This window comes from Channa argus, chromosome 11 (genome assembly GCF_033026475.1).
Source record: "Channa argus isolate prfri chromosome 11, Channa argus male v1.0, whole genome shotgun sequence".
Taxonomy (NCBI): domain Eukaryota; kingdom Metazoa; phylum Chordata; class Actinopteri; order Anabantiformes; family Channidae; genus Channa; species Channa argus.
In genome coordinates, this window is record NC_090207.1 from 606 (window position 1) to 143,249 (window position 142,644).

The 142,644-nt window shown below is 40.8% G+C and overlaps 8 protein-coding genes and 1 pseudogene across 31 annotated transcripts in view; 3 read left to right on the forward strand and 6 right to left on the reverse strand.

Annotated features, from left to right (window-relative positions):
- Window positions 1-8,104: 8,104 nt before the first annotated feature.
- LOC137135942 (noelin-like) lies at window positions 8,105-33,420 on the reverse strand. The gene is made up of 6 exons (XM_067520799.1): window positions 33,153-33,420; window positions 28,464-28,613; window positions 25,599-25,754; window positions 23,585-23,804; window positions 14,362-14,468; window positions 8,105-10,125 (listed from the first exon to the last, which is right to left on the reverse strand). The coding sequence occupies exons 1-6, from the start codon at window positions 33,219-33,221 to the stop codon at window positions 9,463-9,465; spliced, it is 1,365 nt and encodes a 454-aa protein (XP_067376900.1). The 5' UTR covers window positions 33,222-33,420; the 3' UTR covers window positions 8,105-9,462.
- Window positions 33,421-37,794: 4,374 nt separating this feature from the next.
- LOC137135941 (formin-binding protein 1-like) lies at window positions 37,795-58,614 on the reverse strand. 10 transcript variants are annotated; one of them, XM_067520793.1, is made up of 18 exons: window positions 56,883-57,133; window positions 55,734-55,849; window positions 55,426-55,476; window positions 54,764-54,911; window positions 53,911-53,973; window positions 53,667-53,759; window positions 53,454-53,468; window positions 51,250-51,378; window positions 50,993-51,139; window positions 50,234-50,428; window positions 49,970-50,161; window positions 49,854-49,868; window positions 49,652-49,761; window positions 49,386-49,518; window positions 46,532-46,674; window positions 46,266-46,402; window positions 41,255-41,413; window positions 37,795-39,311 (listed from the first exon to the last, which is right to left on the reverse strand). In XM_067520793.1, the coding sequence occupies exons 1-18, from the start codon at window positions 56,910-56,912 to the stop codon at window positions 39,283-39,285; spliced, it is 1,905 nt and encodes a 634-aa protein (XP_067376894.1). In that variant the 5' UTR covers window positions 56,913-57,133; the 3' UTR covers window positions 37,795-39,282. The 10 variants fall into 10 exon arrangements, with proteins under 10 accessions (XP_067376894.1, XP_067376895.1, XP_067376892.1 ...); XM_067520794.1 differs by having other exon boundaries at window positions 50,234-50,410; window positions 56,883-57,129; XM_067520791.1 differs by lacking the exon at window positions 56,883-57,133 and adding an exon at window positions 56,708-56,853 and having other exon boundaries at window positions 49,970-50,131.
- A 131-nt stretch (window positions 58,615-58,745) lies between these two features.
- Window positions 58,746-66,266, reverse strand: med27 (mediator complex subunit 27). Its single transcript, XM_067520800.1, has 8 exons — window positions 66,032-66,266; window positions 65,152-65,296; window positions 64,142-64,272; window positions 59,878-59,971; window positions 59,637-59,744; window positions 59,524-59,565; window positions 59,363-59,440; window positions 58,746-59,269 (listed from the first exon to the last, which is right to left on the reverse strand). The coding sequence occupies exons 1-8, from the start codon at window positions 66,232-66,234 to the stop codon at window positions 59,135-59,137; spliced, it is 936 nt and encodes a 311-aa protein (XP_067376901.1). The 5' UTR covers window positions 66,235-66,266; the 3' UTR covers window positions 58,746-59,134.
- A 2,445-nt stretch (window positions 66,267-68,711) lies between these two features.
- On the forward strand, window positions 68,712-92,534 carry ntng2a (netrin g2a). Its single transcript, XM_067519738.1, is given in 9 exon segments — window positions 68,712-69,045; window positions 73,924-74,182; window positions 80,412-80,557; window positions 80,715-80,953; window positions 81,516-81,688; window positions 86,074-86,100; window positions 90,858-91,025; window positions 91,102-91,245; window positions 91,325-92,534. Coding segments are annotated over 9 exon segments (1,512 nt in total). The 5' UTR covers window positions 68,712-68,811; the 3' UTR covers window positions 91,447-92,534.
- Window positions 92,535-100,638: 8,104 nt separating this feature from the next.
- On the forward strand, window positions 100,639-103,201 carry endog (endonuclease G). 2 transcript variants are annotated; one of them, XR_010915585.1, is made up of 7 exons: window positions 100,639-100,839; window positions 101,218-101,411; window positions 101,646-101,787; window positions 101,862-101,971; window positions 102,055-102,136; window positions 102,338-102,636; window positions 102,728-103,201. XR_010915585.1 is itself a non-coding variant. In XM_067521729.1 (6 exons), the coding sequence occupies exons 1-6, from the start codon at window positions 100,657-100,659 to the stop codon at window positions 102,533-102,535; spliced, it is 909 nt and encodes a 302-aa protein (XP_067377830.1). In that variant the 5' UTR covers window positions 100,639-100,656; the 3' UTR covers window positions 102,536-103,201. The 2 variants fall into 2 exon arrangements, 1 of the variants encoding a protein (XP_067377830.1); XM_067521729.1 differs by having other exon boundaries at window positions 102,338-103,201.
- Window positions 103,202-103,203: 2 nt separating this feature from the next.
- On the reverse strand, window positions 103,204-113,721 carry LOC137136403 (transcription termination factor 1-like). Of its 3 annotated transcripts, none has more exons than XM_067521726.1 (11): window positions 113,618-113,721; window positions 110,498-111,074; window positions 108,292-108,416; window positions 108,021-108,206; window positions 107,435-107,513; window positions 107,117-107,241; window positions 106,679-106,874; window positions 106,501-106,593; window positions 106,251-106,316; window positions 105,341-105,426; window positions 103,204-104,004 (listed from the first exon to the last, which is right to left on the reverse strand). In XM_067521726.1, exons 2-11 carry the CDS (start codon window positions 111,013-111,015, stop codon window positions 103,787-103,789), a joined length of 1,692 nt encoding a protein of 563 aa, XP_067377827.1. In that variant the 5' UTR covers window positions 111,016-111,074; window positions 113,618-113,721; the 3' UTR covers window positions 103,204-103,786. The 3 variants fall into 3 exon arrangements, with proteins under 3 accessions (XP_067377827.1, XP_067377828.1, XP_067377829.1); XM_067521727.1 differs by lacking the exon at window positions 113,618-113,721 and adding an exon at window positions 111,186-111,593; XM_067521728.1 differs by lacking the exon at window positions 105,341-105,426 and having other exon boundaries at window positions 103,788-104,004.
- Window positions 113,722-114,029: 308 nt separating this feature from the next.
- gpsm1a (G protein signaling modulator 1a) lies at window positions 114,030-120,955 on the reverse strand. 6 transcript variants are annotated; one of them, XM_067521230.1, is made up of 4 exons: window positions 120,858-120,955; window positions 117,338-117,721; window positions 116,999-117,196; window positions 114,030-115,458 (listed from the first exon to the last, which is right to left on the reverse strand). In XM_067521230.1, exons 2-4 carry the CDS (start codon window positions 117,701-117,703, stop codon window positions 115,369-115,371), a joined length of 654 nt encoding a protein of 217 aa, XP_067377331.1. In that variant the 5' UTR covers window positions 117,704-117,721; window positions 120,858-120,955; the 3' UTR covers window positions 114,030-115,368. The 6 variants fall into 6 exon arrangements, with proteins under 6 accessions (XP_067377331.1, XP_067377326.1, XP_067377332.1 ...); XM_067521225.1 differs by having other exon boundaries at window positions 114,030-115,462; XM_067521231.1 differs by having other exon boundaries at window positions 114,030-115,462; window positions 117,338-117,598; window positions 120,858-120,946.
- Window positions 120,956-122,487: 1,532 nt separating this feature from the next.
- On the forward strand, window positions 122,488-123,266 carry LOC137136132 (myosin light chain 1, cardiac muscle pseudogene; annotated as a pseudogene).
- Window positions 123,186-142,644, reverse strand: part of LOC137136130 (regulator of G-protein signaling 3-like) — a 22,411-nt gene continuing 2,952 nt past the window's right edge. For 3 of the 7 annotated variants that reach the window (XM_067521218.1, XM_067521223.1, XM_067521224.1), the window contains 25 exons: window positions 142,507-142,644; window positions 142,231-142,435; window positions 142,106-142,156; window positions 141,357-141,415; window positions 140,548-140,642; window positions 139,636-139,704; window positions 139,136-139,196; window positions 138,925-139,045; window positions 137,647-137,834; window positions 133,747-133,828; window positions 133,397-133,502; window positions 132,890-132,986; window positions 132,518-132,784; window positions 131,487-131,526; window positions 131,149-131,411; window positions 130,373-130,456; window positions 128,925-129,036; window positions 128,569-128,738; window positions 127,801-128,338; window positions 127,505-127,728; window positions 126,352-126,398; window positions 126,181-126,279; window positions 125,894-125,955; window positions 125,608-125,801; window positions 123,186-125,534 (listed from right to left, as the gene is read on the reverse strand). The exon at window positions 142,507-142,644 is cut by the window's right edge. In XM_067521218.1, coding sequence (XP_067377319.1) covers window positions 125,313-125,534; window positions 125,608-125,801; window positions 125,894-125,955; window positions 126,181-126,279; window positions 126,352-126,398; window positions 127,505-127,728; window positions 127,801-128,338; window positions 128,569-128,738; window positions 128,925-129,036; window positions 130,373-130,456; window positions 131,149-131,411; window positions 131,487-131,526; window positions 132,518-132,784; window positions 132,890-132,986; window positions 133,397-133,502; window positions 133,747-133,828; window positions 137,647-137,834; window positions 138,925-139,045; window positions 139,136-139,196; window positions 139,636-139,704; window positions 140,548-140,642; window positions 141,357-141,415; window positions 142,106-142,156; window positions 142,231-142,435; window positions 142,507-142,644 — 3,594 coding nt within the window. In that variant the 3' untranslated portion in view covers window positions 123,186-125,312. The remainder of the gene's footprint in view (window positions 125,535-125,607; window positions 125,802-125,893; window positions 125,956-126,180; window positions 126,280-126,351; window positions 126,399-127,504; window positions 127,729-127,800; window positions 128,339-128,568; window positions 128,739-128,924; window positions 129,037-130,372; window positions 130,457-131,148; window positions 131,412-131,486; window positions 131,527-132,517; window positions 132,785-132,889; window positions 132,987-133,396; window positions 133,503-133,746; window positions 133,829-137,646; window positions 137,835-138,924; window positions 139,046-139,135; window positions 139,197-139,635; window positions 139,705-140,547; window positions 140,643-141,356; window positions 141,416-142,105; window positions 142,157-142,230; window positions 142,436-142,506) is intronic. The other 4 variants (XM_067521220.1, XM_067521222.1, XM_067521219.1 and 1 more) reach the window with 4 other exon arrangements.

The window sequence follows — 142,644 nt, forward strand, 5'->3', positions numbered from 1 at the left end:
GCGCACACACAAAGAAAATCCACGACCACTTTGAAGACAGCGGAGACACCCGGCGCATGTGGCAGGGCATCCAGGCGATCACAAACTACAAGACAACTTCACCTGCTTGTGACCGCAACCCCTCCCTCCCAGATGCGCTGAACCACTTCTACGCCCGGTTTGAGGCACAGAACAACGTGAATGCGAGGAAGTCCACTCCTCCTCCCAGTGACCAGGTGCTCTGTCTAACCACAGCTGAAGTGAGGAAAACTCTATGCAGAGTTAACCCACGGAAGTCTGCTGGACCAGACAACATTCCTGGCAGAGTGCTCAGGGAGTGCGCAGAACAGCTAGCGGATGTCTTCACAGACATCTTCAACATCTCCCTGAGCAGCAACATTGTTCCTACGTGCCTCAAGGCAACGACCATTGTGCCTGTGCCTAAGAAGTCTACTGTCTCCTGCCTCAATGACTATCGTCCCGTCGCGCTCACACCCATTGTGATGAAGTGCTTAGAGAGGCTCGTCATGAGGCACATTAAGACCCAACTCCCCACGCAGTTTGCGTATCGTCCAAATTGTTCCACGGACGATGACATCTCCACGACCCTCCATCTGGCCCTCACCCACCTGGACAATCAGGACTCATACGTACGAATGCTGTTCATTGACTTCAGCTCAGCATTCAACACAATCATCCCTCAGCACCTGATCGAGACATTGAGCATACTGGGCCTAAAAACCTCCCTCTGCAACTGGATTCTGGACTTCCTGACTGAGAGACCCCAGTCAGTCCGGATCGGGAACAACATCTCCAGCACCACCACACTGAGCACTGGAGCCCATCAGGGCTGTGTGCTCAGCCCTCTGCTGTTCACTCTGCTGACGCACGACTGTGTAGCAATGCACAGCTCAAACCACATAGTCAAGTTTGCCAATGACACGACCGTGGTGGGTCTAAACAGCAAGAACGACGAGTCAGCCTACAGAGAGGAGGTGCAACGGTTAACAGCCTGGTGTGGAGCAAACAACGTGTCTCTGAACCTTGACAAAACTACAGAGATGGTTGTGGACTTCAGTAGAGCACAGAGCGACCATTGTCCATTGATCATCGATGGATCCTCAGTGGAGATGGTCAAGAGCACCAAATTCCTTGGTGTTCATCTGGCGGACAACCTCACCCGGTCAGTCAACACCAGCTCCATCACCAAGAAAGCCCAGCAGCGTCTCTACTTCCTGAGAAGTCTGAGGAAAGCCCATCTCCCTCCCCCCATCCTGACCATGTTCTAAAGAGGAGTCTCTCTGCCCTCTATTATGCACATTTACACAACACAATGCATCCGCAAAGCCAACAGCATTGTGGACGACCCCACACACACTCCTGCCATCAGGAAAGAGGTTCCGAAGCATTCGGGCCACCACAACCAGACTATGCAACAGTTTTTTCCCGCAAGCCATCAGGCTCCTCAACACACAGAACTGAAATGGAACTTAAATACACTACAAACCGAACTCAGCACATTCTCATCACTAACTACTCATCTCATTCCACCACCACTTATTTATTATTTATTTACTTTTATCATTCTAAATTTACTGCACTACACTGTTTACCTGCTGTTTTTTGCACATTCCAATGCAATTGCACTGTTTACATGCTGGACATTTAAATGCACTACACTGTTTACATGCTGCTCTTTTTTTACACCCTTAGCACACTTGACTGTACTGTACTGTAAAATAGTATACAGTAGGATTACTGGTCGGCACTGTCTTGGGTTTTGTGTCCTGTCCTGTGTTACTTGTGTTGTCTGTCTTCACTGTCTGTACTGTTTTTCGTCTGCACTGTTTGCACTCGATGCACTTTACTATAGCTTGTGTTGTTTGTAGTACCTTGGTTCTTGGAGGAACGTTATCTCGTTTCTACTGTGTACTGTGTACCACTGTGTATAGTAGAAATGACAATAAAAGCCACTTGACTTGACTTGAGAATAACAAAAATTATAATAACAAAAACAATAATAATAATAATAAAACAATCTGCCCACAAAAACACTGATGACTGCTCTCCAACCCATACCATATAACCACGGTGACAAATGACCCATAATCAGAAAAAACTAAACCCTAAACCATCTCCTGAAAATACAAAAACCTTAATTAAAACCCACCTAAAAACTAATATATAATATAAAGTCACAAATCAATGGTTTACATAAAGATCCAGGAGCAAACAGTATCAGGGAACCAGAGTGACAAGCGTCGGCCCGTGCCATGCCTTTGACTCTCTATTCCAAACTGCCCAGTCGACGGACGAAGCGGGGAGAGTCATCGAGATAAATTAATTTCACCTAACCCTAATGCCCTAACCCTAACCCTCGCAGTGACTCCAGGACTAACACCTCCAATAGTGGTTACTGTTTAAATACTGTTTTGATGATAACATGTCAGATGTGCGATTAAGCACCCCGGAAATTTTCCCGTCCACATCGATGTGATTTAAAGAATGAAGATTGGCCTCCTGCTCCTTCTGCTTCTCACCTGCTTGGTGTTGGCGCAGGAGGAGGCACTTGTAACTGGATCTTACAACTGGATCTCCTACCGCAGTGAAAAAGGCACAAAAGTAATGCTAGACTAACTCGTCACCCTCTCACCCAGAACTATAGAGGGCTGAGAGAGCATCTTGAAAAAAATGGCATCACAGTGTGGTTTGAAAATGTCACACAGACAGAAAGGTCTAACAGGTCAATTTCTTACCTGATAACTGCAGCATAGGAGGCTGCAGACAAGAGCAGCCAACTGAACGTGAACCAGGAGCTAAGGTAGAGTTGACAGGAGACTCCATGATATTTTTCTTCATCAAAACAAATGCAACATTACCAAAGCTGATACAGAGATCTACCAGGTTGTTCTAACCCCTAAAAGCATTGTGAAAGTGCAGGTATAAAAATAAGGCCAACAACACGAAGAAGATGAGAACAGATTCCATTAACATGAACCGTGACTGAACAATCAAAGGGTTTTCTGGAAAATAACAGCAGAACAAAAACACACAATCATCAGACTGCACTTGATTTAGTTGTCCTACACTCAGAGCACTCTCCTCAAATTCAGCATAAAAGGCACTGCTCCTTAATGCTCAATACTTCCCAGTCAGCAGCAGTGCAGCTCCCAGACCCGAAAGGTAAGAGAACTTCAGTTCCAGAGTCAACAGGTGAACCAGAGGAACACAGAGAGCTCCACAAAGGGCTGGTAGTGACCGCAGACTCCACACACTCACAGTGCTGGGATACTCTGTGCAATCATAGATCATGTCACATTTTGCCCATTGATTGTCTTCACCAATCTATTCTTTACTGTTTTTCAGTATGTTCTGCAAATTTGTTTCCCTCTGCATAATACAGATCAAATGAGACTAATTCAACTGGTGTGGAAATTTTTTGGGACAACTAGTTTAAATTGATTAAACCTGCCGAAGTGCTATCTAAGATTATGTGGAAAACGGGACTTACGACTTAGAAGCAGGTTACAGAAGCTGATGGAGCGGCAGAAAGACCTGTAGAAAGGCTGGGAGAATACTAATGTTGAACCAAATGACAAGTAACAAATAGACAGGCAGAATAAAAATTCAGGGAGAAGGGCTGGAAGGCTCAGAGTCTGAAATTCAGACCTCATTTGGTCCCAGCACCCCAGAGAAGACAACAAGCCAAACTCTTTAGCTCAGTGATCCCATGATGGTGGAACAAGCTACCAATCTCTGCACGCTCAGCAACCTCACTCCAATATTTAAAAAAAAAACAAAAAAAAAACAACACACTGCTCAAAACAGAACTCTATTGCACCTTCCTATGCATTTAATTTATTTATTTTTTTTAAACTTCCATTCTGCATTTTCATTTCATGAAACTTTAGACACTTTTCAGATAGGACATCCTTTAATATTTTCTCATTAACTTAGATTTGTGCTGCTTGTACTTCACTTGTAAATTGCTTTGGATAATAGCCAAATGTACCCTGGAGCAACACTTTAGTCACGCTGACAAAGTGACCATCTCCATCATAGTGGAGCTCATTTTGTCACTGTCAAAATGTGAAGGGGCCCACCATCAAAAAGCTGCAATCAGCCCTCAGGGCAGCTAAAAAACACGCTGAAATCTGCATTCCTGAAATAATTTATGACAGACTGCTTAAACTAAAATGCACACAATGTAAGACATAACTCATACCAGAGCGTCCTATGGACACATTCCAAACAGAACATGACAAAGTAAACTGGACCAGGGTAACGGCTGTGCTGGAACACAGTTGGTAAATTAAGCCTGTTCACAAAGGACAGGAGCAAAAATGTGATGTTTTGGTGAAAAATTTCAAACTTACTTTGTTCTACTTAAACAAGTGTCTCACATTTTCCCTCACCATCGGTATTAATAGAAACCAATTAGAATATCAAAGAAAGTGAAAATTGGATAAACGCTACAAAAACACCTGACTTTACTCCTACTAGTGACACACTACCCACTGAAATACTCTGACAGAACAGGATAAGAGCAGTTTTCTATCCATACCTTGGTTCATCCATGAGAGCTATCCCCTCATTACAGGAGGAGGCCGCAGCAATGACTTAAGAAAAAGGGGAGAAAATAGTTGAGTCATTGTATAAGAAAAAAAATTCACCAGAAAACAGACCCATTAGGTGAGTCATAGCGAAGGGCCTAAAATCCACAAAGACCCTGCTCAGTGGAGCAAACCATATGAGACTCCCCCTGGCAGCCCAGAAGTCTGACTGCAAAAATGAGACGTACTGTACAGCAGAGAACCTGGACGATATAATTAAACAACTCCAAATCCCTCAGGATGCCATTTTATTCACCATGGACATCAATAGTGTAAGGGACTGGTTTTAAGGTGGAACCCAATAAGGCACTTGACACAACAGCTCAGTTAAATAAAGTTTATTAAATTAATAAAGTTGGCAAAGCAGGATGGAGATGCAGGTCTTTCAACTCACTAGGTGGTGCTTAATTCCCGTCTACGAGAGGACACAGAAGAGTAACTTAGTAATGACTTGTGGGATATGGAGTCTAAACATTAAACAAGACTTACTGGAGTGAGTGGGGTGATGAGCGAAATCTGGAGGAGAGGCAGGAGTCTTATGGGGAAGAGTGGAGTATGGTCCAGACAGTGTAGATAGATCGTTAGCAACAGCGAGGAGGAGTACCTTGAAGAAAGGTAAGACGTAGTGGTCTGGATCCATAACACAGGTCATAATAGTGTGTGGAATGTAGCTGTGGTTAATCTCCCATCCCTGACGTGAAAAGAACTCCAAATTCCTTAGTGACACAATATCCAAAACACAAAGTGCTCTAGGCCAAGAATAGTCCCTTAGCTCTGGGCTCCATAGTTTCCTTTTATGACTTTAACTTGATTCATAACATTGACATACATGAGAATCCTTTAGTGATCATTTACTTGCCATTACTGGAGAAGTCCTTGATAAGAAAAAAAACCCTAAAAAGTAGGCAGATAAATCACATGGCTTGGTAAAAACATGTGCATGGCATGATAAAAGCATAGACATAGTGTGGTAAATCATTTCTTTATAATGATGGGGTTACAGCAGATCGTGATTATTTTGATTCTTTATGGGGGGGATGCCAGTACTCATAAACCTTAGTCATTCATATGGTTGGCAACAGCGAGTCAATAGGAAGCAGTTACTCACAAAACCAGAGTGGAAGGCAGAGTTCAATAAACGTAGCGAGGTCCGAACCATAGATGGAAATGATGAACTCAACGAAGGCTGGAAAGACATAGTGAAAATGCAGACAATCTGGCAGCTTGGTAAAGGAACTGATGAGGTATATGAGCCGAGTAGGGAGAGCAGGTGAAACTGATTACCGGTAATTGTGAAGAGACCAGGAATAGGAAGTGACTGCAAAGTAAAAGTCTGACGGAGGAAGTAAAGTCAGCAATCCTGACAGAAATCCAGACTGACATCCAAGGAGGCATACAGGCCGTGAAAATTGTATTCCATGCATATCCTGATAAAAGAAGCCCAGATAAAGAATGGCCTCAACTCTTTTGAATTTGTTAGAGAATACTTCCTACAAACAAAGGCCATGGGAAAAAAATGTGCCCCGGCCTATGCAAACATATTCATGGCACAGTGGGAAATGCCAGATGTGGACTCCTGCCCTAACAAACCTTTACCTAGATGACTCTGAGTCAGACTTTGAGTTGTTTTTGATTGTTCTGAACAACCACAATCCTTCCATATGTTTATCCACTACCAGCCACAGATCAGTTGACTTCCTGGATACAACCACATTCAAGGGACAAAATTTCACGGACACTCTGACACAAATTAGCCAGCTTTTTGCAGCCTTCTGTAAAAACAACAGCCCACAAGACTGTTTGGTCAAGGCTGAACTAATACAACTACAAACCCTAAAGGACACTGAATTTTTCAGCATCAAACCTAAATAAATCAGAATGTTTTCTGGACTTACCAGAGAGGAGGTCCACTCACTAAAATTTGTGTTTCTAATCACATGCAAAGAATGCAGCCTACAATATGTACATGCAACAGGAAACACTGTGCTGCTACAGTTCACACAACATAGACATGATGTTCTTAAATACAAAGAGAGTCTCATTCATGACTGGCATCAGTTCAAGCCACAGTTTTGTAATGTGACTCAATGTGGACACTGTCACAGCGACAGAACAAAAACATATGGATTCAGAACCTGAGCATTTTACAACCTACAAGACTTATTTAGAGATGGTGTTGAGCTGGCTGCACATGATGGTGGTCAGTGCATTACATTTTCAAATAAAGACAGTTTGTTTTACCATGAATCTGTGGAGGTCAAGCTCTCACTGATGGCACATCACAATTTTCCAGGTGATTTCCAGGCAATCCAGCGTGTGTTTATCCATATACCTTCACCACAGGAGATCATCCTCTGTACATATAGAATATATTACAGTAGAAATATAGTCTCAAGCAACGGGGTCAAGTTTAATTAATTTCATTTTTCATGTAAACTGTGGGTTTCACACACACCAGCTTTTAAGGCTACAGGTTACAAAAATGATTAATGCTTTAACATCTTACATGCAGAATAAATATTAAAACGTTTGTTTATTTCTGTGAATTTTGCAACACAGCACTTTTTGACCTCACCTACAGTCCAAATTATAAATGTCTATGTACTACAAAGACCACACACAATACAAATCTGTTAACATAAATAATATGAAAGTGACTTTACACTATGGTGAAGTGTTTTAATGCACCATCTTGTGAGGGTCCCATACATTTCTGCTGGTGAGTTGGAGTCTGTGTTTGTTTTCTGTGATTACTCTGAAAAATAGTGTCACTGCAGGTGAGTAAAGGAGTGTTCATCATGTCTGAACAACTTAGATAAATGATGGCCAAACACATCAAACATTTTGCTGATAACACCATACCGTCTGTCTCCGAACAGTTAACACAGGATAACTTATTTTAACATTTTCTTTACAAAAGTAACAAGAAAGAAAGAAGTATTCATTGTTTAAATTAATTTCAGTGTTCATAAATTAATCTAATATTTATTAATTTCTCAATTTTAACTGACTCCCACAGTCATACAATTTTATGTAAATTAAGAAATATTATCATTAGAAAGATTGTCAAAAATATGTGTATAACAGGACTCTTGATGCAACTCATTGCCACTGTCCAATACTGACCGTGTTATATATTTACATCCTTTCATTTATGTATCCTGCCTGGCAGATCTGATGTGCCTCTTGAAGGGTCAACACCAACTCTGACTCACCTGTACACACTGGTGTTCATGAAGGATCCTGAGCAGAGCTGACAGGTCGCTCAGATAAATAATGTCTGGGTAATCATTTGAACATTATAAAGAGTAACGTAATGCAGTAGCCCTCCTCAATCTAAAAAAAAAACAAACATTTTTTTAAAATGAAGAAATTCTTGAAATAGTTTAACGAAGTCCCTGTATTGCTTTAAATACACAACAATAAAAAAAGACATTAAATAATACTACAGCAATTTCGATTTCATTGCAAATTACCACCATAGCAAAAAAGACTAACCCTACAAAAAAGCACATGTTTAGTTATTTGATTGCATATGGGTTGTTTTGTTTTTGTTTTTTTTACATATCTAGTCCGTTTGTGTCAAAAAAGCCCCCACTGTCCTAATGAACGTCATATTATATTCTCAAAAGAGCAAGTTTAAAGGTCTGATACTTTGGGACATTGCTGAGCTTAGCACTAGAACTCCAAACAGTCAAACTCCAAATCCACTTTTCAACTATAAAAAGGTAAATGTAAGGGGCCTCCTTGGTTTTGTTTACAGATAATTGAGGACACTGACTAAATCTTATGTTTGTGAAGTAAATTAAGTTTTTCCTGGCGTTCAATAAACCTGTGTTATGCCTGTCAGTCACTATTAGTATTATTATTAGTGCTATTGTTAGTGCTATTGTGTTTTTTCTCTCCTCCTCCTCTCTGAGTGCTTTGTGCATGTGGGTGTGTCTAAGGGATGGGCCACAGGTGATGTGCATGGATTGGCCGGTTTTAATTAATTGCTGCCGCCTGATTTGACAAGCTGGTACTACAAACTTCATACACTGATCAGGCATAACATTATGACCACCTGTACAATCTAACAGTGTCCAATACAGCAATTAATTCTTTATTTACAATGCTATATTTACTTTGTTTTATAATAAGAGAACCACCTTTTCTTATAATGCACTCCAGTATGATTGCACCACCCACTGTGTGACCTCAATTATAAACAAGTAAAATTATCAGCTTTTGGACAGTGTCAACTTAGAAACTGAGATATTATAACATTGTAAAATTAGAATTCATGGCAAAGCTGCTGTACTGGATTGTTTTAGATTGCACACGGGGACATAATGTTATGCCTGATGCTTGATTTAAACACTTGGTCTTGCTGCTTTTGCTTTGGAATGGGAAGCATTGGAGAGCACCTCATGTTATGTCTAGGCTCCCCTAGAACAGGGGCATAACACCTGGTGTTACCCTAGTTGTGATTTGTCACTTAGTAACATCCATCACAAACTGCAATTTCTTATGGTTGAGAAAGATAGCTTTTTCTACCTAGTTCCAGTTTTGATGCTAAGCTAGAGAAGTTATTTAAATAAAGCTTGTCTTTTTGGCCTAATAAAATGTTTACACCTCAAACAACTTCAGCATTTTCTAATGCACTCCACTTTCTACATATTGATTATAAAGTTACTGTATTGATTCTTGAATTTTACTGCATCTATTCTTTCAATTCATTGTGTATTATAATGTTACTAAGGACTTAGTGGCCATTCCTCTCTCAGGCTTTTAATCACTTACTGGATCAAGTTTTAAACACTAATGTTGTGGAAAGTTATGTCATTTGTCATATCCCTGTATTTTTTTAAGAAATGTCACATTGTTTTTTTTACTGTATAATGTGATAGAGTGTTACATTATAAAGGACTTGGTGGCCATTGTTCCAGGCATACAGTGCTCTGTCTCGAGGGTTGTAGTCAAGCATGGACAGGTGACTGTATTTATTAGTCAAAGGAATGTCTATGTACTCATAGGTGGAGGAGTTAGTGGAGTAAGCATAGTAAACTTTGGTTCCACCAGAGTACCCATTAGTGACATACAGGGTTCCACAGATCATAAACGCCTCACCAGCACTGCGTTTCGGGTGGTTTGTGGTCCAACTACGGATGATCTGCAGCGTGTTTGGATTTAACTGACTGAGTACAATGTTTCCAGCATTTTGATTTGTGGCGTAGACAGCCCAGAGTCCCCCTTCATCTACCATAATATCAATGTCTGAGTGTCCACCCCAGGAGTAATGGTACATATTGTTGTAGCCAGCAAAGTCAAGCTGTCGGGAGCGACTTATGAGCGACGTGCTGAAGTCAAACTTTATGATGATGTGACTCTGAAACTTGTTGAAATACAGGGATCCATTATAAACAACCTGACCGGTTCCAGACCAGGGGTGAGGCAGGCGGTGGGAGGTGAAGTTATCTGTCATCATGAAGTCGTACATGGACTGATACTCCCTAACAAAGCGGTTGTTATGGTAACCATCCATGTACCAAACCTAAAGGGGAAGAAACAAATGCATATTTTTAGAACTTATTGTAAAATAAACACTAATCTACTTCACTGACATGCAGTTAATGTGTCTCAGCATGCATAGCAAAAATGCAGTTGTCTATGTTACAGTAACAGAACAACTCCATCTACAGCTAAGTGATTTATATGCCAGGATTAGGGACCGAGACAGGTGATCTGAACACCCCATATGTGACAGAGAGCTGATTTAATAGCCATGTAAAATGTTGCAATAAAATTTACAATTACAATTATTTAACAAACACTTTCTTTTAAATTTAAAATTTTGTCATTTGTCAGATGCTTTCATCCAAAGCAAGTGAGGTACAAGACAGAAAAAAATCTAAGTCAAGGAGAAAACATGAAAGCAAAGTCCTATCAGAAGAAGTAGTTTCATTTAATGAGATGCAAGTGCAAGAAAAAGCAAAAAACGAATTTATTTATTTATTTATTAAATAGATTTTAGGGCATAGCAAGGTTCAGAAGAATTCTATTTTCAGCAGTTTTTGAACATTGGCGTTGAGGTGGCCAAGTGTGCAAAATTTGGAAGCTCATTTCACCATCATGGGATCACTGAGCTGAATTGTTTTTCTTGGTGTCTTTTGTGCAGTGCTGGGACCACCAGACGTTGTTCGTTGGCAGAGTGCAGTGGATGGAAGTGTCACGTTCTGTATAAACACGGACCCAAGTGAAGAGATGGTAAGAGGGGGTAAACTAATAAACAGGTTTATTAATTGAAAAAAAATCAGACTAACATAAACTCTCTCCTGAGAGTAGAACACGAAAAAGCACGGCAGGTTACAAAAACATTGAAAAGAATATGAATCACAAACTACTGAACAAAAATGAACTCTAGGATATTAGACTAGGTTAACTAAACAGAATCAAAAACAAAAGAAACCTCATATCAGGTACAGAGAACAGAGTTCGAAAAGCAAGTATCAGGAATCCAAAAACACATGTCAGGTCAAACAAGGAGCAAGGTGCACTGTCTGGGAGTAAGACAGAGGATCTGGCAGGGGACTATGGTGAGAGCTGGGTATAAATGAACCAGTGAACTTGTGAAAAAAATCAAAATGATGACTGGTGGAATTAAACATGAGGCATGAAGCAGGGAAAAGGGGCTACAAAATAAAAGTCCAGGGCAGGAAGTGGAACTGAGGCCTGGATCATGACAGTGAGGGATTGTAGACCTGAAGCAACTTCCAAGTAACACACCTAGGGGCTTAAGGTCTCTTCCCCAAACACTTTAATCTGTAGCCAGGAAGAACCTGGAGTCAAATCAGTGAACCTGTGCTTTGATGACTGCTCTACCAACTGAGCTATGGCTGCCTCTTGATCACTGTTAATCTAAAGTGTTCTCTCTTCAAGGACTTTAAATACTCATACAATTTGGGCAGATCCAATCAAAGTTGTGTGCTGATATGACAATGCTGACTGGTTGTGCTGACAGAAACTGGCTAATGGACTGGTGTAGCTTCTCCATGCCTACTCCAGTGATAACCTGCCGTGGTATATGGAAGACAGTTATAATGATCAATGTAAACTCTTTGGAGGAGTAGAAGGTTCTGCAGTAAAGCATCAGGTACTTAGTATCTGGAGGGCATATAGTGTCTTTGACCGTGACATTTGCACACCAGTTGTTATTTAAAAATAGAATGCAGTTGTAGCTTAGTTGGTAGAGCAGTCACTTACAAACCAAGCTGATTCCGGATCCTCCTGGCTAAAAGTTGAAGTGTCCCTGGGCAAGACACTGAACCCTAAAGTTGTCCCTAGTGTTTGCTGCTTAGTTGTAAGTTGCTTTGGGTAAAAGTGTTTGATAAATGACTAATTATAAAAGTTCAGCTCAGCAGTCTCAGTGATTATGATTGCACTGTGATTCATGATACTTTGGAGAGAAAAAAAGTCCATATTGCAGAGATAGATATTTGCAACCATTAGCAACTCAGTTTGAGGCTGCTAAGTGTGTGAGTGATTGTGCAGTCCAAAAAGTAATTTGGAGGAACCAAAGCAGACTCATCCCCTGCCCTAAATGGAGGATTGTGTGGACTGAGTTAATTACAGGAGGTTTGGGGCATATGGGAGTAGGAGCTGCAGTGACATACTTATGAAAGACGTGGGCCAAGGCCAGGTTCATACATGCAACAAAAAAATCCAAGCCATCTTCAATTAGCCTCAGTCTAAAGCATGACGTGAGTTTACATTTACATTTAGCAGACAATTTTATCCAAAGTGACTTACAAGTGAGGTACAAGACATCAAAAACCTAAGCCAAGAAGAAAACATCAAAGCAAAGTCCTATCAGAAGAAGTCTTCACATTTTAGGAAATGGAACTGCAAGAAAGAGGGGAAAGGGATTTTTTCTAAAATAGATTTAAGTGCATAGAAAGGTTCAGAAGAGTTCTGTTTCCAGCAGTTTTTGAATATTAGGGGTGAGTTTCCTGAGCGTGCAGGTTTTTCCAAACAAAGCTACCAAACTGCACGCTCAACAAACTCACTTCCAATATTCAAAAAAATCCTGAAAACAGAACTCTTCCACACCTTTCTATGCACTTAAATCTATAAAAAATACATAAATAAAAAAGAGTTCTAGCACTTGCATCTAATGAAATGTAAACACTTTTCTGTAAGGACTTTGCTTTTATGTTTTTTCTATGACTTAGATTTTTGCTGCCTTGTACCTCACTCTGGATAAAAGCCAGATGACTAAATGTAAACACTGCTGTCCTCAAGCTGCAGTCAAGGTAGTCATCTATATTAAAAAGGTATCACTGAGTGTCTTGCTCAACGATGCAACAAGTGCATGGGCTAGGATTTGATCCTGATGCTCTACCTATTGAACTACCAGACACGTGTTAAGAAGTTACAGTAACTAGCGACTGCACTCTGCTAAGATATCCCATTCAAAGGTTATGATAGCCTTTCACACAAAGGTAAACAGCTTTGTTATGAATTAAATGAAGTTTTGAAGTTTTATAAAGGTCAATGAATAGTATTGATTTTGAGGAAGTGAGGGACATTACCAATTGTTTTACATGGAATTTGTATACAGCTACGTAAAATACCTGTTCAATTTCTAAAAACAGATCTTTCAATTTTTCAATTCAATTTAATCCAAATGTATTTATATAGCGCCAATTTACACCAAAGTTATCTCAAGGCACTTTACATGATAAGGTCTATAAACATTTATAGACAAAACCCAGCAAATCTCCCTGAGCGATCCCTGACAACAATGGAAAAGAAAAACTCCCTTTAACGGAAGAAAGCTCCAGCAGAACCAGGCTCAGGGTGGGTGGCATCTACCTTGTCTTGTTGGGGTGAGTGGATAGTTTCCTTTAGTTACTGTGGAAATATTACCCAGACTTAATACACACACACACGATAAAATATGAACAGAGTTTACTTTGTTATGTTAAAATGAATAAGAAACAAAGCCATGTCCAAGATCTTCCCCTCTTTACCTTTCAGGGGTCACCAGGTCGAATCATGTGCCTCCATCTTACAAACGCCATAATCCACGGAGGTTCCTGTCTAACCTCATCTAGGCTATGAGAGGCATCGTGAAATGACCATATGCAGTAAGCGCTGCAGCACTTGTGGATGGTTTTAGTGCAATTACTGTAATGTTTGGAAACCTCACAAAGACTCGGCCAAGACCTCTTTGTATCTTCTTGTCCTCACTATCTTTGCTGATTCAGTCCATAACCAAAAAGGCTTAGATATCCTTTTCAAATCCTAAATTGCAGATCAATTGCCATTGCCACATTTGATTCACTGTCAGTTTGCTACAGAGAGATTTTTGGAGGGGTATGTGGTAGTCTGGCCCCATACACAAAATGTGTTATGTCCCATCCAGAGCCTTAGGCTGCGTCCAGTCAGTTCACTTCACCACAGGTGGACTTAGTTAAAGCAAACAGACTAAAGCTGACAACAATCTGGAGCCATTGAGCCATGGAGCCATGGATCCACTGTGCAACTTTTCTCAGTCACCTTGAGTGTATTAACTCACACTATGCATTTTAACTGATGTGAAACTTTTTAAAAACCTACTTTTCATGATTTTACAATTAAAGGAGAACAGTATAAGAATTAATAAATGGAACTGTAAACAGCAGAATTCAGAGTTTTTTCAAACTGCTTTCTGTAATTGTCATTATTATCATATTGTTTTCCCAAGTTGTTAATATGTTGTGTTACATGTTGTGTTGTTTAGACTCACTCTGTTGTCTCCGGCCGGAGCTAGTGGGTCAGTCATCCACGATCCAAACCTTGATCCAGATGTCTTGATGGTGACTGGTTCCGAGATTCCTGTCAGCTTCCCACAGGCTGAAGCATGGAGAACATTAAGATTTACAGGGTAAATACACCTCAGACTTATTTTGGAAGAATTCTTACACATTTTCCCTTAAGTGACAGAATACGCTACTGTAAAGTGAGTTAGGAAGGACAGAAAGGAGACACACAACTGAACATTGTGCTGGGAAAAGTGACTTATTTAGAAACAAGCCAGCATCATTCCATTAATCACCTCTCCTTTCATTCGGGTGCTTGTTCCCATCTCCAGCCTTTTTTGTTACTCACATTCTCTGTTGGAGAAAGATGATTAGGAGCCTGGTTGTAAGTATACATGGCAGCGAAATCTGAAATCAGGTAAACCTGGTCACCCTAATCCCCTAAATTCTAATCCTGATTTAAGAAATCAGCTTTCCTGAGAAACTTGAACGTAATCTTGTAAATTAAGCCACACTTAAATACATCAAATGTGTCAAATTGAGACCCATACTCATTGATGGACACTTACAATAAGTTGTTCTCTAGTTTGTGTTAAAGAGGAATTTCAGTTTGTCTAAGGCAAGGGTCTCAAACTCAAATTACCAAGGGCCACAAGGCAGAGTCTGGGTGTGGCTGGGCCACATCAGGTATTCCACAAAAAAAGCTTTGTTAAAAAAAATCTAATCTACTCAAACATCACTACTAACAGTTCTCTAACTATAATGGGTTCTTCTGAACATGAATGGTTCTTCTGAAAATAGCTTCTCTTGCCTACTTCTTGATGCCAGAGACCTGGCAGCGCTTCCTCTCACATAGCTGAGCCCCATTTGGCTCGAAGGAGGAAGCAATTGAGACCCTCAGTATGGTTTGAAGATGATCGGCAGCAAGTCTGGACCTGTACTTGGACTTATTGAAGTTATAAAAAAAACTTTTTGCACAAATATGTGCTCCGAAAAAGGCACAGGCTCAGGGGAACCGGGGCCTTGTCAATTTTCTCAAAAATTGCTCAAGCTTGTCTGCTTTTCCACTCACCTCCCTGAACTTGGCTTTGAGGTCAGAGTTGCACTGCAGGTCAATGAGCTCCATTTGAACCACAGTAGGGGCATCTTGATATTAAAGAAGAAGGGGTCATGTCTTTGATGATGACATGAAGATCATAACATTTGTGGAGGGTAGAAAGTACCAGGATAGCGAGCGCAAAAAAGGCGACTGCTACAGGGCTGTTCATTATCAGCTGGGACACCATTATTTATTTAATATATAAAACAATGGGATGCAGCCATGGAGGAGTTATTCACTGGCTTTTATTTTCTATTATAACCCCATGGATTCAGCTGTAAGTCCTACCGAACACCGATGTTCTGTTGACTATATAACTGAGGCTGGTAAGCCCCTGATGAGGCTTCAGCCTGACTGCAAAGCAGGACTGCGGGTGGGAGCTGGCTGAATGGCCCCATCGAAGGTCCACACCCCTTAGTAACATCGTCAACGAAACATAGTTGTTCGTCGTTAACGCCGGTAACATTGACTTTGTCCAGCTGGAAGTCAAACATGCTCATTTCAAACACAGTAACGAGTAGTAATTCTATGATGGCTATGTGATGATACATGGGCGCCTCCATAGTTGTGCAATAATTCTCTCTTCCATCAACCCCGGCTGATGGCCCGACCCCGGGAGCCATATAGCTCACTTTGATTGGTAGGTTGGTTTAGCTCCAGCTTGCACAAAAAAGGAACCTTCCGCACACAACGCGGTAAAGTGCCAGTCGTATAAAACTCGCGGGCCGCACTAACATTAAACTTTCATATAATCCTGAGGGCCACAAAGTATTGTCTTGCGGGCCGCAATTGGCCCCTGGGCCAAAAGTTTGAGACCCCTGGTCTAAGGGCTATGACACTAAGTGGGTGATCATCTTGTCATTGAGCAACAGACACAGTATTGTGACATGAAGACAATTTTTAAAGAAGCCAAAGTAAATGGCACATGATCTTTAACTTAAGGTATGTCCTTTCTTTTAAGGGGGAGGTTGTACATCTCTGACTAAGCTTTTTCATCTCTTTGTGTAACTTTACATGGCTAGGTGTTATCTAGACCTATTATCTAATGAACAAACACTAATAGATGACAATTTATTTGTAGGCCATATAAAAACCATGACTTACAAAACAAAGCTTTAATTCCATTGCAGTTTATTTAACTTAATTTTCTGTACATCCAAATCATCCATGACAGGTTGGCAAAGCGATTCATCCTTTAGTCCATCTGAGCAGAAGGACACAACCAGCAAAATAGTCTGTAGAGTGTGATGGCCTAAGCCAGATCTGGGTCCTGTCTTTCTCTATGTGTGTGTGGGTGGAGCTGAGATTTAGGCATACCGTACAGCCGTGTCAATTGGGTTGAGGTTCCTATAAATGAGGCCTTATAGATCAGCTCAGTCTCTTCCCCTGGGCCTGCTTGCTGATTTCTCTTTTGGTTTTGTCTATGTGTCTTTTACACTTTCCACCCAACATGGCAAACAACACTGATTTGCTAGCAAACTAATTTGAATCTTTATATACTCAATTAAAATATCTTGAGTTTATTGAGAACCTTGTGTGGCCTCCCTTCTTTGTCGCATACTGTTGAGCCAGGTTGTGACAAAATGGGGGCTCGTCCTTACTATACCGCAATTGTTTGCTGGTAAGTTTTTCAATAATTGATTTGAAATTACTTTTGGGAATTGTTTGTGTTACTACTCCATTTGTGTTTCTATTTCATAGTATATCTTTAGTGTTTTCTCCTTGAATATATATTTATATGAATATATATATATATATATATATATATATATATATGTTTGTTTGTTTGTTTGTGTTTTGAGGGGGTCGCTGTTTTTGCAGTTGCCTTTCTTACCATTGGTTATTAGTGCATAAGTACCCAGTGCAAGTAGCTGCATGAAAACTAGGGTGAGATTAATTAGTCGTATGGGTAGGTAGTTAGCGGGAAAGCTCTAATTTACATTTTTGGATCCACACTATCCTGTGATGGCAAATGTCCTAACTTTTTTGTTCAGTCTTCTTCTGAAGAACTGTTTAAATAGTTGTACAAAAGAGAACTCAGCAAGCAGACCCAGGGGAAGAGACTGAGCAGATCTTTAAGGCCTCATTTATAGGAACCTCAACCCAACTTTATCAAAAATAGGTTTCAAGTGATTTGCAAATCGTGCTGAACTGAGTTGCGCCATCCAGATTTGCGGTAAGCGTATTGCGTCACTTCCCGTTTCTGCACACTCTTGGGTTTCTACCGAAAGATTGTTTACTGATTAATTGTAGCTGTAATTTTACTTAAATAAGTGATTTCTTCACACAAGAATTAATACTTAGTCGTAACATACGCTTGTATTGCACAAGCACCTGCTTTTGCAAAACATAACCAGCTAAAGTTTACAAATTCCACATTTCACTTATATTAGCTTCGCTAGCTTAGCAGTTAAACATTAGCAATGGCTTCTCTGTCTCCCTCTGTTTCTCCTTCTCTCACTTGCTCGGTGTGTCTCATGTTCAGTTTTTCCTCTGCCTCCTTTAGTGATAATGGTATATGTAATAAGTGTAAGGTTTTTGCAGCTTTGGAGGCGAGGCTCACGGAATTGGAAGCACGGCTCCGCACCATGGAAAACAACTCCGCTAGTCAGGCCCCGGTAGCTGGTGCGGGCCGACCTAGCGTAGCCCCTGCTAGCTGTCCCCCGGCAGTTCCCGAGCAGCCGGGAAGCCAGTCCGGCTGGGTGACGGTTCGTAAGAGATCTAATGCTAAACAGACGCCCGAGGTTCACCACCAGTCGGTTCATGTTTCTAATCGATTTTCCCCACTCAGCGACACACCCGCTGAGAAACCAACTCTGGTAATTGGCAGCTCCATAGTCAGAAACGTGAAGTTAGAGACTCCAGCGGCCGTAGTCAAATGTCTTCCTGGGGCCAGAGCGGGCGACATTGAATCATATTTGAAACTCCTGGCTAAGGATAAACGTAAATACAGTAATATTATTATTCACGTGGGAGTTAATGACGCCCGATTACGCAAATCGGAGGTCACTAAAATGAATGTTGAATCGGTGTGTAACTTTGCAAAAACAATGTCGGACTCCGTAATTTTCTCTGGTCCCCTGCCAAATCTGACCAGTGACGACATGTACACCCGCATGTCGTCATTCAACCGCTGGCTGTCTAGGTGGTGTCCAGCAAACGATGTGGGCTACATAGACAATTGGAAACGTTTTTGGGGAAAACCTAGGCTGATTAGGAGAGATGGCATCCATCCTACTTTAGATGGTGCAGCTTTCTTATCCAGAAATATGGCTGGTTTTATTAGACAACCAAAAGTATGACAATCCAGAGTTGAGCCTAGGATGCAGAGATCCAGTCCTACACACCTCTCTGCAGTGTCCTTACAACCGTCACCCCCCCACAACTCCCACATACCTATAGAGACTGTGTCTGTTCCCCGACCTAAATTACATAAAGTAAATATGACAACAAGAGGAGTTAATCATAATAACCTAATAAAAGTTAAGACTACTCCTCTTACAGAACAAAACCCCAAAACTATTAAATGTGGATTATTAAATATCAGATCTCTCTCTTCTAAATCTCTGTTAGTAAATGACTAACCCCCCCAAGTCATATTAATTATCATGTTCCTAGAAGCACAGGCCGAGGTGGAGGAGTTGCAGCAATCTTCCATTGTAGCTTATCAATAAACCCTAGACCTAAACATAGTTATAACTCATTTGAGAGCCTTACTCTTAGCCTTTCACACCCAAACTGGAAAACTCAAAAACCACTATTATTTGTTATCATGTACCGTCCTCCAGTCCCTTATTCAGAGTTTTTGATTGAATTTTCTGATTTTCTAGCTGATTTAGTGCTTAGTACAGATAAAGTCATTATAGCGGGTGACTTTAACATTCATGTAGATGCTGACAGTAACTGCCTGAGCACTGCGTTTAATTCATTATTAGATTCAATTGGTTTTTCCCAAAATGTAAATAAACCCACTCACTGTTTTAGTCACACGTTAGACCTTGTCCTTACGTATGGAATTGAAACGGATAATGTAACAATATTTCCTCACAACTCTCATCTGTCTGACCATTTTTTAATAACATTTGAATTTACAATAACGGACTATATAGCAGTTGGGGAAAAATTCCACTATAGCAGATGCTTAAGTGAAAAAGCTGTTAACAAATTTAAAGAAATTATTTCTTCATCATTTGCTTCACCATATGTTAATACAATGGGAAGTAGTCTCCTTAATGTTACTCCTGCACAAGTAGATTATCTTGTTGACAATTCTGCAGCCTCACTACGTACAATACTCGATAGTGTTGCCCCTCTAAAAAAGAAGGCAGTAAATCAGCAGAGGCGATCTCCATGGTATAGTTCACAAACACGCAACTTAAAACAGGAAACACGAAAGTTAGAAAGGAAGTGGCGTTCCCGAAAGTTAGAAGAATCTCATTTAGCCTGGAAAAATAGTTTAAAAACGTACAAAAAAGCTCTCAGTGATGCCAGAACAGCATATTATTCATCATTAATAGAAGAAAACAAGAACAACCCCCGGTTTCTGTTCAGCACTGTAGCCAGGCTGACTAAGAGCCATAGTTCTGTTGAGCCTACTATTCCCTTAACTTTGATCAGCAATGACTTCATGACCTTCTTTATGAATAAAATTGTAGCTATTAGAGAAAGTATTCACCAGATCCTCCCCCCAAAAATTACAGATAGATCTTCATGTACAGCAGTGCTAGAATCATGGATAAGGCCCCAATCCCTGTTAGACTGCTTTTTACCCATAGATCTCTCTGAGCTAACTTCAATTATTACCTCATCTAAACCAACAACCTGTCTGCTTGACCCTATTCCAACTAAGCTGCTCAAGGAAGCTTTAGCCTTAATAGATACGTTCATATTAGATATCATCAATCTATCTTTAGAAACAGGCTATGTACCACAGGCCTATAAGGTAGCTGTAATTAAACCATTACTTAAAAAACCCTGTCTTGACCCAGGTGTTTTAGCCAATTACAGACCAATATCTAATCTCCCCTTTATTTCTAAAATAATTGAAAAAGTAGTCGCAAAACAATTATGTGATCACCTTCATAGGAATAATTTGTATGAAGAGTTTCAGTCAGGATTTAGAGTTCATCATAGTACAGAAACAGCACTGGTAAAAGTCACCAACGATCTTCTCATGGCCTCAGATAATGGACTCATCTCTATACTTGTTCTGTTAGATCTTAGTGCCGCATTTGATACCATTGATCATAACATTTTATTACAGAGACTGGAACATGAAATTGGAATTACAGGAACTGCACTAGGTTGGTTTAAATCCTATCTGTCTGATAGATTTCAATTTGTTCATGTTAATGATGAATCCTCCATGCACACAAAGGTTAGCTATGGAGTTCCACAAGGCTCTGTGTTAGGACCAATACTTTTTACTTTATATATGTCTCCTTTAGGCAACATTATTAGAAAACACTCCATAAATTTCCACTGTTATGCTGATGATACCCAGCTATATTTATCTATGGAACCAGATGAAAATAATCAGTTAATAAAGCTTCAAGCATGCCTACAAGACATAAAGGCCTGGATGTCCCACAATTTTTTACTTTTAAACTCAGACAAAACTGAAGTCATAGTATTTGGGCCCAAAAATATCAGAGATATGATGTCCAACCATATTGTTACCCTAGATGGCATAAGTCTGGCCTCCAGTACTACTGCAAGGAACCTTGGAGTTATTTTTGATCAGGATCTGTCCTTTAAGTCACATATAAAACAAATCTCTAGAACAGCCTTCTTCCACCTACGGAACATTGCCAAAATTAGGAGCATACTGTCTCAAAGTGATGCCGAAAAACTGGTCCATGCATTTGTTACTTCTAGGTTGGACTACTGTAATTCCCTACTTTCAGGATGCCCCAGTAACTCCCTAAAGAGCCTGCAATTAATCCAAAATGCTGCAGCAAGAGTGCTGACTGGAACTAGCAAGAGAGATCATATTTCACCTTCACTAGCTTCTCTCCATTGGCTTCCCATTAAATTTAGAATAGAATTTAAAACCCTGCTTCTTACATATAAAGCTCTGAATGGTCAGGCTCCATCATATATAGAAGACCTCATAGCACCATATCATCCCAGTAGACCACTTCGCTCTCAGAATGCAGGCCTACTTGTGGTTCCCAGAATTTCCAAAAGTAGAATGGGAGGTAGAGCCTTTAGCTATCAAGCTCCTCTCTTGTGGAACCAGCTCCCAGTTCAGATTCGGGAAGCAGACACCCTCTCTACTTTTAAGTCTAAGCTTAAAACCTTCCTCTTTAATAAAGCATATAGTTAGTTATAGTTATGCTGCCATAGGCTTAGACTGCTGGGGGACCCACCCCCCAATGCACTGAGCTCCTTTCCTCCTCTTGACCATCTCTCCTCTCCTCTCACCCCGCAATTCTCACCACTGTATGTCATTAACTCTGTGTGTTCTCTCCCGTAGTTGTCTTTGTCCTCCTCTGTCCCCCTCTCTCTGTCCCTTTCTGCAGGTGTCCCCCGGCTTTGAAGCTGTGTGTCTTCCAGCGTGCAGCTACTGGTCCTACCAATCTGCCCGATGTTTTGTTATTGCTTTTTGTTGCTCTGTTCTTTTCTCTCTCCCCTTTCCACTCACCCCAACCGGTCGAGGCAGATGGCCGTCCACCCTGAGCCTGGTTCTGCTGGAGGTTTCTTCCGTTAAAGGGAGTTTTTCCTCTCCACTGTTGCCTATGGCTTGCTCCAGGGGGAATTGTTGGGTTCTCTTTATATATCTTTATAATCTTGACTTTATTCTGTAAAGTGCCCTGAGATGACTTTGTTGTGAATTGGCGCTATATAAATAAAGTTGAATTGAATTGAATTGAATTGAATTGACACGGCTGTACGGCCTGCCTAAATCTCAGCTCCACCCACTGGCTTCCTAGAAAACAAGGAAAAACACAGCCACACACACATAGAGAAAGACAGGACCCAGATCTGGCTTAGGCCATCACAAGAGTTTAGCACTACTACTAAATACTCTACAGCATATTTTGTTTTTTGTTTGATTTTTATTTTGACACCAACTTTGGCCTGGCCTCATCAGTCTTCTCATAGACAATGTCTACAGTAGGAGTGTGACAAAGACTCACCACACAGGGGTGTTGTATTCACTTAGCAGCTGCTAACAGCACAGAAAAATTACTTAAGCTGCTACACTATGTGTTTTAATCAAATTTACTTCTACATTTGGAAAAAACAGGGGAACCAAGGTTTCACCTGGGAGAAATTTGTCTGTCTGTCTAGTCTCTGTGGTGTGTCCCACACTGTCAGCACAATGTGCCATTTCCATGTCTTATCTTCCTCATGCAAGAGCATGCATGCTGCATATTTGTCAGCATGTTTTCTGGTGAACACTGGTTATAAAAAAAATTCACTAGTTGGAAGAGTACCTTGGTACGGTGGACTTAAATGGTTCATCTCACTCAGGCCAGTGTAGTTGTACTTCATTTGGTCAGAAGAGAACAGAGCCAAACAAACTGAGACCCTTTGGAAGATGTGGTTATGGAATGGTCTCAAACTCTGAAATGGTGTATTTATGGTGGGAATGTGATATGACCTGTATTTGATCCAACTCAGCAGGTTTTAGCTAACAGGAAATTGGCAGCTTGTTTTTGTGTTTTCAATGACTTTCTTCAATGTATTCTGCTGCAGAGATTTGTTAAAATGTTCAGACAACCTCTTGCTACATGATGCAAAACAATGTCCCTCTTTCATGTCTTCCTCCTCGTTTTAAATTTCCTGTTTTTCGCCTCAGATCCAGACAGGAACATTCTGACATGACTTATGATGATTAATTTGTTTGCTTAAATGTTTCTTTTTTTAATCTGGACCAAAAACACAAGTGTACAACTGCTTCACTGATTCTGAAGTGGACTTTAACAGATCTTAGCCTTCATCAGAACTTTGGTAATGGAAAATAAATAAACCCTGAACTGGTAAATTCATGGTTCACAGCTCAGGTCTATTCTGTTGACAAGCACAACAAAAATATGACTGACTGAGACTCTGCCTGATTGTTCTTAAGTGATTTATTTATTTGTCTGTCTGTCTTTACATACCCAGTCTCTGCATGCAGGCCTTCAGACGGTCTTCCAGGCTTATTACTCTGCTGTGAAGCTCCTGGTAATCTAGTCCTCCCAGTTGTTCTTGCAGTGATCCCAGCACCTCTGTCACATTTGCTGCCTCCTCCTTGAACTGTCGGACCAGCAGAGCATCTGCCTTGTAGGCCTCTAGGACTGGGATCAGAGGACGCAGCTCCTCCATCTTTGCCTTGATGGACTGACACACAGATAGCAAAGAGAACTGAAGAAGAGAACTTAAGATCTGAGATAGATCATATGAAGGTGGTCTCATGTCCACAATTGAAATTTGCATAGTTAACTCTAAGGACACTGTTTAAATATGCTTAATACTTAAAAAAAAATTATTGCATGTTAGGGGCGACTGTGGCGCAATCTCACAGTTGGTTGGTTCAATCCCCGGGTCCTCCGGTCACATGTCGAAGTGTCCTTGAGCAAGACACTGAACCCCAACTTAGTTGCTCCTGGTGAGTGTTGGCCAGCTGCAGAGCAGCTCCCCCACCAGTGTATGAATGTGTGTGTGATTGTGAGTGTGAATGGGTGAATAAGAAGCAGTGTAAAGCGCTTTGAGTGCCAATAGGTAGAAAAGCGCTATATAAGTGCAGACCATTTACCATTTACCATTCCCCTGATCGCGGGAGAACATCGAGGACAAAAGTCCGTTTTAGTTTTATCATGGTATAAGGATGAAGGGATGTTGTTAAACCATATTGTATTACATTTTACCTGCCAATATCCACACAAACAAAGGTTTTAAGTTTTAAGCCTAGAATTAAAAGTAGAGAGGGTGTCTGTTTACCAAATCTGAACTGGGAGCTGGTTACACAGGAGAGGAGCTTGATGGCTAAAGGCTCTGCCTTCGATTCTACCTTTGGAAATTATGGAAACGACAAGTAGGCCTGTATTCTGAGATCGAAGTGGTTTATTTGGATGATATGGTACTATGAGGTCTTTTAGATATGGAACTTGACTGTTTAGACCTTTATATGTAAGTAGCAGGGTTTTAAATTCTATTCTAGATTTTAAGGGAAGGCAATTGAGAGAAGATAATGAAGGTGAAATTTGATCTCTCTTTCTAATTCCAGTCAGCACTTGCAATTGCAGGCTCTATAGGGAGTTATTTAGACACCCCAAATGTGGGGAATCACAGTACTCCAACCTAGATTTAATAAATGCATGGATTAGTTTTTCAGCATCGTTTTGAGACAAGATGCTCCTAATTTAAGCAATGTTCTGTAGGTGGAAGAAGGCTGTTCTAGAGATTTGTTTTATATGTGGGGCAAAGGACAAATCCGGGTCAAAAATAACTTCAAGGTTCCATGCAGTATTACTGGAGACGGGTACAGTAGAACTCCATCTACAGGAACAATAAGGTTGGACAGCATATTTCTGAGATTATTAGGCCCAAATACCATGACTTCAGTTTTGTCTGAGTTTAGATGTAAGAAATTGTGGGACATCCAGGCTTTTATGTCTTGTAGACACGCTTGAAGCCTGATTAGCTCATTTTTTTCATCTGATTCAAAAGATAGATGTAACTGGGTATCCTCAGCATAGCAATGGGAATTTATGAAATGTTTTCTATTAATGTTGCCTAAAGTAGACATATATAAAGTAAAAAGTAACACAGAGCCTTGTGGAACTCAACTGTTGTGTCCCTGGAGGATTCATCATTAACATGTACAAATTGAAATGTATCTGATAAATACTTTATTTACAGTTTATTTAATCACTATTTCATGTTGAAATAAAGAGATGAGTCCACTATCTGAAGCCAAGAGAAGGTCACTGGTGACTCTTACCAGTGCCATTTCTGAACTGTGATGAACATTAAATCCTAAATGAAACCCAGACAAATTATTCATATACAGGTGGTTGTATAATTGCTTTGCAACTACTTTTTCAAGGATATTAGAAATAAAGGGAGATTAGATATTGTTCTCTAATTGGCCAAAACACCTGGTCCAAGACAGGGTCATGATGTGGACGGTACCTTGTACTGCCTGGCAATGTTGATCTCATGTCCATCCTCCACCTGTTTAAATTTGGCTTCCAGACCTTTCAGCTGAACTTCCATTTTTTCCACAAACTGCAGATCTCTTTGAGTCCGCTGGTCCAAAACCTCAATAGACTGACTCATGTTCTGCACCTGGAAAACAAACAAATTACAGAACTACTACTACCACTACTATTCAATTTTTCAATTCAAATTTATTTATATAGCGCCAATTCACAAAAAAGACATCTCAAGACTATAAAGATGTATAGACAGAACCCAAAAATTCCCCCTTGAACAAGCCCTAGGCGACAGTGGAGAGGAAAAACTCCCTTTAACAGAAGAAACCTTCAGCAGAACCAGGCACAGGGTGGGCAACCATCTGCCTTGACCAGTTGGGGTGAGTGGAAAGTGAAGAGAGAAAGGAAAAGAGGGAGGAGGAGAGAGGGACAACATGAGGAAAGGAGTTACGTGCATTGGTGGGGTGGTCCTCCACAAGTAGGCATGCATTCTGAGATTGAAGTATTCTACTGCGATGATATGGTGCCTTGAGGTCTTCTATATATGATGGAGCCTGACCATTCAGAGCTTTACATTTAAGAAGCAGGGTTTTAAATTCTATTCTGAATTTAATGGAGAGAAGCTAGTGAAGGAGAAATATGATCTCTCTTGCTAATTCCAGTCAGCACTCTTGCTGCAGCATTTTGGATTAATTGCAGGCTCTTTAGGGAATTACTGGGGCATCCTAAAAGTAGGTAATTACAGTAGTCCAACCTAGAAGTAACAAATGCATGGACTAGTTTTTCGGCATCACTTTGAGACAGGATGCTCCTAATTTAAGCAGTGTTCCGTAGGTGGGAGAAGGCTGGGTATCATCAGCATAGCAATGGAAATTTATGGAGTGTTTTCTAATAATGTTGCCTAAAGAAGACATGTATAAAGTAAAGAGTATTGGTCCTAACACAGAGCCTTGTGGAACTCCATAGCTAACCTTTGTGTGCATGGACGAATTTATCATTAATACGAACAAATTGAAGTCTATCAGATATATAAGATTTAAACCAACCTAGTGCAGTTCCTTCATGTTCCAGTGTCTGTAATAAAACGTTGTGATCAGTGGTATCGAATGCAGCACTAAGATCTAACAGAAAAAGTATAGAGACTAGTCCATTATCTGATGACATGAAAAGATCGCTGGTGACTTTTACCAGTGCTGTTTCTATACTATAATGAACTCTAAATCCTGACTGAAAGTCTTCATACAAATTATTCCTGTAAAAGGCGGTCACAATTGTTGCAACAACTTCAAGATTTTAGAAATAAAGGGGAGAATAGATATTGGTCTGTAATTGGCTAAAACACCTGGGTCAAGTAGTGGTTTAATTACAGCTATCTTACAGGCCTGTGGTACATGGCCAATTTCTAAAGAAAGATTGATGATATCTAATACGAACATATCTATTAAGGGTAAAGCTTCCTTGAGCAGTCTAGCTGGAAAAGGTCTAGCAGACAGGTTGTTGGTTTAGAAGAGGTAATAATTGAAGTTAGCTTAGCAAGATCTATGGGTAAAAAACAGTCTAAGAGGGATTGGGGTCTTATTGATGATTGTAGCACTGTTGTACATGAAGATCTATCTGTAATATTTAGGGGGAGGATCTGGTGATTTTTTTATCTAATAGCTACAATTTTATTCATAAAGAAAGTAATGGTAAATGGTCTGCACTTATATAGAGTATACCATATACCATGTATACCACGGCCTCTTCTGGTTTACTGCCTTCTTTTTCAGAGGGACAACACTATCAAAAATTGTATGTAGTGAGGCTGCAGAATTCTTTACAAGATAATCAACTTGTGCAGGAGTAACATTAAGGTGACTACTTTCCATTTTATTGACATATTGTGAGGCGAGGTCTAAGGTCTGAGTAAAACAGTGAGTGAGTTTATTTACATTTTGGGAAAAACCAATTAAATCTAATAATGAATTAAACGCAGTGCTCAGGCATTTACTGTCAGCACCTAAATGAAAAGTTAAAGTCACCCACTATAATGACTATCTGTACTAAGCACTAAATCAAAAACTGGACTGGATGATGGTACACAATAACAAATAGTGGTTTTTGAGTTTTCCAGTTTGGGTGTGAAAGGCTGATTAAGGCTCTCAAATCAGTTATAACAATGTTTAGGTCTAAGGTTTATTTGGTAAGCTAAAGTGGAAGATTCCTGCTACTCCTCCACCTCAGCCTGTGCTTCTAGGAAAATGATAATTAATATGACTTGGGGGTGGGTTGACTCATTTAGACTAACATTCTTCCTGCTGCAACCAAGTTTCAGTGAGACACAATAAATCGAATTCATGATCACTTATTAAGTAATTTACTAACAGATTAAGAAAAGTGAGATCTGATATTTAATAATCGCCTTTTAATAGTTTTGGGGTTGTGTTCTGTAAGAGAAGTAGTCTTAACTTTTATTAGATTATTGTGATTAACTCCTTATGGTTATTTTTGGTTTATGTAATTTAGTTGGTGGGGGAACAGACAGTCTCTATAGGTATTTGGGAGTTTTTTTGGTGTTGGAAGGACACTGCAGAGAGGTGTGTAGGACTGGATCTCTGCAACCTAGGCTCAACTCTGGATTGTCATACTTTTGGTTGTCTAACTACTATCAATGTACTATGAATTTATCTATAAAATAATTCCCACAATCAATAATTGCAGTATAATTAACATAATTAGTAGGACTGTTTCTTCACTTTAATTACTAGTGTTTTTAGCAGTATCATTAGTACTACTTTGAGCATTAGTATCACTAGTAGGGCTTTGAACACTAGTATGTCAGTAGTACTTCTTGGAGCAGTACCTTGTCAAGTAGCTGTCGCAGCTGTTTGGTTCGGGCATCTCTGGAACAAACTGTCTGCTGAGGAGCAACCACCGTGCAAACACATCGGCCTTCAGTGTCCTGAGCAGAGCTGTACACCTGCCAACCCTCCTCAGGTGATGAAGGACCCACCTGTGAGGACAACAATGGACAGAACATAAGCAACTTTTATTTCAAAAAAGTTTATTTACAGTGTATTTTAACAATTCACAAGAATATTCTGAAGGCACTCGAGACTATACCGATTAATCGAGAAAACCCAAAAAAATTTCCCATGAGCAAATACAAAGGTGACACTGGAGTGGAAAAACTCTATTTAACAGAATACAACTCTTGTCAACTTTCTAGTGTATGTTAATTTGAGCAGGACCCGAAAGGATGACAAGGCAAGGGAAGGTGTTAAAGTAAATGAAGGCTTATTTAAATTAAAGGCAAACAGAAAACCAATCCATGAGGAGGGTGGGGAAAACACACTTAGTAATAAATAAGTAAAGTAAAACAGAACTTGAACTAAGACACTCTGGAGGGAAAAGAATCTAAGTAACTGTGTTGGGGAAGCACAGGAACTAACGCAGAGACTAAGGGAAGGCAGACACGAACAAACTGAACATAAAGCACAGGTAACAAAAGACAAAACCTAAACTCCAATAAACCAGAAAGCAAACCTCAGAACAAAACGTGAGAGAGTCCAAACATAAGGATCAGGTAGGGCATGGCAGGGGAATGTCCAAAAGTGTAGAGTCAGCACAGGTTCTCAGCGGAAGAAGGTGAGTCCAAAGAGCATAGAAAATCCACAGGTATGTTCACAGAGGAGTAAGAAGAGACAATCTGGCAGCAAACGGTGGGGAGAGCCGGGTATAAATATAAGGGGGCACAGGTAAAAGCAATCAGAGTTGATCAGAAACAAGGAACTAAATGGGAAGTGGTACTGAGGGTTAAAAAATAAAAGCCAGGAGCAGGAAGTAAAACTAAACAAAAGTAGAGTCCAAAAACGGGGACTGTAACAACTCTGACAGAACCAGGTTCAGGTTGGGCGGCCATCCTCCATGACCGTTTAAGGTGAGTGGAGAATAGAAAGAAAAGAAAAGAGCAACAAGAAGCAACAACAAAGCATTGGGCAGTTTAGTAGGACCAGTAGCTGCACACTGAAAACACACAAAGCTGGGGGCAGCTACAGAAAGAGACAGAGAAGGACAAGTATGGGAGAGAGAATCCACAAAGTGAGGAAGGTAGGAGCTTAATGCATCAGCGGGCAGTGCTGTTTATGTACTATGATGTCTTCTGAATGTTGACCAGAAATCCTGCACCAAGTTACTTCTGTTCAGGTGGTCGCATATTAGTGTGTAATTCCAGGGTTAACACTAGGTTTATTGAGCAGGGGTTTCCTTTTTTTCTTTTTAGCTACATTTGGATTTGTATAGAAAATCATGAAGTCATTGCAACAGTTAGTTAAGGGAAACTTAGAAACTTATAGTTGTTCATGTTTTCCTCAATTAATGACAAATAAAATGCAGTTCTCGCTTTTGCAAAAGACTTTTTTAATATACTATTACAATTTGTTTCCAGGCTAAGCAGCATTCTTTGAAATGAGTGGAATGCATCTTTGTTTCCATTCTTTGTAATTCCTGCATTAAGCTGAGGGTTTGTGAACTAGTCTGATGGAAACATCACTAATTATTCCTAATTATATTCTGTCTGTCAATAACTACCTGCCTTATTTCATATTAATATTAGCGCCAGTTACTCAGAAACATAAATTTTCATGTCATGGAAGGAAAAGAAACAAAATGTGCTAAAATGACCAAATGTGTAAAGATGTTAAAAATCAAAGAATGTGTTAAAGAAGTGTCAAACACACAGACTTTTAAAAATCTAATTACATGTTCTTTTCTATCAAATGTTTGCATGCTCAGTAGATTTTAGTGTTCTCACTGTCTGGACTTTTACACTTCTGCCCCATCACCACAGTCAGCTGACCCACCTGGTCCCACTGCTCACCAACAGCTCATCACATGATTAGTTTAGCAATCAGCCTGGATCTAGTTCCCCTCTGCCTTAATTTATTTGAGGCAACTTTCCAGCTTTATTGGATTGCGACCACTTTCCTTATTTTCAGGTGTTGTTTCTGTTGTGCTGTTATCCATCCATTATCTGTAAGTAGTTATCCTGTTCAGGGTTACAGTGGACTGGAGCCTATCCCACAGGTAAGAGGTGGAGTCCTCCCCGGAAATGTCTCCAGTCTGTCCAGTCTCAGGGCCAACACAGAGAAACATATACAGACAGACAAACATCCACACTCACATTAAAACCTACAGACTATATAGAGTAACCAATTAATCTAATGTCTTTGGACTGTGAGAGGAAACCGGAGGAAGTCCATACAAGCACAGAGAGAACGAGTAAACTCCACACAGAATTGGAGTTGGATTTTTGTAAATGGTACAATGACGCTGGACGCTGGCTGTCTAGATGGTGTCCAGCACGATATGGGCTACATAGACAATTGGAAATGAAAACCTAGGCTGATTAGAAGAGATGGCATCCATCCTACTTTAGACGATGCAGCTTTCTGATCCAGAAATATGGCTGGTTTTATTAGACAACCAAAAGTATGACAATCCAGAATTGAGCCTAGGATGTAGAGATCCAGTCCTACACACCTCTCTGTAGTGACCTTTCAACTGTCATCCCCCTACAACTCCCAAATACCTATAGAGACTGTGTCTGTTCCCCGACCAACTAAATTACATAAACCAAAAACAACCATAAGAGGAGTTAATCACAATAATCTAATAAAAGTTAAGACTACTCCTCTTACATAACAAAACCCCAAAACTATTAAAAGTGGATTATTAAATATCAGATCTCACTCTTCTTAATCTTTGTTAGTAAATGACTTCATAAGTGATCATCAATTCGATTTATTTTGTCTCACTGAAACTTGGTTGCAGCAGGAAGAATATGTCAGTCTAAATGAGTAACCCCCCCCAAGTCATATTAATTATCATGTTCCTAGAAGCACAGGCCAAGGTGGAGGAGTATCAGCAATCTTCCACTCTAGCTTACCAATAAACCTTAGACCTAAACATAGCTCTAACTCATTTGAGAGCCTTATACCCAAACTGGAAATCTAAAAAACCACTATTATTTGTTACCATGTGTTTTGATTGAATTTTCTGAATTTCTATCTGATTTAGTGCTTAGTACAGATAAATTCATAATAGTAGGTGACTTCCAGTGTGCAGCTACTGGTCTTACCAACCGGCCCGATGTTGTTGCTTTTGTTGGTCTTTTTCTTTTTCTCTCTTCACTTTCCACTGACCTCAAACGGTCAAGGCAGATGGCCGCCCACCCTGAGCCTGGTTCTGCTGGTTCTTCTGTTAAAGGGAGTTTTCCTCTCCCCTGTTGCCTAGGGCTTGCTTGAGGGGGAATCGTTTGGTTCTCTCTATACATCTTTATAGTTTTGACTTTATTCTGTAAAGTGCCTTGAGATTACTTTGTTTTGAATTGGTGCTATATTGCTAAATTATAAGTTGAATTGAATTGAATTAATGTTAATGGTCTGCCTTTACAGAGCACTTAATATACCTACAGCTACTCAAAGCATTTACCCATTCGCACTCACAATCACACACACACTCACACACAGATGGGGGAGCTGCTATGCAGCTGGCCAACACTCACCGGGAGCGACTAAGTTGGAGTTTAGTGTCTTGCTCAAGGACACTTCAACATGCGACTGGAGAAGCCGAGGATCAAACCAGCAACTGTCGGATTGATGGATGACCACTCTACCCACTGAGATACAGTCACCCCATTTGTGTGAACTAAAAAGTATGGGCCGCCATTGCTTCACAGACAATCTGAGGTTGAACGCCAAATATATTTTTTGAAAAGCTGAATGTTTGTTTTCGTGCAGAATTTGATGCATTGTTTTTTGTATAATCCTTGTTTTTTTTTTTGTGCGGGTTAACCTTTTCCAAATTGTCATGTCATTGTAACTTTTTGTCAGACATGATTCTTTCTGACTGCCCCCCCCTTTATTCTATGGTTAACCCCATTACAGTGTGAGGTAGCAGCACTAACCAATCTACCATCATACTAGCAGCACAAACCAATCTACCATCATAATGCCCTCTGGATGTCATGAAAACATTTAAGTTATCTAAAACCAAAACGCCAGAACAGGAGGGAAATCGTTGGTCTAGCTTAGCACAAAGTATGGAAGCAGAAATCACTGGGGAGGAAAAAGTCTTTAGAGGTAAAAACTGTGCAACACATTTTGTTTAAATACAATACTTAAGGTTTTTAAATATAAAAATCTAAACATTAATATCATATCATCTTTATCAAAATAATCATTTTGACTTTATTTTAATATGGGTCTTAATAGGAGTCTACTATTAAAACATGAAACAAATTGTATTTACAGAAGGCTCAGCGAAGGAAATTAATCTATGACTATAGGACCAGTAAGTGCCCACTGCACATTCTGACACAATAGAATATTATAGAAATATTAGTGTGAACCAGTGAACCTTAGTCTACCTTAGTCTGTGTATTTAGTAGAATGCATTAAAATATACATAGAAAGATTATGTATTTATGGGAGTTCTGTATAATTAATGAAAACTGGAACAGTAGAATTAAAAATAGAAACAGTAGTGTTACCAGGATGAACTGTGATCCGATGAGCAGCAGCTGCAGTAAAAAGCAGATCAGATTTTCTTCAGTCTCCATTTGTTTGTCCTCAAATATCCAGTGAAGTACTGTTAACCTGCTGCTTTAATTGGTTATTAAGCTGCTTGTTAACCTGGTTATTTTTTAAGATGCTGTCTTTCGCCTGCTCCCTCTTCTCCTTCTCTGATGCAACGCCAAAAATCAGCCGAGTAGAAACAAGATCCTCCAGCTCCCAGTGTGTGTGTGTGTGTGTGTGTGTGTGTGTGCGTGTGTGTGTGTGTGGGAGAGAGATGGAGAACAGATCTGAGCACCAGCAGGAGGAGGAGGAGCTGTCCATGCTGAGAGTGTGTGATAGTGTGTGTTTCACTTTGTGTATATGTGTATGTGGGTGTGTGCAGGAAGCCATTTGGCCTGCAGCAGGAAAATGTCGGCTCCTTATGAAATATTTCTATTTTCAGCTATTCTGTGCTGACTGAAAAAATTAAACATTTTATTCTGAATTTATACTTTATTATCATTGTACAAGGATACACAACGAAATTTAAATGCTTTCTTCAGGGTACTGAATAAACCATAATTCTAACTGCATTTCGTTGCTTTGTACTTGTACCTGTGTAATGACAATAAAGTTGAATCTAATCTAACCTAATCTAATAAAAGAAATAAAAATAAAAATGAAATACCTCACACATCAACATACCATCCATCTAAAATCCCATCTGTTTTTTCAGAAATGTTTACTTAGTTTTAAAAATAAATTTGACAGTAAATTCAGTACAGTAAATTTTTTTAATAACATTTAAAACGTGTTGTCCAAAGTATATTTTCACTGTGAACCTGGAAACTGTTTTACTTAATGTGTGTGATTTAAAAGTTGGTATTTGTGAATAATTCCAATAGTCTGATTCGAAAATTTTACCTTAAATAAATTATTTTAAAATGGGTAAAACTGGGTGTGATTACTTTGGTAAATGTCAGTTTAAGGTTTTAGTTAAACTTCTTAGTAACATTTTTAGGCATCCATGTGTGGGGACTGACAATGATGTGATAGGATGTTGTTTCCAGATGCTTCAGAAGATTTTAGAGATGTTTGTTATCTTAACACTTTTTGTACTCGAAAATATCCTTTAATGAAACATTCTTATTTTTCCTATCTAACCTTCTTCCCCCTTCAAGATTGGGATCAATAACCACCTCCCCCACTATGGTAAACACTAAGGTTCAATCCCACTTCATGAATTATACCCCTACCCATCATTTGTAAAATGTCTCTATATGAAATAGGACAACTTTTCAACCGAATGGGCTGTCTTCTTTTCTGAGGGGTCTCTGGTAAAACCATAGACTGTATATAAGGTACACTATATTTGTGTACTTCAAGAATACAAGATATTCAATTAAGTGCAGTAGAAACTGTTATTCTGACTTTCTGAGGATTTTATAAGTGTGTTTCTTTTAAATAAATTGTGGTACTACCCTAAGAGGAGCCATGATGTTCAACACACTGTCAAAAATTGCACTGCATCTTGAGGGGGCTCATTGCAGTGGAGGGGCTGCAGAGGAGAGACAGAATTACCATCATGAAGGAGACAATGTGGGAAGAAGCTGATCTAAAAAAAAAAAAAGTGTGAAATGAATGTTGCTGTTTCACAGAAAATTTTCACACATTATTTAAATATCAGATTCTGTTGCTTAAAATTATAAAATGTACAAATACACACAGTACTAATCTCATAGTGCTTTGTGTACGCAGTAACAATTAGGTGTTGATTTTGGTTCATTTAGAAGTTTGTTGACCATTATCAATATTATCAAAGGGTTGGACCCCTCAAAAATATATGTTACTCTAACCACTTCTTTTGATGAAATTTATTAATAACTAAAAAAAAAAGAGTGAATACTGAGAGAAAGTTAGAAGGGACCACAGTGTGAACAGAGAAGTATGAATTTTGATTGTTGTTGAGAGTTAACTCCTGATGGATATTCTTGATTTTACCAGAGATAGGATAGGAGTGTATTACAGAAATCATTTGCAGGAAGTGAATCAAGCAGTTGTGGGGTATTTCTGGGTTAGGGTTAGCCCTTTTGTCTGGTCTGGAAAAATTGAACCAGTGTCACAAAAAAATGGATCAATCAGCCAATAAAACATAACAAAACATGATTGACTGGTAGCCAAGAAGTAGAGAAGATATGAATCCCATATAAATATGAAAATTCTTATTTGGGATCATACCTCATCACTAATTAACTTACAATGAGTCAATTTAACAGCAACACCCTCTATAAGGAAACAGCCCCAAACAATTGCTTCCCAACATGAAAAACATGGGACAAGCCTCATAAAGAACAATCAGAAATTTTACTAACTGATCTGAATTTACACAGTGTGAAAGGCCATAGGTCAAAGAGGTGACAGCATTTGGATGAGTGTGATAGAGAAGAAGTTGATAGAACATATCATCCTCTTTAAATTATCACTATTTTCTTCAGTGGTCGTCATGGCAACAACATCTCCTTCTGCATCACCATTGTGTCAAATTATCTCTCTCACACACACAGTAGTGTGTTAAACAGGAATTAACAGATCAGTGAGAAAAATAATAAATGTGGCATTTAAATTAAAAACAAAGAAATTTACTGAAGGTTCACACTGGTTTAAATAAATATAAAACACTTTAGGTTTAGGTTTAAATTAAGATGAAACTGAAGCTAACCTGAAGTCGTTAGTATGACTTGTATGGACCGACATTGCACAGCTGGGGATGGGAATGGCCTGTTAGGGGTTCAGTTGCCCAGAGACACTTCGACATATAGCCGTTACTGGAGATTGAACTGCTGGCCCTGTGGCCCGTGGATGACTGCTTTTACCAACTGAGCTACAGCCACCCACTAGCAGGTTAAAAAGTTGAATGCCAGTTTTCTTTTCAGAAATGTGATGCAAAATACAAAGGGTGATTAATTCTGAAGGATCTGAAACTATTTTAGAAAAACAAATTAAAGATTTGCTTGCTAAATCATTAAAGTTTTCAACTGATTCTTTACTGCTTATTCCCACTCTGGGCCTGTGTTTGGTTTTTGTGCCAATGCAAATGATGGATGTTGGACCTCTTCTTCTGTGTTGCCGTAGAAACCATCACCTTGCTCCTCTCCACAGATGTGTTGAAGCCTTGATCTCGGTACATCCCGGTCTGCAGCATTGTTTTCGAAAACTGATGAGACGTCACGTTACACTGAATCTGAAACAAACAGCTTTCATCATCCACACACAATAAAAGTTTGTGACTGATTTACCTACAATCAAGTACAACAGTCTTACCTGTCTCTCATGAACTGTTGGTGTCTTGCTTCCGTATGTTTGGTTTGATGTTCGATACAGCGGGTGACTCATTTTCTGACTGAAAAAAATATTACAAGTAATAGAAGTAGTAGAAATAGTATTTGTGTTTGTTTCTGAAGTCAACAAACTGTTACTGCATCCGATCAATTAAATGTAGTATAAGTCCCAGTAAATCTATCACATTGTAGAGTTCTTATAAAATTGTAGAATATCTATCAAATTGCAGTATATTTAACAGATATCAGTATTACTATCAGACCGTAAAATTGCAGTATTACTATTAACCCCAAGTATTACTGTACCTGTTTGGATCTATTCTTTATATGTTGCACTCTCTGGTCCTCCATTACTGATCAAAACACAACAGTTACTATAGTTACTGACAACACAACAGTTACCTTAGAGATGGCATAACTGCACTCGGACTCCTCCTCTTCCATTCATACACCAGCTCCCAGTAAGGCTGGTAAATACCCTGTAAGACCAATTTAAACTCAAAGCTGATAGAAATCTATAGAAATCTACTTTTTTAGTTTTGAAAAGTTTTGAATGAGATTAAACTGGAGGAATGAGGCCACAGCTAATTATGTGGAGTTTTACTTTAATCTGGGTAAGAACTCGGGTAAAAACCCTTCAGCATATAGACCAAACTGCCAACACTGATATTGATCCACAACCTGTCTATTTAAACCTTTTCTCACAAATAAACGGAAGTACTTAGCAAACGATAACCCTATTTCAGCTGTACACTGTGCAACAGCAGTGACAAAGTAACAATGGATTGAGTAGTGTTTTTAATTTATAAATGAATGTTGAACACAATAAATACAATTACTGTATTCGTATAGTTACGAGTAACATTCATAAAGCAGGACATTTAACAAAGTTGCTGTATTTCAACTTTAGAATATTTTCATGTGACATGCCTCTAGAACTCATCATGCCCAATTTGATGACTCACTGTTAAGACTACCACCACTTTTATCACTTATATTTCTCCTGTACAGAGATTGCATCTCAGACAAACATTTTTAATATTATGTTATGGTAACTTACACACCTAAATTGAGTTACTGTTATGCGGAATAGCTCATGTAGAAGTATGTGACGCTTACTAGCTTTAACTTACAGGCTAAGTTGATTAGCTTATTAGAGCCAACAAAATAGACTGGAAATAAAAACGGATAAAAAATCCACCAATTCTAACTCACCCGCAGCAGCTGACAGGTAGGATGGCATAGGTTAGCTGTGCCTGTGCCTATGACAAGCCAGGTCTGAATGAACACAGTTGACTCATTGCTTTATTCAGAGTGAACTTTATTTTGAAACTTCAACACAGTAAGTTAAAAAGAGCATGATCAGCAGTAGAAAATAAATAAATAACTTATGAATATGTCACTAACATGTCACACAATCAATTGACCAATAACATTATTGATCAGTGGGCATGGGCAGGGCTAGAGGAGGGCGGAATTAATCTCAGCATGTGTGCAGGAAGCTTGGCTAAACTTTTGCAGTTATATATTTACACACAGTTAAACACAACTGTTGTCATGGTAACACTCCTGGCTCAGTGAGTGAAACGCCAATGCAGACACTTTGTAGTCACATGTTTCTACTACAACTTGTACCCCCGCACTTACTATATTAACCCCACAATTCCACTGGGACACATGTGCTGGAGCTGATGGCCCCCACTCCAGTCAATGCTTGTGATTCCACCAGGTGTGCAGCTCCATGTTTCATAACGGTCTTAGAAACTATGTGCTGGTCTGCTCCAATGACAGCAGCCTGGTTTACTTTTTTATGGAACCCAATACTAAATTCTCAATGCAATTCCATGTACAGGATGGACCAACAGACCATTGCAGATGCAATGCTAAAGATCTGCACCCAGTGGAATTGAGAGGTAGTAATGTCCTGATTCACAGTTCATTTGGTTTTTCCACCAGTAAATGTTTAGTGGTTTAAATGACTTATTTACACACATGGTCATTCAGAGGCTCATCATATTTTCTAGTTCTGACCACATCCACAGTGATAACAGTGACATCACTGCTATATGCTGAAATACAGCTATATAGTTTAATAGTGTTTTTCCAGTCATGAAAACTTTTCACATTTTCTTTACAAACCTAATTTTTATATAATTCATCAGATTTTCAGCAGCAGGTGGAGCTGATCTGAGGTCAGTACGTCAGTGAATCTGAAAAATTACAGAAACTTAGTTTTTACATCGAAATAACATTTAAATTTGTTTTTAAAAAATCTAGTTATTGCAGTTATTAAAAACTGTTGGACATCAGATGATGAGTTTATACAGTCAAACCAGGTCCCAGTCCAAATCAGACCATTATCTGAGGTTCAGATAAATACTTGTGATATTTCAGTCAGTTTACACAAGTAAGAAAAACACTTGACTGTTGCCAAGTGTTGATTGATCAGATAAGTTGCTGTTATCAAACTGAACTACATTTGTTTTCCTTTCTGAAAAGATTTAAAGTTTAAATTCTCTTTAAGTTTCGGAAACTATTTAAAAAGTATCATTCACCATTTTTAAATATGTTTAAATAGAAAGAATGATGTGATTCAATTCAATGAATTAACAAACATAAACCTGCTGATCAACATCTTTCATATCTGATCTGTGATTGGCTAGTCAGTCTTCACTCTGTCAACTGATTGACCAAGATAAACCGTCCAATGAGAAGCTGTTTCCAGCCATCATCTCAGCTTGTTACATCACTTCCTGTGGCAAGATGTCCTCATTGGTCGTTTACTGTGCTAGACTAGACGGCTACTCTGCACGAAGCCTATAGACAGACAGGTGGAAAGAGAGTGAGAGAGAAAAAGACAGACAGGTGTGTTAGAGCAGGTAGAGAAAAGCAGAGAGGGAGACAGGTGAGATATTCTGTGTTTAATTTGAGGAGCAACATGTTTCAGAAGTTTTAAAACCAATTGATCACCTTTTAAAAAAATCAGATTAATCTGTTTCCTGATGAACCGAAGTCTAACCTGATGTCTGCTTGTGGTGTGGGGGATCATATTTATGTGGATGGGGGAAGTGAGAGTTGATGCAAAAATAAAAACAAATCTGGGTCAACTGAAATGATAAATGTAAGAATAAATCAATCACTGATGTACTCAATACTTAGCTGGTCCAGGTAATTATAAAGACATACCGGTAAGTTATTGATCAGCTGCAAACATGTGAGACAACAAAACAATGACATTTTGTTCATGTAAACATATTAGTACCTGATTTTGTTTCTCTCTGACCCGTCTCCCTCTCTCACTAACAAATCTAAATGTAGATCAGTTTCCTGATGTTTGACAGATTCACTGACAGCTGGTCATGGATTTGTTTACATTCAATAATTGGGACGGACAGATATCAGTGTTGTAGAACTCTCAAACTGTACCAGTTTAGCCTCTACCTCCTCTACAGATAAAAAAAAAAGTCCTATTATGTCCTGTACACAGGTCACTGTTTTAAGATGCGCTGATGTGATGTCTAAACTGCTTAGTTGACTGATCAGCAACACCTGAATGCATCATGGAGAGGCTCCAATTTCAAGAGGCAGCACTTGAGACACACCTTTTCCACAGGTATCCAGCACACAGACAGGCAGAGCGCAAACACAAGCTAGCTGCTGTACCCATAGCAATTAAGTGGTTAACATTCATGGGTCAAAGGTTACACAGAGGTTAGCAGGTGGTGATGGGTCATGTGAGGTTTGTAAGTACGGTCAAAGAAACTATTTAAAAGAGGTCACTTAAGGTCATGCAATGGTCATTTGAAGGACAAATGCAGGTCATAAAAGCTTTGTCTGCATTCAGCACCACATCCTTGTACGGACATGGTCCAACATACCTAAGAAGGCCAAATCCAAAATGAGACAGTCTGACAGAGGACCAGTCTGACTGGAAATGGGAAATGGTAGTGGCTAACTAGCTAGCTAAAATGTCACAAAACACATTTTAGGAAACCTTGAAGGGGTACATCGTTAGCATAGTGAATTGCTAGCTAGCTAGTTAGCGACCAACTTCATAAAAAAAAAAAATCTTTAGGATTCAGGGCCCCCCTTTTCAACATTTGTATCTTCATTGTCTATTTTTTATTGCCATTATGCAAAAACATTCAGTATAGGTATGTCACCCCATTGGAGCCTTTGTTGCTAGATGATCGACAGGGTAAAGAAAGTGGCATTTCTCAGCTAGGTTTGAAGGAGTGAATAGGACATCTTTGTTGTGTTGTTATGATGTAATCCATCTTCAAGTGCAACCTTTAAAGGATGTGGCCCTTGATGAGACAGAGCTGGAAAGTCAAATTTGTTCCTGTCATAGGAATCAGCATTTAAGCATTTCCTGTCATCTGTGTCTATCTTTAATGGGTTTTTGGTTATATAGAGTTTATAGATAGGGTCATACAGAAGTTGTACTAGATCATATTAAGAAGAACTATTACTGTCATACAGTGGCTTTATTATTTATTATGTCATACAGGGGTCATATTAAAGAGGTCAGATATATCATATTAGGTCATATTAAGCTCATACAGTGTACTGAATTAAGTAATACAGAGGTTGTATTAGGTCATTAAGATTGTAAAAAGGTCATAGAGAAGTCGTATTAGTCAATACTAAGGTCATACAAGGATCACATTAGGTCATAATGAGATCATACAGAGGTCATATTAACATATCATGTAGATATTGTATTAGATCATACAGAAGTCATATGTAGGTCATGGCACCTTTGGCACTGCTGTCCAGGAAGACTTTGATATAGGATGTGGGAACATATCCCTCCTCCTCTAGATTTCGTCGAACTCTGGTCCAACCATCTCCTTTGTCTTCTTCCACCACAGAAAGTAGTTCTCCCTCCACCATTGACAGAGTTCCTTCATTCTGACCTGCAGAGAATCACAGGGAACCAGAACAGACCTAAATATGTAGTCTTGGGAAACTGCAAAAAGTCTAAAACCACACACTCAGGTCCTACTGAACTGAACCTAGCCTGAAACCAGGCTTTATCTTTAGCACAATTATCGACATGAACTTAAAGATAGGGCTTGACATTAGCACTGATCTCCAGAATAGATTGAATTTCAATTCACACAGTCCACGATCAGTAAATTTCGATTAATTTCAATTGGATTCAATTTATGATTTACTTACATCAGATAAATATAGCTTCGAATCTAGAATTATTTTTTAGCGTAAGCAACCATGTTGCTTTCTTCAATAAATTATTGTGTATAGTCCTCAGGTATGATGATTCCAAACCTATACGATCGTCTTGGTCCTCAGTCCCTCATTCCCCAAGTACACCGGATCAGACTGTTAACTGCAGTGTGCTAACCTGCTTAACGGTTCGGTCCCAACAATACTTGTAACTATTTGTTAAGCACTTTAAAACAACTAGGTTGACCAAAGTGCTGTACAGGTTAAAAACATGAAATAAGAAGTATACAATAGCATAAAACGTGTGCAATAAACAGATAATAAATAACAGACAGAATAAAATAACAGATAAAATAATGTCAGCTCACACTGTGTTTGCGGGCCAATGAAAACAAGTGGGTTTTAAGAAGGGATTTAAAAAAAAGGTAAGAATGAGGCCTATCTAATTTGCAAGGACAACTCGTTCCATAGTTTTGGAGCAACGCAGCCAGTGAAGTAAGGATAAAATGGGTGAAATGTGCTTATATTTTCCGAGTGCCGGTTAAAAGACGTGCTGCAGCATTTTGGACAAGCTGCGATCGAGAGACTGACGACTGACTTATGCCAAGATAAAACACATTGCAGCAATCCAGCCTGGTGGTAACAAAGTCATGCATTACTGTTTCAAAGTACTGCTCTGGAAGAATAGGCTTGACTCTGGCCAGCTGGAAAAAGAAACTAGACAACCACAGACCGGATCTGGCTTTCAAGCTTCAGGTCAGTATCCATTTTAAACCCAATGTTTATAATTTCAGATTTGGCGTATTCAGCCAAGGGTCCAAGTCTGCTGGGGTAGTCCCACTAGATGAGTTAATTCCTAGCACATTAACCTCAGTCTTTGAGTCGTTAAAATATAAAAGGTTAAGAGCCATCCAAGCCTTTCTAAACATTCCAGTAGTGAACTGACGGAGAAGCCATTTTTCTTATTGAGCAGAACAGATCTGACAGTCATCAGCATAGCAGTCAAACAAAATGCCATGTCTTTTAGGGATGGAGCCCAGGATCAGCAAATACAAAGTAAAGAGGATAGGGTCTAAAATTGAGCCTTGTGGAACCCCACAGGACAGAGGAGCAGAAGAGGACTTGAAGTCTCCTAATTGGACACAAAGAGTTCTTTTCTTTTAGGTAGGACCTGAACCAATTTAGAGCTAACCCCCTTTTCTAAGCGGTCCACTGTATCAAACGCAGCAGTTACATCAAGTAATTCAAGGACCACACAGTCACCACAATCAGAGGCTAGTCATTAAGCACACGGAAAAGAGTACTCAGTACTGTGTTTCATTCTAAAAACTGATTGGAAAGCCTCAAGTAGGTTGTGCTCATTTAAAAATCTGACTATAAACAATTTTCTTTAAAATCTTTGATAAGAAAGGCAATTTGAAGATAAGTCTAAAATTCGCAGGAACGTGTAAATAGTCAGAACAGATGGCCCTAAAGTATGAGTAACCTCTTTAAAAAGTCGGGATGGAAGAGTATCACAAAGTGAACCCGAGGCCTTCAAATGACCAACGAGCTCCTCTGTAAAATTGCCCATTGACTCATGGATGACATACTGTAGCTCTGACTGAAAACTGAGCGGCAGTGGAAGGGTTAATAACACGAGAGAACTAAGCAGGAGGGTGACTTTTAACCTTGTTACAAGGCAAGGAAATGTTAAACAACACAGGCATATGATCTGAGAATAGAGCGTCACAAAGCTCCAGATTAAAAACAGGCAAGCCCAATGATAAAACAAGATCAAGTGTGTGTCCAGGCTCTTGTGTGGGTCCAGACTGCACCAAATTAGAAGTCAATAAGATTTAAAGGCCATAAACCATATATTTGTCTCCGCAACACACGTGAATTTCCAAAAATAGAATGGGTGGCAGAGCCTTTAGCTTTCAAGTTCCACTCCTGGGGAATCAGCTCCCAGTTCAGATTCGGGAAGCAGACAACCTCTCTACTTTTAAGTCTAGGCTTAAAACCTTCCTTTTTGATAAAGCTTATAGTTTTAGTCATGCTGCTATAGGCTTAGACTGCTGGGGGACCCACCCCCAGCAATGCCTTTGTCATTTTTGTCTCCCTCTCTGTCCCTTTCTGAAGATGTCCCTGGCTTTGAAGCTGTGTTTTTTTCAGTGTGCAGCTACTGGTCCTACCAACCTGCTCAACCTGTTTTGTTGTTGCTTTTGTTGCTCTTTTCTTTTCTCGTTCCACTTTCCACTCACCCCAACCGGTCAAGGCAGATTAGTCTGCAGCAATATGTGGATTTCCCAACCCACTCAAAAGGTCCAATTTATCCTAAGTTGTTCAACAATGTCTTTTTGTAATATAAAAAATGTTAACCCCTCTAGTTTGACCACTGCTATCAATAACCTCCTCGGCAGTGATCACTTGATAACTACTCATGATCTGATTCTTCGCTACAAATTTGAACTACATAACCTTTTGGAGACTGTGGCACTTCTCAAAACCCAGACTGTTAACTTCACTCACTCTGCTCCCTGGGTAACTCCAGAACTACGCTAGCTCAAATCTCGAGGCTGTTGCCTGGAACATCCTTCACAGTACATAAGGAAATGTATCATAAACATATCCACAAATATAAAGGCATTCTCTCTGCAGCCAGATCGTTGTATTATAACAACTTAATTAAATCCTGTGAAGGTAAAGTTCTGTTCTCAACAGTCAAGACATTCAAAGTCAAATATTTTGAAATCTCCCGACTCACTTCCACCCCATCTGTATTGTACTGCTCAGCGTGAGGCATTTGAGATTTTTTAGTTATAAAATTGTCAAAATACAGTTAGCTTCAACCATGTCAAAATTTAGTTCTTCATGGAATTTCTTTACAAATTCCCCCTGCCCGCTACTACCATCAAGCTCCCTAGTGAATCAGAAATTTACAGTCTCATTTCAAAACCTAAGAGTTGAAAAATAACATGTTTGCCTGATCCTCTGCCAACTCACCTGGTTAAAGAATGTGCACCTCTACTTTTGCTGTATATTATTCAGATTATCCACCCTTCTTTGATTACTAGATTTATTCCATCATCCCTTAAACAGCTGTTATAATACTACTTCTAAAGAAACCTGCTGCTGTTCTCAACAACCCTTATAACTTTCGTCCAATTTCTCACTTTCCAATTATCTGAAACATTTGGGAAAATGTAGGCGCTGCACATATTCATGCTTATCTTAATGACAGTAATATGTTTGAATCGTTTCAGTCTCAGTTTCATAAAGCTATTGGCATTACTAGCATATTCTTCACGCATGTTTAATTCATACCTCTCTGACTGTACCCATTTTGTACAACTAAAAACATTTTATTCACAGTCCTATCCTGTCACTAGTAGTGTTCCACAAGGGTCTGTTCTCGGTCCTCGGTTTTTAAATTGATCTTTTCCCCCTTGGCCATATTTTCAGGGAGTTTGGTATTACTTTTCATTGCTATGCAGATGATACATAACTTATATATATATATACCAAGCCTGACTCTGCTGTCTGACCTACCTGTCTCACTAAGTTTTTTATATAAAATAAAGTTGTCGTTTACTTTAAACTTCCTTCAGCTTAATAGTAACAAGACTGAGGTTCTCCTGATAGGCACCAAATCCACCCTCTGTAAGTCTGAGATGTTCTCCCTTCCCATTGATGGGCACTCTGTTACTCCCCCAGATTAGGAACTTGGGTGTTCTCTTTCATAGCACCTTATCTTTTGTACCCCATGTCAATAGCACCACAACATGTTACTTCTATTTTCGTAATATTTCTCGCCTTCATCCTGTTCTTACCCTGCATAACACTTCTGTCCTTATCCACTCTCTGGTCACCGCCCATTTTGACTACTGTAATGCACTTTAATCTGGTATTCTACACAAGTTTCTCCATAAACTCCAAATGGTTCAGAACTCTTCTGCTTGTATTATAACCCACACTCCTGCCATACATCGTAATGGCTTTAAAATCCTCCTCCTTACTTTTAAAGCCCTTCATAACCTTACCTTTCAGAGCTCTTACAATCATATATCCCTTTTTGTACTGTTCGTTCTTCCACTATGGGTCTTCTTTCCAAACCCACGGCACGCTTAACTACCATGGGCTTCTAGGGCATATTGTCATACTGCCCTTCGTCTTTGGAACTCTCTCCCTGACAATATTTGCAACACTGATTCTTGATCCCTATTCAAATGATGACCTAAAATTCCTCTGTTTAAAACGGCTTATTCATTGTGATTTTTGATTTTCACCAAATTATCCTATTAGGCTATTTTATCCCTGGGTAGTTTGTTCTTGTGCTTTGTTTTTGTGCTCTGTTCATACTTTATTGTGTGTTATTGATTGTTGCTTCTTTGTACAGTGACCTTGACTGACCTGAAAGGTGCTTTTAAATAAAATGTATTATTATTATTATTATTATTATTATTATTATTAGTAGTAGTAGTAGTAGTAGTAGTAGTAGTAGTAGTATTATATGGTATTAATGAAGCTGTTCAATTTTGAGATAGTGCAATAAAGGAATACGTGCATACAGGACAGAATACAGTAAACAGAACAGCGTACCTTGGAAAGGGTAAAGGGACTTGCAGGTGCCAATACTTGGTAAAGGTTCTTCATCATCAAAGTCGTCATCAAACTCTGAACTTCGTGACTTAAAGTGAAGCTCAGCGCTGCTGTCCTCAGTATAACTACCATCAGGACTGAAAGACAAGTGGAACAGAAGGAGACAAATAAGTGGGCAAAAAGATAGACAGACAGTTAGTTGAATCTGAATATATCACAAGAATATATCAGAAGAATCAGTAATTGATAATCAGTAGTGTGCATACCTCTCTCTGCTGGCTGGGCTGCGGCTGTCAAGCTGTTTTAGGCAGCTGCTGCCTGGTGTTGTCCCTTGGGAATTTAACCCACAACCCCCGCTCTGTCTCCTGCTGTGATCAGACAGTCTGCTGTCGACCTCCAACAACCAGGCCTGCAGACACATGTAAGTCAATATACATGCATTAACATGCATTTCAGTGTATAAACATTGTTATTAAGATCTACACACTGGTTATGACACAGAACTGATATGAGCTCAATTAAAATGAGCTCAAATAATTTACTAAAGTACTATTTAATGTACTGTATATTCAAGCAGTATGTACATTAAGTAGACAAAATGTAGGGCTGTGTGTCAAACTTGATATTTTTATGGCACTGTCCAAATTGCTTAAATCCCATCGAGTATTGAAAATATCAGTGTCATTCGATACGAAAGTTAAATAATTAAGGAGACTCCAACAGTGGAAGTGTTTCACATACAGATGTAGCCATTGAAAGTGTATAGTTTTTTGTGCGGTAGGTCCACTGTATCCTAATGGAGGTTTTCCATCAGGAATGGGGTGTGTTTAATTGTGAAACACAATCATTGAATCCAACCTTCAGTTCATCTTTTTAGCCACCACGTGTCGCAAAGTGTTGTCCTCATCCCCAGTCCAGAGTACTGAATCCTACTGTCTATGGATGCATTAACAACTGCTTGGTGAAAACTAAATTTAAATGCGATCTATCACACAGCTGCTGTTATAACCCTGTGTTTATGTTGACTTTGTCAGATGATGTGATGGACATAAGATTTCCTATAGATTGTTTCTTGGTCTGTAATGTGTGTAGTGATGCATTGCATTACTTTTTTATGCATGCATATTTATTACATTAGTTCTCCTCTCTTCCTCTAGTTACCACAGGCCTACAGATCACCAGTGTTGGACAAACTAAATGCATGTGCCGCAAATTCTAAGCACTGTAACAGACTGTATATAAACATTGCTAAATATTATGTGAATTTCTCGAATTTGTTTTTATTCATCATGGACTGCAGTCATGTGTGTGGTTTTGGTGTCAGATCAGTTGGTGCAGCTCCTCTGCAGCCTCTCTCATCTCAACATCGACTGTAATGACTTTTCCAGGCAAAGACAAGTCATTTATAAAACAAATAGTCTAATATTAGAATCCATTTAAAAGAGTTTCTCTCGTCTCCTGATGTAATAACGGTTCACATGTTGCCTCTAAAACTGCAGGTTTGACCTGAACATCCACTCAGTTTGAGTTTATCGGTTTATCAAAACTCAGTCTATAAATTTGAGTCTAAAATTGAGTCAGTCTACAAATTATTTACTTTAAAAATCCTGTCAGGTCTCAGTGTTGGACATCTTTAATAATAATGGGCTCATTAATGAAGTTCCTACTGTTCTGTGTAGATCATGACATTCCCCTAAACAAACTTCTCTAAAAAAGGTGCTTGGTACCATGGAGATGGTCTCACACTTAAGAGGTGTAAATGATGACTTCATTTTAATATAAATGAAAAGCCCCAAACCTCTGCAGGCATTGGGCTGGTTTTACTTTTTCAGCACGATCGAATCCACTGTGCTGCTACAACTATCCAACAGAGAGAGTTACTAAAAGTGAAAGTCCATTAAAAATTTGGACAAGAAGCAGATTTACTGAGTTTCTGCCTACAAGAGACAATAAGCATGGTGTTAACTGGAATTAGCTGAGAGTAGAAACCTCCCCCACTTCACGTTTTTTACAGCAGCTCCTGTTTATGGCTGAGAAGACGATTAGGCTGTGCTCCTGTACATACATGGTGAAACCACCAGTGGTAAATTAGGAAAATATAAATGTAACACTCTAAGATTTAATGTTACACTGGTAATTTTGCTTTGTACCTGTGTATTTGGTTTGATTTGATAAGTCAAACACTGTAATTGCTTTTTTTCAGAGAAACAAATCACACGGCGAGCAGGTTTAATGTGCGCTCTCATCAAAATCTAAGACACAGGAAATTGTCAAAGTGTGTCTCTGAAAACAGGGAAACAGGCAGCATCTGTTAAACCTCCTCTGTTGTTTAAGGTGGGGGAAAAACACAAACACAAATACAGAAACTCCTGTAACTCTGATTCCACCCAGTCTCCTAAAATCTGTCTTCATGAACAAATAAAATTTATTCTCTCTCCCCATTTCTGTAACCACACAGTCATATTATTCATCTGTTGTTCCGCTGTAGCAATTTATTTGGTTATTACAACAATTTAAACTGAACAGTTGTTTGGAAAAAGTTTGCTGTTTTAATGCCTCTTGAATAATACTGTATATATCTCCTACCCGAGTACATTGATGGTGTACAAATACAATACTACTGGTACATGCAGCGGGTGCTGTATCTCTGAGTGTTAGCTGAGCACCTCCAACAGACCATATGCCTTCACACGTTATCGCATATCATCTCATGGGACGAGATGAGCGATTGCGTAAGGGTGATGAACTCAGTGACTGATTTCTTCATTCCTCATTCTTTTTAAACTTTTTCCAGTAATTAATGTTAGAACTAGTCAAGATAGTTTTGCTGTTGAAAAAAATAACTCAGTAGTTTACACTCTTGCCCTTTACGTTTAGTCTAACTAGGTCACACTAAACAGGCCAGTCCTGCATTAAATTCTCTTTCATAAAACTGTTTTCAGTAAAAAATGCCAAGAAACTAAAAAGATTGGTAGCTTAATGTAATTTCCTTATTATTAAAACAGATTTTATGAAACTACTCAAAAATAATAAATTCTTTAGGAACCGGATATTTTAGTACTGATAAAATTTTTACCAATACCCAGCCCTAACAGGAGGTGTACTCTGTGTAGTACAGACCTGGTTCCTTCTCAGCTCATCCTCCAGTTGCTGCAGACTCTGCTTCACCTCCTCTAGTCGAGGCTCCAAGCTGCTGGGGTCACCCATCTGGGGACTTCGCTCATAAACCTCCCTCATCTTCAGCAGAGCATCTCTGCAACAGACACAGCTTTAATACGCAATGTGGATACATAACACTATGATAAAAGAAAAACAGGTCACAGTTCAACCTTGATCATGTTTCATGTTATTAGCCCATTCAGTGTGTTTATATTAGAGTGTGTTACCGCTGTTCCCGCTCCCTCTGGATCTCCTCATTGATGTTGTTGATTCTGTTTTGAAGTTTTTTGCGTCTCTGTTCAGGAGAAAGGTGACTGCAGTCGGCTGGACCAGAGCCCTATAACAGTTTATTATTACTGATATTATTTATTTGTGGCTGACATTTATCAGCTGACATAATAAGGTTTCAGACACATGACAGATACTAACCAGTTTAAGTGACAGCTGTCCATTCAGAGACAAGCAGAAAGAAAATATTAACATTGCTTCAGGTTAAAATATGTTTACTCATCTCAGATAACACATGATCATAAACACATCTGTACCCCTCTCTTGAGGCTGCGCAGACACTGCTTCCTGGTTCTGGAGCCAGAGGTCATGAGGTCATTCAGTCGTTGTGTGATTGGCTCTTTTGAGGTAGGGGGCGGGGACTGTGGGCTGCTGGTTATCCCCCCACGAGAGGGTGAGGTTGGGGGTGGAGGAGGGGGCTGCCGGGGGGAGGAGAGGAGGGTCAACAGCTGAAAGAAGAGAAACAGGTGTGGTCAATACAGCCAGGGGACTCCTACAGGTTCACGAGTGTGTTTTTGTACCTTGTTTTTGCGAATGAAGGGCCACAGTTTTCTGCTGTGTCTCCGGCCCTCTGTCCGGTTGTCGAGGTAACTAGACTCAGAGATGCTTCGTTTCATGGTGGCACTGTAGTCTTCAAACTCTACATCACCTGGGGGATCGAAGCCGGATTTATACACCTCCACCACCTGACGGGTGTCCTGCACACACACATTTATCTTCAGAGTTTGGCAACAGAAACAAAGACATCACTGTAATTAATTTCCACTCATTTTAAAAAAACGATTCTGTATTAATGAAATGCAAATCTGATCAACTTGAGAATTTTTGTAACGCTACTGTTTCCACGTTCAGGAACAAAACTGAAATCTGACAGCACGCTTGGGGTTTTATTTTGACTAATAATTCATACCTGTACATCTCTAGGTTTGGGTTCAGGTTACAAGGCTGGTGTTACTGGTAAATGATAAATTTGTAAACATTGTATAGCGCTTTTATACAAAGCGCTTTACAATGTTGTTTCTCATCTACCCACTCAGACACCAAACACAGTGGCTGCCATGCAAGGTGCAACTTAGGGCTCACTGTCTTGCCCGAGGACACTTCAACATGTAGCCAGGAGGTACCGGGAATTGAACCACCACACCTGTGGCTATAGACGACTGCCTTGCCAAATGAGCTACAGCTGCGCTGTCTGATGTGAATTTTCAGAATGTCTAACGTCCAGACTCAAACTACTAAACCTTCCCACAAACAGAGATTTCAGTGCAGAGGAAGCTCACCATCCTGGGCTGAATGCTCTCAGCAGCATCCATCATGGCGTCCAGACACCGACTCACAACAGGAAGAACTTTTCTCTCAGCGTCCGTGGCTGAACGCATCGCTTCAGCAATTCTCTCGATCCGCCGCTCCTCCATGTCCTGAATTCGCTGCACAACCATATAGAACAAGCAGTGGTTAATCTGGCAAATAACTTGGAGCAGCGTGCAGTAATACTAGTTCAACTAATGATAGGGACCATTGTGTTGTGCTGGATTACCTGGTAAATAACTGGAACTAGTGTGCGGTAGTGCTGGTGCTGGTCCTGGTTAAACTGGTTCAGACTGGTCATGTAGTCTTTCCTGGACTCTTCAGCTGCTTGCTGTTTCTGCTGAGCCGTCTGACGAGCCTGATACGAGTACATACAGAATATACCAACTTTTTAACCACGTATGAGAAAACCCCTTTGGTCATGGGCCTCTGCAGGTTTATGTCACCCTCTACTGGTCACAGAGTGCAGAGTCAACAAAAACTTGCATGTGCTCCTTAGTGCAAAAGGGGCCCCTCATAGTGTGCTCTTCCTGATCTTAGTTGTGGTAATAGAAACTGTTCAGATAAGCTAAGGACCTTGGTCACATGCCAGAGGCCAGTTTATTTGCTACTAGTGTTGATTTCATTTTTGTTTCGGTATTGTTAGTTTTGCTTTTTTTTGCTTTCTCTCTTATTATTAGAAAATCCTGCATAAATTTCCATTGTTACGCAGATGACAAAATCAGAATATAATTTAAAACCCTACTCTTCACATACAAAGCTCTTAATGGTAAAGCGCCATCATATCAAAAAGACTTAATAGTATAGTATCTTCCCAACAGGCCACTTCAATCTTGGAATCCAGTAGTATAATGGAAGGCAGAACCCTTAGCTATCACACTTCTCTCATGTAGACTCCCAGTTCAGATTCAGGAGGCATTAACCCTCTCTGCTTTTAAGACCAGGCTTAAAACCTTGTTTTTCGATAAAGATTTTAGTTAGAGCTGCTCAGTGAAGGGGAGCCAATTCTTAGGGATGCTGATGTAGACTGCTGGGAGGACCCCTTGATGCACTGGGCTCCAGGTGTCCCTAGCTTTGGAGCTGCATGTTTTCAGTGTGCAGCTACTGGTCCTACCAACCTGCCCAATGTTTTATTGCTTCTTGTTGCTCTTTTGTTTTTTCTCTTCACTTTCTACTATCACCGACAGGCCAAGGCAGATGCCTGTCCACCCTGAGTCTGGTTGTTCTAAAGGTTTCTTCCATTAAATTGAGATTTTTACCTACACCATTGCCTAGTGCTGCTCAATTTGGCATCTCTTTATATGTATAGGTCTGACTTTATTATGCAAAGCGCCTTAAAATTGCTTGTTATGAATTGTTGCTATCTGAATAATTTTTAACGGAATTGAATTCTCTGTGACTTGAAACTCCACTTAGACAAACCTCATGATCCTAAAGCTGCCAACCATCTGGACCTCATTATGAGCTGAAACTGCATCATGTACAACGTCTCAGTCACTAGATCTTCCCATACTCCCACCCCACTTGGTATATTCTCAGGTCTCTCAATCTTGATATTCTTCCCTTGCTCTTCCCACAGCTCCTCTTCACCCGCAACACAGAAATAGCAACTGACAGCTTCTGCACCACACTCTTAACCTGTCTTGATAGTCTTTAGCCAGTCTTCCAGACCTGCCTATCCCTCACCTTCTAATCCCTGGCTCACTGACCTGATCCGTATATAACACACCGCACACAGATTTGCTGAGAAGAAGTGGCAGATGTCCAAGACCGCATATGCTCATTAGTGCCATGGAGGCGCTAGTTCTGGAGATGTGGTATTGCTGATGTAAAGTATGTTCTAACAGAATGTGACTAACAAGTATGAATTGTGCCGTATTTTATGATTAAAATTCTGTGTAGCTAGTATGGATCCTACTATTGCAATGCTGACGACACAAAGCTCTTGCAGTCCTTTCCACCAGATGACTCCACTGTCTCATCACACATTTCTACCTGTCCCTCTGAGATCTCTGCTTGGATGAGAGAACGAAAGCATCTTCAACTCAACCTCTCCAGAAAGAAGTTCCGTTCTTCCTAAATAGAGCTTCAATACAGCACAGCATCAACACCAACTTATACCAAGACCAGCTTCGGATCTTCAAAGATATTGATTGTTCCTAAAATTGTTACTAAAACTGATGACCGACTAAGCTTTACTGATCACTTCTCCTGAATCTCTCAGGCAGTGGACCTACAACTTGCAATGTTAGTTGCTCACCTGGCCAACCTACTCAAAGCAGCAAATACCCTGACAGAATTCCCCTTCTTCATGAAACCCAAAGATAAAACATCATAAATCCAGTTTTTGGTCAGTGCTAGATGAAGATCCCCGGAGATAATTTGTCCTTCTGGTCTTTATGTGGTTTACAGTAAATATGTGAAGGACCTTACCTTCAGCGAACAGCGCTGAGAGACAAAGAGACAAAGAGACACAGAGACAGGGTCAGATTAGTTGATGCTGGGTTAGAATTTGTTGCAATATCAAACACAAGGGTAACATTATAAGCTGGCAAGGTTTCTCACCTGCTTTTACTTACTGTTAAATCTAAGCAGAACCACAACACATACTGACCCTGCACCATAACCATTTTATAAAAATAAAACCTTTTCTCCGTCCGTCTTGTCGAGATCAATCCTGTCTGAAACATGTTGCGCTCGTTCAGCCTCCTTACAGTCACGCTCGAATCGACGTTTACTCTAAACAAAACAATCAACAAAAATGTAAGATTATGGTTTACTTGGACAATTTGTCACTAAAAGTCAAACTTTCTTGTATTTGTAAAGTTAGTTGTTTTAATGTCCATTTGTGGATAGAAGTGAGGGGTTGGAGGGGCTGGAGGTCACTCACAGATTCCAGCTGCTTCCAAGAGCTCTCAATGTGCTGTTGGGCTCGGCGGCCATCTTGAAAGTGCTGCAACAAAAACACAAACTGAACAAACTGGTCACTTAAGCAGCTCTAAGCAAGTATTTCTGATTCAGATTTCTGAATAATGTGACCTAATGATGTTTCCATACTTTTTTTAAATAAGGTGACTTTTATTCTTAAAGGCAGATTGATCTCCCTGCTGTGTTTCCTGGAGGATAATTTTTACTGCTTAGTTTACTTAATTTATTCTAGGTTCCCTTCAATTGGGTCTATTTCTTGTGCACAGTCAGTCCCACAGAAGACTAGAGGACAGAGGAAATAAGGAAAATAAAAAGTCCTTTCTTTTGAACCTTCATCTGTTTCTGATGTCAGCTCTGTTGGATCAGTTCTGATGTGACTGCTGTTTGTGTGGAGTTCATCCAAATTATAATAATTACTAAACATGGTTACCATAATTGTTCTGTTAAAAATAAACTTCTGTATTAATAATAAAATCCTACTTTTTTATTTTTACAGAATTCAAATTAGATAAATACTATGTATAAATGCTTTGGTTGCATCTGCATTTTATGGAAACAGAAGTTCTGATGTGAACTGAAATCATGACACACAATTAAATCTTTTAACCAAACACTAAATCAGAAAACAAGATAAAACTTGTGAGTCTGAATTTAGTTCTTTTATTAATCTATAGAGTCAAAACAAACTGCTGGTGTTGTGATGTAGTCTCAATCAGTCTAAAACCAGATTTCAAAACTGCAGGTTTCAAATTCAGGTCTTTGCCAGTGCCAGTAAAGAACAGAACAGGGAACTGGGTACTAGTTTCTTTACACACCGTTTTCCTTTCAGCCTTCAGCTCCTGGATGTATCGCATCAGCTCACAGATGATCTGTGTGTTCAGGCTTTCCGCCAGTTCTTCTCTGTGAATAGCCACATCATTGAGCTGCTGGAGAGTTGCCACAAATGCCAAACACCAGGTGTACCTGTGAGATCCAATCAGAAAGCAGATGAGTCTGAACCAACCAGACAACAGGTATGCCTAAAAAGCATGATGCAACCTGTTCATCTCGACAGAAATGTGTAGGTTCTGCTTTGGTAAAGGTTAGATACTGAGGCTCGGGAGAAGTCAAACAGACCAGGTAAAGGTTGGAGCAGATTAATGTTTTAACACCTTTATGCACCATAAACAGAAACTGAGTAAAAATGTTCTGTAATGGTTTTAAAAGTTCATATCAGATTAAATCTCTACACCTGAATGTGCAACAGGTGCATCGGAAAAACCCACAAAAGCATGAAAGACTCATGTACTGTGTTGTTTAGGCTGTAACATTTATGAATTTACATTTTTTTAAAGTTGAATAAAGCCATTTCCATAGTCAGAAAGTAATCAAGTCAAATAATCATGGTTCTAAGAAAGTCATTCTGTTTATGATTTTTGCTATAACTGAGCAGCTGTACAACCAATAGACACCAGGTGTACATTGTGGGGTGACTAACCTGCTCTCATCTTCCCTGCTTCTCTTTGGGTGGTATTTCTTAGACAGACTCCTGCAAAATGAACAGGTGGAGAGGGAGACAAACAGACAGTGACAGACAGTGACACACAGTGACACATAAATATCAAATCTTCTATGAACTGTAAACTTTCGTCAATTTCCAGCATCATTTCACCAGTAAAAGCTTATGTGCTTATTAGTGCACCTACTGCCCCTGTTGAGACCAAAGCGTATCAGTTTTATAAAGTTAATTTTCTTTTTAATTTATTATGGCAGAACATGTCTAAACTCTGAGTCATCTGATGTTACCTGATCTGTTTGGCGTAGCTCAGCTCGATGTCGGCTCTCTCCTTAATAAACTTGATGTATCTCTCCAAGAAGTCGATTCCCCAGCTTGTGTGTTTCTCCAGATTGTCGAACTGATCCTAAAACACAAACACAAGCCTCAGTCGTCAAAAGATCCAACGGCTTTTAAGCTTGTCCCTTCAGGGATCGCCACAGCAGAACGTGTTCTGCATGTTGATTTGGCATGAGTGTTTATGCTGGATGACCTTCTTGCCGCAACCCTCCCATTTCATCCGAGCTTGGGACCGACACCAAGGGGGCCCTTGCTGGCTGGGCAGGGCCCACACGTAGTGGGTGGGATTTGATCACACGGCTTTCTGTATCCCAACACAATGCTCTACCCATTGAGCAACCGGGCTCCCTAAACACAACCATCAGCCTGTATTGGATTTAATCAGTTTAATCGGTTTGTGTAGTTCGCTTGATTTGTTTCCATCAGCCTCTGGTGGACACAAATTTTCCTACCAGAGTGAGTAGTAACGGGGGCCTACCATCTGGTATCATGGTGCAGCATGAACAACCTCGAGCTTAACGCTGTCAAGACAATGGAGATGATAGTGAATTACGAGCGGGGCACCAACCTCTGACCCTATAGCCACTCTACCCCCAAAGGGCTCCCAACTGTATCTGGCAATAAACAGTTTCTGATTCTAAATTAATCCTTTAATCAGAGACAAATTCAGTATCCACAGAGCTTTGCAGGTGATTTACTGTTTTATTTTCCTGTTTAGATTTAATCTTAATTTACAAAACGTCTTTTATTTATTATTGCAATTTAACTTCCACCTGCACTATAATCACGTGACAAATACTAGTGACCTGGTAAATGGATCACATCTGTTCATAGTAAGTGGGAGGGGTGTTTGATTGCGGGGGTCTGTCGGGTCGCGCGCTGCAGCATCATGGAGGACAGAGCGCGAGCTGCTTTCGTCACTCACCGTGTTGCTATGGCAGAGCAGACAGGACCACGAGACCTTCCAGCCACCCACCCACCACCGTTGCCAGGTCTTTGCCGACAGATTCACGATCATCCCGGCTACATCCATCTGACTGTGGGGCCGTGTTAATCCCGATGATATTGCGCGTGCAGGAGGTGTGAACAGGTGTACCTACCCACAGCTCGGTGCCCCAGTTGCAGTTCATGTCTCCGGTCTGATCCTCGCACTGCTCCGCGTCTTGGTACCGACGATCACCGATTGCTGCTGCAGCTTCCAGCCCCGCGCATCCTCCCGACAGACCACGACAGACCGACCTTTTCTGTGTGCAGTAGCACGAGCGCAGAGGACTCGGTCACGCGCGGCGCGTCTCCCGGCGGACCCTTTGTCAGTACTGATGCTGAGATTGCTTGATTATTGCGCATGCTCATATTCAGTCCGCCCGACAGACCATAATAATCTGTAGAGGCTAATGACGTCAGCTACAAGGGGCGCTCTTTTTTCATAAATCATAGTTTATACGCCACTGTTTGCTCTGACGTCACAAAGCTAGTTTTTAAGTGACCTGCATCAAGGTTATGGGGGGGCAGTCATATATGGCCCTAGGCAAAATTCTTTGGATTGATTCATGCAAATCACTACGCTTAAGATATGGAGAATACAATAAATCCCACACCACACCAAACCACACATAGCACATTGATCAGCCACAACATTTACACTTGTAAAATCTAATGCAAATCCAATACAGCAGCTCTGCCATGAATTCTGCTTTTACAATGTTATTTCTCAGTTTTTAGGTTGAAACTTTCAGAAAGGTGATAATTCTACAATGGGCTTATTTTGGGGTTCAAAGTGGGTGGTGGAGTTCTATTGGAGTGCATTATGAAAAGAGGTGGTTTTAATGTTTCGCCCCCCTAAACAAAACCTTGTTTATGTAGACCTAATGGAAGATTTGCTGTATTGGTTGCATTAAATTGCACAGGTGTTCATAATTTTATGATTGATTAGTGTAACTTGGGAGTAATACTGTAGTGATTTGTAGTACACTTGTCTGAATTTATTTTCATCTAAATGTCATAATTTAGCATTCATAGCTTTACAGTTAGCTTAGTCGGACACAGCTTTCATCAGTTTACTACAAAAAAGTTAGTAAACTGATTATTAGCAGCCTGCTAGCTAAGCTAACAAGTTGACCTCTGGTGGACACATTAGGCTCCTCTGCTAACTTAGTTAGCCAAGTTATTTTATGTTAAATGTCAAATTAAACTAAAGAAACAATGTGATACCAGTGGAAGTTCTGTACAGTTCCACTACCAGCATTTTGTTAACACTATTTAGTATCATATTTAATCATTATTATCTGCTCAACTTACTAGGGGGCGGCAGTAGCTCAGTTGGTAAAAGGCAGTTGTCCACGGACCACAGGGTGAGTGGTTCGATCCCCGGCCCCGGCTATATGTTGAAGTGTCCCTGGGCAAGACACTGAACCCTTAACAGCCCATTCCCCTCCCAAGCTGTACAGTGCCGGTCCAAGCCTGGTAGAAATTGGGGAGGGTTGCGTCAGGAAGGGCATCCAGCGTAAAAACTGCCAAATCAACATGCGGACAATGATCCACTGTGGCGACCCTGAACTCACGGGATAAGCCGAAAGGACAAAAAAAAAAAAAAAACTGCTCAACTTACCACTATCTTGCTATTTTATCCTCTTCCTCTTTTTTCGCTCCCAGAATGATAACTCCTCTTAAGCTGGATTTCATTGTTTCATTACATCCAACAGTTCAAACAAGAAAACAACCACAGTGGGTATTTCATCACCTTATCACCCTTCCCCCTCATGGTAGAAACTGCAGCTCTCATGTTGAATAAAAGCCAGGTCGAGCTGACAGTCACCACAAAGCTCATCTGTGAAAGATACTTCAAACCAAAGGAGTCAACATGTCCAACTTGGCAAACTACCTCACAAACAGACATGTTTGTATATTAAAAAGCAACGGGCTAGCGAGTGTAATAGAGAAAGCAATTACACCATGCGCATGTCTACAAAGTCAAACCACTGGTTTATTTTGTTACAAGCAAATTTTTTTACACCATCAGAGTTTGGCGAGTTGATTAATTGCAAAGATAAGATCTCAGTTGGACTGATCTTTATTCCAAACTTACAGATGTGGCTAACATGTGCAAATGTCCAGACTGAGGTCCAGTGATGTTAAGTTTACCATAAAACACTGCTTAAAAAATAGGTGTTCTTAAATAAGTAGATGAGCAACTCAAAATTTAAATGATAAATTCCTACTCAATAAGTAGGTACTGGTAATAGAAATCATGGCACGTACTGTACATTTTTGTCAGAACTTTATTACAATTAGCAAAATTAAAAAAAAAAGATTCAAAAATTAAACTGACCACAACAGGGTTAACATGAGGTGTTTACATGCGACAGGTGTCGTGAAATGCCTCTAGGGTCCTGAAGTCTCTCCATGTTGGTGGAAGTCCATCCTGCAGATAATGACCACAGCGCTGACAGGGCGACTGGAAGAGTTTAATGTAGCTCCGCAACCACGTCTGTAAGGGAGAAAGATGTGGCAGGTAGACAGAGTGAGTGAGACAGGTAAGAAAAGTGGAGTGAACAGGTGGAAGTTATGGGTTGTGTCTCACCATGAAGGACCGGACAACAACATCGGGCATCTGTGGCAGCTGGTAGTGCAGCAGGGCAGTGGTGGCATGGTCAGTGACCTAGCAAATACACAACAAATCAGAGTGCTGCTAACTGAGCTTAGGTGAGTATATCAGGGGAAAACAGGCCAAGTCTGTCTTACCTTCTGGAACACCTGGTAATGAGACTTGGTCCAGATGTCCAGCTGAGGAAGACAGACAAGTTTACAGTAGAGAAAGGCATCAGGGTTACCTGTCAGATGGGTTTAAGTCTCACCTTTCCATCTTCATTGTAAAGGTTCTCACTGAATCCTCGAACAACAGTTCTGTCGATAAACAGCGAACGCATCACGACTATTGCCTTCAACACTTTCCCCAGGGTCACCTGAGACAGGTGAGACACACACGTTACACACCTGTGCAGCATGTGCAGCATAAAGTGTAGTACCAGATAAGCAGTTTGCGCACTAAAAAATTTACTACCAGTACTACAATGCTTGTGATATAAAGTGTAATACCAGTAGTACTGCAGATGTGCCATTAGGCCGGAATAATTCGATTGTCAAATCAGGAAACATCCTGCCGATTCGAGAGATGACATCATCCACATACCTGTACACAAGGGAACAGGAATTACAGGTAAGGCGTTTTTTCTCCTCAGAATACACGTGTATTATAGAAGCATACAATATATTTTGGCTACTCCATTTAATGAAGTGGCCAAAACATTAGAACCACCTTTTCTCATAATGCACACCAGTACGACTCCACCACCCACTATGGCCTCAATCACAAACAAAGTAGTTTTATCACCATTCTGACAGTTTCAACTTAAAAAACTGAGAAATTAATAAAGTGGCCAGGGAATATTCTATTTTTGTACTGCTGCTTTATTCATTCTTTTTTGTTTACCCTGTGTTTTGAGTTGTTATCCAAATGAAAGGTGCCTCCACTAAAAAGCTGTAGTTTTATTAGAATGCAACAGGGTCCCAGTGTTTTGAGACGTGAATTTCAACATATTACCTTTTTTGTTTCCAGTATGGAAATTAAAAAAACAAAAAAAAAAAAGAAAAGTCTGGGTTTGAAAACATACTATACTTCACATGGGACACAAACTACACTAACCACCCATATGAATTTTAGTGACATCCCATTCTTAATCCATTGGATTTAATATGACGTCACCCCACCCTTTGCAGCTATAACAGCTTCAACTCTCCTGGGAAGGCTTTCCACGAGGTTTAGGAGTGTGTTTATGAAATATATAATACACATAATAATTCATCCCAAAGTTGTTCTATCATTCCAATCAGGTTCTATCGGGTTGAGGTCAGGACTCTGTGCAGGCAAGTCAAGTTCTTCACACCAAACGCACTCATCCATGTCTTTATGGACCTTGCTTTGTCTCTCAGTGCAGCCCTCCAGGACACGGTTATGTGGGATCCCTACAACTGCTCGTGGCCTCCTTCCTGCTTGACGCCTAACCATCTGTCATCCTGGGCCTAAGTTGTCGTCCGTGGGCATAAGAGAGACTTAGATGTGGGCGCTTCACGCACCACCTCTCCAACCGCTATGCAGTCTTATCCAGCGATGTCTCAAGTCATCCAGCCAATACTCTTTTGGCTCCGCCAGATCTTGAACCCCCACCGTCTTTGGTGTCCGCCAACAGTGCAGCCTGCCCACCTGACGACACAGCTAGCATTCAGATCACCTAACTTCTCACCGTGAAGATAACTCAGTGGCCCTTGTCGCAGGCAATCGGCTTCGTAGGCAGTGCTTAGGCGTTTGGGAGGTGCCTCAAGCTCCGAGTCAGCTGGGATTCCCCCTCCTAGGCCTAGGGAAACTGCCCGATGCGGAACTCCCCATCTCCTGCGCCACCTGGGTGGGCTGCGACAATTCAGTAGGTAGGCAGGACCTCGGTGGCCACTCTCCTCAGCCTCTTCTCTCTCCAAACACAATAGTGGGTGACTCCATTGTCAGGAACATTAGATGTTTCAATGCAGCTACTTACTGTTTCCCAGGAGCCACAGTCCCGGTCATTCTTGATAATCTCCCTGAACTGTTACACTCCCATCCTCCATCATTTGATTGATTGTCCATGTGGGGTCATGTGACACTTCCCGTCAACAGTCTGAGCTGACAAAAAGGGATTTTAACTTTTTAAATTTTGACATGTTTACCTTTCTTAGTAGCTGTGGCAAGTCTGTCTTTATTTCGGGCCCTATTACCACTTAAATAGTGGAATAGGGCATTTCAGCACAATCCTCAGCCTCCAGTCTGCTTGCAGGTCCCAGGATTTTTTTTTCTTATATTGACAATTTTAATCACTTCTGGGGATGATCCTCCTTTCTCAGGAGTGATCCACCCTAACAGATTAGGCAGCCGAACACTTGCTGAAAATATTCAGCATGCTTTTTGGTCCGCCCCACATGATTGACTACCTCGCCACTTAAACTCCTCAGCTTCATGTCTATGTATGTAGAAGGACTGAGCATAAATGGAAGAAATCTATACATTTTATTATAATTAAAGAAAACTTTTCAATAGGATGGTGAAGGATGGCCTATTACTTCTCACAACTCATCCATGCCAATCGTCAAAATCCCTTTTATTTTATTCTATTCTATTCTATTACTTCTATTTCATACTGTTGATAGGCTGGTTAACCCTCTAACCCCTCATGCCTCTGCCAATTGTGTTGCTGATTGCAATACTTGCCATTATTCCAAAAAATTTTTTACTGGAAGTGTTAGACTGCATAGCACTATACTTGCTTATCATATTAAACAATTCACTGAGTACTGGTTGTGTTCCTGATTATTTCAAACTCGCCTGAATACAGCCCATTTTAAAGAAGCCTGGTCTTGATCCTTCTAACCTGGACACCTACTGTCCAATTTCCAAATTGCCATTCGTCTCTAAAATTCTAGAAAAACACACAGCAGTTGCTGACAGTTTTGGAAACAAATAACAGTTTCAAAAAGATCCAATCAGGTTTTCGCAAAAACCACAGCACGGACACAGCTCTTCTATGTGACACAAATGACCTTATAATTAATGCTGACTCTGGCTTGGGCTCTATCCTAATGCTGTTGGATTTAAGTGCTGCATTTGACACAGTAGATCATAATATTCTGTTGGATAGACTGAGGCACTGGGTGGGTATATCGGGCACAGTGTTAAACTGGTTTGCTTCATATTTGTCCAATAGGTAATGTTGTGTCTCCATTGACAATTATATGTCAACCCCTCCCCCTCTGAGTATGGCGTTCCCCAAGGTTTGATACTTGGCCCAATTCTTTTTCTCAATCTACATGCTTCCACTGGGTGATGTTACGCGCAGACATAATATTTAATTTGACTGTTATGCCGATGAAACTCAGCTGTATCTCCCTATTACCAATATGGACCATAGTAGGCAGAGTTCTCTACAAGATTGTATGTCCAATATTAGAAACTATTAACTAACTAATATTTCCAGTAATACACTACAATCCTTAGGGCCTTTATCAAAATTCCTTAAGCTAGTTGCCAGAAATCTTGGTGTTTTATTTGACTGCAACTAGAGTTCTGAATATCACGTCACTAAACTAGTTCAGTCCTGCTTTTATCATCTTAGGAACATTGCAAAAATCAGACCTATGTTATATATGAATGATGCTGAGACTATTATTCATGCTTTTATCTTCTCTCATTTAGATTATTGCAATAGCCTATTTTTCTCACTTCACCAAAAAGACGTGAAACGCCTACAAATTGCTCATGACTAGAACCAGGAAGTTCAGTCACATTACACCTTGTCTTGCATCTCTACTTTGGCTCCCTGTTCATCTTAGGATAAATTTTAAGCTTTTACTGATTACTTATAAATCACTGCATGGTTTGTCATCTTTTAAGTCTTGTCTGAAAACACATTTTTATAGAGTTGCCTAAGATGTGAGATTGTTGTTTTAGTATAAAAAGTATATTCTATCTATATAACTTGATTTATTTTACCTTGTGCTTTTCTTTGATTTTATATTTAACCTGATTTTATTTATTTAATTGTCTTTATTATCCTTTTTACATGTAGAGCACTTTGTACTTTGTGTGATAAGTGCTTTATAAATAAAGCTATTGTTATTATTATTATTATTATTATTATTATTATTATTATTATTATTCACAAAAACTGAAATGGTTTCATAATTGACCATTTGGTCTTTGAAATTACCACTCCTGTTATCTCTCAAAATATTGATTGGTATATTTAATAACAACAAAGGACAGGACATTGTAGTTTTCTATGTCTATCAAATACTTCACATCCTAATCTGAGCAATGACTGCAGAAAACAAGAACAAGGGAACTCCACAGACTGAGGAGATTTCTCTTTTCATTGTATTTCTGTGACATTCAGTCCAGTAGATCACACCTCAGCATTCTTCCAAAGAACCATTCCTGCAGGAAAAAGTTAATCAGGTCCATTTTATCATTGAAATCTATGTTTACCTTTAAAGGTGCTGAGTGTTGTGAATTGTTTACACAAAGAACATGCACATTCCATTGACATTTCCGGTTTGTTTCTTTGTTTTCAGGAAACTGAGGTTTGTTAAATAAATACTGCCCCCCTGTAAACACGTATGTCTATCTATAAATCTATCTATAAAAAGTTTCATGTTTGAAAGTAAATTAACATATTACTTTAGTTAATTGATAGTTGTGTAGTACTTTCTTTTTATTCACGTGGCTGAAAATCACATTACCCCTTCTTAGATAGATAAATAGATAGATAGTACTCACTGAGGAGGTAAAACCAGGGTACTGGGTTGGACCTTTGGGCGTCTTTTGGCTGAAGCTCCCATCTGATTGGCTGATCGTTTGAGTGACTGTTGGTTCAATAAACTGGAGGCGAGACCAGCATGATACTGCAACTACACGTTATACACAGTACAAACATCATCAGGTACTGGAACTACATGAAGTATGCACCAAATATGCACAGTGGTGCAGGTCAAAAGATTAAATCTCTTGTTCAAAAGCAAAAACACACAAGTAGCAGCTAACAAGGCTTCTTAAAGACAGTGTTAGGCACTAAGATATTACAGCTAAAGACAAATCAAGTTTAAAGCAAAACACATTATTGCCTATATGTGCAAAAAATATTATTATATTAATAATCTGTTATTGACTTGTTTGTATACCTGTGTTAAATTGAAACATCTGTAGGATGAGAGGACAGACTGGATCGATTGGTAGTTTAATGTTTATAACCTGCAGCTACAACCTAACAATAAGATTAGATTAATTTTATTTTATCCTGAAAGAAATATTTTATCCAAATGGTATTCAGCAGAAAAAAACTTGATTTACACATGAACATATAAACACATCTTTTATCAAATGGAGACATAGTTGATGTAGTGCATTCAAAAATACACAATGTGGTATCTGATGCATAGAAACTCTGTAGCAACATCTTAGCTGATGAAGTTGGACAGCACTATGTGTGTGACACAAATAAGACAGAAGTGCTAAAACAGTATAATAGTACAGCTCTCTTTCCGTTGATACAGGGTAGCAGCCATGTTTGATTCTGAGATCACATTCACTCGGGTTTCTTAGACATTTTAACTACAGGCAGTATTTCAGTGACAGTTTTGGACTAGGAACTCTGACTTTCTAGCTCAAATGGAATGCACCTATAGCCTGATAGACTAAAGACATTTAGTCTATTAGCATCAGTGTTATCCACACATACAGTACAATATTATATAGTTGACAAATTATGTGGGAAACACTGAGCCTGTTACCTTGTTTGACCACTTGTATGCCTGCAGCAGCTGTGAATATAAGGGAGTTTTATCCTGCACTGGATCCAGGCTCAACAAACCGCTGTTATGGAGGGGATGAGACTCTGAGGGACGTCCCACCAGAACACTGAGACGCTCTAACTCACTTAGAGGGAGACAGGTATAGGGAGACAGGGGCATGGAAAGAGAAAGGTTATTTATTAGCCTTTATTTAAATTTACTGCAGCAGAAAAATACTTTAGAAATTATAAAAAAAACAGTTAAAAACTGATGGTCAGGGAAGATTCTCAGTCATCCAGGTTGGAAACGGTTGTGTGGTTTCATCAATTTATATACCTGTGCATTACAAATATTATATTGCTCTGCTTGGGCAGCACAATGATGGAGTGGTAAGCCCTGCCTTGTCACAGTTTACATTTACATTTAGTCATTTAGCAGACGCTTCCAAAGCAACTTACAAGTGAGGTACAAGGCAAGCAAAAATCTATGTCAAAGAGAAAACATCAAAGCAAAGTTAGAAGGTGGTGTCAGTGGTGGTTGAAAATCCTTGAGTTTCTTAGATAATCCAGCAACTATTGTAAATCTGGAGATATATCTATAGATGGTTGTTGGATTACATTTGTTTTGTTTTGAATTAATTTATTTTTTATGGGTTATTGTGAGAATGTACTATGCTGAAGAGAATTGTATTTGTAATTTCAAGATAACCTCTTAATAAGTTCTGATATAAAGGCACATCCTACAACAAGGCAAAACCTCTGCAGCTTATTCCGTCCATTATAAATGCTGTTGTAATTGCTGGACTGTAGCAGAAACACAGCTGCTGCAGTTTTAAAAACGTCTGCTGAAATCTCAATGTAGTATAGTGCAGAGGACTGACTTTAGGTCTCTGTTGACTGCCTGTAGATTGTCCTGGAACTCGGCTATAAACTGCTTTTCCCGATGCTCCAGGGTCTCCCGGTTCTTCATACCATCCTTTAGGAACTCGAACACGCGGCTCACGCTGGATCGTAACGCCTGGATGCCGTTGATAGCATGAGAAAAAGCGTCAAGATTCACCCCGACGTTTACCACATCCGCCATCTTGTGTGCTTGTTGCTGTTATTGCTTGCACTGCTGGCGCTCGGTGATGACGACACAGGACAGGAACACGTGTGTGTGTTCGTAAGATGTGAGGAAACGATTAACAATTAATATTTATCCAAATAAAAATTCATTGTTTTCCAAGTAGTTCACCTCATGCAAGGCTTTATTGATACACAAGGCTCGAGTGTCTAGCTGCTTAACTATTGAGATTCTTAGTAACTGTACAAAACCTTGAACAATTAACTCTATAATATAAAATACAATTCATTGAAATAAGTTGACAAATGTAAACATTGCAGCGCATTTAACTGATAAAGGTTTGAGTGCAGTATACAGTGGATAGACTTAGACACTGAACATTCTAACTCTGTTTTGCTTCATATTACTATGACCACTTACATTTTTTTAAATTGATGCTTCGTCTGGAACTTTATGTACCCAAGTATTTACCAATTAAGTATAAGTATTAAATTGGAAATTGGAAATACTGAAACTAAAAAACATTCTGGAAATACTTAATACAAAGTTAAAAATTTTTAGCTAACCACCAGCATAAATGATGCTGCATATCACATTACAATTAACGGAAAATAATTGTCATTATATACACATTTATAAAATGAGCTTTGTATTTTTATTCATTCATTTTTTTAGGGATCAGTTAGTGACGTTTTTGACAATAATGGATACCAAAGTATTTTTTTTCTGTTTATCTAAAAGGTAATTTGAACACATCCAAAATTATATACTGTTTATATTTTCGCTTTTGTTAGGTTTTAGTTCAGTGGCCATTTTAATTGACTGTTGAAATGGCAACTGAATGTTATTATTAAAGTTTTAATGTTTTTAGATTTTACTTATAATTAAAAGTAGGAGGGTTAGAGTTCACATTATAGAGAGATAGACGGGGTAGAGTTAACCTTAGAGAGAGGGGGGGAGGAGGAGATTAGGGGGAACAGATTAAAGAGGAGTGGAAACAGACGGAGAAGACGACGACGCGTGAGAAGGAAAAAGAAATAAGAAGAGATCACACAAATTTTGTCATCTGTTAAATCAGGTCTGGAGACAGGTGCGTGAGGGGTGGAGGAATTAATGTGAAAAGCTGTAATTAGATCGTAGTTCAGTTTTGGGGGGTGAAGATGAAAAGGAAAAATCATGTGAAGCAGAGGACAGGCAACATTCGAATATAGTAAATGCTTTATATAGTAGGGCTTTTATCCAAATTGCTTTATATGTTCCGTTTACTGCTAATATAATTATAAAAAAATTATAATATAGTACCCTAGTATAGTTTAGTATAGTATGGTATAACATAACTTCCACTTTCTTTACATTTATTTTTGGGCAGAAACTTTTATTAAGATGTTTCAGTGTCATAAGAGGCAGCTTCAGGTATTTTGTTTTTAAGTGCAAATGAAGCTGTGCAAGAATTCAGGCTGCAAATTCTGTTCTTTTTTTTTTTTAACCCCGCCCCCCAAGATTGAGCTTTGTGTGTTTATGTAAATTTGAAGATGTGATGCAGAAATAGCAAAGATGTATCGCAATAAGCAATGATTAATTTACCCTGTATCACTAAAGTCTAGTTTCTGCACGTGTGTTTTGGTTTTGTGAAAACTTGTGCATTGTTTTATGATTTGGTTCGTGTGGGAACTGATGCTGGTTTCTATTAGTACATTGTTATTCATGGTGTTATTTTTCAATACTGACAAATTCCAACAGCTTGAGACCTGCCATAGGGTAGGGGTTAAAGAGGGGATGAAGCAACAAGATAAAGGACAAGTGTTTTGTCAAAGAAATGCAGACAGGTGAGTTACAAATAGAGACCGGTGTGGTTAAAGGGCCAATTCATATAAATATTGCATGGAACTTATGGACAGAAAAATCATTCACTGCTAAAATAAATGATGGTGTTCAACTGTATAGGTGTACCTAATAAAGTGTCTCTGGGTCTCAGACCTGGTTCTGTTTTTTTTTGGACTCAGACAAAAAACAACAGACACTTTAATAAAGAAGCAGCTCCATCCTCAGAGTCTCAGTTTAATCTCAGACACAAACAAACAGGAAGTTTAATTTTCACACCTGCTGTTATTTCTCCAGTGGCAGGATGTTTATTACAGCTCCACACACCTGATTAGACCCCAAAATATCCAACACAGGGTCCTCAAGACTGGAGGAAGGTCATTGATGTGACTAAAAGCTCCATAGCAGCCACTGAGGGACCAATAATATTCAACCCTGTTTGTTGAAGACAATAAGAACAAAATAGGTATGAATAAGCCAAATCAGCCTTCTTCTAATTAGATCTGGTCTACTTCCACATGTGGTCTTAGATTTGGTTCATACCCAGTTTTATTTCTGGTCTGGCCAGGTCTGTCACCTCTGACTGATCTCTGTCAGGTTTGTGTTTTTCTTCAGGTCCAGAACATGAGACTCACAAAGACTGAACTGGATTATGCTGTTCTTTGCAGGCTGCCTTCATGTGAAGCCCACCATCTCATGGATGGACAGTAACCACAATGCCCATGACTCTGACATGACAACTACCTGTCTGAAAAGGGTCAGAGAGATCTGCTGATGGAGTGTTGGTCCACCATGTCCCACTCTCTGCTCCCCCTTCTTATCTTCTTGCCGGCATTGGTCCAATCTCAGTTTAACATGTGCAGGTCTTTGCGCAGCTCAGAGGGGGGGCCAGGCTGGGAGTTCTATGCTTGTCAGCCCCCACCTTCCAACATGAAGGAGATGATGCAGATCAGAGTTGACCCTCCTGGGATCACCTGCGGAAACCCACCCGAGAGATTCTGCACACTGGTCAGTTACTCACAGATGTCTGAGTCACACATAAAGTGTGTTGAAAATTGAGAATGAAGATGCTGAGCAACAGTTTGGTAGTTTGTTTTACCATTGTGGAACCACTGAACTGAAGAGCTTTCCTTTAGATCCTTTGCTGTGTGGTGAAGGGATCAGCAGGAGTGCAGTGGGTGTGAGGGTTTGTAGTTCTGGATGTGGGAGTTCAGGTAGGAAGGTGCTGTTGAGTTGACCACCCTAAGCGAGAGTCAGAACTTTGAACCTGATGAAGTCATTGCAGAGATCTGAACTGTGTGGGGAAATGTGCCATTTGTGGCGGTTTAAAAATGAGACTTGATGTTGCATCTTGGATCATATGAAGGGTTCTATTGTGCTTGCTAGTAGCCCCATCAGCAGGACACTGCAGTAGTCAAGATAAGCGCCCTGGTCTTAAGGAGTCAAAAACAACAAGATTCAAAGTGTTCATTGTCATATGCACAGATACAACACATGTTTCCCTGTACAATGAAATTCTTACTTTGCCCTCCACTCTAAATGTCATACAGTAAGTAGAATGAGAATAGACAAAAAATAGAAATAAAATAAAATACAAATAAAATCAGAATAAGCGCAAACAAAATAAGAGCAATAAGGCAATAAAGGTGAGGTAGTGCAGTTCTTAAAAAGGCAATAAAGTGAGGCTGTGTTTTTTTTTATACTAATGCTATATGCCCTAATGACAATAAAATACACAATATCTCGAGCTGGAGTTGAACCCGCTCGAGACATTGTGTACTTTATTAATGACCATTCCACTATGTTGCATAGTAGGATGGATTTAACGTTTTCACTGTATGTAGGAGATACAACATTTGTGGTTCAATTCCTAGTTCCTCCTTACTCCACGTTGAGGTATGACTCTGAACCCCAAGTTTCTCCTAGTGGGTGGGGTGAGCACATTTCCTGGTAAGTTTCTGTCCGAGAGACAGAGGAGGACTGGTCAGTAAAGCTCAGTCGGTCATCAGCACTGATTTCTGGTGGAGTTTGTGGGGTAATCACTAAGTTGATACTGTGTTGGCTGAGAAAATTAAAACTTCTGTCTTTTACATGTGCAGGAACCTAAACATCCTGCAATAAATGTGTTGAGTCTCACACACATCGACATGCTGGTAATAGAATATTTAAATGAACCTGAGCTCTAACCCTGTCTCTAATTTAAATGTCACTGTTTCTTGAAACATAAATGCTGCTCACATCTAAAATTCTTTGTGTGTCACATTGTTTCTAACATTGTCTTATTTTTCAGGCCTGAAAACTGGTTCAAAACTGATTAGGTAACATTTAACAAAAACACAAATGCTGCTGTTTTATTTTATATGTTATGACTGAGAATCAGGATGCTCTTTGTTGGTTCACCCCCCATCAACACACACACACACACACACACACACACACAAACACACACACTAAACTGTCTCCTGCTGTTGGTCTAATTGATCCTCTGGGAAAATCAAGTCATGTCTGAATTATTGATAAATGTAAAAGTTGTAATGAAGACAAAATACATGTAAATTATTATCAATTATTGAATAATTATCCTGAGATAAGACCTTATAAGAAACAAACTGTGAGAAACAAAAAAAAAATGAGATAATGAGTTAATACGTTCAGTAAAAACATTTTAACAGACTCTAATGCAGTGGTTTATAAATGTTTCCATTCAAACCTGTAGAGAGCAGCTGCAATAAAATAAAATATATCTTTATACATTTAGTCCCTGGTGCTGCTGACCTTCCGGGTACCGGTGGAAATTGGACTACTGTTGGTCGAAGAAGGAGAGGAGGAAGGCGTGTTCATAGGCAGAGAGAGAAGAGGAAAGCTAAGAATGTAGGACTGACAGTAGGGACTTAGAATGTCAGGACTATGACAAGGAAGGTTAGAGAGTTGGTTGACATGATGCAGAGAAGGAAGGTGGATGGAGTAGGAGTTATCCTGAAAGAGGAAATTGTAAAGAATGTTCTAGAGGTGAAAAAGGGTATGAGATAAGTTGATAAGTCTGAAGCTGGAAATTGAAGGCATGATGTTTAATGTTGTTAATGGTTATGCCCCACAGGTAGGATGTGAGTTAGAAGAGAAGGAGAAATTCTGCAGCCAGACAAAACAGGATGGTGGTGTGTAAAATGACTCTGGTGAGGAAGAGGCCAAAGGCAGAGCAGAGGATGAAGTTGAAAAAGGAAGAATATTGTGTAGTTTTCAGGGAGGAACTGAGACAGACTCTGGGTGGTTTGGAGGTGCATCCAGATGACTGGACCACTACAGCTAATGTGATCAGGGTGACAGGTAGGAGGTACTTGGGGTGTAATTGTGAAAGAGGAAAGTGGACAAGGAGACTTGGTGGTGGAATGAAGAAGTTTAGGAGTCTATACAGAGAAAGAGATTAGCTAAGAAGAAGTGGGACACTGAGAGGACAGAAGAGAGTAGACAGGAGTACATGGAGATGCAGCATAAGGTAAAGGTAGAGGTGGCAAAGGCCAAACAAAGAGCATATGAGGACTTGCATGCTAGGTTGGACAATAAAGAGGGAGAGGTGGATTTGTACAGATTGGCGAGACAAAGAGATAGAGGTAGGAAGGATGTGCAGCAGGTTAGGGTGATTACAGTTAAGAATGGAAATGTATTGACAGGTGCCAGGAGTGTGATGGGAAGATGGAAGGAGTAGGAGGAGTTGAAGAAAAAGGAAAATGAAAGGGAATCAAGAGAAGAGGACTGCTGTGAAGCAGGAAGTAGCTGTGAAGGTATGGAAGTATCTAGGAAAGATAGCAGTAGAGTTTGTGACTAGTTTGTTTAACAAGATCTTGGAGAGTGAGAGGAAGCCCAAGCACTGGAGGAGAAGTGTACTGGTGCCCATTTTGAAGAATAAGGGAGATATGCAGAGGTGTGGCAACTACAGAGGAATAAAGCTGATGAGCCAAACAATGAAGGTGTGGGAAAGAGTAGTGGCAGCTAGGCTAAGGTCAGAGGTGAACATTTGTGGGCAGCAATATGGTTTAATGCCTAGAAAGAGTCCAACAGATTCAGTATTTGCTTTGAGGATGCTGATGGAGAAGTACAGAGAAGGTCATAGGAAGTTGCATTGTCTCTTCCTAGATTTAGAGAAAGTGTATGACAGGGTGCCGAGAGAGGAGCTATGGTATTGTATGAGGAAGTCTGGAGTGGCAGAGAAGTTTGTTAGAGTGGTGCAGGACATGTATGAGAGCTATAAGACCGTGGTGAGGTGTGCTGTAGGTGTGACAGAGTAGTTCAAGGTGCAGGTGGATCTGCATCAAGGATCGGCTCTGAGCCCCTTCTTGTTTGTTCTGGTGATGAACAGGCTGACGGACAAAGTTAGACAGGAATCTCCATGGAGTATGATGTTTGTAGAGGACATTGTAATTTGTAGTGAGAACAGGGAGCAGGTGGAGGAAAATCTAGAGAGGTGGAGGTCTGCACTGGAAAACAGACAGATACGACAGAAGAAGACAGAATACGTGTGTGAATGAGAGGGACCCAGGTGGAACAGTGAGGTTACAGGGAGCAGAGGTGAAGAAGGTGCAGGACTTTAAGTACTTAGGGTAAACGGTTCAGAGCAATGGAGAGTGTGGAAAAGAGGTGAAAGGGCGAGTGCAGGCAGGTTGGAATGAGTGGTGAAAAGTGTCAGGTGTGTTGTGTGTTAAGAGTTTTAGCGAGAATGAAAGGAAAGGTGTTCAAGACGGTGGTGAGACCAGAGATGTTGTTTCGCTTACAGACAGTGGCACTGAAGAAAAGACAGGAGTCAGAGCTGGAGGTAGCAAAGCTTAAGATGTTGAGGTTCTCTTTGAGAGTGACAAGGATGAACAGGATCAGGAATGAGGACATCAGAGGGACAGCTCACGTTAGATGTGTTGGAGATAATGTCAGAAAGGCCAGATTGAGGTGGTTTGGACATGTTCAGAGGAGAGACTGTGAATATATCTATATAGTAGAAGGATGCCAGGCAGGAGGTCTAGAGGAAGACCAAAGAGGAAATTTATGCATGTAGTGAGAAAGGACATGAAGTTAGTTGGTGTGAGAGAAGAGGGTGCAGAGGATAAGGTTTAGATGGAGGCACATGATTCACTGTGGTGACCCCTGAAAGGGAATAGCTGAAAGTAAAAGAAGGATCTTTTTACATTTAGTCAGATGAGTTTGTTTATTGATAAGATACATTCAGACACGTCAGTTTACTGGAAACACCCTGACACCATGAAATACGTGGGTGAAATTCACACTAAACGTGACTGAACATGAACAAATTAATGACTTAGTGCTCATTCACACTGTAACTACAACTCTTAGGTCTGTCAGAGACAAGACGATGTTGACACATATCTAATTCTGCAGATACAGGTGATGTTCTAATAGACAGGCAAATGTTTTTGAATTGTGTGGTGACAAGTAAGAAATCCCATTCTCTTTTGAAGACTTTTGAAGACAAGTCTTAAGTCTCTGTGTGTGCAGCTCTAACTCTAGCGTGAAGTCTAGCTCGTAAACTTTAGTTCCCATCTCTGGCATGTAGTTAGTGCTCAATCAGTCAGCTTTGGTTACTGATGGTACGTTAAAGCTCGGCCTGTGTTCGAGCTGCTCTGTGACAGTTGGCAGCAGCAACTAAAGTAAACAGATTAACTGATCAGATTAGGTTCAGCGTTAATCCATCACACACTGCACATGTTACTGAGACACACATATAATCTTACAACATCAGACTGAATCAGGATCAATGATACATATTAATCAGTTGCTCTAGAACATAAATAGCAAAAGCAGTGAAGGGCCCAGTAAATCATTGTTCTTGTGTTTCCTTATTCAGTATTCTAGTCTTGTATATATAAATTGTTTTTTTCTCAGGAGAACCCATACCTGTGCAGCGATGAGTGTGATGCCTCAAGCCCAGACCTGTCTCACCCTCCTCAGCTGATGGGAGACAGGGAGAGGGGAGGGCTTATCACCTACTGGCAAACGGTCACATGGTCCATGTTTCCTGAGCCCCTATTGGCTAACATCACTCTGTCCTGGAACAAGAGTCTGGAGGTGGTCGATGACATCATCATCACATTTGAGTATGGACGACCAACCAGCATGGTACTGGAAAAATCCATGGACAAAGGTGAAAATGTACTTTTACGTTGTCACTATTTGCACCACTGCATGGTGAAGGTGCTGCTGTCCTATATTGAATGTTTGTTAGAATAGCTTGGTGAGATGTAGCATCTGATTTTTGAGGGGGTCCTAAAACATTACAAACACAGATATCTCGCTCACTTACTCTCACAACAGAAAAACAAATAAATTTCAAATTATTAACAAAGACAAATTGTTTAAAAGTAGGCAAACAAATACAACCAGAAGCAGCAATAAGAGGTAGACATCGCAGAGATTTAAGGTTAGTTGCTGAGCTTGGTGTCTGTATGACTGAAGTTCAACATTTTTTAATGCTCTAGGCAGAGGTGGGTGACTCCAGCGCCGGCTCTTGGCATAGGCCATATAGGTGGTCGCACCACCTACTGGAGTGGGCGCTCCTGCAAAAAAAATTAAATGTAACAATTTGCAGCCCCACTGGCACCATTTCCACATGCTTTGTCTTGAAAATAAAAAATTAACACATGCAGAAAAACTAATCAAGAAGACCCCTCCTGTTGTTTCTCATTATTTGATTGACTTGGCCCTGAACCTGTCCTGCACCATGCACTGGGGAAGCGGGTCGTAGGACGAGTTATCAGCGCTCATCTCAGGTAGTGGTTCCTATGTCAACAAGTCATTTTGACATTGTCATCATGAAAAGGCAGTCCAAGCCCTCAGGTGCGGCTTTCAAAAAGTGGAGAAAAGAGGAGGAACACAGGTCCCAGTGAGGGTGGGGGATGGGGGCGCGCCAAACAATAATGTCACCTATGGCACCAAAATGGCTAAAGCTGGCTCTGGGTGACTCAAGTCACATGAGTCAGTCAGACATGGTTGCAGGACTTGCTTGACTTTTCTTGTTAAATGTATACTTTGGCCAGCCGACCTATTGGGTTATCTGTACTATGACTTTTTTTCTGACAACTTTTTACACTTATGCTTTAACAAATACATCTGTACTTTCCTTTCCTTAAAATTTCAAAACTTCTAACAGCTCCTGGACCTGACTTCTTTACACAGGAAGTCGCATTTGAAGAAAGTACTTTCTTCAAAGTTACATTTGAAGAAAGTACTTTCACAGGAAGTCGCATTTGAAGAAATTCGAATGCGACTTCCTGTGTAAAGAAGTCAGGTACTGCATCAATACTTTCTTCAACTGCGACTTCCTGTGTAAAGAAGTCACAGGAAGTCGCAAATGTGACTTCCTGTGTAAAGAAGTCAGGTCTGCTGACTGTTGAGGTCTGTTGACTGTTGAGGTCTGCTGAATCGCCGACACCCTATTAGCTACAAACGTGCGAATCCTTGATGTCTTGTTGCTGATGTATTTTAGCACCACTGTACTGTCAGTCCAATACACAGTCCTCCAGTGGTAGCTCCGACTCTTTCCCTAGCATTTTGTCCATAGGTAATGCTAAGCATGCTACAGTTAGCTCCAAACGAGGCCTAGTCATGGGCTTTAGGGGGGCAACTCTTGCCTTTCCCAACACAAAGGCACTGTGTGCTTGGTTACTGATATTTCACTAGACTAACTATGTTACTGTCCCATAGCCATCTTCGCTAGCATCTACAAAATGATGCTGTTGAGCAAACATGGTCTGACCAAAGCCTTTTGGTTTAAAATCCCAAAGTAATGTAGCTGCTCTAGACTTTGCACCCAGTAAGACCACATCTGGGCAAGATGTTCAAGCAGTCTCATCCCATCCCAATCTCACCCTACACAGCTCATGCATAATCTTCCTAGCACATAAATTCAAAGGTGCAATCATTCCCAATGGATCATAGACTGAGCTCAACATGGATAAAATTCTTTTTTCTGGTGGGGGGCTTACTTTAAATAACGACCCTGAACTTGAATTGATCTGACTGAATGCACCCTTGCTCGCCCAACACCCCTTCCATTGGAAGTGCATTTTGAACCAGATCAAGGTCGATTATTTCTATTGCCTTCTCCTCCTCTGGAATGGCTGCTAACACCATTTGATTGTTGCTGATCCACTTATTTAACCTGAAGCCACCCGTCTGACAGACAGTCTTCAAACTGTGGTAAAGAGACTCAGCATTTTTAGGCAGTCGCTTACATAAAAATTTTGCAACATCGTATTTACTGTGCAGGCATCAAACAGATGTGTGTTGTCTTCTACGCAACGCCTGGTGCTAAGCTAGCACAACCGGGCGATGAAGTGGCTCCAAACAGATGCACCTCCATCCTGGTTTGGTAACCTGCCCACTGGGTGAAAAAGCTGTAAACATTTAAAGAAACGATTCTTTCATCGTTTGCCTCACAATATTTCAATACAATGGTTAGTAGTCATCTTAATGTTACTCCTGCACAAGTTGATTATCTGACTCTTCTGCAGCTTCACTACGTACAATACTCGATAGTGTTGCCCTTCTGAAAAAGAAAGCAGTAAACCAGATGATTTAGCCTGGAAAGACAGTTTAAAAATGTACAAACCAGCTCTCTGTGATGCCAGAACAGCATATTATTCATCATTAATAGAAGAAAACAAGAACAACCCCTGGTTTCTGTTCAGCACAGTAGCCAGGCTGACTAAGAGCCATAGTTCTATTGAGCCTAGTATTCCCTTAACTCTGAGCAGCAATGACTTTATGTCTATCTTTATAAATAAAATTGTAGATATTAGAGAAGGATTCACCGGATCATCCACCCAAATATAACAGATAGTTCTTTACATACAACAGTGCTAAAATCATCAATAAAGCCCCAGTAACTCTTAAACTACTTTTTACCCATAGATCTCGCTGAGCCAGCTTCAATTATTACCTCATCTAAACCAATAACCTGTCTGCTTGACCGTATTCCAACTATACTGCTCAAGAAAGCTTTAACCTTAATAGATACCTTCGTATTAGATATCATCAATCTATCTTTAGAAACAGGCCATGTACCACAGGTCTATAAGGTAGCTGTAATTAAACCACTACTTAAAAAAACCCTGTGTTAACCCAGGTGTTTTAGCCAATTACAGACCAATATCCAATCTCCCCTTTATTTCTAAAATCCTTGAAAAAGTAGTTGCAAAACAATTATGTGACCCCCTTGACAGGAATTATTTGTATTAAGATTTTCAGTCAGGATTTTTAGTTAATGATAGAACAGAAACAGCACTGGTAAAAGTCACCAACCATCTTCTCTTGGCCTCAGATAATGGACTAGTCTCTATACTTGTTCTGTTGGATCTTAGTTCTACATTCGATACCATTGATCAGAACATTTTATTACAGAGACTGAAACATGAAATTGGGATTAAAGGAGCTGCACTAGGTTGGATTAAATCTTATCTATTCGATAGACTTCTATTTGTTCATGTTAATGATTAATCTTCCATGTACACGGAGGTTAGCTATGGAGTTCCACAAGTCTCTGTGTTAGGACCAATGCGTTTTTAATTTATGTCTCCATTAGGCAACCATATTAGAAAACACTAATTCCACTGCTATGCTGATGATACCCAGCTATATCTATCTTTCGAACTAGATGAAAAAAATTAGTTAATAAAGCTTCAAGCATGCCTACAGGACATAAAGGCCTGGATGTCCCACAATTTTTAACTCAGACAAAACTGAAGTCATAGTATTTGGGCCCAAAAATCTCAGAAATATGATGAACCATATTGTTACTCTAGGTGCCATAAGTCTGGCCTCCAGTACTACTGCAAGTAACCTTAGAGTTTTTTTTTACCAAGATTTGTCCTTTACTTCACATATAAAACAAATCTCTAGATAGCCTTCTTCCACCTACGGAACATTGCCAAAGTGATGCCAAAAAACTAGTCCATGGACTTGTTACTTCTAGGTTGGACTACAGTAAATCTCTACTTTCAGGATGCCCCAGTAACTAACTAAAGAGCTTGCAATTAATCCAGCAAGAGTGCTGACTGCAATTAGCAAGAGAGATCATATTTCACCTTCACTAGCTTCTCTCCATTGGCTTCCCATAAAATCTAGAATGGAATTTAAAACCCTGCTTCTTACATCTAAACCTCTGAATGGTCAAACTCCAGTGGTGATACATAGAAGACCTCATAGTACCATATCATGCAAGTAGACCACTTTGATCACATAATGCAGGCCTACTTGTGGTTCCCAGAATTTCCAAAGGTAGAATGGGAGGCAGAGCCTTTAGTTATCAAGGTCCTCTCCTGTGTAACCCAACCCTCTCTACTTTTAACTCTAGGCTTAAAACCTTCCTCTTTGATAAAGCTTATAGTTAGTTATAGTTAGGCTGCTATAGGCTTAGACTGCTGGGGGACCACCCCCCAATGCACTGAGCTCCTTTCCTCCTCTTGAACCTCTCTCCTCTTCTCTCACCCCACAATTGTCACCACTGCATGTCTGTATGTTTTCTCCCGTAGTTGTCTTTGCCCTTCTCTGTCTTCCTCTCCTTGTCCCTTTCTGCAGCCCCCAGCCCCCAGCCCCCAGGTTGAGCATAAAACCTGGGGGCTGGGGGCTTTATCCGGAATGTTTGTAAAATCGTTCTGACACTGAGTATCCCTAAACAAAGCACGTTTACCTTTTGATACTGGAAACTGATTAACAGCCCTTGCTTAGAAATCACAGTGGTGAGTCTCTGCCTTTACACTCCCACTGTAACCAGCACCGAAACATCCCGTAACAGGCTCATCTCTTGCTTCCTTACATTTTCAGTAGCATTGACAGGTATTTTTTCTTTGCATATGTTGTCTGTGCCTGACTAAGTTTGAAGTTTTCATTGCTGATGTTTGAGCCACATGACACCAAGGAGCCTCCATGTTTACTTAAGATCAGAATCGAGCATTAGCGGCAGCAAGACTAGCGTTCATTTCCAATTGTTCTTTCCTTGGTCTAATTTTCTCCTTTCCTGCTCTAAGCTTAGTTTCTTCTGCCTTAACCTTAGCTTCTCGCGCCTCTAGATATGTCTTTGCCTTAATGTTTCTGCCTTTGTTAACAAGGTTGCTCTTTGTAGTACAACCCTAAGGCATGCCTTTGAAGCTGAAGATGTTACAGAGTGAACAGCTTGTTTTGGACTTCCTAGATCTCCTTGAGGATGCCGAAGACACACTGTCTTCAGGACTTAGACTGTCATTTGCCCTACTTGCTTCCTCAATGCGGTGATGTGCCTCTTTAACCCAACGGACAACATTATCACCAAATAATCTGAATGAACTTGGGTTCTGCTCAAACCAGCCCTGTTAATTGCTATTAATATCCTCTTCGGATTTAAGTTTATGGAATATTTCTTTGACTGAGGTATTTATGTCACAAAACTCACCAAACAGTTGGTTAAACTCTGTCAACAGTTTGATTTCCACTTCCTCGACACAGCTGTCATCCTCCATTAAATGGCATATCTTGCTCTTTTGTTTCCCCAGCTGGTCCAACTTGAGCTTTCTTGTATCTATCAGATTTTGCAAAGTATTTTCAGTGGCCTTGAAACTTGGGTTTGCCTGTCGGTTTTCCACATTTGCTGGATCAATTTCTCCTTCCATTATTCGCTGAGTAGTGTTTAGCCCACGTAGAGAAGGTGTCTTACGAATGTAGAGGGGATTTTACTCAAATCTGATGGTCCAGCAAGTACTTCACTCTGGAGATCATTGTATGACGAACATTGAACATTTATTGTATTTGCTTCTCAACTTAGCTGATGATGGACCAATTGTACATACAAGTTTATGAACAGTAATCTCACAAACACGTTCACAAACAGTTTCATACATACAAGCTTCTCAAAATATGTTTGAATCCACAGAACTCTGTAAGAAACCGTGTGCCTCCACAGCTACAAACTGAACCTTTCACTTCTACCTTGTTGCAGTACCTACTACCTTGTAGTCAGTTCCTTTGCTCCAGTTACCTTGTCACGTTTGCACCCTTCAGTAGCTGAGCCAAACTGCACCCTTGTAACAAAACCTTTCCTATGCATTGTTTCCTTGCCAACTTGACAACAAACTTAAATATAAAATACTAAGGCAACTATCAAAGCAATATGGTGTCACTAATAACATAATCAGTACACCTAAACATAACACAATACACAATACAGCACAGTACACAATACGCAATATAAATAAAAACAGAGGAAACTCTGGTTGGCTAATACAAAGACATTATCAGCCTGTGGAGAACGTGTTATAATAATCTCTGGTGATAGTTGGATAATAACTTTTGTTCTGTGTGTAAGTGATACTAGCTGTTAATAATGTCCATTTGTGTTTCAGGCGTGACTTGGCAGCCATATCAGTACTACGCTGATGACTGTCTGGAAGCCTTTGGAATGTCCCCTAAACAAGTCTCTGATTTAGCACCAAGTAACTTAACCCGGGTTATCTGCACCGAGCAGTACTCTCGTTGGGTAGGAGCCAAGGTAGGTTTCTGGAGCTCTAAAAGGTCTTAATGGGAATAGATGCCAATATTCATGAAATACATAGGGACAAAGCCTTTTATTGTACACCTGAACTTACATTTACTTTTGTACTTTAGCTAAGTAAAGGCTGTAGGTAAACTGACTATTTCACCAACAGGAGGAGAAGATTGTGGTTTTTGAGGTGCGTGCTCGGTTTGGGGTATTTGCTGGTCCAAAGCTGATCAACATGGATGCTGTGTACACGCGGATGGAGACCATGAATGGTCTAAGAGATTTTTTTACCTTCACCAACCTTCGCCTGAGACTCCTCCGCCCAGCACTGGGAGGGACATATGTCCAGAGAGACAACCTGCTGAAGTACTTCTACGCCATCTCCAACATTGACATACCTGCAAGGTAACTAATACACACCAACAACCAGCCAATGACTGCAGGAGTAGGAAATTTGACCCATTTGATATTAATATATTTATCTATTAATTTCTCTTAAAATATAGTCAAATCTTCATCTGAGATACAAAAAAAAAAAAATTCAAAGCATTCATTGTGATGTTTTTGTTCATACTGAATTATTGGAACATTCACAATGTAGGAATGTGAAACCATCAGCAAATCAAATCAAGTTATGATATATACTTTAAATACAGACAGGCGTCAGCACAGCTGAAGTCCAGTCACAAAGACACAGTCACAAGAAAGAAAAAGAGTCAGATAAAAAAGATCAGATCAGATATGACCAGTTCATGCAGAAAACCAGCCTATTCCAACTTCATCCAGCAACTCGTGGTACCAACAGCTGCTCACATAAAGTCAGAGAAGCTCTTCAAATTATGTCTCCTTTCACACCTGCACACAGTTGACCTATCACAGACAGACGACACTTTATACATGTGTGGAAAATGGGTTTCAGATGTTTTATCAATTTGACAGGTTTCCACCTTATGTGTGTGTTTCTCAGGTGTAAGTGTCACTTGCATGCCTCTCAGTGTGTGTTGCGAGATGCGATGCTGCAATGTGACTGTGACCACGACACAACGGGTCAGGACTGTCAGCTTTGCAGCCGGGGGTTCAAATCCCGCAGCTGGAGACCTGGATCATATCTGCCCTTGCCCAGAGGCACAGCTAACACCTGTATGTACCTATACACAAAAAAATATTTTCACACTGTATAATTTGTTATCGGTAGGGCAGAATCTAAAAGTCAATATCACCACACTACACCACGCAATTTAAAACAGCTTTTAAAAAGACCACAGCATATAAAGTGGCTCCCACATACAATAAATGAATAGTAGAGCTGAGGAGACCACAGCAATCAGGCTGACGCAGACAAGACAAATTCAGCAGGTAGAATGAAACTCTTAAGTGAGTTTTCTAGTACCTCTTTCTGTCAGAGATTGGTGTTTAGTGTGGACCCAAGTGCAACAAGGAGAGAGGGGGGGTATCGTAAGAAAAGCTTAATGATTATAACAAAAAGAGACAAGTAAAGAAAAAGCTAACATAAACTCACTCATATAAAAGGAGGACTAAACTGCAACAATCTCAGAAGGATGACGACAATACTAGAAAAAAGGAATTAAGTCAGGCATAGGCACTAAGGAATATAATATGGGCTGAATAGACGACACCAAAAAGCAGAGTGGAAGATAAACATGAAGTAAATGGGTGGTAACAAAAAACTAGGGACAGTGAAACTAACAAATATAAGTCTTAATACAAACTCAACATAAAACATACAAGGATGAGACAAATAAACCAAGGAGGGAATGAGTGATCTAACGACAACTAAAACAATGATACTGGGAAATAGCAGTAACACTGGAAAAACTAAACATCCATGTAACACATTTACTAAACAAACACACTAGAAAAGAAATTATACCCACAATCGAAAGGCGCACACACAGAGAAAGGACTAAGACACTAAATGACAACCAAACAAAAACTCAGATCAAAAAAAAGAAAACAGAGTTCGCATGAACGGAGTCAGCAGTCCAAAAACCATGAGACAGGTAAACTGGAAGACAACATGTTGCATGGATGACAGAGACAAAACAAAGATGATGATTTGATGGGGAACAGAGGGGAGAGCTGGGTTTAAAAAGGCAGGGGAACAGGTAAAAACTATTGTGAACAGTGATGAGTTGTGAAGCTGGAGAAATGAACTGGGGACAGGAAGTGGAGTAAAGGGGTACCAAATAAAAGTCCAAGACAGGAAGTGAGTATGAGTCCCGTATCATGACACTTTGTCTTTGGTCTTCCAATTCTTGGTAGTTTTAGTGTGTCCATGCTTCTTCCATTTCTGGATTATGGTCTTCACAGTTCTTACTGGTAAAGTTGCACTCAAAATTATTCATCCCCCAATAAAAATGTGGTGTTTCAGCAAAAACTAAGCAACTTTCAGCTGTTTGCGATGAACAAATAAATCAAGAACAATTTAAATAAAAATAATAATAATAATTCATTTTATTTATAAAGCACTATAATTCAACAAAACTAATGTTACATGCCATTTCTCCAAAGTCAACACAAAATGCAACTTTTAATTAGTACTGTAGTCTCAAAATTCCACCCCTTTATGACAAGGATCTTCAGTACATAGTAGAACACCCTTTTGCAACTGTGCCCCTGCTGCAAATTGGATTCACACTAGCTTTTGGCAGCATTCCTGATGATGATGATGTTTTCTCCTGCAATGTTCTTATCCTGAATTAATCCAACTTGCCTGCCAAATGCTGTAGGTCTCCAGTGCTAGAGGAAGCAAAGCAGGAGAAAAGCACCACCAGGCTTCATTGGACTCAGGGTGTTCTTTTCAGCATATGCTTCATTCTTCTTCTTCCATACATAGCATGGATCCATAGACCTAAAAAGTTACAGTTTTGTTTCATCGCTCCACAGAACAGCAGGCAGAAGACATGAAAACAGCAAAAATGAGCTGAAACAGAAGTGTGACGGTATTGTGTTTTACAGGTGAAGCAGCAGAAACAGCGAGCAGTAAGTACTACTCACCTGTCTGTTGACCTGTGTATCTACCCACCTCTCTGTCTGTTCACCTGTCTATCTGTCCATCTGCTCATCTCTCTGTTTGTTGACTTGTCTGGTCACCCGTCCTATCTATGATTCCACTTATCAGTCACAATCCTGACCTCTCCCTAAGTAGTCAATACGTTTGGGCTGTAGCTATAAATCATTTTAGCAACCGAACATTCTATTTCCTATGTTGTTTGCCCTCTGGCTGTAACATAATGAACCAATCCCTGCACGCTCACGCCAACTGAAGCAGTATAGTCCATGCCCACTGGTGAGTTGGCCAAAAGTTGCTACTTTATTATCGCTCTCATGGTGCACTCAATTACGTCCGCAATCTGACAACTCCCCCTCCCCATCTTACGGTTCACCCTCGGGCTCCCCCCTGCTATTCCCTCTCCCACCAGCGGGGCTGGAGCAACGCCCTCTGAGCTACCCTTTTGGCGTAGCTCAGAATCATCTACACCGCTGCCTGCCATGGTCCAGCTACTACAAGAGCTTCCAGACATCATTAAGATGGCCAGCACTCGCTGCTTTCTTTATAATAAAGTGTACTCTCAGAGCTGGCCGACATCCCACTCCACCCTCTCCTAAGTGTGCCTTGACGACCCGCCTTGCTGACCGCTAACATCAGTGCATGTTTCAGTCGACGGAGACAGCTAACAACATCTTCATTTTAGCTAATGCCATTTCCAAGCTGACTCTGCTACCTCATTCGCTTCCCGCCAAATACGCCAAACAGATCCACAAGTTCTCCAGTGGCATCCTCGCCATGTGTGCCCCGATAGTGATCACATCTCGGCATGGCAAACTATGATTGCGAGGAATGCCTAGCTTCATCTTTCCTCTTTCCCAGAGGCCATCAGGAAGGATATTCTGCAGGAACCCTTCAGCCCTGATGGTCAGTTTGGCCCCCTTTTTCAGCACCTCATTAAAGAGATCCAGACAGCTTCACAAGAAGCGAAGAAGATTTGCCACCATGTCACAAGAAACGATACCCAGCTTCATCAGCGGCGGTCACTTGGCATGCTGCTCTGGTGGAGCTCGCTCCTCCACCTCCACCTTCTCCTCCACCTGCCCACCAGGTGGCAGCATCACATCGCCGACCTGCCAAGCCCCACAAGCTAGCTTGTTCATGGTCTCTCCCTCCAGTGGAGGGCGAGACCTCCCCGGAAGCAAAGGAGATTCTGATGGATTGGGGGGGACATGTGTGATTTAACTTTTCTTGGTTCTAAATGCGGTCGCTCTGTTTGTTATTGCAATAAAACTGAATATGTCCTTAAGGGCAAAGCTTCCTATAACCAGAATACCCCTGGGTTCTCACACCCAGCAGTGTCTGCATCCCAAGTGTCTCCCACCCATAACAACCCGCTTGTTGTTAACCGCCTTGCTAACTTTATGAGCCGGCTACTTCCTGCTAAGCAGCACACTCTTTCCCCCCATGGCCTTCCCCATGGACTTCCCGGGCTCAAATTCCCCAAGCAACGGCGGAGAGGGCCAAACGTTGGCCAGCTGCCACAAATAGCGCTCACCCGTTGTTGGAACGTTACGGTCAGTGGAGGCAGCTGTGTGTTTAGGACAAATGGATGGACAGAATAATATGGAAGGGTTATTCTCTCCAGTTTTCCACACCCCCACTGAGCTTCGCAGGGATCCTGGAAACCCAACTTTTATCCCCAGCTTAGATGACAGGTCTTGCGTCAAAGCTGTCAAATCTCGAGGGAAAACTGGGGTTTTTACTCTCGCTACTTCCTGGTCCCCAAGAAGTCTGAAGAAATGAGACCAATTCCTGATCTCACTGTTGAATCAGATAGTGGTGGTCCGCTGCTTCCACATGTTAACGACAGCCTCGGTTCTCCGGAGTGTGCGCCCAGGAGACTGGCTGTCCTCAGTGGACCTAAAGGATGCATATTTTCATATTCCTATCAACACAGGAAGTTTCTGCATTTCTCCTTCCTGGGCGTATGGTACCAGTATAACTGCCTACCGTTCGGCTATTCTTTCACTCCAAGTACATTCTCCAAATGTCTTGAGACAGCACTGGCTCTGCTGCGCACCAATGGAAATGAAAGTGCTGTTCTACTTAGATGATCTCCTTCTCCTCGCTCCATCGCGGGAGCAAGCTCTCCTGCAGATGGTGGATCATGATAAATTTATCGTGTTTAGGATTCACGATAAATGCAGGTTCGACAGAGCAGAGGTGGACCTTTTTGCAGCCAAAGGCAATGCCCAGTGCAGCCTTTGGTTCTCCCTCAGAGCTCGAGATTCCCCCCCCTTGGGGTGGATGCATTCTCCCATTGCCCTTGGCCCAGGCGGCTCCTCTATGCTTTTCCGCCTATTCCTCTAATTCCCCGGTTGCTGGACCACATGAGAGACTGTCATGCTTGTGGCCCCAAGCCGAGTGGGGGCACCATGGTTTCCAGCACTCTGCCAGATGCTGGCAGGCCTGCCCTGGGAGACCTCCATGGCATTCGGATGCGCTGTCTCAGGCCAACAGAATGATCTGTAGCCCCCCAGTTCTGCTCCATCAACTGTGGGTCTTGGCCCTGAGAGAGAGCGAACAGGGTTTTTCGCCCCACGTGGTGGCCACCATTCAGGATGCAAGGGTAGCATCCAATACTTCCTCCCATGTTGCAAAGTTCTCATCTTTTCAGCGCTGGTGCTTAGCGCTTTCAGTCTCCCCACAGTGTCTCTCAATCTCAGTCTGGCTGTTCTCCGACCTAATCCTGCCTTCATGCCCAAGTGCATGAAGGCAGGTTCTTTTAGGCTGAGAGTCATAAACTTGGAAGGTTTCTGCACACCTCCTCACTCTTCTGAGTAGCATGCATCCTCTCATCTACTGGGCCCGGTGCGTGCTTTGTCCTACTGTGGAACACACGTCTACTATAGGGCGCCTTTTTGTGCACTACAGGGAAGGCTTTGTTGGGTTTGCTCTTTCTGCTCAGCACCTTTCCCACTGGCTATGTGAAGCCATTTTTCAAGCATACCAGTTCTCTGGGGCCAGCCACCAGAGGGCATCCATGCACACTCTTCAAGAGGGAAAGCCTCCTCTGATGCACTGCTCAGAGGGGTGTCAGTGGAAGACATCTGCCTGGCAGCATCATGGTCCTCCACCTGCTCTTTCTTCAGGTTTGATCTTTGAGACGTTTGATGCCCCTCACTCTTCAGTTCAGTGATTTCCGGCACCCAGAGTGCACACTCTGGTGACGATTAGTTTATCTTGTCTCTCTATCTCGGTCCCCAGAACCTCTGTGGGCTCATCAGGTGCCCCCCATTTTCATCTGCTCTCCCACTGCCTGCCGGTGTATTCACAGCTGCTAAGCCCTCTGGCTTTTTGTACCTCTTGCTGGCTGAAGGAATAAGGTTAGGGTTATGGTTAGTGTAATTGAGCGCACCATGAGAGCGATAAAGTAGCAACTTTACTCACTTTACCCACTCATGGGCATGGAATATATTACTGCAGTTGGCACGAGCGTGCAGGGAATGTTTTGATATGCTACAGCCAGACCAGCCAGACCAGCCATATCCAGCGGACTAGCTTCATGTGACCCTGTCAACACAGATAATGGTTGACACTTTTCCACATGTGACATCAACAGTCCACAAGGTGTTAATAACGTTACAGTCAATATAGGGGACTCCCAGTCATTCAGTTAGAACTGAGGACCCTTTAAATTCAAATGACTTTGAGAATTTAGTGTTTTCAGAAAACCATGAAAAACTGAGAGTCATATACCTTTTCTGACAACAGCAAGTGACTTTTGACTTGATAGCATCTGATAGACCCTTTTACCCCATTAGATGGTCTGACTGACACTACTAGTAATACCACTACAATTAATGCTACCACTGATAACCCTACTATTACCAATATAACTATACTTAGTTTTATGAATATTTTGCAGGCATAGAAAGTCCATTTACAACCATTGATATGGCAAGTACTTTTACTATGACTGCCGCATTACTATGAAGCATTACTACTGCAGAAGCAAGTATTAGAAGTGCCAGTAATAGTACTTCCAGTCCAACCAGCTACACTAGTATTATTACCTCCACTGTCCCAGGTTACAGTACTGACTCTGAGGTGTCTGTTTCTGACCCAGTGACTGCACCTTCTGACTTCACCTCCTCACCTGATTGCACAAACTCCACCCCCTCTGCAATTGGTACTTCCAACATGATTACCACTACTACGGTCTCTGCTGATGTTACTACAGCATCAGCCGGATTCCAACAACCTCCAACCATCCCAGAAATAACCTCACCTAGTAACAGGGCCCCATCCACTTGGTCAGACCCAACCAATCGGGCTAATGCTTCTCCACCTGCTGCAGGAGATGACAAAACTTCTCCTGGTGTTGCTGAAGGCACTTTTATAGATGTACCACCTCCTAATCTTCCTCCCCCTGATTTTCTTCCTCCTGATGTACCACCTTCTGACCTTTCTCCTCCAGAAGTACCAGCTCCTGATTTTTTACCTCCAGATGTACCTTCATCTGATTTGCCACCTCCGGAGCTGAGTCTTTCTCCTTCAGATGTTCCACCTCCTGATCTTTCTTCTCCAGATGTACCACCTCCTGATCTTCCTCCTACAGATGTACCACGTCCTGATCTTCCTCCTACAGAAGTACCATCTCCTGATCTTCTACCCGGTCTTCCTCCTCCAGATGTTCCACCTCCTGATCTTTCCCCTCCAGATGTACCACTTCCTGATCCTTTTCCTACAGAAATACCACCTCTCAATCTTTATCCTCCAAATGTTCCACCTCCTGATCTTCCACCTGGTCTTTCTCCTCTAAATCTTCTACCTCCTGATCTTCCACCTAGTCTTCCTCCTCCAGATATTCCACCTCCTGATCTTCCTCCTCCAGATGTCCCTCCTCCTTACATATCTCGTCCAGATATTCCTCAAAAAGTACCACCCTCTAGAAATCCAGATTCCCCAATAGATGTACCTCTAACTGATATATCGTCCACTGGTGGAGCACCTCCTGATCCTCTGCGTCCAACTCCTGATGCTCCTGTAGAATACTTATTGCCTCCCTCTGAAGGAGGTGATGCTGCACCAGATATAAGCTCTACTCCTATAGATGGTTCGGATGGTGCTGGTAATTTAGCTCCTGTGGACTTCACATTCCCTTTTCCAGTAGAGTCAAACACATCTAATCCTCAACCAAAATATGGATCAGATTTGGGATCTGTTTCTGGTTCCGTACCAGTTGATCCTATAAACCCTCCAGATGAATCTCGTGAATCTGTTGATTTTCCTGGGACAGATTCAATTGATCCTGTATTGAATTCTACATTAGCAAGACCAGACACAAGGGGGAAGGAAAACATTGAAACAGATTCAACTAGGAGAGATTCTCCTACAGAGTCCAGCGACAAAAGAAAAAACAAACAAGAGAAGAAAGGAGGGCGGAAAGAGGACGCAGGTACAGAATGACGAGCTGTGATTGTCCAAATTATAATTTACATTGTAATGCTTGATACTGAATGTAGACATTTACATTTATGTAGAGGTTGAAAACATTTGACCTTGGAACAAGCAGTTTGAAAAAGTTACTAACAAAATGTGTAACCTAGAACTTTTAGCGATGACACCATGAACTAATATGCTAATATTAAGATCAATACCTGATATCATTGTAATAGATTACTATCATCAAGCAAGGTCAAAGTCTAAGCTGTGATTTAATGATGAGTTATAACCAGATTTAAGTAGCTGCTGGTTGTACATAATGTAAGCCTCAGAATGTTCAGAACTGATAGACAATAACATCAGTCTCTCAAATGTTTTCCCCTATAAAATTAAATGCTGTACCTCTTTGTTGAACCCAATAGCTTCTGAGAGCACAGATAAAATGCAAGAGGAAACACAAAAGAAAACCAATGAGGAAACGAAAGAGGAAATTAAAAAGAAATCTAACAACAAAACTGAAGTGGGAACCAATGAGGAAACAAATGAGGAAACGAAAGAGGAAATTAAAGAGAAATCCAACAACGAAACTGAAGTGGGAACCAATGAGGAAACAAATGAGGAAACTAAAGATGAAACAAAGGAAGAATCCCTTAAGGAATCAAAAAATGAAGCAAAAGAGGAAGCAAAAAATGACACCAACAACAAAACTAAGGCAGGAAAGGAAAACTTTAAGGAAACAAATCAGGAAACAAAAATACAATCTAACAAGGAAACTAAAACAGAAACAAGGATCGAAACAAATGACGAAACCAATGAGGAAACAAAAAATGCAACAAATGAGGAAACTAAACAAGAAACAATGAAGGAATCCATCAAGGAAACAAAAGCAGAAACGAGGAAGAAAACAATTGAGGAAGCTACAGAGGGAATAAAAAAGGAAACTGATGAGGAAACAAAACAGGAAACAAAGAGAGAATCTAAGGAGGAAACAAAAGAGCAAACAAAAAAGACATCCAATAATGAAACTCAAGAGGAAACTAAGAAAGAAACAAAAGATAAAATAAAAGAAGGTGAGAGGGAGAAAGAAGGCAAAGGCTACGAAAAAAAAGGTACAACATAGAAACTGTCACCTGCTGGCTGATGTTAGAAACACTCATACCAGTAATAGTATTAGCATTATTAGCAGTACTAGTTGCAACAACAATTCTTGTAAACAAACCTAATATAGTTGTCACAAGAAACTTTGGTACTGACCCCCCCATCCCTCCAGTGAGCCCTGATCTCAGCGTCAGCTGCTATCTGTCTGTAGCTGTGGTTATACACCATGTTTTGTGTCTGAAGTGAGCCAGAAGATCCTGATTCCAGGAGGACCAAGGTTCAGTCAACTGTCCAAAATCGCCTACGTCAGCTTCCAGGGTAAGACCAGCTCTCTGCTCAGCCCCCAATAAACCATATAAACTGTAGGCACTGCTCCCCCGCCCCCCTAAAAAAACAAACCGTGGCATAGAAAAAAATCAACTCCAACTGATCTAATGTGCTTAGTTAAAACTGCTGACCTGTCTCCATCTCCATCAGTGTTCATGTAGATTCATTTGTTGACTAAACTGAGTGTCATCAATGTTGTGGGTGAGCTGGTAAATGATATATGCAGTGGGTGGGGTTTCTGTGTTGACTCCAATACCTCTTTGTTACAGTTTTACTTTATGAAACCAAAATAATTTGAGACTTAAACATTAAATGTTTAATGAAATGAAAATAAATTATTATGCTGTAATAGAAGATTTGTTTGTGACAAATGTGTTTTTGTGTTGGAGGACTGATCTCAGGTTAGTTTTGTGTTTCTATTAGACTGTGAGTGTAACGGTCACTCCAACCGCTGCAGCTACATCGACTTTATAAATGTCATCACATGTGTGAGCTGCAAACACAACACACGTGGTCAGAACTGTCAGTTCTGTCGCCTTGGGTTCTACAGAAATGCTTCACTGCCATTGGATCACGAGAACATCTGCGTTGGTCAGTAACATGATACGGCAATCTGTCTCACCTGTCTGTATGCCTCACCTGTCTGATTGTCTCACTTATGTGTCAGAGTGCAGTTGCGACCTGGATGGCTCGCTCTCTCCTTACTGTTCAGATTCTGGTGTCTGTCAGTGTAAGGACGGGGCCACTGGGCGGCGCTGTGACAAATGTTTACCTGGATACACCTGGAGAGGGGCTGAGGCCAGCTGTACTGGTACGTACAGTGAGGGGGTGGGGACTGTTTCTGTCACTGATATCATTGTCAATAATCGTTATTTACTGTCCTCCGTCAGTGAACATCTGTGACGAAGAGCGTTTGATTTGTCAGAACGGAGGAACATGCATCGATTTCCAACGCTGCGTCTGTCCAGACAACTTCACAGGTAAACATTTAGTACACCTGGTGTTGTTATAGCTCAGGTGTTGCAGGAATTGTGTGATGATGTCATCCTGTGTCTGCAGGTTCATTTTGTGAGCAGAGCATTTGTGTAAAGATAGGGGGTTGCCTTGATAATTCAGAGGGCTCCACCTTTGCTCTGACCTCACACCTTTACCTGCTGACACTAAGTCTGATCACCTTCACCTGCTGCTGACCCACTGTTGACATCACCAAACTCACCTGGTACCTGGTGGGACCTTGTCTGAATGACAAACTTCAGCTTATGTGGAGGCAGAGCCTTTAACTTTAAAATATGTGCACACAAAACCTGGAAACACCCTTGGGTGGAGAGGTCACCTATAAAAGACAGGCTTACATCCAATTTCAGTGCAAGACCTGGAGATCAACATTCAAGTTGGAGTCTGGAAGAAAGGACATCACACTAAAATCCAACTTCTGTTATCCTATCCATCTAACCTTGACTTGTCAGTTCAAGTGGAATGCACCATGATTCTTCATTTGGGGTCCTTCTTTCTGATTTGCTCAATTGGCCGTCAGTCACCACTTGCGGCACAGTAATCAGGGAGACAGCCTGTTGATGTTTGAAGGTCAGTGGTCATTAGTTATTGATGTAAACCACAAATAAACCATCAGGTTGTTGGACACAAACTGATTCGGTGGAAGAGACAAAAATCTGCAGATGGACAGATTCCTGTAAAAGTGGTCGAGTCACATGACTTAGTCTCAAGTCAGAGTCTAGTCATGAATTTGGTTATTTTAGACTCACAAATTTCACAAATATACAAATATAATACTATCTAGTAAATGAAAACACATTTTGTCTTGATATGAGAAGAAATTATGACCAAAGTACAGCGGCTCTCCAAAACGTGACCTGTGCCAACTCTACCAAAATCCAGATCTTGAAACACACACAACATTCATAAATTATGGGATAGAAAATACTTGACTCTATCACCCATTCAAACTTCACTAAGAAATTGGCCATTTTGCTATGATGTTGGTGTCTCAAATACGAGGCCGTCTGCTATTTACTGAGATTTACAACAATGAAAATTAGCAGATCCAATCAGCAAATTGTTTAAAATTGTTGTATTTCCTTTTCCTGGTATAAATGTCTCTTAAAATTCATAAAGTGTGCTCCACTCAGTTTAGACGTAATAAAGAGTAGAAAAACACTCCTAACGGTATGTATTTTCTTGTGAATTTAAAGGCCTCTTACTCTCTTAATGATGTAATGTCAGTGTTTTAAGGTGCAGAACATAATATTTGTAAATCTTCAGTATTTGGATCAATTATCTAGTTAAATATAAGGTGTAAGGTCAAATCACAGATTTTTAAACCGATGTGTCAGATACACAGTTAACTATCATTTTATTGTTTCTGCTGTTCCTCTCATTCTCTGGGTTTATTATGGGCTGTGATCAGTATTTATGCTTTACTGTTAAACTGTGGCACTTCTGCATCTCATCAAAGGATACAGGCAAATATAAACTATTGGATGTTTTATCTATAAGTTTTTATAATTTGTTTACATCTGAAGACAAATTCGGTAAGTGATTCAAAAATAGATGACGAAACACTATAAAACTCAAATTTTAGTCAGACCTGATATTCATACTTTTGTTCTGTTCTACATCAAACTCCTACTCTTAAGCATTACTGGGTAAAGACCATTAGTGTTCTGTACTCGTTTACTATAACTTTGACTTTGTTTTTTTGGGTGAGTCACGTAATGACTTGTTTATTACTCGAAATATAAAGTTAAGCACTTGGACTTGACTTGGGATTTGATTGTCTTAAATCAGAACTTTGTAGTCAAGACTTGAGTCTTATTTGAATTATAAAACAGGGAGAAAAGCGGTGTGTTGATGACAGCAAACAGAAGTAGAACTGTACAATAATCATGTACAAAGTTGAAACACGGTGGAGTAGGATTATGTGTGCTAATTATGCTCACACGGAGAATCCTTCTCTCAACAGAAAAGGAGAAATCAGGCACAACCTGTGTCCCATTTTTCATCCTGACCTTTCATCCATCCCCAGGAAGATTAAGATCACTTCACACATCCACCAAGAAGGCCACACCTAACGACCCCCATATTAGGGGTTTAGGGGTTAAGGTCGTAATCGTTAAATCTTGATGACTCCATCCTATTCCCAACTCCTACCTTAAAGAGCTTATTCAGGCCAGGGTGGAACAAAGCCTAATCTGGAGGATGTAACTGGGTTCCCCAGCCACTTTATTGGCTGAAGAAGAAACTGTTTGGATACGTAGCAAAAGGTCCTTGGATGTCCTGTAAAGAGGACCATTGGTTTTCCCAGGCAGATTTCTCCTGGAGAACACAGAATTCTCTGCCATGTTACATGTAACCAGATTTCTAATCAGCTTTCTCCAACAGGCAGAACAAAGAGCTGCAGATGGGAAAAAACAGCAAAGTGAATAAATGAGTGAATTCTTAATGAGTACTTGCTGAGTCTGCACATGAAACTAACACAAAGTCTCTTTTAGAAGTCTAAATAAGTAATTCTTTCAGTTGCGCTGTAGATCAACTGTCTCTTTTCCTTTGTCTCCCTGCAGCTGTCATTCTGCAAAAACACAAACACAGTTTGTGTTTTTTGTCACTGTACTGTTAAAATATGTGATCCAGGGTCTAAAATAAGTCTGGGGTTAAGGAGAAGTCAGATTAATATCCTGCTCCATATATAATCAGGTTTTCAGTAACCAGGTTTCTTGAGTGCATAGAAATTGTTTAATGGAGAGTCATGTACCTGAGGGTGACAAGTCCCAGTGGAAGAAACATCATTGTCCTCTAGTGTTTAAAAACAAGGCATGGTACAAAAAATGCCTGGCTATCTGCAGAGAGCAAGGATGTTTGTTTGAGCCAGGACAGAACAGTCCTTCGCCTTTGCTCCTGCTCAGTCTCCCAGTAACCAGAATCTCCCCTAATTGTTATTTTTCTTTCAAGCAATTGCTGAGAACTCTTTGATTCTCTCTTTAATACACTCTCTGATAAACAAGCTACAAGCATAAATGAAGAAACACAAAACAGTATAATTAGCCATATAACATAGTAATACAATAACATAATAATATCATGTAATAAGTAATTTTCTAGTTTCCTGTTTAATGTGCACATGTATTATTAAGTGTCACTGTTGTCACTGAAGTAAGTGGCACACAATAATACTATTGTGTAATTCTGCAATATATGTAATCTATTACTAAACCACTACAAGACAAACAGGGACAAAGACAAAATGAATGTCTGTAAACCTCTCTCTCTCTCTCTCTCTCTCTCTCTCTCTCTCTCTCTCTCTCTCTCTCTCTCTCTCTCTCTCTCTCTCTCTCTCTCTCTCTCTCTCTCTCTCTCTCTCTCTCTCTCTCTCTCTCTCTCCTTCTCTCTCTCTCTCTCTCTCTCTCTCTCTCTCTCTCTCTCTCTCTATATATATATATATATATATATATATTATTACTAAACCACTACAAGACAAACAGGGACAAAGACAAAATGAATGTCTGTAAACCTCTCTCTCTCTCTCTCTCTCTCTCTCTCTCTCTCTCTCTCTCTCTATATATATTATATATATATATATATATATATATATATATATATAAAAACACAAATAGGACATGTACTTAAGTATTCAATTTGTGCTTGGCACTGACAAAGTTATTTTAGGCTATTTTCTGCTTGTTTAGCCTTGTTTTTGCTATAATAAACTTCTCATTTTTAGTCTTTACCTTGCATACTCCCCTCTTTGGTCATGGCTCTTTAGCCAGGGCATGACACAGCCTTGCGCCATCAAGCTTTGTACACCTGCCATTCTTCTTTGCAAATCCTCTCAAGCTTATTATCTCCACAGATGGTAAATAGGGTTCAGGTCAGGGCTCTGGCTGTACAATTCTGTAGCCCCTTTCACGCATGCAGTTGAATCCTCATATTCTCCTGACTTTGTCAAGAAGGGGTGTATGTGAAAACACACTGAGATGCTGCTGACATGATCTGGACTTTATCCTTCGACCCCCCTAGTACAAAGTTGTGTCATCTGCATGAGCTCATGCTTGTAGCACACTGCTCTCTGAGGTGTTTGGAGTATTAAAAGTGAGTGAATGGGTGTTTTGAGGTAATTTTTATCACTCATCCATCGTTGTTGTTACAACCCCATATGATGCTGCTAATACCATGCTTCAGGGAATGGTTGGAAATGGTGTAACTACACTGGTCCAAAGAAATACTACCCATGCATTAAGATGTCTTTTAAGTGTTTATTTTCTCCTCTTTCTCTCTCTTCTCATTAGACACCTTGAAAACTAAATAAAATAAAACAAACAAACATAAAACGTTTGAAATAAATACATATTTCCAGTCAAAGTCAAATTCTCTCAGGCTAGTGTCTGTAAAACAGATCAATATAAATAGAGCACAGTTACCGTGTGCGCCTCTTTAACCAAGTACAGTATAAGGTTATTTTGGGGCTATGTGTCTTTCCTCTGTATCCACGTAGCTTGACCCATAATGCCACAGTGATGCCCTTCACCGACTCTAGTCACATGACCCGTCAATCCAAATAAAAGCTTTTACCAATAAACTTTTGACCAAACAGTATTTTTGCATCTCGCATACAGACCCATTTTAAAATACATTTTTAACAGTTGTATGAACTTAAAATAATTATGAATATATAACAGAACATAATAATAATAAAACATTTCAACAAACATGTCTTTCAGACAATTAAAGATCGTATTGGCCAGGTGATGAGCAGTGCCTGGTTTCCTCCAGACATGCTGATTAGAAAGGAGGCCAAACAGTTTAATTTTGGTTTTATTGGACCATATGGTCTCTGCCAAAAAATCCAGATTGGTGGAGGGCTGCAGTGATGGTTGTTCTTCTGGAACTTTTTCCCATCTCTACACCAGATCTCTAGAGTTGAGTCAGAGCTCAGAGACCAGATTGCCTCTCTTACTAAAGCCCTTCTTCCTCAATTGCTCAGTTTGGTAATCACCTTTTGGAAGAGTCCTGGTTGGGCCAAACTTAAACCCACAGTGCAGCAAAAAGTCTGAATACTTATGTGCACATGATATTTCAGTCTTTCCTTTCTGATAAATTTACAGAAATTTCTAACATTCTGTTTTTACTCTTTTATTATAGGCTGTCAGAGAAATGTGCTACAAAACAGGCAAAATGCCTGTTCATGGTGACCAAATGCACCCTTTGAACTCTGCTTTTACCTTTACATTTACATTTAGTCATTTAGCAGATGCTTTTATCCAAAGCGACTTACAAGTGAGGTACAAGCCAAGCAAAAATCTAAGTCAAGGTGAAAACATGAAAGCAAAGTCCTATTAGAAAAGTGTTCACAGTTCGCCAGATGCAAGTGCGAGAAAGAGCAGAAAGGATTTTTTTTTTTTAAGAGATTTAAGTGCATAGGAAGATGCGGAAGAGTTCTGTTTTCAGCAGTGTTTTTAATATTGGGAGAGAGTCTGTTGAGCGTGCAGAGTTTGGTAGCTCGTTCCACCATCGTGGGATCATTGTGCTAAAAAGTTTTGCTTGGTGTCTTCTGTGCGGTGCTGGGACCACCAACCAGACATCATTCGTTGGCAGACCGCAGCGGGCGGGAAGGATTGTAGACTTGAATGAATTAAGGTAAGTGGGAGCTGTCAAGTTAACCACCCTGTGTGCAAGAGACAGGGCTTTGAACCTGATGCGAGCAGCTACAGGAAGCCAGTGTAGAGATCTAAAGAGTGGTGTAACATGGGTCTTTTTTGGCTGTTTAAAAATGAAGCGAGATGCTCCATTTTGGATCATCTGCAAGGGTTTTATTGTGGGTACCGGTAACCCCATCAACAAAGTATTGCAGTAATCGAGAGGAGATATGACCAGCGCCTGTACAATGAGTTGGGTTATATATTCCGTGATGTAGGGTCTGATCTTCCTGATGTTGTAGAGAGCATATCAGCGTGCCCTAGAGACTGAGGAGATGTGGTCCTTATAGCTCAGTTGTTCGTTGATGATGACCCCCAGATTTTTGGCCGATTTCGTGGGGACAATCACTGTAGATCCAATGTTCATGCTGATGTTGTGTTGTGTCGAAGGTCTGGCTGGGAAGACAAGGACTTCGGTCTTGGAGAGGTTGAGTTGAAGATGTCTCTCACTCATCCAGGCTGAGATATCTGAGAGACAGGCAGTATTGCGCGATGAGACAGTGGAGTCCTCTGGTGGAAAGGACAGGAAGAGTTGTGTGTCATCAGCATAGCAGTGTTAGGAAAGACCATGTGAGTGAATGATGGCACCTAGGGATGAAGTATAGATAGAAAAGAGAAGAGGACCAAGAACTGAGCCCTGCGGCACCCCGGTAGAGAGGCTGTGAGAGTGAGGAAGATGCCACCGCCAGGATACCTTGAAGGTTCATCCCGATAGGTAAGAACGAATCCAGTCTAGAGCTGATCCAGAGATGCCTAAGTCAGAGAGTGTGGACAAGAGGATCCAATGGTTCACAGTGTCAAAGGCTGACGATAGATCAAGTAGAATTAAGACAGATGATTGACCTGTGGCTTTTGCAGTTGCGGGTGCAACTGCTTGAAGAAGAGTGGAAGGGACTGGATCCAGAGTGCAGGTGATCGGATGGTTAGAGAAAGCTGTGGATGAGGGTGGATACATCATCCTCAGTCAAAATGGCAAATGATGAGAGCAATGCAGTGTTGGAAGAAGTTAGATGGATGTCATCATCTGGAGGAGAGAACTGTGAGCTGATGGCTGCCCCCTTGTTGGTGAAGAAGTGAGCAAAGTCGTCAGCAGTGAGAGAGGTAGATGGCGGAGATGAAGGTGGGTAGATGAGTGATTTGAAAGTGGAGAACAGCTTTCTGGTGTCCGAGGTGTTACTAAGCTTCTCCTGGTAGTAATCAATCTTTGCCCTGGCAGATCCTGATACTCAGCAAGGGCAGATGCAGTCTTGGATTTGCGCCACTTCCTCTCAGCACTCCTGAGCGTGGTGCGTTGTTCACGGATCCAGTCAGTGAGCCACGGATTAAAAGGTGAGGGACGAGCGGGTCTCGAAGACATGGGACAGAGACAATCCAGACACGATGAAAGTGTATTGCAGAGGCTCTCTGTGGCTGCATCTGCATCGAGGATGGAGAGGTCCTGTCTTGGGAGCATAGTTGCGGAGACCAGCAAGGAGAATCGATCCAGGTTGAGAGACCTGAGGTTATGCCGGAATGTTACAAGTGTGGTGTGAGATTGCGAAAGTCTAGGGATAAAGACTATGAGATGAATGAAGAAATGATCTGATACATGCAGAGGAGTGACCAAGATGTTGTCTGTGGTGCAGTTCCGGGTGAGGATGAGGTCGAGGTTGTTGCCAGCTTTGTGGGAGTGGAGACCAGACTCAGGTCTGCCTGTGGTTTGTCCAGGTGGATCTTCAGGTCTCCCATGATGATGAGAGGAGGGCCATCTTCCTGCAATCGGTGCTGCGATCCTAACGGCACGATATTCCAGAGATGACAGATTGCTGAGTGGTGCTGTCAAGGAAAACGTCCAGGTATCATTAATGCAAAGACCAGTCCCACCCCCCCCCCCCCAACCTGATGAGCGAGGAGTGTGAGAGAATGAAAAATTGGCGGAGAGTGCAGCTGGGGTGGCCGTGTTCTGTGGCATGATCCAGGTTTCTGTAAGTGCAAGCAGATGAACAGTTGACTGTGTAGCGAAAGCTGGAATGAAGTCGGCCTTGTTCACTGCAGACTGGCAGTTCAACAGGGCAAGAGAAAAAGAAGCTGGTGACAAAGTGGTCTGGGTAAAAGTGCGCAGGTGAGAAACATGTTGTCCCCTAGTAGGATGCCATGGCCTGCGTCTGCGAAGGAGAACAGGGATATGCTGAAAACACATGGTATAACAAAGAAAAAGGCTTTCTGGAGTAAAAATGATAATGTGAAGCAAAGTAGAGAAATAGAAGTAAAAGAAGTTAGAAATAAACTACCTAGTGTCCTCGCTCGGTGGACTTGCGCAGGTAGACTCACTCGTCTTTACACCGCTGGTCTTGACTCGAGCATTTAGACTCGCTCGTCTTTACACCGTCGGGCTTTACACAAGGAGTCTTAATTGGCTACAGCCGAAACCGCCCCCTCGTTGAAACCAACCTAACTTGAACTTGTGAACGCTCTGTGATTACTAAGCTGAAACTACCACCAATAATAGACCAAATACCGACTTCACCATAAGAGCAAAACTTTCTACCTACAGTTCTTAACTCTATTAAAAATGGACTAAATCAGTAGACTCAAGAAAAATGACAGCACTTACTTGACCCTTCTGTCCTAGTTTGGTGCTTGTCCTTTTACACCTCACACAGATCTTGTGTCTGCACTGTCTTTAGACCAGTGCTTCCTCAGGAGGTTGTACATTGTGTATTCACCTGTATGTATGCGCTGTAAGGTTTTTTTGCATTGACTCAATCCTTTGTTCTGATTGGCCCACTCGAGTAATTTGCTCCGCTGTGTTTTTCTTTTGCTGAATTTCTTTGCCTCAACATGGGTTACTGAGTGTAGGTTAATGAGAAAACAAATATGAAATTGTAGATCAGACTGCAACATAAAAAATGAATAAGTAAAGAGGGTCTGAAAACTTTCTGAATACACTGTGTGTACACGTGAATATACATATCTGTTCTCTCTTAGCAGTGAAGCTGACAACCACAGACAAACTGAACAGACAGAAACAGAGGGTGCTGAAGTGCTGAGAGCACATTTGAGTCCCACAGTAAACTTCTAGTGTCTTTGTGTGGAGAAAAAAGGATTTAGGATAGATTTTAGTTCAACTGATCAATATACCAGTAAAAAAGTCAATGACATATTTTACTGTCATAATTGAAAAAACTAAAACATGATAAGTGGTGACCTTTGAATTTTTTTACAAACATAGCTCCAATATAGCGCTTCGATGTATTTTGGAAGATGAACTGTGCATGTGTGACATTTAAGGTGGAATTACAGAGAATCTAAAGAGTGTGCACAATATTTGCAAAGCTCTTGGCTTGTGCATTTCATCATATGACTAAAATAAATATTAATATTTCAGAAACATTAAAATAGTTTGTTTTATCATAAATAAAAAGCAAAAAACTTTCACTGTCTGTAGTGTGTATTCATATAATTATTGTAAAACTACTTTACGTTAACCGGATATGAAGTCACATTGCGTCATCAGAGCACGCCAGGAGCAGCTGATGACCGGCACCATGACGCGGTGGATCCGGACCGGAGTAAAGTTGTTGTTAGGAGCGGGGTTCGGAGCTTCGGTGTGCCGCGTGGGGAGACTCGGAGGTGGCGAGCAGGACAATGAGGGAGCCGGTCTGCTGAGCAGAGTCCCGGTGGTCCCGGTATCGAAAGTCCAGGCTTCTGAGCTGACGGTCAGAGCGCACGCATGTTCATGGTCAATGTGTTTGCTGCCGTTTTTATTAGATAAAAAAAGTCATTTTATTTTAGTGTTTTACGTCTACAGTAGATGTGTAGCTACTGTAGTACTCACATGGAGCTACTGAACTAGTTTAGTTTAATTCATTTAATTATTGACTTTATTTATTTAAAAAAGGACAGTGCATGTTAATGAACATTACAAGAACGAATCACATGAATGTAAGCATGCCAGATTGTAGCCTCCTACTAAAATGTATCAACTCTAGAATAAACTAGTTTGTTAATGCAGAAACCAAATTTGATCAGTCGGAAGCTGACTCACCTTTATGCCATGCAATTGAACTCTGACTCACCTGAGCTTTGTCCTCCAGGTGATTCCAGGTGGGTCAGGGGCAGTGATGAAGTATGGCTTTCCCTCATTGTCCAACATCAAGACCAGAGAGTCCTACGTTACTTCCTATGACCCGCGCACACGCACAGCATCCTGGGTATTAGAGAAGCTAAACCATGTCTCCCTGAATGGCACATCTAACAGGAAGTACTGCGAATTCAGAGAGGATGACAGGTAAGACACACAGGTCAGACAAAGGAGAACAGGTAAGACACACAGAGCAGGTAATATACGAGAAGAAAAATTAGACATTCAGGTTAGACACAAAACAAGACAGGATAATAAAAGGAGATTATAAAACAATAACCATCATGTTTCAGATGTTACCTGTCAAGTGTTAACAGCTGATCAGTGTGTTACACATAAAACTATTAACTTTTAATATGCAATATCTATACTCTGCTCCAGTATACATCCCTTCCATAGATCAACGAATGATGATTACAGGGGGAGTGGATTCGACAGAGGTCACCTGGCTGCTGCAGCCAATCATAAGTGGAGTCAGAAAGCCATGGATGACACTTTCTACCTGAGCAACGTCGCTCCGCAGGTAAACATTTTCACACACAGACAGACATAGACAGGTAAAATTGTACCTAACCGTGAGTGTGCGTCTTCCTGTAGAACCCTAACCTGAACCAGAACACCTGGAATAACCTGGAGAAAATGTGTCGCTCTCTGACAAAACGTTACCTTAATGTCTACGTCTGCACTGGTCCACTCTACCTGCCCAGGTAGTCTCCATTTCTTTTCTGGTTGTAGTGGTGTGACTGGGGCTATAAGATGACACCAGCAATTGTGCGTTTGTGTGTTTCAGGCAGGAGGATGATGGAAAACTCTACGTTCGATATCAGGTTATTGGACAAAACCATATTGCCGTGCCGACACACTTCTTTAAGGTAAACTAACCAGATAATTATGTTGAATATTATAACAGTGATTAACAAGTTTTAGTAATAGATGCATGCATTTTAGAAGCTACTTTTATTCTGTTTTTAACTTTGCTTTTTTTTTTTATGGTTAATGACAGAGGAGGCAGGATTTGCTTCTCTCTTTCCTGTCTCTCTGCTGATGGGCTCACCTGTGCTGCTTTTCCCCAGGTTCTGATCTTAGAGCAGGTGGACGGCATGGGTGTGGAGCTTCGGTCTTATGTTTTACCAAATGAACCAGTAGATGAGAAGGTTCCTCTGGAGCGTTTTCTGGTTCCCATAGAAATAATTGAGCGAGCCTCAGGACTCCTCTTTGTTCCGAACATCATGAAGAGAACGAGCAGCCTGAAGGCCATCACCGAGAAATGAACTACACTCCCCTCAATCCTCCAGGGACTACATTACCCAGAATTCCTTGCTAACAAAAGGACTAGGCTAATGGGGAGCTGTACTCTGAAGCACCACGATGTGTCAGTTTGTTCTGGGCGACCAGTGGAATGTTTTAAAATGACAAAAGCAAAAGAGAAACTGCTTTAATAATTTTTTTCCTTGTTCTTTCAGCTTATCCTGTGAGTTCAGGGTCAGCACAGCGGATCATTTGTCCACATGTTGATTTGGCACAGTTTTTAAGCCGGATGGCCTTCCTGATGCATCCCCCCCCAATTTCTACCGGGCTTGGGACCTTCGCTTCCCGCCTGGGGATGGGTTGTGGGGGTTCAGTGTCTTGCCCAGGGACTTTAAAACTGGTTTATTAATAAAACAATTAATACAAACATTCTAATAGCTAGTGTCATGAGGCAAGTCACATGTAAATGTGTTCTTGGTTCCTGGTATTTACATTTTGACATATCAAAATTAAAGCCTGCTGGTTATTTGTTTCTCTTCTGATTAAACTCTTAACATGTTGGATATTAGTGAATGGTTCTGTCAAAGAACAAAGAACCACGTTGACACTGGGATAAGACCTGCTGATAACTACTGATGTTTTATAGATTTATAACAGAAATTCTAATAAAGGATAATGGAAAAAAGCTGTGTTCAGTGTGAAGTCTTATTTTTTATTTTTTTTGCTGAGCTGTTGTAATACATTTAATTAATTCTTTCGACATCTTATAACATTGCAATTTGTTCCTTTAATACAAAGTTTGTTTTAGTCACGTTACCTCAGACCAGTGTAAACCTGAGTTTAATGACATCAACACCAGGTAAGTTTCAAGCTAAAACAAACGTCTATATTACAATTTTCTGTTATCGTACCTCCAGTAACAAATGGTTAAAACAGCATGAAACTCTATGAAAGTATACTTTTAAGTCCATCAGTCCTGTTGTTTTCTACCTGAAGTCCTTTCTGTAGTTGACAGGAATCTGTCAATGTTTGATCATTAATATTGAACTGATACTGATTTAAATCAATGATCAGTTTTAAACATAACAGAAGTCATAAAACATAATTACATTCAATGTAAAAGCTGTTTACTGTTACTTCCTGTCCAGCTGAATTTTCAAAATAATTTTGGTTCCTCATATTTCAGTATGACAGGTGATAGGAAGTGACAGATGAATGTGGGCGTGGCCTGAAGTTCAGTTTACAGGTTTTTACTGTTTATTTTAACTGTATCTCTACATCCATCTGTGTTTGGATTGGCTGGAGGTCAGCTGACTGTTGTCCACCTCTAGGTACTTGTCCTCCTCGTCTTCGCAGGTAAAGATGTTGGATAGAAGGTACCTGTCCTCTTTCTCCTCCCCCTGCTGCTCTTGCTGTGTCTGCTCCTCAGTGAACTTCCTCAGTTTCTCCTTCAGGACAGGAACCACACTTTGCTGCAGGAAGTCCACAATCTCTGAAGAAGACCAGGACAAAGGACATGTTACAGACACAAAGACTCAAAACCAGGTTAGTAATATTTAGTATTGTATTAGCAGTCATATAGAGTATAGAGTAATATAGAGTAAAAGGACCCCAGATAGTGGAATACTTGGCGATTTATTTTAAGAAACCTGATTTGATGTCAAAATCAAGTTATTGTAAAGTACAGTTAAAGAAGGATTGTTCAATTCCAGCTTATGGAGGCACTGAATGTCTGATCTTATATAGAAGACCTGGATTTTCTAAATATTCATGGTATATAACATATTCTTGTCTAAATATCAGCCCATTATAAATTCTAATAATAACATATTAAAAAATGCTTTTGATCAATGTGTAGGCAGCGCAGAAGATGCATATCTCTCCTCGATCTCTTAGGTCCAAGCTGAGTTAGTTAAGTCTTACTGCGACTCTCTTCCTTTCAGTAACCTGTTCACTGCACGCTGAGAATATCTACACATTTTATCACTGACTAAGGTAACACGACTACAGTTTATGGCACATGCTTATTCTATATGGTTATCATTTGTAAAATTAGGCATTTAATAATGTATGATTCATGAGTGAAGGGGATTCATCATTACTTCACCTTAGTAAAGATTCCAACATTGTAGCACTCTGAAATACAAACAGTCTCTCTGTCCTGACTTACAGTCCCTTACAGTATCGCTCTCTTGTTCTGAAACCCACAATCCTAAAAACTTTTGTTAAATCATGAATGGTCTTAAATTTTGAGATGATGCAGACTAATGAGAACTTACTAATTACTCTGATTTGATTTTGAGTGTTCATATTTCCATAGTTTTTTCTCTCAGTTGAGGACACGAGGAAAACTACTACAGTGAGAGAGGGAGAGACAGGGGGAATCCTAAAGCTACAACAGGCTAAATGACAAAGAAATTAAAATAATGTCTTGATAAGCCCATCATCACTTACTTTATATGTATTTTTTTCTGTCTCCCTTCTCCCGAAGTGCTCAAGCATTGTTGTTGTCTCTGTTCTTAACATACAAGCTTCAATGCAGTACTTCTATCAGCTATTGTACGCCTCAGCCCACTACTGCTTTATCCTTATTATTTGCTAAATGCACAAACTTCGGCACTGCACATGAATATGCTTGATGATTGTTTTCTTACAGCATTGTGTTATTTTCTGTAACTATTGTTTAATATTTACTAATTACCAATTTTGCAAATGAAAAAAATTAAATCAATAAAGAAAAAACATGACTCAGCTCTTAGTCTCTGATAGGAGAGAGTTCAGAAATAATGCCTGACTGTTACACCCCAATACAGTTTTGTAGTACTGACCTCCATAGGATAAACTGGTCCAGTTGGGAACTCTGGAAACTTTAAGTCTGTGGAAACTTTTTTGTACACACACTGGAGTCACTTTACTGCAAAACATGCGCACACACGCACGCACACACACACACACACACACACACACACACACACACACACACAGTGCTACTGTTAGTACAACAGTACGACATCATCATTGCGTCTACATGGTTACAGTCAGCTTTGTCAGTAAAGATGATTTCTTATCTGTAATGTAAACTAGAGAGCTATTTTTTAAAACCTGTGTCAGGGATTAGAGAAAACTGATTTTCGGAGATACATTTCTCCTGGAATATCCATTTCTCTGATGTTTTTTTATGTTTAACCGGGTTTCTAATCCATTTTTTTCAGTAGCGCAAGACAAAAGGCTGCAGATAAGAAGGAGCAGCTGAGTGAAAGATTTTACTTTTTGCAATATATATGGCAATATAGAAAAATACAGAAAATTTCACTAGAAGAATTGACTAGCTTTATTAGGAAAGAACTGACTGTAGGATTGGGGAAACATAACTGACCTAAGCTCTGCATGGTCCTTTAATGTCTCACCAAGGAAGTAGGATGAGGGAAAGCTCAAAAGAAGCAATTGTTTTTGGTCAACGCTATCCTTTGTATTTACTAAATAATGACATGTAATCTCATTAATTTGCCTCACATCATTTTTGTACACTGTGCAATGTGAATATTGTGCATGTGCACATTGCAATATTGATGCTAAAATTTAATATATCGTGCAGCCCTAGAACCTTATACTTGTGCTGCTGCACCACATTAATACAGAAGTACTAAAGAAGCTGCCAAACTGGGTTTTCAGAGTGACTGTGGTATTTTCAGTTCATTCTCTTAAACACGTTTCACAACTGTTGATTTTCAACCTCACCCTATGGTCTGAGCAACCTCGTCCCAGTCGATGTCGGCTGCATCATCCACACGCATGTTGTACAACCTAAAACACACACACATCATCAACATCAGTTTCAGTGTTTCCTGCTTAGACACTACACAGCCAAAACTCAGTGGACACTGTAGACACACAATTCCTGAAACAGGCAGAATATAAACATTCATACAAACCAATAGCTAGGTTTAGGTTCTAGTGTGTGACCTGGTTTGGCCGTGAGATGTCTTACGTGTTGATGAGGAGGATTTTTGCTTTCATTCCTTCAGATCCTCTGTTAAAGGTGCTGCCACATGATGACAGTTTGTGCTTCAGGATGCTGAACCTAAAACACAAAGAAGCTCGATAACCAACTCATCATGAACAAGGATCGGAATGATCCTAGTTACAGAGGAAGCTGACGTACTGACCACTTCAGGCGGCACTGGGTCCAAGATCTGGTCTTGACCTGAAGACTGATCTCCTTCCAGGGCAGGTTGTTACACAGTTGGTGTCTACTAAGCTCCGGACCTGTACAACTCTGTTGTGCAAGGACCTCCAGATGAGCCTTTAAAGCCTGCTTCAACTTGGACTCCTCATCTGCCGTCCAAGACCCATGCCCTGCAGCTGGAAGAGATGTAAACATAGTGATCTGTGATCCTCTGAGAACAGAATGAATTTACAGGTAAAGTCAGGCCATTGGATCCAGGCCTGTGACCAGTGACTCTCAGAACTACTGATACATGACAACATTCAGTTTTCTTTGTTTAAAAACTTTAATGAGCTGTAACTCCCCTGACTCTATATTAATCAAGAAGTGCTGAAAACAGCAAATCACAGGTAAGGAAAGTGGTGAGTGGTGTGTTTACCAAGGCTGGAGAAACGTTTCTGTAAGGCGTAGATACTGCGACCAGTCTTCTCAGCAATAGTTCTCCAGTCGTTACCGTGGAGGTTTTGAAGCTTCATCAGAGAGTGTACTTCATCCTCCGAGAACCTGAAGGAAGACACCCACATCTCACTGATAGAGTGTAGAGTTACAGACTTGTAGGGGCAGAACATGAAGGTACACAGTATCATGTGTAAACACACATGGTTTTGAAAGATACAGAACGTTAAGAAGGAAAAATGTAGAGATAAAGAAGGATTCTTTTGTAATAACAGAGACATTATTTGACTTGACCTCTGACCTTCCCATGTGGTTCCTTTCATCAAAAATTTTCTTGGCTCTAGTGATGATTTTCTGACATGTACGAGGGATCCCTTCAGCTGAGGGACAGACACATGGAAAGAGACTTGATTAGAATATGACTTATAAAATCCATGTACTCGAACATGTGCGTCTGGGAAGGACTGCTCTTTATCACCGGCTCTGTTTAACATCTATGTAAATGAAATTATCACTATCTTAAAACAGTGCCCAGCAACCTGTCCCACCGTTCACAACTCACAGATAAAATTCTTCCTCTGGGCAGATGATTTAATTCTGTCAAGTCCAACGAACAATGGACTTCCACAGGGTTTAAGTAAAATTGGATGTCATTGAGCAAACCAATGATATTTAAAAATGACCAAGATTTCACTTTAGAATGGAAACATATGGAAACATACAGTACACTGTGGCAACCTACCTGAGCACAGTGACCGATGGTCAACAGAGAACATGTAATCAAAGTCCTGATCCTGCAGGACTGTCCAGAGAAACAGCCCTGATCCTTATGGAACACTGACAATGATGGTGATAATGGTAGTAATGTAAATGATGTGTTTACATACCAATCCTCTCCATGAAGTGATGCTGAACCCTCAGCTTCCGGATCTCTGCCTCGTGCTCTTTGTACCGCTGAGGAAACAGCAGCTGAATGGCAGAGCTGATGCCTGTAAGAGCCAGAAAGTCTGAAACGTTCTTTCTAATTTGCTCATTCTCCTCTTGAGAGCACCGCCCCCTTCGCAGAGACACACCTGGAAGAACAGCATTTGAAACATTAGAACTTTATTGTTTTAACAGTCAGCAGTAGCAGCACCCTGCTGTCTGCAGTGACAGTACCTTGCTGTTTGAAGTCTCTGAAGCGTTGCAAGTCATACTTAAGCAGTTTGTTTATCTGATCGACTGATTTCTTTTTGATGTCTGGAACAAACTCCTGCAGCTCCTCCACCAGTGTCTGGTCCAGCCTGACAACAACATTAACACAATGTTATTACAACATTGTGTTACATTACAATAATGCTTCAGTAATAATAGTGACGAAAGTAGGGCATTTAAGTAGATGCATTCAATTTATTCATCTCAAACTACTTATTGAGTCAAAAACTAACAGTGGTGGGTATACCACATCAAAAAATTTCAATATCTGAATAACTTGTTGATTGTTAGGTGTTGTCTTGGTCTCATGAAATCAAAATGTGAACAGCATGATGAAGAGGACTATTTAAATACAAACTGTCATTGAACCAAAACATTTAGTGGTCTATTTGTTGATCAGCTTTTTGTGAGTAGTGTATATATTAAAGAGGTCTTTGGAGAATAGGTTCAAACTGGATATAAAAAAAAGGTTATCAGATTAGAAAACTAGTTTAGGACGATTCAGCTGCTGATGTGGAATTGTCCTGTCCTGAAAAGTCCTGGAGTTCTGTCTTCTCTGGTGTAATTAGGATTCTAATCTGGTAAAAGCCATGGTGTCTTTGACAGCCATTTGCAGAAGGCTAAACAAGTTAATTTTATTCAGACCTCTCACCCAGGCTACTACAAGACACACATAACAGAGACTGTGTGATACAACAGTATATATTGTGTGAGGAGGAAAAAAACATTGTTTGTCATTGCATCTCTTTTGGGCAGTAGGAGGCAGCTTTGTTCCACACAGTGCAGAAACAGCAGCATTCAAAACACATTGAGCAGAGTGAAGGTGACACAGAACAATTGTCATTCACAAAAAGTAGGAGGTGTATGCAACAGTAAACCAACCAAAAGATTCCATATCCCTACATATTTCAGGCAAATGAACCAGCATTAGAAACCTCCACTGTTAAAGATGTCATCCTTGTTTCTCTACATCAACCAGACTTTGCCACTAATTTTGTGAAAGACAGGAACAAGACTCGGAACCATGATAACAAGTGGGAGACATGCCTCAACATGCAAGACAAGCATAAAAAGTCACTGATGAAAACTTTTAAATCAAAATATTTTTTAGTGAAACACTGTGGCTTTGACCTACACCAAAAAACAATTTATAGTGTATAACCTACAGCTTGTTTTCATGTGCTCCCTTCATTTTTACATTTCCACACAAATCAGTGTTATAAGGTGTAGTGCTTAGAATATGTCCTAATCAAATGGGACAATCTTTCAAGATCCTGATATGTCATTAGAGCCTTAGGGTTCAGCCAAAGACTCTTCTGCACATAGCCAGGTAGGACCTGGAGTCGAACCACTGATCCTGTGGTCCCTGATCAACTACCTTAAAAACAGCCGCACCTATCATGCTAACTACGAGCAACCACCAACGCATTCGGACCTCGTTCACCATTTGAAACCCCGGTGGATCTGTAGAGGCAAGCTTCATTAAAAACATCGGTGTTGAACGAAACTAGACTACACAGACTGGAATTCGGGTTAAGGGACATGGTTCAACTGGACGGTCTCAGTTTCTGAGGAGTCCATGTCAAAGCCATAGACTGTAAAAACACTGGGACACCTGTAACACATGCTAACATTACTGCTTACAATCACAACACACTAACATTAGCAGTAGCAGATAGGAACCTTTTCACCTACGCTGCCCACCTGCACAACTTTTAGTGGACGAGAGATGGGACAAGATACTGACAGGTTTGAATACAATATGGAAATATGAAGGGGAAAATGTCTTTTCTGCCTTTCTGTGTGGAGTTTGCATCTTCTCCGTGTCCTTGCATGGGTTTCTTCCGGATAATCCGGTGTCCTCCCACAGTCCAAACACATGCATGTTAGGTTAGCTGGTAGTCTAAATTTGCCCGTAGGTGTGAATAAGAGTGTTAAGGGTTGTCAGTCTGTGTCTGCCTCCCTGCGATAGAATGGCGACCTGTACAGGGTTTACCCTGCCTCTTGCCTGATGACTGCTGAGATAGTCAGAGAAAAACTGACATTTATTCCCTAATTGTCAGTTTTAAGTCTTACTCATGTCTTCCTGCTGAAGTGATTGGGACATCGGTTCACAGCCCTACTTTTACATATAAATCTTTTTATATTAAACCAAAGAAAAAGAACTCACTCATCTGTTTCTGTGTCCACTCTTTTCTTTTGTCTCATCCTCCCTCTTCCTGTCATCATCATCTTCTCTTTTTCCTTCTCGCTGCCTTCTCTCTTCCTCTTCTTCTCCACATGCTGTCCTTCATTAACCTCCAATGCACTGCCATCATTTTTCTTTTTCTTCTTCTTTTTCTTCTTCTTCTCTCCTTCTTTATTTTGGTGTGTTTGAATGTTGTTGTTTGTGTTTTCCACTACAATGCCCTCTTCACTCAGGTTTCTCTGTTTCTTCTTCTTCTTTTCGGTCTCAGTGGTTTCTATGGCATCCACATCGTCCTCCCTCTTATCTTTATGTCTGTTTGTCTCCCTAACTTCAGGTAGAGGACCTGCTTCCTCCTGCCTCCTCTTCTTCTTTTTCTTCTTCTTGTTCTTCTCACCTCTCTCTGGTGTGTCAATGTCAACAGGTACAGGTGATTCTTCCAGAGTCTCCGACCTTCTCCTCTTCTTCTGCTGAGGGGAGAAGGGTTCTGCAGAGGGGTTCATGTTGAGGAGGAGCTGACTGAGGAGTAACACAGTAGGTGGAAGGGATGATGCTGTTAAAGCTGAAAGATAATAAACAGATTTAACATAAGTAGTACAGCCTGATACAAACTCAAACAACCTCAGTCAGAGACACTGCTGTGCTTATTCATTCTAAAGAAAATCATTCATACATTCATGTTTTCTTATGGATCCTCAACCACAGAAGCTCTGACATCTGCTCAGGAGGTAGAGCAGTCATCCACCAACCATGGGTTTGGCTGAACAAAAAGAGTGGACTCTCAAAAGAGAGCGGGACATCTTCTCTAATAAAACTACCAGCTATGGAATGCAATAAACAAATGAATAACGAGTGTGAGGATAAATTATGACATAATAAAGTGTGCTTATGATAAATTTGACAGGAAAAGATAATACATCGTTATCTACAAATTTAAGTGTAACTAGTGTCTCAGTGATTTAATTCAATTCAACTTTATTTATATAGCACCAATTCACAAGAAAGTAATCTCAAGGCACTTTACAGAATAAAGTCAAGACTATAAAGATGTATAGAGAGAACCCAACAATTCCCCTTTGAGCAAGCCCTAGGCAACAGTGGAGAGGAAAAACTCCCTTTAACGGAAGAAACCTCCAGCAGAACCAGGCCATCTGCCTTGACCGGTTGGGGTCAGTGGAAAGTGAAGAGAAAAAAGCAACAAAAGCAACAACAAAACATCGGGCAGGCTGGTAGAACCAGTAGCTGCACACTGGAAAACACACAGCTTCAAAGCCCAGGGACACCTGCAGAAAGGGACAGAGAGAGGGAGACAATCTGCATTCTGAGATCGAAGTGTCTACTGGGATGATATGGTGCTATGAGGTCTTCTATATATGATGGAGCCTGACCTTTCAGAGCTTTATATTTAAAAAGCAGGGTTTTAAATTCTCTTCTAGATTTTATGGGAAGCCAATGGAGAGAAGCTAGTGAAGGTGAAATATGATCTCTCTTGCTAATTCCAGTCAGCACTCTTGATGCAGCATTTTGGATTAATTGCAGGCTCTTTAGTGAGTTACTGGGGCATCCTGAAAGTTTGGATTGTGGAGAAAACAATGCACTTTTTGTGTAGTGGTCATATTGTGTCTCATTATCCCTGTGATGTACTCTGGATCCACCACTGATATAAAGTTGTTCCAATGGTTTATATTTGATGGAACTGGGGCAAAGGAATAGCCGCAATCCTCTACTGCCCAACTGTGGTGAATCCCCACAGAGTTAGAACACAGACAAATCACCAAAGTAAAGGCACAGGCTCGTCACAAGATGGCACGCACAAAGAGAAATTCAACACAGCTTCACATGCTTTATTGCGGAACATGGCCAACTCAGCTGTGACATAATTGCCACATCTAACCTCAAACTTCTTGTAACAGCTGCTAACAGAGGTGGGTTTGGTCTTAAGACCCCAGATAACTGGGGGAGGTGATGAAAACACAGCACTGGTGAGGAAAATTAGCTGCTAATACTAATGTGATCTTCCACATTAAGTCAGTTCACTAGTGACTCTGTTGAATGGTGACTTCTGAATGGGTAGGTGGTTGCTCATAAGTGGTTGACTAGGGCCACACATGGTGGGGTGGGATTTGAACCCACAGCCTTCTGCAATCCAACCCAGTGCTTTACCACTGCTCCACCAGGTCCCCTTAGATAATTGCTAATCCATCAAAAACTACTAAAATTTGTTTTGTCGTTTTCCCACATTCCTCCAATATACCTTTTGCAGGGTGGGAGCTGCTGTGTCCCTGTAGGTTGACCCAGGATGGCAGCATAAATCTTCTTATACATAACATTCCCCATCTCAACCTGCACAGCAGCAGATGGAACTGTTTTTATTGCCACTACAGATTCTTAAAGGCTTAACTTGTTGGCTAACTGTTGCTGACATTTCAGGTACACAACCATAACCAAATGTTGAGCTCATTAGGACCCAGTATATGTTTATTAATGAGAAGCTGCTTAAGGTGCTCAACTGACCCAAAAGCAGCAACTTAAGGTTCAGCCAAAGACTCTTCTGCACATAGCCAGGTAGGACCTGGAGTCGAACCACTGATCCTGTGGTCCCTGATCAACTACCTTAAAAACAGCCGCACCTATCATGCTAACTACGAGCAACTACCGACGCATTCGGACCTCGTTCACCATTTGAAACCCCGGTGGATCTGTAGAGGCAAGCTTCATTAAAAACATCGGTGTTGAACGAAACTAGACTACACAGACTGGAATTCGGGTTAAGGGACATGGTTCGATTCACGAGGGATCTAGAAAACAGAACCCGCTGTAGGACTTTGACAATCGAACCAACGCTCTAAAAACCGGTTGTGGTACTTTACATAGACCGGTTCTTGTTCTTAAGATTGAAATCTGGTCGGAACCAACTCTCCAGAAGCCTCAGAGTCCTGTAAATACCTGGACAAGAATATGATCGGAAACCTTAAGAGATCTGCAGCTGAAGTACTAACTGATAGCGAATTCGTACCACAACCCGATTAGGAGGCAAAGACCACCAGAGCCCGAGTCTCAGCTCGACTCGTGGAACCGGGTTCAATCCAGTTTTTATGCACTCACCGTTTTGCGTTGTCCCGTTGTTGCCGCACGAGGGTAACGGCGCGTTGATTGTTTACTTCCTGATCGGAGGCCGCGCATGCGCGGGCTCAAAGAGGCTGTGGATAACGCTCTCACTTAGGCAGAACTAAGGCAGAAGTTTACAAACTGACACTGATAAAGTCTGCAGATTATAGTCTTTAGAGCAGAAGCTGTTGTGCAACTAATCACAAATATTGGTGTTTTTACTGTATCGTACGGCATTTAGATATATAGATATTCTCATAAATACTTTTTTTGCAATAACTTCTGAGGTTTAGGAAATGAGCTTCTGAATCAAACGTCAGATACATTATAAAGTTTGATTGGCTCATAAAATGTAAAATACACTGAAACTTTCAGGCTGAGCTGCACAGTGAAGGACAAGATGAGTTGGTTCATTTAGCATTAAAAAAAACTTTTATTTAACATTTTGAATTCAACAAAAGTTTTGTTCTTCTAGAAAAACTTTTATCAGTAAAATGAGAAGAAGATAAACAGTTAAAAATCAGTAACATATTAAAATACACTGAGTGGTAAGTTGGTTAGAAACTCTATATTTACAATTTTCAGTAACTCATCCAGTTTTACTAAAATGTTGGGGTCTAGAATTTGGACCAGATTGTGTTCTGCTGGAAGAGAGTTCCAGTTGATTTAGAAAAACATTTAACTCTGTGTTCTAAATACTGAAACTGGACCAGTCCAGGTCCTGTTTGAGCCTCTGAGTCCAGATGCCTTGAGCATTTGAGCTGCAGAATTCACAGTTAACACAGTTTCTCAACTGTGATGTAGGAACAAATGGGGGTCCAATTACAGACAAGCCATCCCCGCCCAAACAATCCAGAGGTGATCTCCAGTAACTTTGGACATTTTTTTCAAGATATGTCAAGCAACAATTGAATGTTACTGAGAACTGTACCTAATGTTACTAATGTTAATTTCCTGTCCATATCAAGTTCTGTTAGTTTATGCCCATAGTGTTACAACCAACTGAAACAAGTGTGAACATCTCTGAACAGAGCTTGTGTATATTCACTTCCATGAAGCACAATTTTAACACACTTTAACAGAAACTTTGTTCACAGTTTCAACACATCACAAATCAGCGATGACAGTAAAACCAGACACTTTTGTCTTTTTACACAGAAATTGCAGCATTTTATAGAGAGTTTTCTTTAAGGTGGACTTTTTTATCTTGGACTATATTCTCTGAAAGTTCAACCACAGCTGCTGGAGTTGGTTTCAGAGTAATGACACTGATGCAGGAAACACATTCCTGTCACTTTCAGATGTATTGATGAACTGTTGGACATTTATCGATTCAAAGTTTTCTTAGCATCATGTTCAACATGCATCAGAGTCATATCCAACCGGAAAACTCTATGGACCAGTAGCATCTGCAGGTCATACTGGTCCATAGAGACTCCTTGTTTTTTCCTCCTCACATGACTCTGATCATTAATCAGGTGCAACATAAAACTCACTAAACCCATCTAAATCGTTCTCTGATTGAAAACCTGTGGATCTGTAAATAAACAGAACGAGATCACGCACAGTCTACATTCTGGTTTAAGTCTGAATCCTGGAGCTGGACCAGTCACTCTCCCCTTGGGGCTTTGGACTTTTTCAGTGAGGGTTGGGGGGCCAGGACAAAGCTGCACGTGCTTTATCATCATCCTCAACCATCAGCAGCGAGGCTCTCTGCTCATCCATCCTCCTGGACTGGACTCTCTGAATCAAACTGAAGAAGGTCTCCTGGCCCTCAGTAACTGATCCAACCACATCATCCATATCAGGAAGGCAGCTCCTCTGGTCCTCCATCCTGTCTGACTGCAGACAGAGACACAGACAGACAGACAGACAAAGAGACAGGCGGTGAGACCAGATGAGCCTTTATTGACTCATTAACATGAATAAATTTCAGCCTGGGTCCAGTCATCAGTCCAGTTTGTGTTAGCTTAGCCCAGGATGTGAAGGTGAAACTCCAATAACATCAACATCAGGGGCTCACCATATTGGTTTGGTTTGTATAGAGCTGCAGCAGGGACAAGGTCAGGAGAGCAGTTACTAAGGCTTATGCTAAGCTGAGCTAAGTTAGCAGCTAAAGCCCCAACACAATTCGTGGTACACTGACTTGTAACAATTCAACAGCAGGTCTGGATTCTCACATACTGCAGTCTGGAACTTTGGAGTCCTGTGCCAGAGACTGCTTGCCAGAACTGCGTAATGCTTTATGGCACCGCAAAGCTCTATAATGTAGCTATATGTACATCCACAGCTAGGGCCTGGTAGCATTGGGTTAGGATGCAGAAGGCCACGGGTTCAAATCCCACCACACAAGTCACCAGTCCAGAGACCAGATAAAAAAATGGGAGGGTTGCTGCAGGAAGGGCATCCGAGCTAAAAACTCATGCCAAATCAATGTGCAGAATGAGTTCCACTGTGACGATCCATGAAGGGATAAGCCGAAAGCTGCTGATCTTTTGATGTACATGCACAGACACAGTTAAATGAAATTTCACTAAGAAGGCAATGACTGAGAAAGCAAGAGTGGGAAAAGGAGAAAGCAGACAGTCTCATCAGACTGGACTGTTGGTTAGAGCTAAAAGAGATAAATGTACACGGGACAGATGATGAGCTGTGGGTGTTAAAGCACGAAGAAATAGATAAATGGCTGCTGGCTTTTGAGGTTAGCTCATAATATTGGACACATTCCACCACACATGGTGCCAGTCCAGAGACCAGTTTAAAAAATGGAGTATTCTGTGGCAACAGCTGGGTCCATCTTTGTGATTTACACTTTCCTTGTTAGACATTCTCTTTCTCCTGTGTTCAGTTGGAGAGAACAAAGTTAAAGATTGATGAAATGACCACAGAGATATTCTTTGTCCAACATAAAGAGTTTATCCATCTGACTAACTTCTTCCTTCTGACTGAGTGTTAACATTATCTCATGTAAAGCCATCTTTTCAGGATCGTCTATGCTGTTTTAATAATCTCAGTACATTGTAAATGACTTTAGTTCATAAACCATTTTATCCCAACAAGCGCTAACGTTAGTTTACTGAAGTCTCATTCACATATGAACTCAGAACAGGGCCCAGGAATCAGGTCTGGACATTGCCCACGGTTGTGATTTCACAAATCTAACACACAGCAGGAGACTGACTCACTCACATAATCTGGAATATGAGGGTTCCAAGGATAAACTACAGATAATTTCCTAAGCATGCTGTAAATTCATGACCAAGAAAAAAATATTTTGTCAATTGTTTACTTTTTATTCACTGATTAAAACTGATAAAATATTTTCCTGTCTAACAGTAGGTAAAGTTTTAAAAGGTCAGAATCTTAATGTGACACAACCTGGTACTTTATCAGCATGTAGTAAAAATCCAGAGTGGGCATTGGGGGCTGGTTGGGGCTGCAGGTGCCACACAGGGCAGGTGGTCCTGTGTCAGGCAGCAAACTGAGGCTGGCTCTCTGGTCATTCAGTCTCTGACCCTGAGACTCCAGGATCAGGTCTATCAAGAAATCCGACTCTTCCTGCTGGCTGCTCTTGCACTGCAAAAACAACAAGGATCAGGGCCCTGAGTCTATAACATCTGAATGCCACAAAGAATAAAATCAGATCCTGATTCAGTTTACTCAGTTTATCCTTCTGACTCTGGAAGAATTTGAGAAGGGACATCAGGTGAAACTTACCCTGCTTCTGCTCTCTGAAATTCTGGTCCTGAAACTCATTGCAGAGCTTAGACTCTGATCCTGTGGTCTAGGGGTTCTGGAGCTGCCCTCTGGACTTCTGAGATATCTTAGGGGGGCTAAGGTCCTGCTGCTTGGTGCAGAGTGAGTTGGGGGAACAGGACTGGAGTTATGGGGACTGTCGTGTCCTTGTTCTAACTTTAGACCCCCATTTTGGTGAGGGGTTGGAGACTGTTTAGGTCCTGTGCCCCCCACCGACCCATTCTGGTGAGAAGGTGAAGACAGAGAAGATGAGGGCAGACTTGTGTGCTTTTTGTCAGCCATGATGGAGATTGGGGGCATGGGGTGGTCTGAGGTTGGTGATGCCATCAGAGGGAGGGGCTACAGCTGCACAGGAAGTGAAACCAGCTAACAGTCAACACATGTACTGAACTTGTCCACTCTCATCACAGGTCACAGTAATGTAGTGTCAGCATCAACAGGGGTGAAACAGCCAAAGCCAGGAGCCCAACATACAATTCCCTCCAAAATTACTGGGACAGTAAGATCAAAAGATGGATATGTAGGTTAAGAATTTCAGCTTTTGATAGATTTATGTAAACCTTTATAGATTAAATAACAGAAATGATAGATCACCCTGTGGTGGTGTAGATTGTTCAAACAATATATACCTCCAAATGACTCATCCTTGTTTTAGCCTTGGGTTTTACCCGTGAAAATTGTATTTGAAAACTAGAAAGATGGACATGTGAGAAAAGCCACCATTTTGAATCTTAGGAAAACAACATTGTACAAACGTTGGTCATAGACAATAGAACAAACTGTAAATGTCCTGAAACAGAACCACAGAACAGAGCAGCAAAGGAAACAACAGCTTATGTTGAGAGTTGTAAAGAAAAATCTCAAACCCAACCAACTCCACAGAGCAGGACATTCTCGCATCACAGTCCACCATTTAGAGAAAACTTTATAAGCAGTTCTCCCGATGATCCAAACTATCCAATCACATCTGTGAAGCAAAGCTTGGGCTGCATGGCTGCTTCTAAAACAGGCTCACCGATCAGCTCCTCTCCTGGGGAACTAGCTCCCAGCTCAGATTCAGGAAGCAGACACCCTCTCCACTTCACTTCCTCTTTGATAAAGCCTATAGTTAGTTATAGTCAAGCTGCTATAGACTTGCTATAGACTGCTGGGGGACCCACCCCCGATGCACTGAGTTCCTTTCCTCCACTCCACATTCCCTCTCTCCTCTCCACTCACTACACATTTATTTGTAACCCCTGTGTGACATCAACTTTGTGTCTTCTTTCTCCCGTAGTTGTCTGTCTCCCTCTGTCTCCCTCTGTCTCCCTCTGTCTCTCTCTGTCTTTTCTGCAGGTATTCCCGGCTTTGGAGTTGTGTGTTTTCCAACCTGCCCGATGTCTTGCTGTTGATTTTTATTTGCTCTTTTCTTTTCTCTCTCCACTTTCCACTCACCCCAACGGATCAAGGCAGATGGCCGAACCACCATGATGCCTGGTTCTGCTAAAGGTTTGTCCCATGTTCTCCCATGTAAGGGAGTTTTTACTCTCCACTGTGGCCCAGGGCTTGCTCACGGAGGGATTGTTGGATTTCCTCATACATCTTTATAGTCTTGACTTTGTTCTGGTAAGTGCCTTGAGATGACTTTGTTTTGAATTGGCGCTATATAAGTAAAATTAAATTGAATTAAATTGATCTTTATGGAGGATTGATATCACGATGGAAGGAGCAGAATGAATTCAGAGGTGGACCGCAACATGTTGTCTGCAAATTGACAGAGAATTGCATCTAAACCAATGTTAAACAACTTCATCATGCAGCAAGACAATGATCACACATCCTGACCATGTTCTACAGAGGGACCATTGAGAGCATCCTGAGCAGCTGCATCACTGCCTGGTTTGGGAACTGCACCGTCGCGGATCGCAAGACCCTACAGAGGATAGTGAGGACAGCTGAGAAGATCATCGGAGTCTCTCTGCCCTCTATCATGCACATTTACACCACACGCTGCATCCGCAAAGCCAACAGCATTGTGGACGACCCCACACACCCATCACACACACTCTTCACACTCCTGCCATCAGGAAAGAGGTTCCGAAGCATTCGGGCCACCACATCCAGACTATGCAACAGTTTTTTCCCACAAGCCATCAGGCTCCTCAACACACAGAACTGAAATAGAACTTAAACACACTGCAAACCGAACTCAGCACATTCTCATCTCATCACTCACTACTCATCTCATTCCACCACCACTTATTTATTATTATTTACTTTTATCATTCTACATTTACTGCACTACACTGTTTACCTGCTGTTGTTTTTTTTTTGTTTTTTTTTTCTTTCTTTTTTTTTTTTGCACATTCCAATGCAATTGCACTTTTTTTACATGCTGGACATTTAAATGCACTATACCGTTTACATGCTGCTCTTTTTTTAACACCCCTAGCATACTTAACTGTACTGTACTGTACTGTAAAATAGTATACAGTAGGTTTACTGGTCGGCACTGTCTTGGGTCTTGTGTCCTGTCCTGTGTTACTTGTGTTGTCTGTCTACACTGTCCGTCTGTACTGTTTTTTTCGTCTGCACTGTTTGCACTTGGTTGCACTTGATGCACTTTATTATAGCTTGTGTTGTTTGTAGCACCTTGGTTCTTGGAGGAACGTTATCTCGTTTCTACTGTGTACTGTGTACCACTGTGTATAGTAGAAATGACAATAAAAGCCACTTGACTTGACTTGACTTGACAAAACCATCACCAGACCTTCACCCAACTGAACCTGTATTTCACCTGCAGAAGAGGAGACTGTAGGAGACCCCTCCCCACACACACACACACAGACCCACACACACACACACAAAAGCAACAACACTTGGAGACTGGTGTTAAAGCTTCAAAATACAAAACTTACAATTTGGTTTTATTGAGTCACAGGTTTGATGAAGTTACTGCAAACAAGGGATTTACAACCAAATGCAAAGTTAATTCACTTTTGTTAATTTTAAAACTGGTCCTGGTAAAACCTTTCTCACTTTATACGTGTCTAATCTGATAGAAAAGGTGCTGTGTTCTACTTGATTTAACATACTGGGGTTAAAACATCATTAAAAAATATTTTTATCTCAAAGCCAAATGTCTTTAGGGTAAAACTAAAACTAATAAATTAGCATTTTTGTCCCAATATTTGTGGAAGTGTCTGTACATGCGGTTGATTTGGTCTGAATTCTTTCTTTACAAGGAAAGTAGGTCAACAAAAACAGCTCATAGTCTGATCACATTTAGAACACAAAGACACAGAAACACACGACTGCATTAATGACCAGCTTCACTTAGGTTCTCTCTGTGAATTACGACTATAGCGCAGTCCAGTGGTCAGCAGAAGAAACTACACAATCTACAGCCTCAGAGTTAATAGTTAACAAGACAAATCAGATAAGAACTGAAACTCTTAAACCTGGACAAAAACAGGAGCAGTTTGATCAAAGTTTCACTCACTTCACCCCAGTTTCTCTAGCTCCTTCCTCCTCTTTCTGTTTCTCTACTTCTTCTCTGCCTCAACTGAACTCATCTGTCTGACCCTCAGCACCCACCCACACACACAACGAAAGACAAAGAGGACCCCCCCCCCCCCCCGCCACCCCGGGCTTACCTCATGATTTCTATGGTAACCAAAGAGGGCCTCCAATCCTGCCCCCCCTCAACACACACACATTCCTGTGTTGTTGAGATCCATTCAGTTGAAACCACAGAGCTGCTGGGCCTCATAAATACTTTAAAGTCTAAATACTTTTCACTAAAATTATTATAATCCTTTTTCCAGAAAAGTATAAAAACTAATGTAATGATCTGCACATTATTTAAAACCTATTTTTTAACGTAAATGTTATAAAGACAGCATGTTAAAACACACTTTCAAATGTACTCATTTGAATTCAATGCCAGTTTCGGAAGACTTTGTGACAGGGGCAATGCAGCATTGGCTCAGGACCACCTCTGAAAGCCACTGTCAGTGAACACCATATGTCTCTGCATCCACCAACCAACCAGATACATACAAGATCCCGATGACGTCCTTTTTATTTCAGCAACAATATCACATTGGGGCGACTGTGGCCCAGGAAGGTAGAGCGGTTGTCCATCAATCTCACAGTTGCTGGTTCAATCCCCGTCTCCTCCAGTCACATGTTGACGTGTCCTTGAGCAAGACACTGAACTCCAACTTAGTTGCTCCTGGTGAGCGTTGTGTGTGTGTGTGTGAGATTGTGAGTGTGAATGGGTGAATAAGAAGCAGTGTAAAGTGCTTTGAGTGCCAAGAGGTAGAAAAGCGCTATATAAGTGCAGACCGTTTACATTCTGTGGGTTTTACAACAGCCTGGGTCAGTAGTAAACGATTCCAGGTGCTAAACTGACCTGTCTCTTTTAAAATTAAAGGAAATGAAAACCAGGTAAATGTTTTACACATTATAAATATGTGTAATAGCTGTTCAGAGCTCATTTCATTATGTGCTTCACCTGAAAATGCTTTAACTCTGAAGATGGGTGGACAACGTCAGGCTGTGTTGGTGGGGGTGGGGGTAGGGGGGTTCGGGTTATTCAAAGACTGAAGGACACAGAGCATCATGGGAAACCAGCGTCCTTCAGCAGGAATTTTAATTACAGTGTCCACATGTGACAGGAGATAACAACTGAAGTAGAGGGAGGGCTTGTTACAGAATATTTATTTATTCCTTCACTTCATTACTCTTTGTTTCAGTTTAAGAATTTTCTTTTGACATTTGTTTGATTTTCATCCCCTTTTCATCCTCATATTTTGATTTGATGAAATTAAAACAAAGTCACTGCTGTTTCTCACACACAGATAATCTCTGTTAAACATTTCAACAAACATTAGTTTTCTTTAGTGACAGAGTTTCCATAGAACCTAAAGGTTCCTGCTGGTCTAATTCGGGTCTTAGACCCAGAACACCAACTGTAATCAGATGGAGTCAGACTGATCCAGTTCTGGAATTTTCTTATCTTCTCTGAGTGTTTCTATTTCAGGTTTCTTCCATCTTTGGTCGTCTGCTCCCTGTCTTTTGCCTGACCCCCCCCCCAGAGCTGCTATAAAACACTGTCTCATCCACCATCAGCCGTCCCCTGCTCTCCTGAATTATGCCTGCAAAGAAAGTGGAACCAAAGAAATCCGAGGTGAAAAAGGTGGAGGCGAAGAAGGAGGAACCCCCTCCTCCACCCAAACCCGCAGAGCCAGAGCCCAAACCTCCCGAGGTGGACCTCAAGAGCATTGTGGTGGAGTTCACACCAGACCAGATTGAAGAATTCCGAGATGCCTTCACATTGTTTGATGAGACACCCACAGGTGAGATGAAGATCACCTATGCCCAATGTGGAGATGTGATGCGAGCACTGGGACACAACCCCACTAACGAGGAGGTGTTAAAGCTGCTAGGGAGGCCGAAGGCAGAAGAGCTGAACATCAAGCTGCTGGACTTCGACAGCTTCCTGCCCATGCTGCAGCATGTGGCACGCTCCAAGGAGCAGGGAAACTTCGAGGACTTTGTAGAGGGTCTGAGGGTCTTCGACAAGGAGGGGAACGGTACAGTAATGGGGGCAGAGCTGAGGCACGTCCTCGCCACACTGGGGGAGAAGATGACAGAGGACGAGGTGGACCGACTGATGGTGGGACAGGAGGATGCCAACGGACACATCAACTACACCGAGTTTGTTAAACACATCCTGGCTGGGTAGAAAATGGCAACTTCAACTGATTTTACTGTTTCTATCGATTGGGCCAAGTGTCTCTAAGACAGCTTCAGACATGTGTCCTGTTTAAACATTTGTCCTATATTTTTCCATCTTCAGTCCTTCCATGTTTGATGCTGGTCATAATAAACATTTTGAAGTTTTTTCTTTGTTTTTTACTTTTTGGTTCATCTAAATTGTGTTTATTATTTAGGCTTTAATTTTCACCAGAAGATAGTTTATGAAAACAATCAGAAAGCGGAACATGTGCATATCATCATGACTGTTTACTTATGTAGAGATCTGTAACAGAAATATGACGATTACATATCAGTGTTTATTCTTTAGTAGGAATGAAAACCTCAGTAAATTTGGTAAAATGTGTTTAAGCCAATAATGTGAATAAACAACACCAGCTGATGGAAACAGTTTTTACAGTATTAGTAATGTACAACTTTTTGAAATTGAGAGCAAGTATATTATAGTATCCTAAATGTTTTAAATCTGGAGCTGTATCTATAGGTCATAATGAGGCTCAAAGCTCCCGAAAATACATTTTGAGTTTCACCTTAGTCTGACAGAAGTTCAGTTCCAGAGGATCTGGGGTCAAGAAGACCTGTTCACAATCAGCAAGGTCCTACATATGAGCGGACTCGTCCTTGGTTATTATATACACTGAGCTTTTATATGTTGAGGAATCCAGTTCCTTGAAAGAAAAACAGTCCAATAAAAGCAGAAATTCACCCAGAGATTTTGATTAACTCAAATTAAGTAAGTGACAGTGAGCTCAAGATCACCACAGGATGATCTAGTAGAATCAGAGCTCTTGTAGAATCATCAAAGAAACGAATCACAGATACTCAAGTGTCCAGAACTTTAAGGCTGCAGCATGTGAACACATGATAAAAACTGATCCAGTGGCGATGTAAGACATCACAGAAAAAAAATCACTACGTGACCAACAGAGTTAGGGTTTATTGTAAAACTATCAGACTTTGTTTTTTGGCTATTCCAAACGTGAGCAGACAAATCAGTTGTGAATAATCTTTTGTTACAGTTACAAACAGGGGACCAACTTCTTCTCAAATCCACAGTACAAGAACAAATTTGCTGAGTCTGGATTTAAAATGTCAATCAGTTCTGACAAAGCTAAGTGCTCTGTGAGGCACAGTGTGATGCTTCCATGCTCATGTTTCCCATGGTCTAAATCTCAATTTAGCTTTTAACCTGTTAGTGGCTAATAGGTTCATCCTGTTGTAACCATGAATGCCTGAACCACATTTATTAGATGCTGAGATGTTCCAATCTGACCCAGAACCAGGTGATGGTGGAGTCTCATGCTGTTTGTTCCAGCACACAAATAGTTTCAGTCTGCGGATTCACGGAATGGAAAGTCAAATGTCAAATGTCAACCACATTTGTACCTATTCACAAAAAGATGTTTCCATTTGGACCAGAGATTATTCTGACCCACTGCTGCACCTGTGGACAGGTGAAATTAAAATGGCATCTGCCAGAGAAAATGAGGGGTAATTTATTGTTGAAAAACTAAAAATGTCATGTTGTCTAAAACAAAGAATCAGATCTTCCTTTTTCCAAATATGTTTTTTTTAATTGACATATTTGTTGTTTTCTGTAACTGAACTAGGAAAATGTTTTTAATTTTCACAGTTTAGGGGGCGGCTGTAGCTCAGTTGGTAAAGGGCAGGTCAGTGGTTCGATCCCCAGCCCTGGCTATATGTCAAAGCGTCTCTGGGCAAGACACTGAACCTCTAACAGCCCATTCCCCTCCCCAGCTGTGCAGTGCCAGTCCAAGCCCAGTAAAAATTGGGGAGGGTTGTGTCAAGAAGGGCATCCGGCGTAAAAAAACCGAAAGGACAAGAAGAAGTCTGTTTATCAGTAGTTGTAGTTTTGTTCTATATTTTATGGTTGGATTTTAACTTTTTATGTACTGTAACTTTGAATGTGTATCATCTGTTTTTATGTTGACGTTCCTCAGCAGCTCTTACAAAAAAGATTTTTAATTTCAGGGTTTTTTTCTAAAATAAAGGTACAAAAGTAAAAGCTCCCTCGAAATAACAATTCTCATTTTCAAGTTAAATTACATTTGAGTTTCGAACATTTTTAGTTTCAGTAAAACAGACTTTGACTCTGGGATTAATAATCTGAGGATCAGCGCTTCTGCTGGGTGGTTCATCAACCTCTCCTTACTCATGATTGGGTGACAGACCTAGCTGCATCTTGACTGGCCAACACCATGGCTGTGCGCTGATTTGCCAGCTGGGCATACAGATGGGACCGCAAGAATCGTGGGTAGCTGTCGGACTCCATCAATCCGAAAATCTGATTCTGGGCCAGCTGGAAGGAGGCGGGATGAATGCCAAGACGGAGGGCCCGACTGGTTGACTCTCTGACAGATGAGTCCACATTGACCTGGAGACAGAAGGAGGTGATGTCATTTGATGAAACATCAGACTAATCACAGAGCAGATAGACACACAGGTACCTGTCTCACTGCAGAGGTGGAAATAAACTCAGCATAGATTTTTTCAGCTCTGGTGGCCATTTTGCTAAGGGGGCGTGTCTTCTTGAACCTCTCCACAGCCAACCAAAAGTCTAGGTTCTCTTCACTGAACTCTGACCTCAGGAAGTGACGGAAGACTGCCAGACCATCTGACCAATAAAAGGACAGCAGGAAGGCTGATCAGCCAATAGAAATACACTATTACTTTTTAGGCTCGAACCCCTAACTGATGATTGGTTGAACAGCAAAAGGAAATGGAGAACCTTACACTGATTCGTCAACAGAGTCTCCAGTCCCTCTGCCCAGCTTAACACCTCCCCTGCAGATGGTCTGAAAAACAAAACAGGACCATACAGAACCCGTTGTGTTAAATCAGCTGGAACCAGCAAAACCAGCAGGTTGGGGTTAGGGAAAAGGTTGAAACCAGTTAATAACATTAGGACCAAACGGTGACAGTAGGAACGAGTTGCACCTTGGTGGAACCACTGGACTAGAACCAAATTTAATTTCTTTAAATGTGCAGACAACCACGTTCACGTTTTTTTTTGTTCCTACCTGTTGTTTCGTAGAGCCTTCTCCAAACTGTTGCTACTGAACCAGGAACTGTTTCTACGTCTTCGTAGAAACAACAGGCGACTCCTAACATCTGCAGCTCTGAGGAGATGGAGATGATTCAGAAACAAAAAAGATGAACAAGACAAAAATTGTGTGTTGTTGTTTACGTACAGACTTTTGGTCTTCTTCCTCAGTTCAAAGTTTTTGGATTCTGGTTCCTGAAAATGCAAAACGACAACAGACTGTTAGACTCCACGTAGTTCTATTTGACTCTATTGCAATCTGCTAGCATTTACTGGTCCTCCACAGACTCTGCTGGTCTTCTTTAGACCCAATGGTTTCTGACATAGAGTGAGCTCTACTGGAGCTCTTGTTGGACTTTAGATTGCCTAATCAAAGCTATGAAGTGACAATCACCCAGGCGAATCTCCTGGTTGAGCTGACCTACTACCTGTGGTCTGTCCTCCTTCTCTCTCATGTGTCGACATGCATCTGTTTCTGTGTCCAGTGTAGTTGAGAGCAGCATCTCACTCTCAACCAGAGCCAGAGCACGTACCTGGTACCTGTCCCATATCCCTCTGCTGGTCTAATAGAACCTCTTTTGGTCCATAATGCTGTCTGCTGGTCTGATAGAACCTATGTTGGTAAATACTGCTCTCTGCTGGTCTCAGGGCTTAAAGCAAGAAAAATTCCTGTGCCAGAAATGTATTTGAGGGTTTGTCAATAAATGCCAAATGTGGGTTAATTTTCTGACTGGTGAGTGAATCTCAGAGGATCGTCTGCCAGATGTTTCAGGACAAAATTGTGAAGGAGTGGTTTAGAGGGGACTTACACAAATGGACCCCAACCCCAGTGACAATATTTGGGATGCGCTGGAGAAGACTTTATGTGGTCGTCTTTGTGACTGGAAATTAATAATGGGACATTGCATAAGCTCACTGAAATAAAGTGAACAGGAAATGCATGGTGTTATCTAAGCTAAATTGGATCCAACAAAAGATTAGTGTGTGTCACCTCTAAGGATAATGTGTTCCCTTGTTGTACTTTGGCTGATGTCGTTGATGTTCCATATTTTCCGTATTTAGGCTTCTCGTTACATCCTGTTGTATCTCATTGCTAACGTTATACCTTAAGACCTAACGATTAACATTTTATTGTCAAAATACCATATTTATATTCCACATCTCTAAACATTTAGGTCTAAGGGTTTGATTATTAAAAGAAGCTGGCAAAATTTAATTTTGCTGTACTTCCTTTAGGGGTGCTGAATCTTGAATGTTAATACTTTCTGCTGAGTTCTTCCCTGGCCTCTGCTGCTTATTACCTTGTTGCCATTGAGCAGCAACAACATGTGGTAAAGAGACCCCCCCTCTCTGGTCAACTGTTTCCTTAGGGTGTGGGGCGAGGGAGGCCGGAGATCTTGTTCCAATTCAGGGTCAAGGTCAAAGGTCACAGGGCGGGTAAGTCGATGAATAGTGCTGTCAGACAGGAAGCGAGGTGATCGGGGTTCCTGCAGCAAAGAACCCTCAGACAACGAGCGACGCAAGACTGAAACAAAACTAGAATCAGTCAACCAGCCAATCAGGAAACAACACAGAGGTCATCAGAGTTTGTACTGACCTGCAGGTCTAAAAGAAGACGTCAACTTCTCTGGTGCACCTTCCTCATCCTTCTCATCTTCAACACTCTCCTCCCCCTCCCCCTCCTTCATGTTGAAGCAGTGTGGCCTGAGCAGGTAGTCTTGCCTCCCTACACTTCCCACATTCTCTGATGTTTCTGAGGCACTCTCCCCTTCGCCTTGCTGCCGTTCCTCCACCTCCTCCTCCTGCCTCCTCTTCTGCCTGTCCTCCTCTTCTGCTCTTCCTCTCTCCTTCCAAAATGGACTCCCAAGGGTGGAGGAGGATGAGATAGGAGCAGATAGGAGGCGGTGAGGTAAAGTGTTAATGACCCTGGGGACAGGTGAGGAGGAAGTGTATGAAGAGAAAGAGGAGAACGGGGGAGGAGGAGGGGTGGTGGAGAAGTGAGAGCTGGGGAAATAAAGAGTAGGGGAGGGAGCTTTAAGAGTGTCACAAAGGGCGGAGTAGGGAGAGGAGGGGCGGAGGAGGTGGTTGGACTGACCAAGAGAGAGGAGGCCAAAATCAGAGGGGAGGTCTGGGAGCTGGGGGTGAGGTAGGGACAAAAAAAATAACATTAATCTAACTGTTAGTGACCGTGTGTTTTTGTGTGTGTGTGTGTGTGTGTGTGTGTGTGTGTGTGTGTGTGTGCATCATTTCAGTCCTCCCACAGTGTAGAAATACTCTCACAAGTCCTGAATTTACAAAGTCCAAATGCTACCTATAGCTGTTGGAGATAAAGAGATTCCTGTCACTGAGATGATAAGATAGTTACCTGATGGCATGGTGCCGGGTCTGTGGTGACCATTTGTAGCTGGATGTTGTCATGGAGACAGAGAGTGACTCGGACTTTCTGCTCAATGCTAAAACACTCAAGACTGAAGAGACGACGGCAACATGTCTGAGAGTTTTGTAGGAAGTAAATGTGGAGCGGCTCAGATGACACTGAAAAAAAACAGCAATAACACATAAATTCCTGCTCTCTGATGTCACTGTCATAAAGGCACGAGTAGTAATAGTACTTTAGTACTACTACTACTTCTACTACTAATAATACTACTACAAATACTACCAATGACAAGGAGACTTACAATTTGATAAGGAGTAATACTAATATTAGTAGTGGGGTACCCTCTCTGAGCTGCAGTGTGTTCAGGTACACAGGACTCTGTAGGACGTTGCAGCGATTAGCTTCATCCTCTCTTGTTAATAGCAGCAGGTCATTGTAGATCAACACTGTAACCTGAAACATACAAACACAATAAACACACATCATACACATTATTAATAAGAAATTTTAAAAACAACTTTAGAAACAACAAGACATGAATCCTGTGACATTTTTCAGTAAACATCACAAAAAATGGAATATAGATGGAAGGAAAATCTCCCTATAATAAATTCAATTACAGTATTTTGTCGGTATTGATTGCTATGAATTATGCATTCAGCTGTGGTCATTCCTTTTATTGAGTATAAAATAGTTATGCATTCTTTTATAAGTTCCAGTTTCGACTAGTGTAATGCTTTGTGCAATGGTGTCAGTTAGTTGTCCCTTTTTCGTCCTCAGATGGTTCAAAATGCTGCTGCTATTCTCTTGACTCTCTCTTGAAGTACAAGATAATCCAACCATATAACCTGGTTCTGGTCTCTTTTCACTGGCCTGCCCTTTTCTTTCAAATTGATTTTAAGTTATTGTAATTTTGTTTTTAAGGCTTTAAAATGGACTGGATTACTGCAATGGTACAGGCCAGCAAGCTCCCTCCAAAAGAAATAGAATTTCTTTCAGAGGTGCCAAGGGACAGATACAAACACTGGGGTTATTGTTTTTTTGCTGTTGCACTCACTACATTATGGAATAATTTACCCCTGAATGTGAGCTTAGATACAGATCAGTGCTTTAAGACTTTGTGTAAAGTAGAATGGTCAACAGGACGTGTTTTTGAAATGCTACAAATGTAATTTGCTTCTTTCCATTAAAGGTTATCCACTGTTCATGGTTGTAGAGAAAGTTTCCACTTGTTCCTATAAAACATAATTAAAAAGCAGCAGGTTCCTCAGTGGAGAATACGAGCAGCAGGTTTCTAAATGTTGGGAAGTGAGTAGGACATACAAAAGATATCATCTCAGTCCTCTCTGTGGTGGCCGTGTATCTTTTTGATTATTACTGTAAACAAGAAACTAAAACGCAGCAGATTCCCAGAAGCTGTCTCAGCAGAATCATCAGTCTGATCCATTAATGTGAAACTGACCCTGGTTCACTTCTCAAAGCTCGCTGTGTCCTTCAGGATCATGTTCCATCTGCAGACTCTCTGGATCCTTCTTATTTTGACTCAAACATGAAATAATCTGATGCTAAACCGATCAGTAATCAGTAGAGATGGACCTAATGGATACTCTTTACCCACAACCTCAGCAGTACTGTTAGAATTTATGCTAATACTGCTAATGGTGTTGTCAGTGGTACTGACAAAACAGGTTACAAGTTAAGGCTAAAATCTCTTTCCATTATTTACAGTACAGGGACTTTGCTCATGTTGTGGTACTGTTAGAATCAGTAGTATTTTCAGTAGTGGTACCTTGGCAGGCAGCAGGTCGGCCTGGTGTAGAATCATTTCCTCTGACATCAGCAGGGTTCTGTCGGGGCTGCAAAGATCCAGAGGCTGAGAACAAGAACAAGAACAACACCAGCAGGGGCATAAGTCAACTAGAATAGTAAAAGAGTAATTGACCTTTGGTGCATTTTTAATCATTTTCATCTTTTCTTCTATTATGTTATTGTTAATTCAAGGCCAGGGTCTTCCAGTTTATATTCTTGTTCTGATAAAAAGTTGTTGGATTGGGTCTGAAAAAACACAGGAAGATTACTGTGTGGTTGTAACATTAGTGGATCAGGTTTTGTTTCAGTGAGCTGCTTCAGCTTACTTACATTAGACTTTATCTCTTGTATAAGATTCTACAGCACAACGAAAATTCTAGAACTGGTTTCACTCAGAACAGCAGTTGGAAAAGGGAAGGTTTTGAGTGGGATTAATTGTTCAATTTTATTTTCTGCATTGGGTTCTAGGTTCTGACCTTGACAGAGATGGAAAAGATGAGGGTCATTGAGGCCAACATAGGGATTTGGTTTCAGGTTTGGGGCTAGATAAGTGGTTTAGTTCTGGCTTGGACCAAGATGTTCTTGGTTATTTATAAGGTTTATGGATTGCTTTCAGCTCTGAATTAACATGTAGATTCTGACTCTGATGAAAATGGGGGTTGAAGAGAATCTTCATTTCTAATATTTTATTTTTGGTCAAGTCAAATGTTAATTTACTTTGTTAGACATAGGGATTGATATAAGTCTGGTTCTGACCTGGACAAAGACAGGGAAGATGACGGTCTTTGGTGCCAGGCTGATGTAAGTTCCGAGGGTAGTGCAGGGGAGATGTGATTGAATGATGGTGCAGTTTTGATAGGTGCTGCAGCTACTGGGTAGTGCTGAAGAAGATATAGTGGAGGAGGTGGGCGGGGGCAGGGTGGATGTGATGCTGGCGAATGGTCGTTCTGACAATCCAGGTTGGGGGTCATGGAGTGGGTTCTGTCTTCTGCTGGTGTGAGTCTGGAACAGCTGGCCTGCTGACACAGGTTACACCAATTTATAAATCAATCAATAATCAGAGCAGAGATCAATAATTGAAATAGAAATCGTACCGATTGTCCCGGTCCTATCATGATAAACTGGTTGGAGGAGCTGGAAAAAAGAAAACACACACATTGGAACATTCCAAGGACTATTTGTATCTTACTGACAGTGTTTGGTTTGTCTGTTCTACATCACATCAGGACTCTTACAAAATTTGGTAAGTGAATACAAAAGTCTTTAGTTCAAGGTCAGATTATTTTCTGAAGAAGTTCTCAGTAATGTTTTAGTTGAAAGGTGAAAGGATCTAGGTATGGTTCTAACATATTTTGGTGTTTTTAGGCTTCATCAGAAGGGGTTCTCAGTTCTGTATCTGCAAGACAAAAAGGTTCATCACAGGTTCTACATAATGTTCTAGTATGGGAAGAAAGCCCCAAATTATGTTCTTTTAGTAAAGAAAGACATTGTATTACAATTGTAAAAATTTGAACAGCAGGTGGTGCAGAAGTTAAAGCACTACTGGTTGTGTCAAAGATGTTTGTCAGTTATTAGAAATATGTTTTGTAAAATAGTTGTAGTTTTTCTGATGTAGCCAATAGCCAAAATAGTTAAGTTCACTAAATTCTCAGTAGGGAATTAACAGAAAAGAGAACTCTACAAACACTAAAAAGTTCTTGGTTTTGATCTCAGGACTATGGTATTTATAATGTTCTATTTCAAGTTAGTTCTGATTAATCTTTGTTTGCATAAGGTAAAATGCTCCAGGCCATGTATTAAACGAAAGTAAAAATTATAAGGTTATGTTCTAAATCAAGCATAATCACAAATTTTTCTAGGTCAGTTGTAATGGTCTGGATACAGGTAATAAGCTAAATGAAAGCCTTTTGTTGTGGGGTTTGGGGATTTAAAATGAATCAAAACAGAGAAGGTCCATCCGCATCCAAACAAACTGTGGATCTATGTGGGTTCTGTCATTCTGAGTTTCAACTCTGGATAAATTGCAGGTAAACAGTTCTGTGTTTTTGGTGGAAGTGGTTCTAGTTTATCCAGGTACTTTAGTCTTCAGCGAGGACACCTGTAGGCCCTACCTCCTCAGACTCACCTGTTCTCCTGGATTAACTGGTGACAGGATAATGTAGTTGTCTCCATTTGATGATGTCACACGGGTGCCCTTTAGTGTGGTGGTGTGCGGGGAATACTCTGTCACCTCGTGGTCTTCCTCCTCTTCCTCCTCGACTTCCTGGTCCTCCTTCCTGTCCCTCCACAGAGAACCCAGGACCCCCAAACTAGACCGAACTCTCAACCCCTGACCCCGTTGGTGGCCATGTTTACTGTGGGTGGGGTGACGCAGCAACTTTCTGCCTGTTATCTAGGAGACAGAAGCATTTTAGCTTAGCATAACAACAACTACCACAGCCATACACCTGCTGTTGTTAGGTTTTAGACCTGTGTTTTTTTTTCCCCTCAGACTTACATTGTTGTGTACTGGTGGACGGAGTAAACCTTCACATCCTGACCTAAGCTCAGGTAAACTTCTCCACACAACTAACACAATCTGAGCCGAGCAACTCCTAAAAAGCACAAATCATATTTGAATGAAGTGAAAGTAAAACATTATTTTAAACAAATTAGAACATAAGATGTTTAAATCTCCATGTTTTTACTGGTTTTAAACAAAATTCTACTTTCTGATCCAAGGTCAGATTATCAGATCATTTGGCATCCTCCTCAAATCACTTCAGGAGAGTCATAAATACTTTATTCTTAAATTATTCCCTTATTCAGCTTAATCTGTCTCCTACAAAACCTCTGTTTCTGTACATTTCTGTATCTGCAAATATATGTTTGCTAAAAGAGTAAATGTAACAAGATAACAAGCAGAAGCTGCCAATACATACAGTAAATCCAGTCTCAGATTCAGAAATATTTTCTTTTCTACAAAAGTAGTATCTAATTTTGCAGAACAACAATCAGTTTTTACCTGATAGCATGGGCAAGGTCTACACACTTCCAGGTTTCTACAGGAAGTCCATTTAGCTGCAGGATCGAGTCTCCTTGATGGAGTCCAGATTGATGAGCTGGACCTCCTACAAAAAACAACTAATAAGCTTAATCCGTCTGTAGCCAAACATTCAAAAAAGGTGTAAATCACGTGACTCTGGACTCCCCTCATACTATTGCCATGTTTCTAAGGTCTGGACCATTCTGTCATCCAATCAGACTACAGAAAGGTTTATAACAATATTGGACTACAGTTCCTATTAGCTTTTGTACAGATAACATACGCAAGTGGCAGCAATAGAACATTAACTAAATAATCTGGTGTTTTACCAGGGTCGACAGCCTGGACTCGCACTGGACAGTCAGAGGAGATGGTAAAGCCAAAACCATCTTGTCCCCGAATGATGCTCACCTGCAGAAAACACAGGTAAAAACACAAAAAAAACGTTGTTGATGTTGATTGTTAAAGCTTATCAGCAGATTTTATTTAGACAGATTTTTTATTTTTATTTTGTCTTAGAAGGAACTTCTTAATTTCAGCAGTTTCATCAGTCTGATATTTGTATCAGGTACACACTGGAGGTCTGTCTGAGTCTAGGTCTCTAAGCAGTTTCCATGACTGTGTAAACAGAGACAGAGCCAACGAAAGGTCAACTTTTCTCTCCACAAAAGAAGTTTAAGGTCCCTGAGTTCAGTCTGACAGGCTAATATTAAAACTCCGGCAGATCCTAAAAAGACAAACCCTAGGGGGGAAGGTATTTCCACAGCAAACATTGGTCCTTAGTCACCACAAATAAATGTGAATTCTAATTTCTTGTTTGTTGTTGTTGCTGTACACTAAAGAAATTTAAGTTTAAAATCAGATGAAAGTTCAGAATTGGACCTTTTATTTGACAAGCAACCTTGAAATGTTAAACGTAGAACACAACACCTAGAATATAAGATTATCCAAATTTTTTATTTCTTTTGTTTTGATCAACTTATGTAAAATATGTTTTCTTTACTACCTTTGAATGTTGAAAGTGGCTTTTGTTCACACTGACCCAGACTAGGACCCTGGTCTCACACAGCGAGTTAATGTCTGGGAATGTTTGAACAGAGAGTTTAAACAGGCTGTAGTCTATGTCCTGTACTACACACTGTATTACTAGTCTGTTACAGTCTCTACTAAACAATAAAAATCTCTTCCAGTCAGAAACTACTTTTGAGTGTGTGTACATGACACACATACACACACAGGAAACTGAAGGCTTCGACAGGAAGTGGGAAGCACTGACATCATATTGTGCAGCCAATCAGAGGCCTTGTTCATTTCCTGCTGTTTTCTTTTTACGTGAATGGTGTTTGTGTTTGTGCATGTTTATTTTAGAGTTAATATCAGCAGAAACCTTCATACAAAAACTGCCAATTTGAATTTGAGTAGTCACTGATGATGGATGCTGTATGGACTCAGATTCCACTGGGTTCTACTGAGCTTATATCTACAGTTGCTCTAAGGTCTACATATAACCTCACAAAAAAGTGCTTGCTGCAAAAACCTGGCTATGGTCAAAGATGAATATCACTGATGTTGGACTGTTCCGAACTTCATTCACATTTTCAGCATTTTCCTTTGCAGTTCAAATCAGCAGCAGAAGCCTTTCTTTCTCTTTAATTTAATGATCAAACAGTTTTGAGGCACTCACCCGCTCACTCACCCACTCACTCACCCGCTCACTCACCCGCTCAACACACACTTTCACACCTGGGGCAGGTTCTGTCCAATGCAGACTCGACACAGACGGTGAATGGTGTGCATGGTCTGCTGGTCCAACTGATCCTCTTATAGGGCTGAACCAGGACCAAGGATAATATCTAACCAGGTCCCAGCTCCAATCAGTTCCAAGCTTCAGAAAACCAGATCTCATAAAAATCCTAATTTACAGAGCCGGAATGATTTAAGTCCAGACTTCAGTACCAGCTCAAATCCAGATCCAAACAGACTCTGGTCTAATCCAGGTTTAGACTTCACAAAAACAGATGTACGTCCACTGCAGCATACAGACTACACGATCAACTCCATAAGACCTATTCCCTTGTCCTGATTTATTAAACCTGGTCCATTTAAAACAAAATCCAGATTCATATATTGAAGGTCTAATGCAGAACTATGTCTAAACAACATCCAGACTTGAAGAACCAGAAACAAGTTTGATATGATCCAACAGTAGATTCATTCCAGATTCTCAGAACAAGGACCAGGTTTGGCTGGGTCCAGTTGATCCAGGTGAAGCAGTGTGTGAAAGTTTTCACTGTGGACTGGATGTTAGAGAGTGGGTGGTGGGGGTGGGGTGTATGCGAAGGGGGGGGCAGAGAATAATAGCAGGAAACACACACATAAACTCAAACTCACAAAAACACCTGATGGATCCGTTTGATAAGACTGACACTTCCTGAACACACACACACAAACAGACCCACGCGCTCTCCCCTCCCCGTGTGAACATTGGATTCTGCTGTGACTCTACTGTAATCTGGAAAGTACAAGTACCTCAAAAACCTCTGGTAATGTGTAAGTAAACCATATTTCCTGCAGCTGTTTGCAGTAACTGTGGCAACCAGGGGGAATTATTTATACTGCTGTTACAGAAATCAGTAATCTAAAGTACTAGTTTGGTTTCCTCATATGTGACCCTGCAGTGACAGGAAGTTGTTTATAGGCTCATTTATGCAGAAAACCAGGAAAAATTATTTCACCATCTTTCTCACACTTGTGTTTATCTGCTCGGTTATTTGCACCCTGTAAAAACTGTGTACCCGGTCAGTAACTGTACACCTTCTTAGTGGCAACTGGCTTGTAATTCTGGAAAAAATTCACCCAATTAACCCTTTCAGATGAGAGATGAAATACCTTCAAGAACTACAAGCAGAACTCCAGTTGCCACTGAACAGAACCTTCGGCAAGAACGCTCTGAATGAATCTTCACAGACGAATGATGTTTACATGGTCAATAATTGAACAGATGCCAGGTCTACCTGTTTCTCAGCATGAATGATGATTTTTTTTATTACGATTACTTTGTAAGGGCCCACGAACAATTTTGATGGCTTGTACCAGAGTTAGCATCAAGCTATTTTTGTCTGCTCTCCCTCTAGCAGGTTTTGTTAAAAAGAATAAGAGCAATAATACTGGACAGACTAATCATACAATTCAAATTGTATGTAATCATAATATCGAGGCAATGATAGAATCAGTAGAACCCACAGGAAACACAGTCAGTGTATCCAAGCCTTGTCTTAGCAAGGCTTTTATTTTTTCTGAGAGAGAGCATCAACACAAGAGGAGGAGCCAAGCTCTTTAATATTTTATACACATTTTCAGGACCAAGTTTAGACTGAGTTAAGAGTCAGAATAGTAGTGCTGCCCTACAGCAGTTCAGTGGTACAGTACGGATGTACTTCAGTGGGGTACATTTACTGTGTGAAGAGCAGGAGCAGCTTCTTTCTATAATTCATCACATGTGAATTTTTGATGAATCAAAAGTAAAAACACTAAATCACAGACAGTCTTTGAACTAAACTTGGTCCTGTACTTCAGTGTATCTAGTCCCAAACCCCAGAACGAGTGAAGTTACCAGGTAATTAACACATTAACGTAACAACATTTTAGGGAAGTTTATAAAAAGTTCAACTCTGCTGTAACGGTAACACATTCAGCCAGTCAGACTGGACTGAAACATCCCACCATGCCCCTCAGCACCAGTGGATATTTTCATTTTCGTCCTGATCCAAAATGAGAACAGAACTCAGAAGGATGTCAGTCTCCTGCTTTACCTGCAGGCTTTTGTATAAAATGTAAAAAGGTTTTGTTCTCTCAGACCAGCCTCTGCTACATTCCCTCAATCTAGGTCAACTGGACTTTTTTTTAAAATGGGACCCCAGGTAGACATCACCATACCTGTCACATGTCAAATCAAATCCAACAAGTCCCAATTTAGGTCCTAAAATATAAAGTTGAAATAGACAAGTCCAGACACTGTAGTATATTGTACTGGTGGACCGGGACCTTCAGGATCATTGCAGGTCACATTTTTAGAACCTAAAAATCAGGAAAAAAGCTAATGTCCAAGTTTAAGTACATCGTTATATATTTGATTAAGTTCAGGAACTTTACTGTCAGTTTTACTTCCCTAGGTCAGGGGTCCGAATTAGGTGGTGGGGGGTGAAAGAGTCAATATCTTTTTGACTCACCAGTAGTCGCTGATGGCTGCTGCTGTCTCTCCTCTCTTGGCACTGGTTAGTGTTAGGTGGGTCAAAGCTCGGGGAGGGACTGCTGGTAAGGCTGCAGTCTTTCAGGTCTTTCAGTCCAGCAGTGGTGGACGTGGTGACATGGTTTATGATGGTATCTGGAGCAGAGTCCGGAGTCCTCCTGAGGTCTGCTGCAAGGAGATAACCACCATCATCATCACTGTCATCCCAAGACCAGGTCACATTCTTCCAGAACATCCTGACTGTCCTCACACCACAATGTGGCTAGTCCAGACCAGACCAGAACAAAATAGGTCAGAGAGACAGACCAGAACAGCATAAACTAGACCAGGTCAGAGAGGTGGTGACTCAACTCTCAGTTTTCACTTTGGGTAAAAACTAAAACAATAAAGTCCAGATTAAATCAAGTTAATCAGGTAAAACTGCAAAGCCACAAGTACAAGTACACACTGATACTGCAGCTGGTACTGACAGTACGACTGATACAAATGTCCAGAAAACGACTGATTCAGCTTCCATCGACTCGTCTTCTCTCTCTATCTTTCTCCGTCTCTCTATCTCTCTCTCGGGACAAACGAGTGTCAGATCTCAGTGTGATGTGAGAAGGAGATCGGGGGGTTATTGTGAGGGTCACATGATTACCGGGCAGCTTCTTGTCACCATGGTAATGGTGTGGACCCCCAGGGACAGAGCGAGAGCAGGAGTCAGCTTTAATGCGTATCTGCTGCTCGCTCGTCCCCCTGTGCTATAAATAAATACAGATTGCAGTTAAACATGCATGTGTGTGTGCTAGTGATGCTAGCATATTAGCACGTGTCTGTCTTTTAGGATGTCACTTGCTGTTTTATGATGAGAACCCGTTGACTTTGAGTCCGTATTAGCCCGACATGAAAATCAACCTCGGTTACTGAAATTAACGTTTATTTTCACATTCTTCTCTTCTTCCTCTTTTCCTCCATAAAAAACTTAGCACACTGGTACTGGTTGATTAGTGCTAAGTCTATTCTCAAGACAATGACGGGGTACACCCCCCCCCCACCCAGCTCCTTCACTAAGCAATTAGAAATCATCAGCTCCCACTCCTCCCCACCAGATGGCGACATCTGCTGGCTTATCACTGCTCTGACCTCAGGAACCTGCTCCTCAGATCAACCCTCTGAACATTATGAAGGTGAAGCTGGAATCCAGTGACATGCAGCTGGTTATCACCTGTTAAACCACCAGGATAACAAGGTAATTTTTAGTGCAGTATAAACTCACCCTTCTCTGTTTGTTTGTTCTCCTTTAAGCATCTCATTGGTCTGTTTCGCTCTGATGTGACTCTCAGGTGTTTGCTACATCCAAACTCCTCCCCCAGCAGGTAGAACCAACCAATGATGAGCTGCAACACATTGTGACAGGCCAGCACATGAGTTAACAGGATGGTTTCAAACATGTGGTAACTATTGTCCTCTGGTTTGTTGAAACTGACCTTATTGGACAAAACAAGGGAACTGATCCCGAAGCTCATACAGCCGACCAGCTGACTGCACCTGGGCAGTCAAGAACAGCTGTTTTATGACATTACACCAAAGACAATATTAATTTCATACAGACCCATGTGAGACAGACAGGTGAGACAGCTGAGACAGGTTAGACAGAGAAGGAGGCAAGAGAGACAGATGAGAAAAATGAGACAGAGGGGTGAGAAAAACATGTGAGACTGGTGTGGGTTGTTCTGCAGAACTGAACAAAATGATAAACCTGAGGTTTTAATCAAGATAATCAGATGATCTGACTTTGTGTACAATTCCACTGAGTCTTAGCGAGAGACTGGTTTATCGTCATTCTGGAGTTTCCTGTTATCTCTGCATCAATGTATTTTTAGACATCCAAAACACATTGATCATATTTTGTTATTTCTCAGCAGGGAATTAACTGTACTGGTGGGGCTCCAGGTGTGTTCAATATGTGTGTAATGTCACCACTGACCTGCTGGAACATGGTCGCCTGAACACTGAAACCAACAACCTGTCAAGGAGGAGGTCATCACTGATGCACCTGAGACACACACATAGTTGGTATATCAGCACCGATCAGCAATGAGGACAACACCTGTAATCATCAGTTTTACAAGTTCCTGCGTGTTCGGCTCATGGTTTTATCTGAAGAACAGTTTCAGGTTTTCGGAAATTTGACTTGAAAATGATTAATAAACATTTGAGTCATTGTGGGGACATCAATCTGTCCATGTCCCTTTTGGGTTTTTTTGTGACTTAAAAGTTAAAGAGCAGGTCTAAGGTTCTAGAGTGAATAAGGTCCTTCAACATCTGCAGCACCATGCTGTGGATGTTTTATGAGTCCATGGTAGCCAGTTCCACCTTCTATGCTGTGGTTTGGTGGGGAAGCAATTTGAAGGTGGCAGACAGTAAAAGACTGGACTCACTAATAAGGAGGGCTGGTTCTGTTCTGCATGTTGTGGCTAAGAGGAGTATGTTGTCCAAATTCCTCTCAATCTTGGACAATCCCTCCCACTCACTCCATTGTGTGCTGGCTGCACAGAGGAGCACTTTCGGCCAGGGACTGATCATAGTCAAGTGCTCCACAGAACAACACAGGAGATCCTTTCTCCAAGTGGCCATTAAACTGTTCAACTCATCCCCATTCTGAAAAACAGAGGGGGACTAAATAGAATAAATTGTCAAAATGTAAAAACAATAATTGTTTTTCTTTCATTTACTGTGTTAGCTGGGGGAAGGTTTTTTTTGCTTTCTTTTCTACTTTTCATGTGGAGAGCAACCGTAACAAGGCAACACAATTTCTTTATGGGATCGATAAGGTTGTATGAATCTTGAATTTGACAGGTTCTGGATAAAGAAATGATAAATTGTCTTTGTGTCTCACAGTCTGAAGCTCTGGTCATATTTTGGGTTCTTGTTGTTGAGAACTGTGTGTGTTTTCATCCCGACACTGTAGCCAAGATCAGAGGTCACCGTCAGCTGGAAACACACACACACACACACACACACACCATTATCATCACATGTTGTTTTTCATCAATAATTCACACTTTGTATTTTAAAGTGCTCAAATATTTCAGAACACTTGAATCAGCTTCAATCTAAGCTTGAAAATTTAGTTTGTGTGTTTTCAGTCACATGACTTGTCCTGGGGGACAAATACACACCAGAAACTGCAGCACAAACTGGTTCATTTTCCATCTATTCTAAGCAATATTTAGCAAATATTCAGACCAAATTTCAACAAAAACAAAGATGAGAAGAAACTGATCCGAGTACAACAAACAAAAAACTGACTGATGAAGCCTGGATTTGGAACTAAAGTCCGAAAGTAGTAGGCAGCCAGGTTTCCTTCAGGTGGGTAACAGACCGCCAACCAGCACCTGTTACCTGAGCTTGGCAGGTTTCAGGTAATGTGCCAGCCCAGTCCTGTAGTCCCGCTGCAGTTTTATTAAAATGACTGAACCCTCCTTAAATCTATTGCATCTCTCCAACATCATTTTTTCTCTGAAGCACACAAGTGTTCAGGCAATCTGTCGTGTTCTTCTCCTTATTCACTCTCTGATGGTGGGTTCATTTAAGCATCACTAAAATGGATTTGAAGCTGAAAAACTAAATAAAGCTTAATTTAAAAGAAAAGTCACATGACTCGCTTCAGGCATGACTACAAAGGATCAGCTACATGTGTTTTACCTTCACATAGGAGTCACATGATCTGTGGGATTTTCCCAGCAGCCCAAGGGCCTCATGGACTGAAAGACAAGAATAGTTTGATTCATGAATAAAGTTTAATTCTCTTTGTTGTGATATAAATGAGACAAGAACACATAGAGACAGGACAGAAAGAGACAAGTACAGAAGGAGAAACTAAGAACAGACAAACAAGCTGTTTTTCCTGTCCACTGTGGAGAATTGTTGGGTTTCCTCTACAGATCTATAACGTCCTGACTTTATGTTGTGAAGTGTCTTGAGAGGACTTTGTTGTGAATCAACGATATATATAAATAAAGTTAAATTGAAAGTTTGAAGTGATTATTGATTAGACTGAGCAAATCTAAATCAATTTATTTTTGTCCTTTTGGCTTTTCCCGTGAGTTCAGGGTTGCGGATCATTCCGCATCCACAACTCTCCCCAGTTTCTACTGGGCTTGGACCATCACTGCACAGTTATGGATGGTAGTGGGCTGTTGGGGGTTCAGTGTCTTGCCCAGAGACACTTTGACATATAGCCGGGACTGGGGATTAAACCACTGACCCTGTGGTCTGTAAACAACTGCCTTACCAACTGAGCTACAGCCGCCCCCAAGCAAATCTAGATCAATACCATGTTTAAAGTTGCAAACAGCAGGAACAGTAGACGATTGATATATTATTGGAGATCAATTTGATGCCATGTGAAGGTCATTTGATTTAAAAGCTGTTCTCTGATTTTCTGTACTTACTGTGAATGATGAGGTGTCCCGCTTCTGGAGTGATTGACAACCGTAGCTGACCTATAGGGAGAGGTGTCAGTGATTCTCATTGCTCATTGATTAGCTAATTCTTGATCAGCATTGGTTGTTCTAACCTCTCCCTCTGAGCATAGATGGGTGGATCTTCTTCCTCCTCCGAGTCTTGACATCATTTTTCCTCCCCATTGAAGTGGGTCTGGTTCTTGGTGCCCTATCCTTTCTTCTTGGGGTCTGCGGACCTGGGTTTCTCTTCTTTTCATTGTTTGTCGTGGTGTCTGAAAACCTATAAGGAACCAGACTTGCTGTGGACCACAACCTAAGCTGGGATCAGAACACACAAGTTAAGGCCCAAGATCACCACAGTCTGTACCAGAAGTGTGTCTCTGACAAACCTCAGATGTGGACTCTTTGATCCTGGTTTGTCTGTCTGGAGTAAGACACCTCTGATCCAGAATTGGGTCTCCTCGAAAATCAGGATCAGTCTGTTCTTTGAGACTCAAACCCTTAGCCAGTTTTGACCCTCTTTGCTC

Bases quoted from the DNA above. Each gene is read 5' to 3' on its own strand.
- LOC137135942 (XM_067520799.1), bottom strand. From the start codon at position 33,221: ATGGAGACTGAAGAAAATCTGATCTGCTTTTTACTGCAGCTGCTGCTC. The intron at 28,614-33,152 runs GTAACACTACTG...TTGTCCTCACAG, and splicing joins TCGGATCACAGTTCATCCTG to GTGGGTCCTTCATCACCTGA. The intron at 10,126-14,361 runs GTGAGTCTAAAC...CTTCCCCTTTAG, and splicing joins CTCCGGCCGGAGACAACAGA to GTTTGGTACATGGATGGTTA.
- LOC137135941 (XM_067520787.1), bottom strand. From the start codon at position 56,815: ATGGATGTAGCCGGGATGATCGTGAATCTGTCGGCAAAGACCTGGCAA. The intron at 46,675-49,385 runs GTCTGTACTACA...ATGTGTCTGCAG, and splicing joins ATGAGCTGAGAAGGAACCAG to GCCTGGTTGTTGGAGGTCGA. The intron at 39,312-41,254 runs GTGCCATGACCT...GTCTGTCTATAG, and splicing joins CCTGGACAGCAGTGCCAAAG to GCTTCGTGCAGAGTAGCCGT.
- med27 (XM_067520800.1), bottom strand. From the start codon at position 66,234: ATGGCGGATGTGGTAAACGTCGGGGTGAATCTTGACGCTTTTTCTCAT. The intron at 65,297-66,031 runs GTCAGTCCTCTG...TCTCCCTCTAAG, and splicing joins GCAGTCAACAGAGACCTAAA to TGAGTTAGAGCGTCTCAGTG. The intron at 59,270-59,362 runs GTGAGACACAAC...TCTCCCTTACAG, and splicing joins TTGTTGTCCGGTCCTTCATG to ACGTGGTTGCGGAGCTACAT.
- endog (XM_067521729.1), top strand. From the start codon at position 100,657: ATGACCGGCACCATGACGCGGTGGATCCGGACCGGAGTAAAGTTGTTG. The intron at 101,412-101,645 runs GTAAGACACACA...ACTCTGCTCCAG, and splicing joins GAATTCAGAGAGGATGACAG to TATACATCCCTTCCATAGAT. The intron at 102,137-102,337 runs GTAAACTAACCA...GCTTTTCCCCAG, and splicing joins TGCCGACACACTTCTTTAAG to GTTCTGATCTTAGAGCAGGT.
- LOC137136403 (XM_067521726.1), bottom strand. From the start codon at position 111,015: ATGAACCCCTCTGCAGAACCCTTCTCCCCTCAGCAGAAGAAGAGGAGA. The intron at 107,242-107,434 runs GTCAGAGGTCAA...GTCTTCCTTCAG, and splicing joins GAAAGGAACCACATGGGAAG to GTTCTCGGAGGATGAAGTAC. The intron at 106,594-106,678 runs GTCAGTACGTCA...TTTGTGTTTTAG, and splicing joins ACCCAGTGCCGCCTGAAGTG to GTTCAGCATCCTGAAGCACA.
- gpsm1a (XM_067521225.1), bottom strand. From the start codon at position 117,703: ATGGCATCACCAACCTCAGACCACCCCATGCCCCCAATCTCCATCATG. The intron at 117,197-117,337 runs GTAAGTTTCACC...TTGTTTTTGCAG, and splicing joins TTTCAGAGAGCAGAAGCAGG to TGCAAGAGCAGCCAGCAGGA. The intron at 115,463-116,998 runs GTTGTGTCACAT...CTCTGTCTGCAG, and splicing joins ACATGCTGATAAAGTACCAG to TCAGACAGGATGGAGGACCA.